This window comes from Heteronotia binoei, chromosome 21, assembly GCF_032191835.1.
Source record: "Heteronotia binoei isolate CCM8104 ecotype False Entrance Well chromosome 21, APGP_CSIRO_Hbin_v1, whole genome shotgun sequence".
NCBI classification, from domain to species: domain Eukaryota; kingdom Metazoa; phylum Chordata; class Lepidosauria; order Squamata; family Gekkonidae; genus Heteronotia; species Heteronotia binoei.
Window position 1 is genome coordinate 8,648,116 of NC_083243.1, and position 122,055 is coordinate 8,770,170.

The 122,055-nt window shown below is 49.7% G+C and overlaps 1 protein-coding gene and 3 non-coding genes across 4 annotated transcripts; all 4 read right to left on the reverse strand.

Annotated features, from left to right (window-relative positions):
- Positions 1–13,076: 13,076 nt before the first annotated feature.
- Positions 13,077–104,386, reverse strand: LOC132588730 (thioredoxin domain-containing protein 16-like). Its single transcript, XM_060261118.1, is given in 20 exon segments — positions 13,077–13,129; positions 13,132–13,365; positions 23,206–23,399; positions 25,738–25,898; positions 28,632–28,770; positions 28,912–28,996; positions 32,852–32,979; positions 42,491–42,659; positions 56,077–56,136; positions 58,196–58,342; positions 60,431–60,566; positions 65,905–65,965; positions 73,773–73,939; positions 78,752–78,908; positions 84,595–84,685; positions 87,923–88,044; positions 89,122–89,196; positions 91,894–91,967; positions 98,237–98,319; positions 104,219–104,386. Coding segments are annotated over 20 exon segments (2,502 nt in total). The 5' UTR covers positions 104,385–104,386.
- On the reverse strand, positions 90,671–90,742 carry TRNAA-GGC (transfer RNA alanine (anticodon GGC)). The gene has a single exon. It is a non-coding gene; the product is annotated as a tRNA-Ala (tRNA).
- On the reverse strand, positions 90,808–90,879 carry TRNAA-GGC (transfer RNA alanine (anticodon GGC)). Its single transcript has one exon. It is a non-coding gene; the product is annotated as a tRNA-Ala (tRNA).
- On the reverse strand, positions 90,941–91,007 carry TRNAT-AGU (transfer RNA threonine (anticodon AGU)). The gene has a single exon. It is a non-coding gene; the product is annotated as a tRNA-Thr (tRNA).
- Positions 104,387–122,055: the final 17,669 nt, after the last annotated feature.

The window sequence follows — 122,055 nt, forward strand, 5'->3', positions numbered from 1 at the left end:
TCATCTATCCCCACAATTAATCATAGCCACCAGTTGTGTTTGGGTGAGCGGCCAATGCCCACGCTGGGGTGTGTTTCCAATGTCACACGCCGGTGGGTGCTTAGCAGGTAGGATTGCCAATCCCCAGGCGGGGGCAGTTCCTATCCTCCATTATTTCCTATGGAAGGAAGGCACGGTCCCTTTAAATGTGACGGCCAGAACCACTACTGGAGAGCCAGTTTGGTGTAGTGGTTAAGTGTGTGGACTCTTATCTGGAAGAACCGGGTTTGATTCCCCACTCCTCCACTTGCACCTGCTGGATTGGCCTTGGGTTCACCATTAGCTCTGGCAGAGGTTGTCCTTGAAAGGGCAGCTGCTGTGAGAGCCCTCACAGCCCCACCCACCTCACAGGGTGTCTGTTGTGGGGGAGGAAGGGAAAGGAGATTGTGAGCCGCTCTGAGACTCTTCGGAGTGGAGGGCAGGATATAAATCCAATATCTTCATCTACCTCACAGGGTGTCTGTTGTGGGGGAGGACGGGAAAGGAGATTGTGAGCCGCTCTGAGACTCTTCGGAGTGGAGGGCAGGATACAAATCCAATATCTTCATCTACCTCACAGGGTGTCTGTTGTGGGGGAGGAAGGGAAAGGAGATTGTGAGCTGCTCTGAGACTCTTCGGAGTGGAGGGCGGGATATAAATCCAATATCTTCATCTACCTCACAGGGTGTCTGTTGTGGGGGAGGAAGGGAAAGGAGATTGTGAGCCGCTCTGAGACTCTTCGGAGTGGAGGGCGGGATATAAATCCAATATCTTCATCTACCTCACAGGGTGTCTGTTGTGGGGGAGGAAGGGAAAGGAGATTGTGAGCCGCTCTGAGACTCTTCGGAGTGGAGGGCGGGATATAAATCCAATATCTTCATCTACCTCACAGGGTGTCTGTTGTGGGGAGGAAGGGAAAGGAGATTGTGAGCCGCTCTGAGACTCTTCGGAGTGGAGGGCGGGATATAAATCCAATATCTTCATCTACCTCACAGGGTGACTGTTGAAGGGGGGAAGATAAAGGAGATTGTGAGCCACTCTGAGATTGAGTGGAGGGAGGGGTATAAATCCAATATCTTCATCTACCTCACAGGGTGACCGTTGTGGGGGAGGAAGGTAAAGGAGATTGTGAGCCGCTCTGAGTCTCTGATTCAGAGAGAAGGGCGGGGTATAAATCTGCAATTCTTCTTCTTCTTCAATCATGTCGGTAACACACCCTTGTTCCCGGCTCCACCCCCAAAGTCCCCTGGCTCCACCCCCACAGTTCCCAGATATTTCTTGAGTCGGACTTGGCAAGCCTACCTAGAATTGCAACTCATCTCGACTACAGAGATCAACCCCCCTGGAGAAAATGGCTGCGTTGGAGGGTGGACTCTGGCATTCTACCTCACTGAGGTCCCTGTTCTCCCCAGGGTCCACCCCTAAATCTCCAAGAGTTTCCCAACCCGGATCTGTCAACCCTACCCTCACCCACCCACGTGGCCAGGAGAGACCTAGTAATCCTAGACTTTGTAATGCAGATAAACGTGTTAAGAACATAAGAGAAGCCATGTTGGATGAGGCCAGTGACACATCCAGTCCAACACTCTGGTGTCACAGAAGAACATAAGAGAAGCCATGTTGGATCAGGCCAACAGCCCATCCAGTCCAACACTCTGTGTCACATAAGAACATAAGAGAAGCCATGTTGGATCAGGCCAGTGGCCCCTCCAGTCCAACACTCTGTGTCACAGAAGAACATAAGAGAAGCCATGTTGGATCAGGCCAGTGGTCCATCCAGTCCAACACTCTGTGTCACATAAGAACATAAGAGAAGCCATGTTGGATCAGGCCAGTGGCCCCTCCAGTCCAACACTCTGTGTCACAGAAGAACATAAGAGAAGCCATGTTGGATCAGGCCAATGGCCCATCCAGTTCAACACTCTGTGTCACAGAAGAACATAAGAGAAGCCATGTTGGATCAGGCCAATGGCCCATCCAGTCCAACACTCTGTGTCACATAAGAACATAAGAGAAGCCATGTTGGATCAGGCCAGTGACCCATCCAGTCCAACACTCTGTGTCACAGAAGAACATAAGAGAAGCCATGTTGGATCAGGCAATGGCCCATCCATTCCAACACTCTGTGTCACATAAGAACATATGAGAAGCCATGTTGGATCAGGCCAACGGCCCATCCATTCCAACACTCTGTGTCACATAAGAACATAAGAGAAGCCATGTTGGATCAGGCCAACGGCCCATCCATTCCAACACTCTGTGTCACATAAGAACATAAGAGAAGCCATGTTGGATCAGGCCAACGGCCCATCCATTCCAACACTCTGTGTCACATAAGAGAAGCCATGTTGGATCAGGCCAACGGCCCATCCAGTCCAACACTCTGTGTCACACAGTGGCCAAAAAAACCCCAAGTGCCATCAAGAGGTCCACCAGTGGGGCTAGAAGCCCTCCCACTGTCCCCTCCCCACAAGCACCAAGACTACAGAGCAGCACTGCCCCAGACAGAGAGTTCCAACAATACGCTGTGGCTAAGAGCCGCTGATGGACCTCTGCTCCATATGCTTATCCAATCCTCTCTTGAAGCTGTCTATGCTGGCAGCTGTCGCCATCTTCTGTGGCAGTGAATTCCACATGTTAATCACTCTTTAGCCGAAGAAGTACTTTCTTTTATCAGTTCTAACCTGATTGCTCAGCAATTTAATTGAATGTCCACGCATTCTCTTATTGTGAGAAAGGGAGAAAAGTTCTTCTCTACCTTCTCTATCCGCAAATGGAACTCGGTCCCTGTGAATCCGTAGGCGGAAAGGCTCCCTGCAGCCAGTTTAGAAAGAACATCATTAATCACTCCCAGTTGAGTAGACAGGACATAAATCCAGCCTTCATTATTCTACTTCTGGAAGCTGTTAACTGTCATGGCATCCCACAAACAGCAAAACAGGCGAGCGTTGATTAGTTGTAAATTCTGAAACTCTGGTGCTGGTTAGGAGTCATTGTGAGCAAGGATGGCAGGGAAAAGAACATCGGTCGAATTCAGCAGGATTGCACTGAAGTCGATGTTTTCCCCAACATCTTCTTTGCAATAACATCCATTCCCCAGATACTCTGGGAGGCCCGCAAGGGTAATGAAGGAAAACAGACATTCCCAATAGGATTATGGGGTGCGGGCAAAGTCCTGAGAGAAAAGAAGCAAAATAATGCCTTGTCTACTTACAGGAGGCTCTGTCCATAGAGATGGGTCCCACGAACCTGTTGGTTTCCAGGGTTCTGCATCCCTTTGTACCACCCCCTTCCCCAGAAATGGCAAATGAGATATGTTATTTCAGAATCCCAACTGTGGAATCTACACGTGGGCAAAGTGGCCAGTAGTTCCACAGCAATGGAAGGACCACAAGGCTGGAATAAAACCAGGGGGTGTATATTGAACCATGATGATCAAGATATAGTAGAGGAAGGCATGTTAAGAACATAAGAGAAACCATGTTGGATCAGTCAAATGGCCCATCCAGTCCAACACTCTGTGTCACATAAGAGAAGCCACGTCGGATCAGGCCAATGGCCCCTCCAGTCCAACACTCTGTGTCACATAAGAGAAGCCATGTTGGATCAGGCCAATGGCCCCTCCAGTCCAACACTCTGTGTCACAGAAGAACATAAGAGAAGCCATGTTGGATCAGGCCAATGGCCCCTCCAGTCCAACACTGTGTTGTCACATAAGAACATAAGAGAAGCCATGTTGGATCACACCAATGGCCCCTCCAGTCCAACACTCTGTGTCACAGAAGAACATAAGAGAAGCCATGTTGGATCAGGCCAATGGCCCTCCAGTCCAACACTCTGTGTCACATAAGAACATAAGAGAAGCCCTGTTGGATCAGGCCAATGGCCCCTCCAGTCCAACACTCTGTGTCACATAAGAACATAAGAGAAGCCATGTTGGATCAGGCCAATGGCCCATCCAGTCCAACACTCTGTGTCATATAAGAACATAAGAGAAGCCCTGTTGGATCAGGCCAATGGCCCCTCCAGTCCAACACTCTGTGTCACATAAGAACATAAGAGAAGCCATGTTGGATCAGGCCAATGGCCCATCCAGTCCAACACTCTGTGTCACATAAGAGCATAAGAGAAGCCATGTTGGATCAGGCCAATGGCCCATCCAGTCCAACACTCTGTGTCACACAGTGGCCAATATGTGTGTGTGTGTGTGTATATTTGTGTCAACCTGCAAGCATTACTTTTCTTATAGTATTGAATAAACAGAGCAGAGGTCCATCAGTGGCTGTTAGCCACAAGGTTTAGAGGGAACACTCTGGGGCAGTGATGCTCAGTTTTCTGGGTACTTGGGGGGCGGGCAACAGCAGGAGGGCTTCTGGCCTTTCTGGTGGACTTCTGGATGGCCCCTGGATTTTGGCCACTGTGTGACACGGAACATTGGACTGGATGGGCCATTGGCCTGATTCAACATGGTTTCTGTTATGTTCTTATGTCTGGGTCAACAATGCTCTGTATTCTTGGTGCTTGGAGGGGCCACAGTGGGAGGGCTTCTGGAGTTCTGGCCCTGCGGGTGGACCTCCTGAGGGCCGCTGGGTTTTGGCCACCGTGTGACACGAGAGTGTTGGACTGAACTTACTTTTAATCAATAAGTAAAATAAAAAGCTCTTCTTCCAGAAGCAGCTAGTTCAGGAGTCTCATAGCACGTCGAAGAATTCCAGATGCTCACGTTTTATCTCTTCTCTGGCAGTTCTGGAGACCGAATTCAGCCATCGGCGCTTGCTGGCAACTGGTTATCTTTCGTCCTCTCACCTCCACAACGGCGAATGGGAACCAGAGCTTCCAAGTGTGCCGAGGGAGCATGGATAAAAATAGTCCATCCGCCCCCCCGCCCCAGTAGCTGATTATGAATCTCTTGTAGTGAGAATGTCGAAATAGGAAAACCACCAGGCCTCATTTTATGGCTTTTCCTATCATCGGCCTTCACTCATTCCCCTCAGCAATGCAAACCAGCTGCCGTCAACAACCTCTTCCCCCCCCCCCCCCCTCCAGCTTCCTTTTCCTCAGAAGTCACAGTTGCCCTCACACAGTAATATTTTTGGCTTTTGTATTTCTGTGGCGTTTTAGGAGCAACTTGGGACCACAGTGATGGAATGTGTACAGCTGCTTCCTTTCACACCAAAGACCCCTTTTCCCTTGTTGGCATTGTTAGGGAGGTATATATATATATATATATATCTTTATCTTTAAATGTCCCAATTAATCCTCCTGATGGGGCAATATCCCTTCACTCACGAGGCACAGAATATTCCACTTCTTCCGTAGCAGAGTTTATAGATGAATCCAGTGTAAAATCATTTCATTCGGCAGATGTATTTGCATTAGCAACAACGAACATTGTTTATTAACTATTTACAGTGAAGGAAATATTATTAGGGTTTGTAGAATCTTTCGGGATCAAGTGCCGTGTTCTACTGGAGAAAGTTTTCCTTCCAGACGTTTCGTTCTCAGCTGCGGAGAACATCCTCAGTGGCAGCCACTGAGGATGTTCTCCGCAGATGAGAACGAAACGTCTGGAAGGAAAACTTTCTCCAGTAGAACACGGCACTTGATCCCGAAAGATTCTACAAACCCTAATGATGTTACCAGCCGTGAAAACCTGAAATCTTTGATAAGGAAATATTAATCCGAGAGAGAAAACATATTCTGTGTGGTAAACGGCAGCAGTTACTTCCAACTGACAGAAAATAATGTTCCCTCACGGCAGGGGAAAGGAAAGGTCCCCTGTGCAAGCACCAGTTGTTCCCGACTCTCGGTGACATTGCTTTCACGTTTTCACGGCAGACTTTTTATGGGGTGGTTTGCCATTGCCTTCCCCAGTCATCAGCGCTTTCCCCCCAGCAAATGGGGACTAATTTGACTCACCTCAGAAGGATGGAAGGCTGAGTCACCCTTGGGCTGGCTACCTGAATCCAGCTTCCGCCGGAATCGAACTCAGGTTGTGAACGGAGAGTTCAGTCCACAGTACTGCTGCTTTACCACTCTGCGCCACGGGGCAGCATGGATGGGCTAGCAATAACAGGAGTCAAGAGATAAATATCATGCTGCTATTCTGAAGGGCCTGTAAAACGGAGCTGTTCCACCAGGCCTCTGCTGAGGCAGACGGGTATCCTCACGCCATCTAATTGGCCTCCCTGCGCTGACCGCATCCTGTGTTTCAATCTGTGAACACTGTACATATCACTGATGCTGCCTTTTTTAAATTTCATTTTAATGGCTTTAATTTTAAATGTTTTATTGTGTGATTTAACTCTTTTACTATGTTGTAATCCGCCCTGAGCCCGACTTGGAAAAGGGCAGACTAGAAATCCACAAAATAATTTTAAAAATACAACGTAGTAGCCCCTTTCCCAGCTGCAATTATTCCTTTCTCGTTCCATTCAAATCAGTGAACTATTTGAACATAAGAGAAGCCATGTTGGATCAGGCCAATGGCCCCTCCAGTCCAGCACTCTGTGTCACAGAAGAACATAAGAGAAGCCATGTTGGATCAGGCCAATGGCCCCTCCAGTCCAGCACTCTGTGTCACAGAAGAACATAAGAGAAGCCATGTTGGATCAGGCCAATGGCCCCTCCAGTCCAACACTCTGTGTCACATAAGAACATAAGAGAAGCCATGTTGGATCAGGCCAGTGGCCCATCCAGTCCAACACTCTGTGTCACATAAGAAAATCAGAAGCCATGTTGGATCAGGACAATGGCCCCTCCTGTCCAACACTCTGAGTCACAGAAGAACATAAGAGAAGCCATGTTGGATCAGGCCAATGGCCCCTCCAGCCCAACATTCTGTGTCACATAAGAACATAAGAGAAGCCATGTTGGGTCAGGCCAATGGCCCCTCCAGTCCAACACTCTGTGTCACATAAGAACATAAGAGAAACCCTGTTGGATCAGGCCAATGGCCCCTCCAGTCCAACACTCTGTGTCACATAAGAACATAAGAGAAGCCCAATTGGATAAGGCCAATGGCCCATCCAGTCCAACACTCTGTATCACATAAGAACATAAGAGAAGCCCTGTTGGATCAGGGCAATGGCCCCTCCTGTCCAACACTCTGAGTCACATAAGAACATAAGAGAAGCCATGTTGGATCAGGGCAATGGCCCCTCCAGTCCAACACTCTGTCACATAAGAACATAAGAGAAGCCATGTTGGATCAGGGCAATGGCCCCTCCTGTCCAACACTATGAGTCACATAAGAACATAAGAGAAGCCATGTTGGATCAGGGCAATGGCCCCTCCAGTCCAACACTCTGTCACATAAGAACATAAGAGAAGCCCTGTTGGATCAGGCCAGTGGCCCCTCCAGTCCAACACTCTGTGTTACATAAGAACATCAGAGAAGCCCTGTTGGATCAGGCCAGTGGCCCCTCCAGTCCAACACTCTGTGTTACATAAGAACATCAGAGAAGCCCTGTTGGATCAGGCCAGTGGCCCCTCCAGTCCAACACTCTGTGTCACATAAGAACATAAGAGAAGCCCTGTTGGATCAGGGCAATGGCCCCTCCTGTCCAACACTCTGTGTCACATAAGAACATAAGAGAAGCCATGTTGGATCAGGGCAATGGCCCCTCCTGTCCAACACTCTGAGTCACATAAGAACATAAGAGAAGCCATGTTGGATCAGGGCAATGGCCCCTCCAGTCCAACACTCTGTCACATAAGAACATAAGAGAAGCCCTGTTGGATCAGGCCAGTGGCCCCTCCAGTCCAACACTCTGTGTTACATAAGAACATCAGAGAAGCCCTGTTGGATCAGGCCAGTGGCCCCTCCAGTCCAACACTCTGTGTCACATAAGAGAAGCCACGTTGGATCAGGCCAATGGCCCCTACAGTCCAACACTCTGTGTCACATAAGAACATAAGAGAAGCCATGTTGGATCAGGCCAGTGGCCCCTCCAGTCCAACACTCTGTGTCACATAAGAGAAGCCATGTTGGATCAGGCCAATGGCTCATCCAGTCCAACACTCTGTGTCACATAAGAACATAAGAGAAGCCATGTTGGATCAGGCCAATGGCCCATCCAGTCCAACATTCTGTGTCACATAAGAACAAGATAATTCATGCATGGGATGGAGAAAGTAGAGAAAGAAGTACTTTTCTCCCTTTCTCACAATACAAGAACTCGTGGGCATTCGATGAAATTGCTGAGCAGACAGGTTAAAACGGATAAAAGGAAGTACTTCTTCACCCAAAGGGTGATTAACATGTGGAATTCACTGCCACAGAAGGTGGTGGCGGCCACAAGTATAGCCACCTTCAAGAGGGGTTTAGATAAAAATATGGAGCACAGGTCCATCACTGGGTATTAGCCACAGTGTATGTGTGTATATAAAATTTTTTGCCACTGTGTGACACAGAGTGTTGGACTTGATGGGCCATTGGCCTGATCCAACATGGCTTCTCTTATGTTCTTATGTTCTTAACATCAGAGAAGCCATGTTGGATCAGGCCAATGGCCCCTCCAGTCCAACACTCTGTGTCACACAGTGGCCAATATATGTGTGTGTGTACATACACACACACACACACACACACATATATACACACTGTGTCTAATAGCCACTGATGGACCTCTGCTCCATATTTTTATCCAATCTCCTCTTAAAGCTGGCTATGCTTGTAGCCGCCACCACCTCCTGTGGCAGTGAATTCCACATGTTAATCACCCTTTGGGTGAAGGACTTCCTTTTATCCGTTTTAACCTGACTGCTCAGCAATTTAATTGAATGCCCACGAGTTCTTGTATTGTGAAAAGGACTTCTTTCTCTACTTTCTCCATCCCATGCATAATCTTGTAAACCTCTATGTCACCCTGCAGTCGACTTTCTCCAAGCTAAAGAGCCCCAAGCGTTTTAACCTTTCTTCATAGGGAACGTGTTCCAACCCTTTAATCATTCTAGTTGCCCTTTTCTGCACTTTTCCCAATGCTATAATATCCTTTTTGAGGTGCGGCGACCAGAACTGCACACAGTACTCCAAATGAGACCGCACCATCAATTTATACAGGGGCATTATGATACTGGCTGATATGTTTTCAGTTCCCTTCCTAATAATTCCCAGCATGGCGTTGGCCTTTTTTATTGCAAACGCACACTGCCTTGACATTTTCAGTGAGTTATCTACCACGACCCCAAGATCTCTCTCTTGGTCAGTCTCTGCCAGTTCACAACCCATCAACTTGTATTTGTAGCTGGATTCTTGGCCCCAATGTGCATTACTTTGCACTTGGCCACACTGAAGCTCATCTGCCACATTGATGCCCACTCACCAAGCCTCAACAGATCCCTTCGGAGTGCCTCACAATCCTCTCTGGTTCTCACCACCCTGAACAATTTATTCCAACATTTCATACCCTGGCTCTGTGTAGCTTCACTATCTTAAACTGTTACTTCCCCTGAGATGGGAATGTGACGGTACTGGGAAGAACTGGGAAGAGGGTAAAATGCTGGCCACATCTCTGATTTCACAGCCAAATCTCAATGCTGACCACCCACCCCACCCACCCCACCCACCCCGACTGCAAACTGGGGAGCCGTGGCAATCGACTCCGGATCAAAATTTGGGCCAGTGATGTCACAAGCTGCAGGATACATTGAGACACACGACCGTTATCTTTTCCAGTCTTTTATTAATAAAGAATTTCAAATTAAAAAAAAGAAAAGAAATCACAGTTGGAATGCTAAGGTTTTGATCCGAGAGCTGGTGTTGTAGTGGATACAGTGGCGGACTAAGACCCCGGGCGACCTGGATTCAAATCCCCCCTTCTACCAAGGAAACTTGGGCCCATCCCAAACTCTCACCTTGTGTATCTCACAGGGGGGTTGTTATCACAGAATGGAGGAGGAAAGAACAATGTTCTAAGCTGCTTTAAGTCCATTGCTACCTAGTTAAGAATGTCAGAAGAGCCCTGCTGGATCAGACCAGTGGTCCATCTAGTCCAACATGCTGTCTCACAGTGGCCACTCAGTTCCTCTGGAGGGCCAACAACAGGGCAGAGAGGCCAAGACCTTCATAAGAACATCAGAAGAGCCCTGCTGGATCAGACCAGTGAGGGTCCACCTAGTCCAGCCTCCTGTCTCACACAGTGGCCACCCAGTTCCTCTGGAGGGCCAACAACAGGGCAGAGAGGCCGAGGTCTTCATAAGAACATCAGAAGAGCCCTGCTGGATCAGACCAGTGAGGGTCCACCTAGTCCAGCCTCCTGTCTCACACAGTGGCCACCCAGTTCCTCTGGAGGGTCAACAACAGGGCATAGTGGCCGAGGCCTTCATAAGAACATCAGAAGAGCCCTGCTGGATCAGACCAGTGGTCCATCTAGTCCAACCTCCTGTCTCACACAGTGGCCAGCCAGTTCCTCTGCAGGGCCAACAACAGCGCAGAGAGGCCAAGGCCTTCATAAGAACATCAGAAGAGCCCTGCTGGATCAGACCAGTGAGGGTCTATCTGGTCTAGCATCCTGCCTCACACAAGGGCCAGCCAGCCAGCAAGATGTAATAATTAAAGGAGCCAGTCTGGTGTAGTTATAGGAGCCAGTTTGGTTTAGTGGTCAAGTGTGTGGACTCTTATCTGGGAGAACCTGGTTTGATTCCCCAGTCCTCCACTTGCAGTTGCTGGCATGGCCTTGGGTCAGCCATAGCTCTCGCAGAGTTATCCTTGCAAGGGCAGCTTCTGGGAGAGCCCTCTCAGCCCCACCCTTCACAGGGTGTCTGTTGTGGGGAGAGAGGATATAGGAGATAGTAAGCCACTCTGAGTCTCTGATTCAGAGAGAAGGGCGGGGTATAAATCTGCAATTCTTCTTCTTCTAAAAGTGGTGGCCTCTAATTTGGACAGCCAGGTTCAAGTCTTCACTCCTCCTCCACATGAAGCCTGCTGGGTGACCTTGGGCCAGTCACTGCTCCCTCCAAACTCTCTCAGTCCCACTTGTCTCACAAGGTAACTAATTTGGGGAGAGAAAGGGAAGGAGACTGTACGCTGCTTTGAGCCACTTTCGGATACAGAAAAGGGTGGTATAAAACCCAACTCTTCTTCCAGAGCCAGTGTAGTGGTGAAGTGCGCGGACTCTTCTCTGGGAGAACCGGGTTTGATTCCCCACTCCTCCACTTGCAGCTGCTGGAATGGCCTTGGGTCAGCCACAGCTCTTGTAGGAGTTGTCCTTGAAAGGGCAGCTTCTGACAGAGCTCTCTCAGCCCCACCCACATCACAGGGTGTCTGTTGTGGGGTGGGGGGGAGGTAAAGGAGATTGTGACCACTCTGAGATTCAGAGTATAGGGTGGGATATATATAAGAAAGCCAGTTTGGTGTAGTGGTTAAGTGCACAGACTCTTATCTGGGAGAATCAGGTTTGATTCACCACTCCTCCACTTGCAGCTGCTGGAATGGCCTTGGGTCAGTCATAGCCTTTGCAGTTGTCCTTGAAAGGGCAGCTTCTGTCAGAGCTCTCTCAGCCCCATCTACCTCACAGGGTATCCACTGCGGGGGGAGGGGGAGGTAAAGGAGATTGTTACTGCTCTGAGATTCAGGGTATTGGGCAGGATATAAATCCAATATCTTTTTCTTCTTTACCAGTTACCAACTAACAGAGCACAGAGGCTAAGGCCTTCCCCCACTTCTGCCATTAGTTTTCAGACGTTTGTTGCACTTCCTTACGTTTGTCCTAAACAGAAAGTGTGAGAATTTGTGCAAAGACTGTCCTCCTTGCCAACCGGGCATCCGTGTATTTTGCTGCATTCACAAGAGGCCCACGCGCATGACAAATCTATCCCTCTGGTTTGTCCTTTTTCACTACACAGAAGTGCATCTCCACATAGGAAAGTTTAAGCAGCTTGTAAATTCTCTGTGGTTGTCCTGGAAAATTATGAGCAACAGAAGCAGTGAGAAGAATTATAAGCATCTGAAGAAGTGAGCAGAGACTCATGAAAGCATCCCCTGCCAAATTCTGTTAGTCTTTAAGGTGCTACTCGATTCTGGCTCTTTTCTAAAGCAACAGACTTTAGAACCTCCACATTCAGAGGCAGTCAGACTCTGAATCCCACTGCCGGGGGCAACATGAAGGCCTCAGCCTCCATGCCCTGTTGTTGGCCCTTCACTGGTTGGCCCCTGTGTGAGGCAGGATGCTGGACGAGATGGACCTTCACTGGTCTGATCCAGGAGGGGTCTTCTGATGTTCTTATGAAGGCCTCGGCCTCTCTGCCCTGTTGTTGTCCCTCCAGAGGAACTGGCTGGCCACTGTGTGAGACAGGAGGCTGGACTAGATGGACCCTCCCTGGTCTGACCCAGCAGGAAGCTTTTTTTATATCCTTAACAGCACTAGCTGTGATTCCAGGAAATTTTCAGGCCCCACCTGGCGACTGGCAACCATACAGAGCTAGGGTTGCCAATCCCCAGGTGGGGGCAGGGGATCCCCCGGTTTGGAGGCCTTCAAGGTCATCAGAAAGCGGGGAGTGGGGGTGGGGGGGAGAATATCTGCTGGGCACTTCATTATTCCCTATGGAGACCGATTCCCGTAGCGTATAATGGAGAATTGATCCACGGGTGTCTGGGGCTCGGGGGTCTGTTTTTTGAGATAGAGGCACCACATTTGCAGCATAGCATCCGGTGCCTCTCCCCAAAATACCCTCCAAGTTTTAAAAGGATTGGACCAGGGGGTCCAATTCTATGAGCCCCCAAAGAAGGTGCCCCTATCCTTCATTATTTCCAATGGAGGGAAGGCATTTAAAAGGTGTGCGGTCCCTTTCAATGTGATGGCCAGACCTCCCTTGGGAGTTCAATGATGCTTGTCCCAGCCTTGCTCCTGGCTCCACCCCCAAAGTCCCGAGATATTCCTTTAATTGGACTTGGCCACCCTATATGGAGCTTCCGCTTCTTGCCCCACATCAGAGCAGGCTCACGGCCAGTTCTAGAGGAGTAGCCAAGAAGGGAAAAGATCCCAGCTTCCTTCTGGTTGCCACACGGCCACCCCCAGCTTCCGGAACCGCCCTCTAACCTGGGGTGATAGGTCACATCACAACTCCGTGTGGCGCTTTGCCTGCTTTTCCCTTGCGGCCAGGCGCGGGCTGTCCCCCGCAAGTCCCTGCCTGTCGGCGGCGCCTTCTCCAGCTCGGCCGCAGTGGCGTCTTCAGCAGTGTCCTCCCGCACCTCTGTCGTCTTGCTTTCTCCAGCGGCTGCCACCCCCTCGTCCTGCTGGCTGTGCTGCCAACTATAAATGGTAAATTCGGGCAGGGAGGGGGCCATCCGGCTCAGGAAGTCGTAGGCAGGAAGGCGGGGCTTCCAGTCTTCATCGGATAAAGTTGCTGGGGGCGAAAAGGGCACATGGACATGTCAGGAGGCTGTTGGCAGCTGAGACAAGACTGGAGTCAGCAGTTGGGTGCTCTAATCCAGGGGTCCCCAACCTTTTTTGCGTTTAAACAATTTATTGGTAGCATATGGTTACAAAACTTAACTATTTCTTAGTTGTTGTTTTTCCCGCATTAACCCATATGACATTTCCATCCCCCCTTCCTCCAATGTTGACTTCCCCGAGGTTATAAATTCAAAATCAATACTAAAGGCACTTCTAACCGCTCAAAGTTCAATGTATATATTCTTACTAATAAAAAATTGTCCAATATTTCTTTACTTTCCAAGTTTTCTCCATATATCCTTTAAATTTTCTCCACTCCCTTTTGAATATCTCTAAATCATAGTCTCTTAGTGTTCTAGTTAGTTTGTCCATTTCACTCCACGATAAAACTTTCATGGTCCAGTCCCATTTCTCCGGTATTTTTTCTTGCTTCCAAAGCTGCGCGTATAATGTCCTAGCAGCTGATAGCAGGTACCAAATTAGAGTCCTGTCTTCTTTTGGAAATTTTTCTAATTGTAATCCAATTAAAAACGTCTCTGCCGTTTTCTTAAAGTCGTAGCCCAAAACTTTTTTGAGCCTGTGGGCACTATTGGAATTCTGACGCAGAGTGGGGGAGTACAATCACAAAATGGCTACCTCAGGAGGCGGAGCCAGGCACAAAATGGCTGTTGCAGGTCCTTGTGCCGCGGTGGTAGCTGCTGCCGAAGCAGTATTTTTAAAAAGAGCACAGCCAATAAAAACCTTGCTGGGCAAAAGCCCCCACCCACTTTGTATAAACAGTGGGCACCGGGAAAGATCCCAGCGGCTGCCATGGCAACCACAGGCCCCACGTTGAGAACTCCTGCTCTAGAGCGTTTCCCTGGAGTGAAGGATTTCTCCCCATGCAGTGTGACTTCCACACCTCTTTGCGTGAGGAGGGAGGCAAGAAAGCTGGGCTCCTCAGGAGGAAACCCTTCCATCTGTGGAAACACTTTGGTGGATTCAAGCCTATTCTGTCAAAACGAAATCTGCAATGTATTTACTTTATTTTATGTGTGCTCCAGCCTAGGCAGAAGGGCCCCTTCACCCTCATGATCAACCAAGAATAAACTCTTGTGTATTGTCTATACCAGAGGTCCCTGAACGTTTTGAGCCTGTGGACACCTCTGGAACTCTGACACGTGGAGATGGGCATAATCACAAAATGGCTGCCAGAGGAGGCAGAACCAGTCACAAAATGGCTGCCAGAGGAGGCAGAACCAACCACAAAATGGCTGCCAGAGGAGGCAGAACCAGTCACAAAATGGCTGCCAGAGGAGGCAGAACCAGTCACAAAATGGCTGCCAGAGGAGGCAGAACCAGTCACAAAATGGCTGCCAGAGGAGGCAGAACCAACCACAAAATGGCTGCCAGAGGAGGCAGAACCAACCACAAAATGGCTGCCAGAGGAGGCAGAACCAGCCACAAAATGGCTGCCACAGGAGGCGGAGCCGACACAAAATGTCAGGGAGTAAAGTTTTATATATAAAACTCAAATAAGCACCTCTTCAACATTCCAGGTCGAAGCTCAGTTAAGCCAGCATGCTTTCTAATCTGTGTAACCAATTAGAAGCCTGACAAGGCAAAAGCCCCACCTAGCCCTACCCATGTTTCAAAAAAAATTTGGCAGGTGCCAGGAAAGGTGTTCAGGACCCCTGTTCTACAGATTGCCAAAACTTCGGTGGTGTATGGAGAGGTATTCTCTTCCTCTGGAAATTCAGCAAAGCCAGAGCATATTCCAGAATGTTACAACAGCAAGTTTGGGGAGGTGGTTAAGAGCGCGGACTCTAATCAGGGAAAACTGGGTTTGATTCCCCACTCCTCCACGTGCAGCCTGCTTGTGTGGTCTTGAGTCAGCCACAAGTTCTCTGAGAGCTATTCTCTCAAGAGCAGTGCTTGAAAGAGCTCTCTCAGCCCCACCTTCCTCACAGGGTGTCTGTTGTGGGGAGAGGAAGGGAAGGAGATTGTAAGTCGCTTCGAGACTCCTTCGGGTAGTGAAGGTTAGGGTATAAATCCAGCCTCTTCTTCAAGTCCTTTTTGAGACAAACTGGCCATTAACAGCCAGAGATACTGAGAAACAGTAAGGATAGTGAAAAGTTTACTTACATGGCTTTTAGCAGAATGAATCTATGGGATCCAATCTATTGTGTTACTGCCATTCGATCTAGTACATTTTTTACCTCATGTATCCGATAAGAGGTCCCCAATCCCTGGTCCGTGGACCAGTACCAGTCTGTGGCCTGTTAGCAACTGGGCCGTGAGTTGTAGAATTATTTCATTATATATTGCAATGTAAGAAGAAGACATCATTGAATTTATATCCCACCCTCCACTCCGAATCTCAGAGCGGCTCACAATCTCCTTTCCCTTCCTCCCCCACAACAGACACCCTGTGAGGTGGGTGGGACTGAGAGAGCTTTCCCAGAAGCTGCCCTTTTGAGGACAACTCCTACGAGAGCTCTGGCTGACCCAAGTCCATTCCAGCAGCTGAAAGTGGAGGAGTGGGGAATCAAACCCCGTTCTCCCAGATAAGAGACCCCGCACTTAACCACTACACCAAACTAATAGAAATAAAGTGCACAATTGTGTCATCCTGCACCCCACCCCCGGTCTGTGGAAAAACTGTCTCCCACAAAACCGATCCTTGATGCCAAAAGGTTAGGGACTGCTGCTGTAAAGAACTCAGGAGTGGCATATATCATTCTCCTTTCCTCATTTAATCTTCACAACAACCTTGTGGGGCGGGTTTTGCTGAGAGAGCGACTGACGCAAGGTTGCCCCGCGAGCTTCATGGCTGAGGGGGAGGAGACGGGATATAAATGAAGGATAGAGAAAATTTACCTATTTTAGATGGTGTGGCGACACTGGGGGAAAAAACAATCACATCTGCAGTATTGGAGGGGGGGGGGAAATCTAAATTTATCTACTTAATTTAAATGTTTCTATTTCATCCTTCCATCCAATAGAGAATACGTCTGACAGTTCCTCAGTTTCCTTTCTCTAGTGGGGTTTGGTGGTTAGAGTTCTGGAGTAGGATCATCCCGGAAACCTGAGTTCGAGTTCCGACTCTATCCCGAAACCCAATGAGTGACTTTGGGTCAGTCACATCCTCTCAGCCTAACCTACCTCGCAGGGTTGTCGTGAGAATAAAACTGGGAAGAGAGAACCGTGGACGTCACCCCCAGATGACTGGAGGAAGGGAGGGATAAAAATGTAGGGGAAGGGAGATCTTAATGAATTTCCCTAGCCCTTGCAGAATCTGCTTCCTCACCACACCATCGATGTGCCTACTGCTGAGTGCCTTTCAGCAACTCCATTACTGTCATCGGTATGATGGGAACATATCCCAGGATGCAACAGGACCCGCGTTATCACACTGCCAGGAAGGAAAGGTCAACAGGACGCACTTTGTGGCACGACAGAGGGGTGTGAGAGGGAAACTGGAAACGAACGCTCCTTTCTGAGAGGATTCTGTGGTTAGAACATTTCTCTAAAGATGTCCCTCCTGACTCCAGTTTCAGAAGAAAATGGAATTTGGTACTCCATTTGTGACACAGGCCCATCTTACAGCATCAGTACATTATGGGATGCTTTAAGGAAAACCTTTCACGTTCTTGGGAGGAGAAAGTGGATGGCAGTCTGCCTCTTCCGGAATTTAAGGCAGTTTCGGTGCTCTTCTCTTCAGTCTCTCATACAAATCATTTTTAACGGAGCCACAGATAACACCTTCTTATGCTTGGATCGACACAGTCTCTCGAAGCTTCTACACCCAGATGAAAAGTGCCAAAACGGCCTTAAATTCTGGAAGAGGCAAGTTCTCTTTCTCACTTTGTGTGGACTTTTGCTGAAACCCCTCCAGGTGCCCGGCTCCGGGTCAACATTGATTAAGACGTCACTTTGGACATTGAAATTTACAAAGGAGTGTTAGAGCGTAAGAACATAAGAGAAGCCATGTTGGATCAGGCCAATGGCCCATCCAGTCCAACACTCTGTGTCACATAAGAGCAGCCATGTTGGATCAGGCCAATGGCCCATCCAATCCAACACTGTGTCACACAGTGGCCAATATATGTGTGAGTGTATACACACACACACACATATATACTGTGACTAATAGCCACGGATGGACCTCTGCTCCATATTTTTATTCAATCCCCTCTTAAAGCTGGCTATGCTTGTAGCCACCACCACCTCCCGTGGCAGTGAATTCCACATATTAATCACCCTTTGGGTGAAGAAGGACTTCCTTTTATCCATTTTAACCTGACTGCTGAGCAATTTCATCTAATGCCCACGAGTTCTTGTATTGTGAGAAAGGGAGAAAACCACTTCTTTCTCTACTTTCTCCATCCCAGGCATCATCTTGTCAACCTCTATCACGTCACCCCGCAGGCGGCATTTCTCCAAGCTAAAGAGCACCAGGTCTTAAGTAGATGTTGCCTGTGTGAACCTTGGAGTGTGGCTATTGCAGTCACTATACAGCGATATGCGTTGATACTTTGTAAAAGGACTTGACGAACGTACGTTTTCAGTGCTTCAAGAGAGCAAATATGCACACTACTGTATTTTTTCAGTGCATAGTCTGTTTCTGTATTACTTACACCCGGGGCCGGTGCATGGGAGTAGGTCAAGTAGGAAGAAGATATTGGATTTATATCCTGCCCTCCACTCCGAAGAGTCTCAGAGCGGCTCACAATCTCCTTTACCTTCCTCCCCCACAACAGACACCCTGTGAGGTGGGTGGGGCTGGAGAGGGCTCTCCCAGCAGCTGCCCTTTCAAGGACAAAGTCTCAGAGCAGCCTACAATCTCCTTTCCCTTCCTCCCCCACAACAGACACCCTGTGAGGTGGGTGGGGCTGGAGAGGGTTCTCCCAGCAGCTGCCCTTCCAAGGACAGAGTCTCAGAGCGGCCTACAATCTCCTTTCCCTTCCTCCCCCACAACAGGCACCCTGTGAGGTGGGTGGGGCTGGAGAGGGCTCTCCCAGCAGCTGCCCTTCCAAGGACAGAGTCTCAGAGCGGCCTACAATCTTCTTTCCCTTCCTCCCCCACAACAGACACCTTGTGAGGTGGGTGGGGCTGAGATGGCTCTCACAACAGCTGCCCTTTCAAGGACATCTCTGCCAGAGCTATGGCTGACCCAAGGCCATTCCAGCAGCTGCAAGTGGAGGAGTGGGGAATCAAACCCGGTTCTCCCAGATAAGAGTCCGCCCACTTAACCACTACACCAAACTGGCTCTCCGTCTAGGGGCGCCACCTGGCCTAGAGACGCCATGAGGTGCCCCCTCTCCTCACCCGCTAACTTCCTGACCTGGCTGAGGTTTGCAAAGCCTCAGCAGGGGGGGGCACAGCAGCGAGGGCACTCAGAGTCCGGCTCGGAGCGCGCCTGCTGCCGTCTGGGCCTTGCTGGGGAATGGGAAGCCTCGGTGAAGTTGAGGGGGGGGGGAGCAAGGACAGACCAAGCTGCACGTTCTTGAGAGAATGCGCGGCTCAGGCTGCCCCATCCCCGGCCCTCTCCCGCTTCAGAGAGAGATGGGGAGAGGTCCTTCCAGCTCCCTTTGAAGTGGGACAGGGCCGATGTGGGCCGAGCGCTTGCGCTTCATGCCCCCGATGACGTCATTGGGCCGCGAGTGCAAAGCGGGCACGAATCCACACCTTGGGGGAGGGGGGGACAGGGGAGCGGGTTTCAGCCTGGGGCCAGGCCTGCTCACACCGAAGTCTGTTTGTATTAGAACAAAGCCGGAGTCAAGTGGCACCTTTAAGACCAACTAAGCTTTTATTCGGAATGTCAGCTTTCGTACGCTCTTAAGCAGACTTCATCAGGCAAATGGGAACGGAAGCAGCAGTTCTTAATCTAAGCGGGCGGTGTAGGACCTCGGGGATGTTTTTAGCAGATTAAAAGAATCACAAATAGGGATCTGTGTTTGTTAGCGTGGGACGAAGCAGGCCTGAAATAACACCGGAGGGTGATAAAAAGCAGACTGTTGTTGCAGGTGCGAAGTGCCATAAATCTAGGTAACGTTCTGTTTGTATTGTTCGCTGTATCCCCTGGAAGTCGGCAACCCAACATTCATAGGAGAAGGACTGCCTTTCCTTTTCCTTTGGGGAGACTCGTCCCCAGGGAGGGACGATGGCTCAGTGGTAGAGCATCTGCTTGGGAAGCAGAAGGTCCCAGGTTCAATCCCTGGCATCTCCAAAAAAGGGTCCAGGCAAATAGGTGTGAAAAACCTCCGCTTGAGACCCTGGAGAGCCGCTGCCAGTCTGAGAAGACAATACTGACTTTGATGGACCGAGGGTCTGATTCAGTATAAGGCAGCTTCATATGTTCATATGTCCCCTGCTCCCACTTTGCCAAACATTAAAACGAAGCTGGGACTTTTACATAATTGCCGTTCGTAATAACGACATGATACATCGTCCCTTTTATGCTTTTCTCCAACCACAGCCTCACTGGCTTTCAAGTCACACTTCCCTCTCTTGAGGACTAGAAACCTGCTTTAAACGATAAATAAATAAGAAAGGAGAGACTGCTGAGATTTTGGGGATGCTGCATTCAGTAGCCAATACCAATTCCCCCTTTTGCCCAGCACGGACAGAATAGATGCGCACGAGCTTTCTCAAGAGCAGCTTGTACAACACTCTGCATCACTTTTTTTTCCGTTTCGGGGGACTGTCTCATTTCTGTGAGCAACAAGATGCGTGAACTGGTAATACTTTGATTTCTTTTCTCTTGAGTGACTTTTTGGGGTTGTTATAGGGTCTTCCAGCTGCAGATATGGGCCTGGATCCAAACAACTGAGACATGACTTATAGGCGCGGAGGGAGAGATTACAGATGTTTTCCTAGGAACTGCAGGAACATTCAAGAGTGGTTTCGGACATGGAATTTGGAGAGAGGGAGGGGGCATAGAAAACGCTACAGGGCGAACACACAAAGCCCGTCATTTGAGTCAAGAGGAAAAGTAGGGTGTGAACAGAGCAGTGTGGCGTAGTGGTTAAGAATGTCGAGCTAGTTTGGTGTAGTGGTGAAGTGTGCGGACTCTTATCTGGGAGAACCGGATTTGATTCCCCACTCCTCCACTTGCAGCTTCTGGAATGGCCTTGGGTCAGCCATAGCTCTCTCAGAGGTTGTCCTTGAACGGGCAGCTGGTGTGAGAGCCCTCTCAGCCCCACCCACCCCACAAGGTGTCTGTTGTGGAGGAGGAAGATAAAGGAGATTGTGAGCCACTCTGAGACTCTGAGATTCAGAGTGGAGGGCAGGATATAAATCCAATATCGTCTTCTTCTTCTAATTTCTGGGATCCACCCCATCTTGTGCTGTGGAAGTTCACCTTGGCTGGCTGCACTCTCTCAGCCTAGCCTATCTTGCAGGGTTGTCATGAGGATACAACAGCGGAGAGAAGAATGATGTCGGCTACTTTGGATCCCCACTAGGGAGAAAGGTTAGGTATCAATGAAATAAATTTAAATAAATAAAATAAATGAGTTCTTCTGGCCGGGGAGTGAAAATCCCCCAATTTGAATAGGATTTCTTGCAAAAGGAATCACATTCTCAGTAAATTGCCCATGTACAGGCTTGGATGAAGGAAGGTCGAGTCGGGGAAGGGCTGTAGCTCAGTGGCTGAGTATCTGCCTGGCATGCAGGAGGTCCCAGGTTCAATCCCCGGCATCTCCAGTTAGAAAGGGCCAGGCAGGAGGTGATGGGAAAGACCTCCGTGTGAGACCCTGGAGAGCCATGAAGTCGGGCTGTAGCTCAGTGGCTGAGCATCTGCCTGGCATGCAGGAGGTCCCAGGTTCAATCCCCGGCATCTCCAGTTAGAAAGGGCCAGGCAGGAGGTGATGGGAAAGACCTCCGTGTGAGACCCTGGAGAGCCATGAAGTCGGGCTGTAGCTCAGTGGCTGAGCATCTGCCTGGCATGCAGGAGGTCCCAGGTTCAATCCCCGGCATCTCCAGTTAGAAAGGGCCAGGCAGGAGGTGATGGGAAAGACCTCCGTGTGAGACCCTGGAGAGCCATGAAGTCGGGCTGTAGCTCAGTGGCTGAGCATCTGCCTGGCATGCAGGAGGTCCCAGGTTCAATCCCCGGCATCTCCAGTTAGAAAGGGCCAGGCAGGAGGTGATGGGAAAGACCTCCGTGTGAGACCCTGGAGAGCCATGAAGTCGGGCTGTAGCTCAGTGGCTGAGCATCTGCCTGGCATGCAGGAGGTCCCAGGTTCAATCCCCGGCATCTCCAGTTAGAAAGGGCAAGGCAGGAGGTGATGGGAAAGACCTCCGTGTGAGACCCTGGAGAGCCATGAAGTCGGGCTGTAGCTCAGTGGCTGAGCATCTGCCTGGCATGCAGGAGGTCCCAGGTTCAATCCCCGGCATCTCCAGTTAGAAAGGGCCAGGCAGGAGGTGATGGGAAAGACCTCCGTGTGAGACCCTGGAGAGCCATGAAGTCGGGCTGTAGCTCAGTGGCTGAGCATCTGCCTGGCATGCAGGAGGTCCCAGGTTCAATCCCCGGCATCTCCAGTTAGAAAGGGCCAGGCAGGAGGTGATGGGAAAGACCTCCGTGTGAGACCCTGGAGAGCCATGAAGTCGGGCTGTAGCTCAGTGGCTGAGCATCTGCCTGGCATGCAGGAGGTCCCAGGTTCAATCCCCGGCATCTCCAGTTAGAAAGGGCAAGGCAGGAGGTGATGGGAAAGACCTCCGTGTGAGACCCTGGAGAGAGGCTGCCAGTCTGAGTGGACAATACTGGATGATTGCTCACGAACTGACCGGAAGTCTTCTTACAGCTGCTACAACGGCTATAGCAGCTCTGTGGAAAACAAACACCCGACCATCACTTGAACTCTGGTTTACAAAAACCTGGGACATTTTAATCATGGAGAAAATCACGGCACAACTTTCCTTGTCCGGCATTTTTGAAGAAAAATGGCTTCCGTTTCTGGAATACACTGAATCTAAAAACATCTTACCTATTAACACAACTTACCTTCCATTCCTCTCGCTGTAATTCTTTCTAACATGCTGTCTCCTCTTTCTCTTTTTATTTAAATATTCCCTTTCGTTCGGCTTGGGATGGAACAAGGCATTATTCGTAGCCCAATTACCAGTTCATTTATCCTTAATACGATGTTTATTTATCGACTGACTGATCGACTGGCGAACCGGACGTAATCTTAAAATGCTAAAGAAGATGTCCTACAATGTTATACATACCACCAAATTTTGCAGCACAGTAGAATTTTGTTATATATGGAATTGAAAGTTCTGTCTGACTTGGAATTTTTAAAATAAACTTATATGTTTAAAAAAAAATACTGGGTGGATTTTGCTCCTGAGGGGGCTAATCTCAGCTTTGAACCTTTGGGAGAGCCAGTTTGGTGTAGTGGTTAAGTGTGCGGACTCATATGTGGGAGAACCGGGTTTGAGGAAGGGAAAGGAGATTGTAGGCCACTCTGAGACTCTTCGAAGTGGAGGGCAGGATATAAATCCAATATCTTCATCTACCTCACAGGGTGTCTGTTGTGGGGGAGGAAGGTAAAGGAGATTGTGAGCCGCTCTGAGACTCTTCGGAGTGGAGGGTGGGATATAAATCCAATATCTTCATCTACCTCACAGGGTGTCTGTTGTGGGGGAGGAAGGGAAAGGAGATTGTGAGCCGCTCTGAGACTCTTCGGAGTGGAGGGCGGGATATAAATCCAATATCATCTTCTTCTTCTTTGGACGCCCCAAATTGGAGCACGTGCGAAATAAGAGCGTTTTGGCTCGCTGGCCACACCCTGGCAATACTCACTGCTGGGAACTTCCAGGCCGGACTTGAGCTTCTCGATCCAAGAGAGGACGTTGGCTTCGGTGATGGACTGACCAGAAGGAAACGCAAACACCTGACCCCCGGAATGGGGGTTGACCCAAACGAGGAGAGGCAAGGGAGGGAAAGGACTTCCAACATAGGCCTTCAGGATCCCTCTGCCCACGGGGGTGTTCTCGCTGCAGGAAAGAAGAGCGGAAGAGCAAGGAGCAAGTTAGGACTGGGATGGGAGACCACCAAGGAAGTCCAGGGTTGCTACACAGAGGCAGCCAATGGTAAACTGAAAAAAAAAGGGAAAGGAAAGGTCCCCTGTGCAAGCACCAGTCATTTCCGACTCTGGGGTGACGTTGCTTTCACAATATTTTCACAGCAGACTTTTTACGGGGTGGTTTGCCATAAGAACAGAAGAGAAGCCATGTTGGATCAGACCAATGGCCCATCCAGTCCAACACTCTGTGTCACAGAAGAACATAAGAGAAGCCATGTTGGATCAGGCCAATGGCCCATCCAATCCAACACTCTTTGTCACATAAGACATAAGAGAAGCCATGTTGGATCAGGCCATTGGCCCATCCAGTCCAACACTCTGTGTCACATAAGAACATCAGAGAAGCCCTGTTGGATCAGGCCAGTGGCCCATCCAGTCCCACACTCTGTATCACACTATACCTGATCTCCTCGTCTGAAGAAGTGTGTTTTTAGCACATGAAAGTTTAACTTCTGAATAAAAGTTGGTTTTAAAGGTGCCACTTGACTCCTGCTTTGTAAAATGCTCTCTCAAGTGAGACAAAGAAAAGGTAGAGGTAGTCCCCTCTACAAGCACCAGTCGTTTCTGACTCTGGGGTGACGCATCACGACGTTTTCACTGCATACTTTTTATGGGGTGGTTTGCCCTTGCCTTCCCCAGTCATCTACGTTTTCCCCCCAGCAACCTGGGGACTCATTTGACCGACCTTTGCTCATCTCTTGCCTTAAAACCCTGTGGGGTCACTGTAAGTTGGCTACAACGTCCGCTGTTAGAAAGGTTCCCTGCCAGATCAAATAAACTCAAATTAGATTGTCAGACAGGAACCACCAAACAACAAGACAGGTGGGCTAGGGTCTGTTCCCAGGCTGATAAAGAACGCAAAAAGCGGGACAGATAGGCCAAACTGTAAATCTTTTAACAAATTTTAAAAGTGACTTTTAAAAAACGGTTTAAAGGGCTAAATGATAATCTTTTAAATTCTTTTTTTACTGTTTTAACCCTCAAGTCATCAAATTTTAATACGCAGGTTCTAAAGCAGAACGGCCCTGAAGAAATCCCGCCTGTTCCATTTCCAACAGATATCCCTGTTCTAACCATTTACACAACCTCACACTTAGGCTGCAACCCCACACGCTAAATAATGCCCTTTCCACGCGCTTTCAATGCGCTTTCCGACCGGATTTTACTGTGTGAAGTGGCAAAATCCAGTTCGAAAGTCCTTTGAAAGTGGATTCAAAGTGCATTATTTAGTGTGTGCGGTTGCAGCCATAGATACTTGGTGTATAATTTACAAATGGTACTTTTAAGGTTGTTCTAGATGGCTAAAGCCCTATATTACCTTTAAAGCCCTATATGGCCTGGGACCTGCCTACCTGAAGGACCGTCTCTCCCCACATGTTCCCCAGAGAGTACTGAGGTCTGGGACTCAAAACCTTCTCACCATCCCCGGGCCGAAGGAAGTCCGTCTTAAGACAACTAGAGACAGGGCCTTTTCCACAATGGCCCCTACATGGTGGAACCAGCTGCCGGAAGAGGTGAGGGCCCTGCGGGACCTTGCTCGGTGTAGTGTATCGTCAGCTACACGCGCCCATGCGCAGAGGCGACTGGGCTGTCCCAGGCGCTCCAGCGTAGGGCGCGGAACCCCCCGCCAATCACCAGCTGTGGCGGGAAGTTTAACGGGTCAGGATTGGCCTGTCCTGTCCAGAAGGCTGTACCAGGGATTGTACATAATGGGACCCGGCCCGCATGTTCGCTCTCTTGCAACGTGCTCCCAATAAAGAATGTTGCCCTATTCGCGTCTCCCGTCTGAGTACGTTACACTCAGTTCCGCAGGGCCTGTAAGACAACCCTCTTCCGGCTAGCCTACGCCTGACTGGGAAATAAATGTAGCTTATTAGACTTCTGCGACTCATACTGTTTAGATGTGATGTTAAGATTTTAAGGCTTAGGTTTTTAAATGCTGCTCTGATTTTTTAAATGTTTATATATGTAATAATATTTTAAACTCTGTTTTTATTGTTTGCTGTGAGCCGCCCTGAGCCATTTTATGGGAAGGGCGGGATAGAAGTCATAGAATGAATGAATGAATGAATGAATGAATGAATGAATAAATAAAATGTTCTGGTCAATGACTGTAATAATAAACTGAACTGTTGTGAACTGCTGTTGTGAGCGACGACAGCACACTCCAGGGCTGCCGCCTGGACAAACTAGGAAAGTGGAGGATCGCACCTCAAAAGTGAAGTCCCCTGAGCCCACCGCGTGCTTACAGGTTCAGCCAGCAGGCGAGGAAGGATTGGCGGTTCTCCTCTTTGGCCAAAAGCCTAATCACGCCTTCATCTGCCTGGCTTAGAACGCCGCTGCTGAAGAAGATGACCATGGGCTTCTGCGACTGGAAGTACTCTGGCAGGTTTCCCACGGTGATTTCCGGCTGCAACGGGAGAACAGAAGGCACCGATGTGGCGATGTTGACGCCCGATCCAGAGAAAAGGCCTGCATTTTTTTTACCCATCGCCAGGGCTTTTTTTTTGTAGCAGGAACTCCTTTTCATATTAGGCCACACCCACTCCTGATGAAGCCACTCCTCCTAGAGATTACGGGGCTCTTCTTACAGGGCCTACCGTAAGCTCCAGGAGGATTGGCTACATCAGGAGTGCGTGGCCTAATATGCAGGCCTTTTTTTGTAGCAGGAACTCCTTTGCATATTAGGCCATACAGTCCTAATGTAGCCAATCCTCCAAGAGCTTACAGTAGGCCCTGTACTAAGAGCCCTGTAAGGAATTCTAGCAGGACCTCCTTTGCATATTAGGCCATACCCCCTGATGAAGCCAATCCTCCTGGAGCTTCCAGTAGGCCCTGTACTGAGAGCCCTGTAAGGAATTCTAGCAGGACCGCCTTTGCATATTAGGCCACACACCCCTGATGTAGCCAATCCTCCTGGAGCTTCCAGTAGGCCCTGTACTGAGAGCCCTGTAAGGAATTCTAGCAGGACCTCCTTTGCATATTAGGCCACACCCCCTGATGAAGCCAATCCTCCTGGAACTTCCAGTAGGCCCTGTACTGAGAGCCCTGTAAGGAATTCTAGCAGGACCTCCTTTGCATATTAGGCCACACCCCCTGATGAAGCCAATCCTCCTGGAGCTTCCAGTAGGCCCTGTACTGAGAGCCCTGTAAGGAATTCTAGCAGGACCTCCTTTGCATATTAGGCCACACCCCCTGATGAAGCCAATCCTCCTGGAGCTTCCAGTAGGCCCTGTACTGAGAGCCCTGTAAGGAATTCTAGCAGGACCACCTTTGCATATTAGGCCACACACCCCTGATGTAGCCAATCCTCCTGGAGTTTACAGTAGGCCCTGTACTGAGAGCCCTGTAAGGAATTCTAGCAGGACCTCCTTTGCATATTAGGCCACACGCCACTGATGTAGCCAATCCTCCTGGAGCTTGCAGTAGGCCCTGTAAGAAGAGCCCTGTAAGGAATTCTAGCAGGACCACCTTTGCATATTAGGCCACACACCCCTGATGTAGCCAATCCTCCTGGAGCTTCCAGTAGGCCCTGTACTGAGAGCCCTGTAAGGAATTCTAGCAGGACCTTTCCTTTGCATATTAGGCCACACACCCCTGATGTAGCCAATCCTCCTGGAGTTTACAGTAGGCCCTGTACTGAGAGCCCTGTAAGGAATTCTAGCAGGACCACCTTTGCATATTAGGCCACACCCCCTGATGTAGCCAATCCTCCTGGAGTTTACAGTAGGCCCTGTACTAAGAGCCCTGTAAGTTCTTGGAGGGTTGGCTGCATCAGAGGTGTGTGGCCTAATAGGCAAAGGAGTTCCTGCTAGAATTCCACCCCTGTCTTTGCATATTAGGCCACACAGTCCTAATGTAGCCAATCCTCCAAGAGCTTACAGGACTCTTAGCCCAAGGCCAAAGTAATATCAAACATGCTTAAAACATTAGCACTCGTTGGTCTTAAAGGTGTTTTCTTTGTATCTCTCCCACGGGATCCAGGGAACTGGGCAAAGGGAGCTCTGGCCAGTTTGGTGTGGTGGTTAAGTGTGCGGACTCTTATCTGGGAGAACCGGGTTTGATTCCCCACTCCTCCACTTGCACCTGCTAGCACGGCCTTGGGTCAGCCATAGCTCTGGCAGAGGTTGTCCTTGAAAGGGCAGCTGCTGGGAGAGCCCTCTCAGACCCACCTACCTCACAGGGTGTCTGTTGTGGGGGGAGAAGAAGAAGAAGATGATATTGGATTTATATCCCGCCCTCCACTCCGAAGAGTCTCAGAGAGGCTCACAATCTCCTTTACCTTCCTCCCCCACAACAGACACCCTGTGAGGTGGGTGGGGCTGGAGAGGGCTCTCACAGCAGCTGCCCTTCCAAGGACAGAGTTTCAGAGCGGCCTATAATCTCCTTTCCCTTCCTCCCCCACAACAGACACCCTGTGAGGTGCCTGGGGCTGAGAGGGCTCTCGCAGCAGCTGCCCTTTCAAGGACAGAGTCTCAGAGCAGCCTACAATCTCCTTTCCCTTCCTCCCCCACAACAGACACCCTGTGAGCTGGGTGGGGCTGAGAGGGCTCTCACAGCAGCTGCCCTTTCAAGGACAACCTCTGCCAGAGCTATGGCTGACCCAAGGCCATGCTAGCAAGTGCAAGTGGAGGAGTGGGGAATCAAACCCGGTTCTCCCAGATAAGAGTCCGCACACTTAACCACTACAGCAAACTGGCGTAGGAGATTGTAAGCTGCTCTCTGATTCAGAGAGAAGGGCAGGGCATAAATCTGCAATTCTTCTTCTTCTTCCTCCTTCTTTCCCCAGGGGACCAGGAGGGGGAGGAGCCTCAGCCAACAGAAGGAAGAGAGGCTTGGCTCAGTAGCTCTGCTGTGCGATTTGAGAGAGCTTGGCAAAGCAAGCTCTCCCTCCCCAAGAGAGGAGCCTCAGCCAACGGAGAAAACAGAGGCTTTGCTCTGTAGTTCCTGTGTGGTTCAGCATGCCTTGCAAAGCAAGCTGTGATGCAGAAGGAAGCAAGAGAGAGGGAGAAGGAAGCAGATGACAGCCAGTTGCTCGAGGGTCTGATAGGAGCCCTTCGGGGGCCTGATTCGGCTCCCGGGCCGAACATTCGACACCCCTGCTCTAGAACAGAGAGAGAGCCGAAGCCAAAGTTGCACTCACGAGTGGATCCAGTAATGCACGTCGGACGAGTTCCACCACATCCTGGGCGCTGTGTTTTGAGAGGCGGATGGTGTCCCTCTTGGAACTTCCCGGCCTGGCTATCAGCACTGCTGGAAGTGGCGCCTTGTATTTATTGGCACTGGAAAGAAAAACAGTTTCAGAACCTACGACCTTCTGCATACCAAGCAGATGCTCTGCCGCTGAGCCACGGACAGTCCCGCAAACCAGACCCAGCAAGGCTCCCACCGCCAAACCCAATGCAAGCACGCGGCCAACCTACAGAACTGCGGCGTCCTCTTCGCTGTAGATCCCGGTCCTTACGTGTCCGTTCAGGGCGACCGCAGCTTCGACGAAAGCTTCTTTGGCTGTCAAAACACAAGACCCAGCTCGGAAAGGCACCCAAGAAGAGCAAGGTGCTCCGCTGGAAAGGGGAAGTTTGCACCAGCTACAAAATGTAGCGAAGCAGGCAGGGCCTTGCCCAGCCGCTAGGCAAACTAGGAGTCTGCCTAGAGCGCCGGCCTTCTGGGCGCACTGAACGGGGTGCCCCCCCATGTGACTCAGTGACGTCATCGGTGCAGAGGGGGGCTCCGAAAATTAGCCTTGTCTAGGTTGCTGGGCAGTCTGAAAGCAAGCTGAACGCCAATTGATCTTCAAGGCTTGGGACTGAGGCATGGTGCGGGGGATGGAGCAGTGAACCAGGACTAGGGAGAGCTGGGTCCAAATTCCCCAAGCAGTGATGAAGCTCGCTGGGTGATCCCAGGCCAGTCTCCTTCTCTCAGCCCACTCTGCCTTGCAGGGTTGTCGTGAAGCTAATGTGAGAAGGAGACGACGGCAGATTTATACCCTACCCTTCTCTCTGAATCAGAGACTCAGAGTGGCTTATAATCTCCTCTATCTTCTCCCCCTACAACAGACACCCTGTGAGGCGATATAGGAGATTGTAAGCTGCTCAGATAGATGGATAGATAGATAGATAGATAGATAGATAGATAGATAGATAGATAGATAGATAGATAGATAGATGATAGATAGATAGATGATAGATTGATAGATGATAGATAGATAGATAGATAGATAGATAGATAGATAGATAGATAGATAGATAGATAGCTAGCTAGATAGATAGATAGATAGAGAGAGAGAGAGAGAGAGAGAGAGATAGATAGATAGATAGATAGATAGATAGATAGATAGATAGATAAATTTATTGTAATTGTTCTCAACAAAAGAGAGCAACGAAATGAGGTGCTCTTCCACAAACATACCAACACATCAAACACACATAACCGCGTCCCCCTTTCCTCTCCACCCCAGCCTCTGCCAGCCCGTCTCCCCTCCTCTCTCGACAGAGGCAAACGCCCTCCAGCGACGGGCCTTCCAATTCGGCCCATAACGGAGTCCTGCGGTTTGGTATCGTACATGATAAGCTCGGCTTCTTGCTGGCGGAAGCCGACGGGATATTTCTTGGCTCTGTCTCGCGAAGGCGAAGATGGGCTACTCCTCACAGGCGTGCCAGGCCCAAATGGCAAGAAAGCAGCGCAGCTCCTGCCAGTTTGACGCAGCGCGGGAGTGGCCAAGCCGTGGCTCTTTCACATATATTGTATGGCTCTCCAAGCACCCACGGTCCATCAGCCAGCTTGGAGAAGGCGTTGCTCTCTTTAAATCACTTCTCCAAGCCAAGCCAGCCAGAGTCTTGGAGAATGCATTTAAAGTTGCTTTCTTTCCACCTCTCCCTCCCTCCCACCTTCAATTCCCCTTCCTTCCTTCATGTCTTGCAGCTCTGAAACACTGGACATGCATGTCTGGCGGCTCTCAGACACTGGACGTTCATTTCATGTGGCTCTTACTTGCGCAACTTTGGCCACTCCTGGTGTAGTGGTTAAGCGTGCGGACTCTTATCTGGGAGAACCGGGTTTGATTCCCCACTTGCACCTGCTGGAATGGCCCTGGGTCAGCCATAGCTCTCGTAGGAGTTGTCCCTGAAAGGGCAGCTGCTGTGAGAGCCCACTCAGCCCCACCCACCTCACAGGGTGTCGGTTGTGGGAGGGAGAAGTCATAGGAGATTGTAAGCCGCTGAGTCTCTGATTCAGAGAGAAGGGCGGGGTATAAATCTGCAATTCTTCTTCTCCCTCTGCTGGGCCAGACCTGGGATTGCAGTTCTCCTCGCTCTGGCTGACCCTTGTCTTCCTTTCTGGGTCAGGAGTCTCCAAGAGCAGCCTGCAAATCACCTCTGGAAAGTTTACAAGCTGAGCAAGGGAGAGAGCGCCTGTCCCTTCTGTTTCTCTCTAGCATCTGCTATTCCGAGGTGCACTGCCCCTGGATATGGAGGCTCCATTGAGCTATCAAAAGCCATAAGGACTCCTGCTTTCCAGGAACTTGCCTAATTATCTTTTAAGTCCATTTCTAAAACAGAAATAACCTGAGAGGGTTGTTGTGAAGGGGAATAATCATAAGAATTGTACAGTTGGAAGGGACCTCCTGGGTCAACTAGTCCAACCCCCTGCACAATACAGGAAGAGCTTATACATATGGATTTTTATTTGCAGTTGTGAGGCTTTTTTTTGCAGTTGTGAAGTCTTTGTGAAGCCCATCAAAGTCAAATCGAACATAAACACATAAGAGAAGCCATGTTGGATCAGGCCAGTGGCCCATCCAGTCCAACACTCTGTCACACAGTGGCAAAAAAACAGGTAAGGACATAAGAGAAGCCATGTTGGATCAGGCCAATGGCCCACCAAAACTCTGTCACACAGCAGCCAAAAAACCAGTTATGAACATAAGAGAAGCCATGTTGGATCAGGCCAATGGCCCATCCAGTCCAACACTCTGTATCACATAAGAACATAAGAGAAGCCCTGTTGGATCAGGCCAATGGCCCATCCAGTCCAACACTCTGTGTCACATAAGAACATAAGAGAAGCCATGTTGGATCAGTCCAATGGCCCATCCAGTCCAACACTCTGTGTCACATAAGAACATAAGAGAAGCCATGTTGGATCAGGCCAATGGCCCATCCAGTCCAACACTCTGTATCACATAAGAACATAAGAGAAGCCCTGTTGGATCAGGCCAATGGCCCATCCAGTCCAACACTCTGTGTCACATAAGAACATAAGAGAAGCCATGTTGGATCAGGCCAGTGGCCCATCCAGTTCAATACTCTGTCACACAGTGGCCAAAAAAACAGGTAAGGACATAAGAGAAGCCATGTTGGATCAGGCCAGTGGCCCATCCAGTTCAATACTCTGTCACACAGTGGCCAAAAAAACAGGTAAGGACATAAGAGAAGCCATGTTGGATCAGGCCAATGGCCCACCAAAACTCTGTCACACAGCAGCCAAAAAACCAGTTATGAACATAAGAGAAGCCATGTTGGATCAGGCCAATGGCCCATCCAGTCCAACACTCTGTATCACATAATAACATAAGAGAAGCCCTGTTGGATCAGGCCAATGGCCCATCCAGTCCAACACTCTGTGTCACATAAGAACATAAGAGAAGCCATGTTGGATCAGTCCAATGGCCGATCCAGTCCAACACTCTGTGTCACATAAGAACATAAGAGAAGCCATGTTGGATCAGGCCAGTGGCCCATCCAGTTCAATACTCTGTCACACAGTGGCCAAAAAAACAGGTAAGGACATAAGAGAAACCATGTTGGATCAGGCCAGTGGCCCATCCAGTTCAATACTCTGTCACACAGTGGCCAAAAAAACAGGTAAGGACATAAGAGAAGCCATGTTGGATCAGGCCAATGGCCCATCCAGTCGAACACTCTGTGTCACATAAGAACATAAGAGAAGCCATGTTGGATCAGGCCAATGGCCCATCCAGTCGAACACACTGTGTCACACATAAGAACATAAGAGAAGCCATGTTGGACCAGGCCAATGGCCCATCCAGTCCAACACTCTGCGTCACACATAAGGACATAAGAGAAGCCATGTTGGATCAGGCCAATGGCCCATTCTGTCGAACACTCTGTGTCACATAAGAACATAAGAGAAGCCATGTTGGATCAGGCCAGTGGCCCATCCAGTCCAACACTCTGTGTCACATAAGAACATAAGAGAAGCCATGTTGGATCAGGCCAGTGGCCCATCCAGTCCAACACTCTGTGTCACACAGAAACCAAAAAAACCCAAGAGCCATCAGGAGGTCCACTCGTGGAGCCAGGACACTAGAAGCCCTCCCACAGTAAAATCAAAGACAGGCCTTACCGTCACACATGCTGGGGTCAAATAATCCTAGAACGGAGACACCAGGAGACAGATGTGGGGATTTGCCACTTAAAAATTCTTCCACTTCTCCAGGGGTCGTCAGCCTCACTGGACTGGGAGTCCTGCTTCTAAAAAATACAAAACAGACACCAGGCTGAAGACTGGAGAGGCAGGGAGGTGTATTCGTTAAGAGTGTCAGATCAGGATCTGGGAAGCCCAGGTTCGAATCCCCTCTCTGCCACGAAAGTTCGCTGGGTGACCTTGGGCCACTCACACACGCTCAAGCATAGCTTTGCTTAGGACGGCAGTGTGGGAGACCCAGTTTCATATCCCCTAAGGTTGCCAAGTCTGACTCAAGAAATATCTGGGGACTTTGGGGGTGGAGCCAGGAGAAGGATGAAGGATGGTGGCTCAGTGGTAGAGCATCTGCTTGGGAAGCAGAAGGTCCCAGGTTCAATCCCCGGCATCTCCAAAAAAGGGTCCAGGCAAATAGATGTGAAAAACCTCCGCTTGAGACCCTGGAGAGCCGCTGCCGGTCTGAGAAGACAATACTGACTTTGATGGACCAAGGGTCTGATTCAGTAGAAGGCAGCTTCATATGTTCACATGAGTAAGGGGGTGGCTGTCATGGGTGCTGGGGACCCTGCAGAGGAAGACGAGTCTGCAGAGGAAACTGTACCCCTGCCACCTGCACCAGTACCCCTGCCTCCTGCTGAAGAAGATCCCAGCCCCCCTGCCTCGCCCTCTCGGGTGGCTCGTGTGCGTGACCGCCTCCGTCAGGACCTCAGGGATCGGAGGAGGGCAGCACGCTCACGAGCAAGACGCTCCCTGAGCCCTGAGTTTTGAGAAGATTCTGGCCCTCCTAAGAGCAAGGATGCTTGAGTTGTAACAGGATCCTGGCTGCCTCCCAGAGCCAGCAATTAGCCCAAATGGGCAACAGCCAGCTGAGGGCTATATAGCTGTGGGCTTTGGGAGGAGGCTTTGTGGAAGCAACTAGTCATCTCCCTGATGTTCTACCATCCACTCCGGCTTGACTTTGGTTCCTGACTCCCTGACTTTGGCTTTTGACTTCTGGACTCCCTGACCTCGGCTTCTGGACCTCGGACCTGCGATACTTGCACAGCAATTTGGATTTGGCACCTCGGACACTCCTGCTTGCTGGCTACAGACCTCGGACTGCCTCTGGACTTTGCCTGACCCGGCCCCAGCCGTGACAGAGGCAAGCCCAACTGAACTCCAAAGGGAGTTCCGGCCATCACATTTCAAGGGACCCACGATCCTTTCAAATGCCTTCCCTCCATTTGGAATAATGAAGGATAGGGGCACCTTCTTTGGGGGCTCATAGAATTGGACCCCCCCCCCCCAGTGCAGACTTTTTGAAACTGGAAGATTATTTTGAAGAGAGTCACCAGAAGCTATGCTGGAAATTTGGTGCCTCTACCTCAAAAAGCAACCTCACCTAGAGCCCCAGATAGCCGCGGATCAATTCTCCATTATACCCTATGGCAGGGGTGCCCAAGGGTAGCTCTCCAGATGTTCATCGTTTTTGCCAAGCGCCGAATGCAAGCAGTCCTGGCTTCTCTTCAGAACCATGAGAATTAGAAACTTGGACCGGCTTGTCCTTTTAAACGGAAGCCAAGGCTCCGAAGGGAGACCAGTTCCAACTGAGACCACTCCGCGCACATCCCTTTGTATGTCCAGGAGTGCCAGTGGTCCGGATGGGTCCACTACTGTGGGCACCACTACTGTGCCCACAGTAGTGACCCTGGAGCAGGGGCGGCCAAACTTGCTTCATGTAAGAGCCACATAAAATAAATATCAGATGTTCAAGAGCCGGCAGGCAGGCAGGCAGGAAGGCAAATAGATGAGGGAAGGGAGGGAGAGGTGGAAAGACAGCAACTTTAAATGCATTCTCCAAGCTGCCAGATGGCTCATATGAACATATGAAGCTGCCTTCTACTGAATCGGACCCTCTTTGGTCCATCAAAGTCAGTCTTGTCTACTCAGACTGGCAGCGGCTCTCCAGGGTCTCAAGATGAGGTTTTTCACACGTATTTGCCTGGACCCTTTTTAGTTGGAGATGCCGGGGATAGAACCTGGGACCTTCTGCTTACCAAGCAGATGCTCCACCACTGAGCCACAGCCCTTCATGGCTCTCCAGGGTCTCAAGCGGAGGTTTTTCACGCCTACTTGCCTGGACCCTTTTTAGTTAGAGATGCCGGGGATTGAACCTGGGACCTTCTGCTTACCAAGCAGATGCTCCACCACTGAGCCACAGCCCTTCATAGCTCTCCAGGGTCTCAAGCTGAGGTTTTTCATGCCTACTTGCCTGGACCCTTTTTAGTTAGAGATGCCGGGGATTGAACCGGGGACCTCCTGCTTACCAAGCAGATGCTCTGCCACTGAGCCACCGTCCCTCCCCAACCTTTATCATGTTCCCCTGTAGTTTGGCTGCTCTATGAAGCTGCCTTCTACTGAATCAGACCCTGGGTCCATCAAAGTCAGTATTGTCTACTCAGACTGGCAGCGGCTCTCCGGGGTCTCAAGCTGAGGTTTTTCACACCTATTTGCCTGGACCCTTTTTAGTTGGAGATGCTGGGGATAGAACCTGGGACCTTCTGCTTCCCAAGCAGATGCTCTTCTACTGAGCCACCATCCCTCGGCTCGGAGAATTGATTTAAAGAGACAAATGCCTTCTCCAAGCCAGCTGATGGGTGGTGGTGGGGGCTTCAAGAGCCACTCAATATGTGTGAAAGAGCCACGGTTTGACTGGTTTTTATAGTTCAAACTCTATGTAAATTTGCTATGGTGTACTTTTTAGTTCCATGCCAATAAAGGTATTTAGACTGGATTGGATTGAGAAAAACAGGTTGCTTACCTGTAACTGATGATCTTCGAGTGGTCATCTGTGCAGTCACACACATGGGTCTTGCCGCAGGCAACGGATCCATACCTCGGAGCTCCAATAGCTCGCCTATAACGTCTTTTGGCGCGCTTTCCTCCCGCTCTGGGGAGCAGGCAGCGACCGCGCATGCCTGGAGCGGGGGGAGAGCGCCCATTCCACTCAGTTTCTTCCAGCCGCCGCCGGCACTGACACTATACAAGGTTAAGGAACAATTACAAGAGGCCAGCAGCGGGGAAGGCTGGGTGGGCGTGTGTGACTGCACAGATGACCACTCGAAGATCATCAGTTACAGGTAAGCAACCTGTTTATCTTCTTCGTGGTCTCTGTGCAGTCCCACACATGGGTGACTAGCCAGCTAGATGACCTGGAGGAGGGTGCTGGTAAAGAAGAAAGTTAGTCACAGGAAGCAATCAGATCATATGTAATCACGCAATCAACCATCATGTGACATGGTATGCAGCGAAAAGATGGAAGCGAATGCACTCACCCCTGGCTTCAGTGGAAGATGGATCTGAGGACCGCTTGACCGAAGGAGGCGTCACGTCTCGCACGAACGTCCAGCGCATAATGGGAGACGAACGTGGATGGAGAGGACCAGGATGCAGCCGCACAAATGTCCTCTAGAGAAACGCCTTGTAGAAAGGCCGAAGACGTCGAGACCGCTCTAGTAGAGTGGGCCTTAAGGCCTTCGGGCAAAGGCTGTTTAGCCAGTTCGTAACACAACCTGATGGCACTGACTACCCACTTCGACAGACGTTGGGTAGAAATTTTAAGACCCTTGTGAGGGTTTCCATAGGCCACAAACAGGTTAGGGTCCTTACGGAAAGGTTGTGTACGGTCAAGGTAGAAGGATAAAGCCCTTCTAACGTCCAAGGAATGCAGGGCTCGTTGACCCTGGTCGGATGGGTTGGAGAAAAAGGTTGGTAGAGAAGTTGAGGTAGATAGGTGGAACTGGGAGACAACCTTCGGCAGGAACGCAGGGTCCGGTCGCAAAACAACTTTGTCCTTGTGGAAAATGGTGTAGGGAGGATCGTGGCGGAAGGCGCATAAGTCACTTGCCCGTTTGCCCGAGGTAAGGGCTACGAGCAATGCTGTCTTCCAGGAAAGAAGGTTGAGGTCTATGGTAGCCATAGGCTCAAAAGGGGGTTTCATCAGGCAGGAAAGGACTAACGATAAACTCCAAGTCGGAACAAAGGGCTTAACAGGTGGGTTGAGGTGCAACATGCCTTTAAGAAAGGACTTTGATAAAGGATGGGAGAACACAGTCTTGCCATCAATCGGATTGTGGAAAGCAGAAACTGCAGAAAGGTGAACCTTCAAGGAGGAATAACAGAGCCCCGATTTCTGTAGAGAAAGCAGGTAGTCCAGGATTAGGTTAAGTGGTGCCGATTCCGGCTGCAGATGGGAAGATGTCGCAAAGGAACAGAAGCGCTTCCATTTACGCTGATAAGAAAGTCTCGTGGAGGGCTTTCTTGCGTTGAGGATGACATTTGCTACCTCTGTTGAGAGGTAGGTGGATGTATTCTCCATGCAGCCAGGGCCAGGACTCGAGGGTTGTGATGGAGAATCTGACCGTTGGCTTGAGAAAGGAGGTCGCCCGCAGGAGGAAGTCGGTAGTAAGTGTGGCGTGACAGTTGGAGCAGCCGCGTGAACCACGGTTGCCGAGGCCACCATGGTGCAATGAGGATGCAATCTGTGCCATCCCGAGCTATCTTCACCAACACACGTGTCAGAAGAGGGGTCGGTGGAAAGAAGTAGTGAAGGGGACCTGTCCAATTGTGCAGAAATGCGTCGTTGCCCCTCCTGCAATAAAACTGAGGACACTTGGCATTGTTCCTGGATGCAAAGGCGTCCACCTTGGGTGTTCCGAAGCAACGGAAGATGCGCCGAAGGTAGATCGGATTGATGGACCATTCGTGGTCGTCTATGCGAATCCTGCTGAGGGAGTCGGCCAGAATATTCTCCACCCCGGGAAGATGAATGGCAGTCATGAATATGTTGTGCTTGACACACCATTCCCAGAGCAGCACGGCTATACGGCAGAGACGGAGGGATCTGGTTCCCCCTTGTTTGTTTATGTAATAAACAGTTGCCATATTGTCCGTTGAGATCTGGACATGTTGGCCCCTTATTAGTGGAAGAAATGATTGAAGAGCTCTGTGCACCGCGATCAGTTCTAAGCAGTTTATATGCATACGGCTCTCGGCGGTCGTCCAAAGTCCTCTGACAGTTTTGTCCTCTAGGTGGGCTCCCCATCCCCCCTTGGAGGCATCTGTTGTTATCGAGGCCGTCGGGGAAGGCGGTAGAAACGGCTTGCCCTCGAGGAGATTGTTGGGTGCAGTCCACCACGTGAGAGATAGAAGCACTCTGTGCGGAATAGTGAGCAGAACAGCTTGAGATTGAGTTTGAGGGTGGTAAGCTCGGACAAACCATGTCTGTAGGTGTCGCATTCGCAGTCTTGCAAAAGGAAGGACAGATGTAGTAGCGGCCATAAGGCCCAGCAGGCGTTGGATGGTGAACGCAGACTGGAGAGGCTGTTGTTGAACTGACTTGGCTAGGGCAATAATAGTGTGTGCCCGGTCCTCGGGAAGGAAAGCTCGATGCAGGGAGGTGCAGAGAAGGGCGCCTATGAACTTGAGGTTCTGGGTAGGTGTTAGGTGCGATTTTGATGCATTTACGCGAAGGCCCAGGGAGCGCAGAAGAGTGAGAGCTGTGTCGAGATTGTGCTCCAATTGCTGTAGTGTCGGGGCCACCAGGAGCCAGTCGTCGATGTATGGGAAGACTGGGATGTTCCGAGTGCGAAGTGCAGCTGCCACAACCGCCATGCATTTGGTGAAAACGCGCGGCGCAGTGGAAAGGCCGAAAGGTAGGGACACATATTGGTAGTGGTCCGGGCCCATGGCAAATCGCAGATACTTCCGATGTTGAGGTCGAATGGTCACATGGAAGTAAGCGTCCTGAAGGTCTAGGGAAGCCATCCAGTAATTCCTGGGAATAAGGGGCAAGATGGACTGCAGGGAGATCATTCTGAACTTCCTGTATGTGATGTACTTGTTGAGCTTCCTTAGATCTAGAATGGGACGCTTTCCTCCATCCCTCTTGGGAACTAGGAAGTATCTTGAGTAGAAGCCTGTCCCCCGATGTAGGGGGGGAACGGGTTCGATGGCTTCCTTGTTGAGCAAGTCCAGAATCTCCTGACGGAGGAGAGGAGACGGAGGGGTAGCTGTGAAATAGTGGTAGCGAGGTGGAGAAATGAACTCGATTGCGTAACCTAGGCGCACGATGGTCAGCACCCAGGAATCGGTTGTTATCGAGTTCCAAATGGGAAGGAAAGGTGACAGGCGTGTTTGTAAGAATGGTTCGGGAAAGTCAAAGAGACTGTTTAGAAGGAAGGGAGGACTTTTTAGGCTGTTGTGACCGCGGCCTCTGTTGAAACTGAGATTTCTGCTGGCCAGTCTTCCTCTTCCAGAAATCAGGACGCTTAGGTGACCTTTGGCGCCTTTGAAAAGATGGTCTCCAGGGCTTTGCACGGTTGGACTGCTGGGAGAACGGTTGGGAAACTCCCAAGCGCTTAGCGCGCTTACGGCCGTCATCCACCGAGGCGAGGACCTCGTCAGTGGAAGCATGAAAAAGGCCGAGGCCATCAAAGGGAAGGTCCTCGATCTTTTGTTTAATGTCTGGTTGTAAATTTGTGGACCTCAGCCAGGCGTGGCGACGTAAGGCAACAGATGACGCAAAGACTCTAGAAGAGCAGGAGACAGCATGGCGTATGGTGTTAATCTGCTGCTTGGACACTCTAGAGAGTTCTGATACCAAGGCAGAGGCCGTTCTTTGGGAGGGTTCAGGAAGTGCGGGAATAAGAGGTGTAAATTGGTTGGCCAAGTTGAAGACGTAAGCCGAGAAATAGGCTAAGTAATTGTTTAGTTTAGAATTTGTAGAGGCAAGGTTGAACATCTTTCTTGCCAGGGTGTCCAATTTTCTGCCTTCGCGGTCAGGAGGTGTCGGATGTCTGGACGGCTTGGCCTTAGTTGCCGAATGTACGATAATCGAGTTGGGTGCCGGATGAGAGGCAAGAAACTTGGCTTCAGGAGCGTGAACTCTATAAAGAGAGTCAAAGCGTTTTGCGGTTGGTGGGACCGAGGCAGGCTTGTCCCAGGTTTCACGGAGGCCCTCGAGGTGCACCGGAAGCATAGGGAGCAAAGAGCCAGGTGGGAAGTCCGTTTGCACGAGGTCGTGTACAACATCCGAGACTTTAGGTGAGTCCGACGGAAGAGTAATGTTGAGGGCTTCGGCCATGGTGGTTATTAGATGGAGATAGGCCTTGGACGCATCTGACGGAGAAAGTCGAGGTTGTGGCACCGAGTCCGAGGCTACCGAGTCAGGGCGGTCCTCGGAGTCAGACGATGCTGACGATTCATGATCGGAGTGGGAATCGTCACCGGAAGGAGGATGTGAAGGCCGGATCGGGTCCGAAGGAACGGTCTTCGGTTCAACCGTCTGAGCGGGTTGGTCTGTGGGGGTGGAGACCGGCGGGGCAGTCGAGGCCGAGGCTGATGGAGTGCGCGGTCTAGCGTCCTCTGGCTGGTGGTGGTCCCGGGATCGCTGAAGCTCGGAGAGACGAGCGCATTCGCGAAGCCTATCACGGAGTCGAGGAGAATAGCGAGAGTAGTCAAGCTCTCGGATCCGATCCCGAGGATGGTCATGTTCTCGGGTCCGATCTTGATCGCGGGATCGAGAAGAGAGGTCACGGTCGAAGCCACGGCGTGACTCTCGGATCCGATCTCGAGAGTCATCACGGGGTCGAGGAGAAGAAAAGTCGCGGTCGAAACCTCGAGACCGTGGAGAATCGCGGAGGCGTCTGGAGAAGTCACGGAGTCGATCACGGGGTGCAGGAGAGTCCTCGTAACGGTAAGGGGAATAACCTGAACCTTCCAGAGATGGAGACCGAGAAGGGCGATGAGTACGAGAGTAGTAACGGTCATATCTTGGAGTGGCATAGTAGTCGCGGTAGTAATCCGAGGAATCGGAGTCTCGGCGCCGACGTGGTGATCTGGAGCGGCCCTTGATGAGCGGGGACCGGGATCGGGCTCGACGAGAGGGTGAGCGAGAGTGATCCTTGTTTGAGGCCTGAGCGGCTGAGTCCTTGTACAGGGGAGAAATCCCGATGTCTCGGAAGTCCTTATACAGGGGAGAAATCCCGATGTCTCGGAAGGATCCGATTCGAAGCGGAGGTTTAAGGTAGGTCTGCGTAGACTCGGCTGTGAGATCGGGTTCGAGAAAGTCGGTCGGGACCACGCTGTGCACTGAAGGCGAACGAGAGTGGACTGGAATGACCTCCACTGCTGTGGAAGTGTGAGGCGTCAGTTGGGGCATGTCTGTGATGACGTCCGACGGAACCGACAACTCAGGCGGAAGGGCAGGTCGTGCTGGAGCCGCAGGATCCATAGACGTCGAAGTCGAGGTTGGAGCCTGAGGCTTCTTAGGAGCCGAGTGCGAGTGGAGTTTCCTCGGAGCCGACTCGGCCGATCCGGAAGGACGAGATTTCTTGTGCGCCGGATCCGTAGATTCGAGATGGCGCGATTTTTTCGAAGCCTTATGGCCGGTCTCGGCGTGCTTCGAAGACTTTTTATCGGACTTGTGCCTCTGTTTGGAGAGAGACACGTCCACGTCCGTAGACGCCGAATCTCCCGCTTGCTGTTGGGGAGGCGGCGAGTCCGATGCGGGCATAGCCCTTAAGGACAATTCAATCAGGAAACTCCGGAGCCTTGCCGCACGGTTTTTCCGGGCCTGCTTTCCGAAGTTCGCACAATGAGGGCAGGAATCAACTCGGTGAGATTCGCCCAAGCAGAAAAGGCAGTGGCTGTGGCCGTCTGTAGTAGGGATTTTGGTCCCACAGCGCGTGCACTTTTTGAAAGTAACCTTCCCTTCCATGCGCTCCGGACAAGGGAGGGGGGGGAAGGGAGAAAAGGGGAAAGATAGCGCAGAAACGGGGTTTTTTTTTTTTTTTTTTTTTTTTTTAAATTTTCCGGGACGAAGCGAAGATATAAAAGAGAAAAATACGATACCAGTTGAGGAAAAGGTGAAGAGATGTAGGTAAAGGACGAGCTAAGGAGGAACGCAGCGAGGAAGGTGTTGTCCGGGCGGCGGTAGGAAAGAAACTGAGTGGAATGGGCGCTCTCCCCCCGCTCCAGGCATGCGCGGTCGCTGCCTGCTCCCCAGAGCGGGAGGAAAGCGCGCCAAAAGACGTTATAGGCGAGCTATTGGAGCTCCGAGGTATGGATCCGTTGCCTGCGGCAAGACCCATGTGTGGGACTGCACAGAGACCACGAAGAAGATCCACACGATATGCGTGAAAGAGCCACAGTTTGACTGGGTTTTCTAGCTGAAACTCTGTGTAAATTTGCTATGCTGTACTTTTTAGTTCTATGCCAGGGGTGGGGGGCAGTGGCTCTCCAGATGTTTTTTTTTTGCCTACAACTCCGATCAGCCCCAACCAGCATGGCCAATGGCTGGGGCTGATGGGAGTTGTAGGCAGAAAAACATCTGGAGAGCCACTGTCCCCCACCCCTGCTCTATGCCAATAAAGGTATTTGGATTGGATTGGAGAACAACACAATATGTGTGAAAGAACCACATGAGGCTCCCGCACTGCAGTTTGGCCACCACTGCCCTGGACTCCGGAGCCTCCATCCCTGCCCTTTGCCTGGCCACATGACATCATCTCAGCCACTCACAGCTCGACGAAGCTCAGCATTGCAGCTGTGCCCCACGTCCCCGAGTACATCAGCGTTCGGCCGCCTTTTTCGTACAGCTTGATGGTGGGAAACTGAGTGACGTTCTGCTGGCTGCAGAGGCGGGGCCATTCCCAGCAGTTGACTCTGGCCAGCGAAATCCCAGGAGTCCCTGGCGGGAAAACGACAACTCTGTGTTACGAAGCCCAGGAGAAGGGGCACCTGCCCTCCTGGAAAAGCTGGGGATTTTTAAGCAACATCTTTTTTATTTTAACTTTGGGGTCAGGAAGGAATTTTCCTCCAGGCCAGAATAACCAGAAATCCTGGAGGGTTTGTTTTTTTTACTTCCTCTGGGCACGGGGCAGAGGTCAGCGGCAAGAGCTGAGATAGCTGTGAATCTCCTGCATTGCGCAGGGGGTTGGACTAGATGACCCTTGGTGTCCCTTCCGCTTCTATGTTTCTGTGTTTAGCTCTTTCCCTTCGCTTCGTTAATAGTCGACTGCCTGTCTTTGCTTTGTTCTGAAACCTCCCTTTAAAAGCTACTTTTAGCCCTGTAACATTTTTGTATGACGTTTGTTTGATGTTTTATCTGTGAATTTTGGACACAAGATGGCCTGAAATATTTAAGATAAATAAACAGCGGTCCAAGCTGGGATTAAAGTCATGATTCTAGGCTCCGCTCTGATTCATGTTAACCTCGCCTTTGAAATTTCCCGTCTGCTGAAATACTGACGTGGTGCCTGTATTCTACTGTTTACCGCTTGGTGCCTGTATGCTACTGTCTGAGAAAAGTGCCAAATTCCAGCTAGGATTACTGCGGTGGTGGGTAGTAACGGGACTCCCAGAAGACATTCTGCAACAAAGGAAAATCTAAAGAAACACAGATTGATAGTACAAGCAGTGATTTAGAAGAAGAAGAAGAACTGCAGATTTATAGCCCACCCTTCTCTCTGAATCAGAGACTCAGAGTGGCTCACAATCTTCTATATCTTCTCCCCCCACAACAGACACCCTGTGAGGTGGGCGGGGCTGAGAGGGCTCTCCCAGCAGCTTCCCTTTCAAGGACAACTCCTGCAAGAACTATGGGTGACCCAAGGTTATTCCAGCAGCTGGAAGTGGAGGAGTGGGGAATCAAACCCGATTCTCCCAGATAAGAGTCCACGCACTTAACCACTACACCAAACTGGCTCTCTAGCTTGGGTTCTCTATTTTTGTTAGCTTAATTCAGGGGTGGCCAAATGTGCTTAACCTAAGAGCCACAAAGAGCAAATGTCAGATATTTGAGAGCCGTAAGACATGCATGTCAGATGTTTGAGGGAAGGAAGGAAGGGAGGGAGGGAGGGAGGGAGGGAAATAGATGAGGGGAGGGGGAAAGAAAGCAACTTTAACTTTAAATGCATTCTTCCAAGCTGCCAGCTGGCTTGGATTGGAGAAGTGATTTAAAGAGACAAATGTCTTCTCCAAGCTGGGGGCCTCAAGAGCCACACAAGATGTGTGAAAGAGCCACATGTGGCTCCAGAGCCACAGTTTGGCCACCCCTGGCTTAACTGAATTGTATAAATGATAAAACATTGATTGGCGATCTTATTTTACTGATGTGTGTACTGTTCAACTTCATGTAGGAAGGTAGCATAGTACATACTGAAGCGTGCTTTTATGTATTTTATATGTATTTTATTGCATAATTATAATTATTCATGTATTATTAATGTATTTTAAATTGACTTTGTTAGCTTTTTGTGTTGTAAGCCGCCCTGAGCCCACCTCGGTGGGGTAGGGCGGGATATAAATCGAATAAAATAAATAAAATAAAATAAATAATAAATAAATGTTAAGTTTTACGAAGTATTTCTTTCCTTACTTTTGTATCATGTATTTAGCGTTGGTAAAAACTGAATTACAACTAAAACATTCAGAATTTTTTTTAAAAAAATTAAAGGAACATAGACTGAATAATTTATAAAAGATTGTTTAAGAGAGCGCCAACCATCCAACGCCCTTCCCACACTAGACAGAATGCCAAAATGGGGGAACCGGTTCACTTGTTTTACTGGCAACCCCGTATAGATTAAAACCTAGGCAAGGGTCCCCAATCTTTCTATTGGACCTCCTGAGGGCACCTGGGATTCTGACACAGTGTGGTGGACACAGGCCTCCAAAAATGGCTGCCACGGGAGGCAGGGCCAGGCTCAAAACGGCTGCTGTGGCTTCCCTTCAGTCACTCAGAGAAGATTCTTGGGCTGTGTTGGCAGCGGCTGCCAAAGCACTGTTTTAAAAAATCTCCACCGCCAATCAAATCTCCAGTGGCCAATCAGAAGCCCTGCTGGGCAAAAGCCTTACCAAGCCCCACCTATTTGCTAAATATACGTGTGGGTAGCAGGAAAGGTACCAGCCGGCACCGTGTTGGGGAAACTCACCTCAGTTAATATTTTTAAAGCAGAGCTAAAAATCCAAGGCTACCCCAGAGGGGCTTAGCTCCCCCCACAAGCCCCTCCACCCGACCCAGTGGCTAACTCCAGATCCATTTTGTCACAAGCGAATCCCGTACAACCTACTATGGGCCCCTAAGGACCACGGCTTCTGTTCATTGCTTTCTCTACTAACAAGCGAGCAGCCGGCCAACTGTTCTTCTGCCTTCTGTCAAGCCAGAGGGACGTCTGCAGAAGATGCCCACTCGATTTCCACGCAGTGATGTCAGCTTGCGCCAGGAAGGCAGAAGCTGAAGAGAGAGCTCCCAGAATCGCCAGGGTAAACACACCAGTGGGGATTGTTGTTGTTGTTCAGTCGCACAGTTGAGTCCGACTCTTTGCGACCCACGGGCCAAGTCACGCCAGGCCCTCCTGTCTTCCACCATCCTCCGAAGTCTACTCAAATTCATGTTTGTTACATCAGTGACACTGTCCAGCCATCTCCTCTTTTGCCGTCCCCTTCTTCTTTTGCCTTCTGTCTTTCCCAGCATCAGGGTCTTCTCCAGGGAGTGCTCCCTTCTCATTGGGTGGCCAAAGGATTTGAGCTTCAGCTTCAGCATCTGACCTTCCAGGGAACAGTCTGGGTTGGGATCCAAGATCACTGCAGACGGTGACTGGAGCCACGAAATTAAAAGACGTTTGCTCCTTGGGAGGACAGCTATGGCGAACCTGGGCAGTATAACAACAAGTAGAGACACCACCCTGCCAACAAAAGTCCGTCTAGTCAAAGCAATGGTATTCCCAGTAGTAATGTGTGGCTGTGAGAGCTGGACCATAAGGAAGGCCGAGCGCAGAAGAATAGACGCCTTTGAGCTGTAGTGCTGGAGAAGAATCTTGAGAGTCCCTCGGACTGCAAGAAGATCCAATCAGTCTTAGGCTATTATTTCACACGCCCACAGAGAAGCCGTCGTGTCGTCCAAATATGTATATGTCAGGATTCTGTGGTGGTCCGACCAGGAGGCTTTCGGTGCTGCTCCAAAACAACGGCATTTGCATTCAGAGACACGGCTGGCTAACATCAAGGTTCAACCAATACACCAGCGGTTTTTGGAAAGTGCCGTGGTAGTGCTGCTCAGGAGAAATGGCCCCAAAGCAAACGAATTTATGCAGTCCGAGTAAAGGCTCCCAGCTTTAACGCCGGTAGCTGCAAAGCAGAATTTTCGCTCACAAGACTCCACAGTTTGGAGGGAGGATGGGCTGGGATCAGGGTTTCTTTTGGAGAAAAAGCCCAGCAGGGACGCACTGGCGTATTAGGCCACACCCCTGACGCCAAGCCAGCCGGAACGGCATTCCTGTGCGTTCCTGCTTTAAAAAGCCCTTGCTGGGATCCTTCAGAATGCAGCAGGGAGGCTAAAATCCTGTTTTGGTGTAGGAGAGCCAGTTTGGTGTGGTGGTTAAGTGCGCAGACTCTTATCTGGGAGAACCAGGTTTGATTCCCCACTCCTCCACTTGCACTTGCTAGCATGGCCTTGGGTCAGCCATAGCTCTGGCAGAGGTTGTCCTTGAAAGGGCAGCTGCTGGGAGAGCCCTCTCCAGCCCCACCCACCTCACAGGGTGTCTGTTGTGGGGGAGGAAGGGAAAGGAGATTGTAGGCCGCTCTAAGACTCTGTCCTTGAAAGGGCAGCTGCTGTGAGAGCCCTCTCTTGCCCCACCCACCGCACAGGGTGTCTGTTGTGGGGGAGGAAGGGAAAGGAGATTGTAGGCCGCTCTGAGACTCTGTCCTTGAAAGGGCAGCTGCTGTGAGAGCCCTCTCTTGCCCCACCCACCTCACAGGGTGTCTGTTGTGGGGGAGGAAGGTAAAGGAGATTGTAGGCCGCTCTAAGACTCTGTCCTTGAAAGGGCAGCTGCTGTGAGAGCCCTCTCTTGCCCCACCCACCGCACAGGGTGTCTGTTGTGGGGGAGGGAGATAAAGGAGATTGTAGGCCGCTCTAAGACTCTGTCCTTGAAAGGGCAGCTGCTGTGAGAGCCCTCTCTTGCCCCACCCACCTCACAGGGTGTCTGTTGTGGGGGAGGAAGGTAAAGGAGATTGTGAGCCGCTCTGAGACTCTTCGGAGTGGAGGGCGGGATATAAATCCAATATCTTCATCTACCTCACAGGGTGTCTGTTGTGGGGGAGGAAGGGAAAGGAGATTGTGAGCCGCTCTGGGACTCTTCGGAGTGGAGGGCGGGATATAAATCCAATATCTTCATCTACCTCACAGGGTGTCTGTTGTGGGGGAGGAAGGGAAAGGAGATTGTGAGCCGCTCTGAGACTCTTCGGAGTGGAGGGCGGGATATAAATCCAATATCTTCATCTACCTCACAGGGTGTCTGTTGTGGGGGAGGAAGGGAAAGGAGATTGTGAGCCGCTCTGAGACTCTTCGAAGTGGAGGGCGGGATATAAATCCAATATCTTCATGTACCTCACAGGGTGTCTGTTGTGGGGGAGGAAGGGAAAGGAGATTGTGAGCCGCTCTGAGACTCTTCGGAGTGGAGGGCGGGATATAAATCCAATATCTTCTTGTTTCTGGCAGCCCCAATCCAAATGTAGGGGGTGGGGCAGATGGCTGAAGCTGTTTACAATTTGATGAGAGAACCCAAATCCACACATGACATTCCCTTACTGTGAATCAGACTCAGACTGACAGGGGCTCTTCACAGCCCCGTAGCCAGAAATTTTGGGGTGCGGGGGGGCCCAGGACATAAAAATTTTGGGTGGGGAGGGCCGTGGAGGCCTGGTTGCTTCTTCCAACAGCCAGCAACCACCCCCAGTTCTCTTTCTCTCACGCTCTTGGGGGTGGGAAGAGCCCGGGGAGAGCAGCGGAGGCGAAAATGGGGCTGCGGGGAGAGAGGGAGGCAGGGGAGAGACCGGGGAGAGCGATGGTGGCGAAAACGGGCCTGCAGGGAGAGCTTGGGAGGCAGGGGAGAGACCGGGAAGAGTGGCGGTGGTGAAAACGGGGCTGCGGGGAGAGAGGGAGGCAGGGGAGAGACCGGGGAAAGCGGTGGCGGTGAAAACGGGGCTGCAGGGAGAGCTTGGGAGGCAGGGGAGAGACCGGGGAGAGTGGCGGTGGCGAAAATGGGGCTGCAGGGAGAGAGGGAGGCAGGGGAGAGACCGGGGAGAGCGGGTGGCGGCGAAGACGGGGCTGCGGGGAGAGCTTGGGAGGCAGGGGAGAGACCGGGGAGAGCGGTGGCGGTGAAAACGGGGCTGCGGGGAGAGCTTGGGAGGCAGGGGAGAGACCGGGGAGAGTGGTGGTGGCGAAAACGGGGCTGCAGGGACAGCTTGGGAGGCAGGGGAGAGACCGGGGAGAGTAGCGGTGGCGAAAACAGGGCTGCGGGGAGAGAGGTGGGAAAGGAGGGGCCACACAGGTGGAGGGGGGTGGGTGGGTGGAGAACCTGTGCCCCCCGTGGCTACGGGCCTGGCTCTTCAGGGTCTCAGGCAGAGGTCTTTCCTATCACCTGCTGCTTTTGACTGGAGATGCCGGGGAATTGAACCTGGGACCTTCCGCATGCCAAGTAGATGCTGTACCGCTGATCCACAGCCACTCCCCGCTCTGGGCCTTCCTGTGTGCCAGCTATGCTCTCTCCCACTGAGCCACAGCTTCTCTGGTCTCCCAAGTGTAATGTGTTCACACTGTCCAGCTCTGTCTTCCAGCTTGTGAATCGTTTTCTGCCAGGGAGACAGAGAAAGACGAAAGAGCTCTTGGGATCCGCAAGTGTTGGCATGCTGCCCTCTGGTGGCCAAAAACCTTTCCAAGAGCCGAGAGAGCGGGCCTCCAACCCCGCCAGTGAGTATTAGTGCCCCCTTGAACCCCTGGCCGGCCGGCCCATTACCCTCTTCAACAGCTAATGCCTAAAACACAAGACATTTTCACACATGCTAAATAATGCAGTGTCAATCCACCTCAATGATTGTTTGCAAGTCAATTAAAAGTGTGTTGTTTAGTGTGCGTGCAAGTGCCTACAACAGGGTCTCCAACGGATTCATGCTCTCGTCCTGGATTCTGGCGCTAAACACACTTGCAGAGGAAATGAAGGTTTCCCCACCTGAATCATCTCCCTCCTACCCCATCCTTTCTTAACCTCCCTTTCCCCGTACAACCTGAGCACCCTCTTTGGCCCTCCTGACTGCACCCTGTTAAAGCCCCAGGCCTCTCCACCATCACCTGACATGCCTCACACACTACAGAGTACTAGCCCCTCTGGGTAGAGAAAGCATAAAAACATCAGAAGAGCCCTGCTGGATCAGACCAGCAAGGGTCCATCTAGTCCAGCCTCCTGTCTCACACAGAGGCCAGCCAGTTCCTCTGGAGGGCCAACAACAGGGCAGAGAGGCTGAGGCCTTCCCCCTGAGAAGAACATCAGAAGAGCCGTGCTGGATCAGACCAGTGAGGGTCCATCTAGTCCAGCCTCCTGTCTCACCCAGTGACCAGCCAGTTCCTCTGGAGGGCCAACAACAGGGCAGAGAGGCTGAGGCCTTCCCCCTGAGAAGAACATCAGAAGAGCCGTGCTGGATCAGACCAGCGAGGGTCCATCTAGTCCAGCCTCCTGTCTCACCCAGTGACCAGCCAGTTCCTCTGGAGGGCCAACAACAGGGCAGAGAGGCTGAGGCCTTCCCCCTGAGAAGAACATCAGAAGAGCCGTGCTGGATCAGACCAGTGAGGGTCGATCTAGTCCAGCCTCCTGTCTCACCCAATGACCAGCAAGTTCCTCTGGAGGGCCAACAACAGGGCAGAGAGGCTGAGGCCTTCCTCTGGTAAGAACATCAGAAGAGCCCTGCTGAATCAGACAAGTGAGGGTCCATCTAGTCCAGCCTCCTGTCTTATCCAGTGGCCAACCAGTTCCTCTGGAGGGCCAATGACAGGGCAGAGAGGCCGAGGTCTTCATAAGAACACCAGAAGAGCCCTGCTGGATCAGTCCAGCGGTCCAACATTCTGTCTCACAAAATGGCCAACCAGTTCCTCTGAAGGACCAACAACAGGGCAAAGAGGCTGAGGCATTCCCCTGGTAAGAACATCAGAAGAGCCCTGCTGGATCCGACCAGTGAGGGTCCATCTAGTCCAGCATCCTGTCTCACCCAGTGGCCGACCAGTTCCTTTGGAGGGCCAACAACAAGGCAGAGAAGCTGAGGCCTTCCCCTGAGAAGAACATCAGTAGAGCCGTGCTGGATCAGACCAGTGAGGGTCCATCTAGTCCAGTCTCCTGTCTCACCCAGTGACCAGCCAGTTCCTCTGGACGGCCAACAACAGGGCAGAGAGCCTGAGGCCTTCATAAGAACATCAGAAGAACCCTGGTGGGCCAGACCAGTAGTCCATCTAGTCTAGACTCCTGTCTCACACAGCGGCCAACCAATTCCTTTGGAGGGTCACCTACAGGGCAAAGAAGCCAAGACCTTTCCCTGACTGGCCCAAGGTCACCCAGCTGACTGCATGTGAAGGAGAAGTGGGGAAATCAAACCCAGTTCTCCCAGATTAGATGAGGGGCACTGGTCTTGGAGGGACCATGTTGTGTACACGGATCTGGGATCTTTGCTTGTGAAGCCCCCTTGCTCTTCACTGGCCCAGGCGCTTTTGCTTAAACTTATCAGCCCTAGCATTAATAATGGTGAATGTATTTTTACCCCCTTGTCTAAACAGAGGAGACCTTTCAGCACAATGGAACAGTTTTAGCATGTATATTGAGAACCTACAGCAGGGGTACCCCTCTGCTGAACATATAATTATGGGTGATTTTAACGCTAGAATAGGTAACGATAATTACGTGTTATGTAAACCCTTGGGTCTTGACCAGCACAACTCCCTCCCCGAATTCCTGATTTTTTTCAAGGAACTCTAAAGACCCCCCATGTTAATGCTGCGGGAGTATTCCGGGCAAATGTTTGCATCCCCTCTAATGGATCTATATTAAATACTTCTATGCAACATGACTTGCCGGGGGAGTACACATTTAGTTCCAGATTAGGCAGCAGTGTGGTCGATTATGTTATTATCAAAGATTTCAGGTTTTCACGGCTGGCATCATCATTAGGGTTTGTAGAATCTTTCGAGCTCAAGTGCCGTGTTCTACTGGAGAAAGTTTTTCTTCCAGACGTTTCGTTCTCAGCTGCGGAGAACATCCTCAGTGGCGTTGCAGCCGGAGCAGGCGTTCTGACCTTCTTGGCTGCTGTGCATTGAGTGAGGCCAGGGCTGCTGGAGAGCTGCTATTTCTAGGCTGGAGGGGGTGTGGTGAGAGGGCAAACCACAAACCAATTGAAATTGCTGAGCAGTCGTGTTAAAACAGATAGAAGGAAGTCCTTCTTCACCCAAAGGGTGATTAACACGTGGACTTCACTGCCACAGAGGGTGGCGGCGGATACAAGCATAGATAGCTTCAAGAGTGGATTGGATAAAAATATGGAGCAGAGGTCCATCAGTGGCTATTAGCCACAGTATATATATATGTGTGCATATATACACATATATTGGCCACTGTGTGACACAGAGTGTTGGACTGGATGGGCCATTGGCCTGATCCAACATGGCTTCTCTTATGTTCTTATGCTTACATGGTTGGAGCAGTTTCCCTATGAAGAAAGGTTAAAGTGCTTGAGGCTCTTTAGCTTGGAGAAATGATGACTGAGAGGTGACATGATAGAGGTTGACAAGATTCTGCATGGGATAGAGATGGTAGAGAAAGAAGTACTTTTCTCCCTTTCTCACAATACGAGAACTCGTGCGCACTCCATGAAATTGCTGAACAGTCGGGTTAGAACAGATAAAAGGAAGTACTTCTTCACCCAAAGGGTGATTAACCCATGGAATTCACTGCCACAGGAGGTGGTGGCAGCTACACGCATAGATGGTTTCAAGAGGGGATTGGATCAACATCTGGAGCAGAGGTCCATCAGTGGCTATTAGCTGCAAGGTATAGATCAAGTGTGGCCAAACTTGCTTAATGTAAGAGCCACGTAGAATAAACATCAGATGTTTGAGAGCTGCAAGACAAGGAAAGGAAGGAAAGCAAATAGATGGGGATGGAGGGAGAGGTAGAAAAAAAGCAACTTTAGCTTTAAATGCATTCTCCAAGCTGCTAGTTGGCTTGGCTTAGAGAAGTGATTTAAAGAGACAAATGCCTTCTCTAAGACAGCCAATGGGGTGGTGGGGGCTTCAAGAGCCACACAATATGTGTGAAAGAGCCACATGTGGCTCCTGAGTCACAGTTTGACCACCCCTGGTATAGATGGAACTCTCTGTCTGGGGCAGTGATGCTCTGTATTCTTGGTGCTTGGGAGAGGCAACAGTGGGAAGGCTTCTAGTGTCCTGGCCCCACTGATGAACCTCCTGATGGCACCTGGTTTTTTTGGCCACTGTGTGACACAGAGTGTTGGACTGGAGGGGCCACTGGCCTGATCCAACATGGCTTCTCTTATGTTCTTATGTGACCCAGAGTGTTGGACTGGAGGGGTCACTGGCCTGATCCAACATGGCTTCTCTTATGTTCTTATGTGACACAGAGTGTTGGACTGAACGGGCCATTGGCCTGATCCAACATGGCTTCTCTTATGTTCTTAAGGGGAGAGATGCCACGACACTATGCACATCGGTGCTTCAGTTCTGGCAGCAGACAGAGATGTCTCCCCCTTTCTTCACTGTACAAATGGAAGCTCAGTCCCTGTCAGCATGAAAGCGAGGGCCACTCTAGGAGTAGAAGGAGTAATTGAAGGGGAAGGATGCAATTCCCAGCCAGGCCTTTGCCGCTGTTCCATTTCCCTGCCTCTAAAAGCCCGCTTGCCTCTTGATCTAATCACCCCACTCTTCCTCTGTGTTGTTTATGTCATGCTCCAGGCAGCTAAGTGCCAGTCAAGCTGCTCTTTCCAAAGGGTAGATCTTTTAAGCTCCATTAGGGTCTGATAAGCGCTGAGCTCTTACAGATACTCAGCCCCCCACCCCACGCCAGCCGCAAAAGCCACAGAAGGTCAAAAGGCGGAGAGCGCAAGGGCCCCTTCTGAGGTCACTTCGATTCATGAAAACAGCATTCACAGGACTGGAAAGGGGTTAGAACAGGGCTGGCAAAACTTGCTTACTCTAAGAGCCACATTGAATAGATGACAGATGTTTGAGCGCCATAAGACATAGAAGTCAGATGAAGGGGGGGAGGGAGGGAGGGAGGGAGGGAGGAAGGAAGGAAGGGAAGGAGGGAGGGAGGGAAGGAAGGGAATAAGGCAGAGAGAGAGGGAGGGAGGAAGGAAGGGAATAAGGCAGAGAGAGAGGGAGGGAGGGAGGAAGGGAATAAGGAAGGGAGAGAGGGAGGGATGGAGGAAGGAAGGAAAAGGAAGGAAGGGAGGGAGTAAGAAAGAGAGGGAGGTAGAAAAGACAGAAGGAAGGAAGGAAGGAAGGAAGGAAGGAAGGAAGGAAGGAAGGAAGGAAGGAAGGAAGGAAGGAAGGAAGGAAGGAAGGAAGGAAGGAAGGGAGGGAGGGAGGGAGGGAGGAGGGAAGGAGGGAAGGAGAGAGGAAGAGGGAGTAAGAAAGGGAGGGAGGGAGAAAAGAAAGAAGGAAGGAAAAGGAAGGGAGGGAGGGAGAAAAGATGGAAGGAAGAAAGGAAAGAAGGAAGGAAGGAAAAGGAAGGGAGGGAGGGAGGAAGAGAGGGAATAATAAAGGGAGGGAGGGAGAAAAGAAGGAAGGAACAAAAAGGAATCGAAGGAGGGAGGGAGGAAGGAAGGGAGGGAGGGAGTTAGGAAGGGAGGGAGGGAGAAAAGGAAGGAAGGAAGGAAGGAAGGAAGGAAGGAAGGAAGGAAGGAAGGAAGGAAGGAAGGAAGGAAGGAAGGAAGGAAGGAAGGAAGGAAGGAAGGAAGGAAGGTAAAGGAAGGAAGGGAGGGAGGGAGATGGGGAACGAGAGGTGTAAAGAAAACAACTTTAACTTTAAATACATTCTTCAAGCCACATATATATGAACATATGAAGCTGCCTTATACTGAAGCAGACCTTTGGTCCATCAAAGTCAGTCTTATCTACTCAGACTGGCAGCGGCTCTTCAGGGTCTCAAGCTGAGGTTTTTCATGCCTACTTGCCTGGACCCTTTTTACTTGGAGATGCCGGGGATTGAACCTGGGACCTTCTGCTTCCCAAGCAGATGCTCTACCACTGAGCCACCGTCCCTCCCCTGGCTGGCTTGGCTTGAAGAAGTTATTTAAAGAATCAAATGCCTTCTCCAAGCCAGCCAATGAGATGATGGGGGCTTTGAGTGCCGCACAATGTGTGTGAAAGAGCCGCATGTGGCTCCGAAGCCGCAGTTTGGCCACCCCTGGGTTAGAAAGATGCCCCCCCAACTGCAGCAGGAAGTCCGGCCCATGTACACAGCAGCAACCCACTGTGGGGAGAATAACTGGAATTGGGGTTTGGGTCCAACATGAAACCATCAGAACCATATTCATTTACTTTTGGACAGTAAAAGGCTTAAGCGGCAGTTTGGTCCTTTTCGTTGACCAAACTACTAGAAATCTCCTTGCTAAGCCCCCCACCCCCCTTCTCACTCTCAAACACGCACAGCCTGACGCCAACAGCAAAGGGAGGAGACATTCGCAGAGTACCCAGCCCCGCCCCAAAATGCTTGACCAGGGGAAAAGAGTGCTCCTCTCTGTATGTTTGGAAAGATTAAAGACGTTACCGCAGCCACGTCACAAGCCAACTGTAGTCATCATGATGTAAATTCTGACTCCGTCAAAATGTGCGATTGCAATTTTAAAAAAGACCAACGCCGTGCTGGGAATTGTTAGGAAGGGAATTGAAAACAAATCAGCCAGTATCATAATAAAGCCCCTGTATAAACCCGTGGCGCAGAGTGGTAAAGCTGCAGTACTGCAGTCTGAACTCTCTGCTCACGACCTGAGTTCGATCCCGGCGGAAGCTGGTTTCGGGTAGCCGGCTCAGGCTGACTCAGCCTTCCATCCTTCCGACGTGGGTCAAATGAGTCCCCAGCTTGCTGGAGGGAAAGTGTAAATGACTGGGGAAGGCAAGGGCAAACCACCCCGTAAAAAGTCTGCCGTGAAAATCTTGTGAAAGCGACGTCACCCCAGAGTCGGAAACAACTGCTGCTTGCACAGGGGACTACCTTTACCGTTATAAATCCAGGAGCACTCACTGGAGAAGATCCCGATGCTAGGAAAGACAGAAGGCAAAAGAAGAAAGGGACGGCAAAAGAGGAGATGGCTGGACAGCGTTACTGATGTAACAAACACGAATTTGAGCAGACTTTGGAGGATGGTGGAAGACAGGAGGGCCTGGTGTGACTTGGTCCGTGGGGTCGCAAAAAGTCGGACTCGACTGTGCGACTGAACAACAACAACATAAATGGATGGTGCGGCCTCATTTGGAGTAGTGTGTACAATTCTGGTCACAGCACCTCAAAAAAGATACGATAGCACTGGGAAAAGGGCAACTAGAACGATTTCAAGGGTTGGAACACTTTCCCTATGAAGAAAGGTTGAAACGCTTGGGGCTCTTTAGCTTGGAGAAACGTCGACTGCGGGGTGACGTGATAGAGGTTGACAAGATGATGCACGGGATAGAGCAGGTAGAGAAAAGTATTTTTCTCCCTTTCTCACAAGACGAGAACTCTGAGACTGAACCTGGGACCTTCTGCATGCCAAGCAGAGGCTCTTCCTCTCCACAGAATCCCCCACAATCTTAGACGATGCCCTTGTAGCCAAGGAGTCATCGAAACGGTCCCTCATGTTCTTCTGGAATGCCCTTTCTATAGCAGCCCACGAGCAAGATACCTAGATGCACTGCTGTCCGACCATCAAGGCCTTTCTGACAATACCAAGGTCCGCTTTTTACTCCACGGGAAACACAACTTTGTCGCTACTCACGTTGCTTGCTTTTTGCAGGTCGCGATCCAAATTAGAGAGGCTTTTACTTATGCGTAGCCCACAGCTCTTTTATGTCATTTAACTTTCGTTGGACTTCAAGGTTTTATTGTATTTTATACTGTTACTGTTGGTTTTAAACTACACTGCATTCTTATATAAATGCCAATAAAGGTCTAACGAATGAATGACTCTTCCTCTCAGCTACGGCCACCCCCTCGTGACCAGCCCAGGGTTACCCAGCCCAATACGAAGCTATAACCGCGACACCACACGAGCTCTCTCTTCATTCGCATCTGTACCTTCCAAACGAGCGGCCACTTCTACGAAAGACTGCATCACGACCAGGGAGACGGCTTCCCCTACACCGGAAAAAACCCAGAATCGGCCATTATTCTGGAGCCACAAGACAAATTTCCCCGCGAGTCAAATTTCTGGGCCAACAAAAACTGAATTTTGCCACTTGTATAAACTATTCACCGTGACCTAGACGGCCCTGGCTAGCCCCATCTTATCAGACCTCGGAAGCTAACCAGGGTCAGCCCTGGCTAGTACTTGGAAGCAGGGCTTCGCATATTAGGCCGCGCCCATCCCCAATGTAGCCAATCCTCCTGGAGCTCACAGTAGGCCCTGTACGAGGAGCCCTGGAAGCTCTTGGAGGATCAGTGGTGTCAAACTCATTTGTTATAAGGGCCAGATCTGACATAAATGAGGCTTTGTTGGGCCTTGTCAGGCCAGGCTGCTCTTTCCAAAGGGTAGGTCTTTTAAGCTCCATTAGGGTCTGATAAGCATTGAGCTCTTACAGATACTCAGCCCCCCACCCCACGCCAGCTGCAAAAGCCACAGAAGGTCAAAAGGCGGAGTGTGCAAGGGCCCCGTCTGAGGTCACTTTGATTAATGAAAACAACATTCACAGGTTTCAGGTTTTCACGGCTGGTAACAACATTAGGGTTTGTAGAATCTTTCGGACTCAAGTGCCGTGTTCTACTGGAGAAAGATTTTCTTCCAGACGTTTCGTTCTCGGCTGCGGAGAACATCCTCAGTGGCGTTGCAGCCGGAGCAGGCGCTCTGACCTTCTTGGCTGCTGTGCATTGAGTGAGGCCAGGTCTGCTGGAGAGCTGTTCTACCAAATCGATCAGATTATAATATACGGTTGTTTACATGAATGCGTTTATTTCTATTCCTTTTCAGTATTATGTACATGTGGGGTTTTTTTCTATCCCTTATCAGTATTTTAAACACTGATATTAGACTAAGGATCATTAGCTTTTCATTAACTATTCAGGAAACCTAAAATGTAAATTTGATAAAGATGGCATCATCGATATACTAATATGTAACTTCCTTTGTAACTTTGTTTGAATGTTGGTTTATGGATACATATGTTGATCTCATACACTAACTGTTTGTAATGCTTGGAATGAAATCCCCTATGTTTGTTATGTCTGCTATGTCAGTTAAGTTTAAAATCCAAGAAAATTTAAATTGGGGGGGGGGATTCTGCTAGCCAAAGAAGAGAAGAAAAGCTACCCCTGCGGCTACCGGAAACATAAGATTTCACCCTGCATGGCTGATGTATCTTCACTTCCTGGACTAGAAACTTGGGGGGGCTTCTTAAAAAAACCCACGAAAACCAAGATTCTTAGGAACTCGAATTCCACAATTAATGGCTGATTTCATGCCTGAACAGCCATTAGAAAAACACCGGTTATACCCTGCCCTGAATTCTGAAGAGCAGCCCCGTGAACGGAAAGCTGAGAGGTGATAGGATCACCATCTTCAAGTACTTGAAGGGCTGTCATATAGACAGTGGTGCGGAATTGTTTTCTGTGGCCCCGGAAGGTCGGACCAGAACCAACGGGTTGAAATTAAATCAAAGGAATTTCCAGCTCAACATTAGGAAGAACTTCCTGACCATTGGAGAGGTTCCTCAGTGGAACAGACTTCCTTGGGAGGTGGTGGGCTCTCCTTCCTTGGGAGGTTTTTAGAAGACTGCAGATTTATACCTCACCCTTCTCTCTGAATCACTGACTCAGAGCGGCTTACAATCTCCTATATCTTCTCCCCCCACCCACAACAGACACCCTGTGAGGTGGGTGGGGCTGAGAGAGCTTTCACAGAAACTGCCCTTTCAAGGACAACTCCTGCGATAGCTCTGGCTAACCCAAGGGCATCCCAGCAGCTGTAAGTAGAGGAATGGGGAATCAAACCTGGTTCTCCCAGATAAGAGTCCGCACACGACACCAAACTGGCTTTAAACAGAGGCTAGATGGCCATCTGACAGCAATGAGGATCCTGTGAATTTAGGGGGCAGTATTTGTACATTTCCTGCATTGTGCAGGGGGTTGGACTAGATGTCCCTGGAAGTCCCTTCCAACTCTATGATTCTAACAGACAGCTGTTTGTTATAAATTCACTCACAGCTGGCATAGAATAGAAGCACCAGGTAGTCGGAAGCGGCCAGGGTGGGGCTGAAGGAGGATTCGGTCAGAGTCTGGATGTGTCCCAGGGGGAGTTCGTGCTTCCTGTCTCTGACAACAGATTCCACCACCTGATCGTCTTGGATCTCTGCAGGGGAAATAAAAACACTTCAGTACGCTTTTGTGGGAGAGGAGTCAGGAGTTACTGCCAACAGCAGACACGGCTTTCACCCCCAAAATCTTCTTGGTCTGACCATTAGAGCAGTTCCTCAGTGGAACAGGCTTCCTCGGCAGGTGGTGGGCTCTCCTTCCTTGGAGGTTTTGAAGCAGAGGCTAGAGGGCTATCGGACAGCAATGAAGACCCTGTGAATTTAGGGGGAGGTGTCTGTGAGTTTAGGGCGCTTCCTCAATGGAACAGGCTTCCTCGGGAGGTGGTGGGCTCTCCTTTGGAGGTTTTGAAACACAGGCTAGAGGGCCAATTGACAGCAATTAGGATCCTGTGAATTTAGGGGGAGGTGTTTGTGAGTTTAGAGCGGTTCCTCAGTGGAACAGGCTTCCTCGGGAGGTGGTGGGCTCTCCTTCCTTGGAGGTTTTGAAACAGAGGCTAGAGGGCCATCTGACAGCAATGAGGATCCTGTGAATTTAGGGGGAGGTGTTTGTGAGTTTAGAGTGGTTCCTCAGTGGAACAGGCTTCCTCGGGAGGTGGTGGGCTCTCCTTCCTTGGAGGTTTTGAAGCAGAGGCTAGAGGGCCATCTGACAGTAAGGCAGATCCTGTAAACTTAGGCAGTTCATGAGAAGGAGGGCAGGAAGGGTTGGATCTGTGCATAGTTCTCGTGGCCCTTTCTTACATGCCCAGGGAAATGCCGTTTGCCGCTTTGGGGTCAGTTAGCAATATTTCTCCAGGCTAGTTTGGCCAGGCTGCTGAAGGTTTTTTGCCTTCTTCTGGGCATAAAGCAGGGGTCACTGTGTGTGGTGGGGAGGAGGCATCTCTGCATTTCCTGCATTGTTCAGGGGGCTCGACTAGATGACCCTGGAGGTCCCTTCCAATTCTGTGATTCTAAAAGGCTACTGGTCTAGGGTTACAAAGTCCCCCCCAGCCTCCAGTGGGGGACTTGTTTCGCACGCGCAGTATGATGATGTCACCCATGAGTTATGTCATCGCGTCGGCAACTTCACATGCCGGTCGCTCTAGGCATTTCCGGTGAAATTCTATGGTTTCCCCGGACACTCTAGCATTTTGGGAGGGAAAAACTCTATGGTACCGGGGGCTTGGCAGTCCTATTCTGGGCTAGCTTCTCCTCTGAAAGTACCAACAGGCAATGGCACTAGAAGCCCTCGCCTATTCCTGAAAGGAACCACATTCTTTAGGCCAGGAGTCCTCTCGGCCCCCACCAAGTGTTTCTAGGAAGTGGGCAGATCACTGAAGATTTGATTGGCTGTGCAGATTTTGTTTCTGATGTTGCTACAGCATCAGCTGCCACTAGGGTTGCCAAGTCCAATTTAAGAAATATCTGGGGACTTTGGGGGTGGAGCCAGGAGACTTTGGGGGAGGAGCCAAGAGACATTGGGGTGGAGCCAAGATCAAGGCTGTGACAAGCAGAATTGAACTCCAAAGGGAGTTCTGGCCATCACATTTAAAGGGGCGGCACACCTTTTCAATGCCTTCCTTCCATAGGAAATAATGAAGGATAGGGGCACCTTCTTTTGGGGCTCATGGAATTGGACCCCCTGGTCCAATCGTTTTGAAACTTGGGGGATATTTTGGGGAGAGGCACTAGACGCTGTACTGAAAATTTGGTGCCTCTACCTCAAAAAACAGCCCCCCCAAGAGCCCCAGATACCCGCGGATCAATTTTCCATGATTTTCTATGGGAATAAATCTCCATAGGGAATAACAGAGTTCCCAGCAGACATTCCCCTCCCCTCCCCCCGCTTTCTGACGACCCTGAAGCGGGGGGGAGGGCCTCCAAACCGGGGGATCCCCTGCCCCCACCTGGGGATTGGCAACCCCAGCTGCCACCACAGCACAAGCATCTCTACACTGTGGGACTGAAGTTAAGCTGTGGCAGCCATTTTGTGGCTGGCTCTGCCTCCTGCGGCAGCCATTTTGTTGTTGCGCCCACCACGCCGTGTCAGAATTCCAAATGAGCCCGCAGGTTCGAAAAAAGATGGAAACTCCTGCCATAAACGTGACGATAATTCGAGGGCTGCAGAGGGAAGCGGTTGCTATGGTTACCTTGCTCATAACTTTCACCAGCTTCCTCTTCTTCTTCCTCCTCCTCCTCATACTCTGGGATCGGGTGGCTCTGTTTATCGCTTTCCACCAGCGCTAGGATTTCATCTGTGTCCTTCAAGACCAAGTACTTCACACCCTGCAGAAACAAAGGAGGACAGGCTGAATTTCTACCCGGGCGGATTTCCAGATCGGTGGGGTGGGATTAGGGGTTCTCATTGGCACCTCAGTGTTGAACGGAACCAGGGGAGGGACGGTGGCTCAGTGGTAGAGCATCTGCTTGGGAAGCAGAAGGTCCCAGGTTCAATCCCTGGCATCTCCAAAAAAGGGTCCAGGCAAATAGGTGTGAAAAAACCTCAGCTTGAGACCCTGGAGAGCCGCTGCCAGTCTGAGAAGACAATACTGACTTTGATGGACCCAGGGTCTGATTCAGTAGAAGGCAGCTTCATATGTTCATGGGGAGGGATGGGGGCTCAGTGGTAGAGCATCTGCTTGGGAAGCAGAAGGTCCCAGGTTCAATCCCTGGCATCTCCAAAAAAGGGTCCAGGCCAATAGGTGTGAAAAAACCTCAGCTTGAGACCCTGGAGAGCCATGGATGGGGCTGTGACTCAGTGGCAGAGCATCTGCTTGGGAAGCAGAAAGTCCCAGGTTCAATCCCCGGCATCTCCAAAAAAGGGTCCAGGCAAATAGGTGTGAAAAAACCTCAGCTTGAGACCCTGGAGAGCCGCTGCCAGTCTGAGAAGACAATACTGACTTTGATGGACCCAGGAGGGTCTGATTCAGTATAAGGCAGCTTCATATGTTCATATGCTTCATATGTTCACAGAATGGAAAGGTTGTTCTAGCATCCAGGCATATTAGTAGTGGCACTGACCTTTAAAGCCCTTTATGGTCGGGGCCTGCCTATCTACGGGACCGCCTTTCTCCACCTGTTCCCCAGAGAGCACTGCGTTCAGGGACACAAAACCTGCTGTCCATCCCTGGGCCAAAAGAGGCCAAACTGTGTTCCACACGGGCTAGGGCCTTCTCGGTGGCAGCACCAGAGATGTGGAACGCCCTCCCGGAGGCCGTAAGGGCCCTGTGGGATCTTTCTCAATTCCGCACGGCCTGCAAAAAGGAATTATTTCAGCAGGCTTTCAGCACCTAACCGGGAGAGGACTGCCACCCTACACCGCTGAGGAGTTACGACCGTTATAGGATCACTATCAGAAAGGAAAGATCCCGTCTATATCGCCGTTGTACAGCGCCGTAAAATGTTTCGAAACGTTTGAAACGTAACTGTATTTCATTGGTTTAAAATTGTAATGATATATTTGAACTGACTGTTAGCCGCCCTGAGTCTGCTTGCAGAGAGGGCGGGATAGAAATCGAAAGTAATAAATAAATGAAATTCACCACACCCCTCTCCTCAGAATGGTGTTAATCGGCAATCCCAAGAGCGCATGACCCCAACAGGACAGCAATCGCACTGGTTACTGGTCTGCTCTCACAGGCAATTCAAGGTGTTCCTTTTCACCAGGGCTTTTTTGCCTATGGGGCCACGCCCCCCTGATGTAGCCTATCCTCCAAGAGCTTACCGGGCTCCTCGTACAGGGTCTACTGGAAGCTCCAGGAGGATGGGCTGCATCAGGGGGTGTGGCCTAATATGCAAAGGAGGTCCTGCTAGAATTCCTTACAGGGCTCTTCGTACAGGGCCTACTGGAAGCTCCAGGAGGATTGGCTACATCAGGGGTGTGTGGCCTAATATGCAAAGGAGGTCCTGCTAGAATTCCTTACAGGGCTCTAAGTACAGGGCCTACTGGAAGCTCCAGGAGGATTGGCTACATCAGGGGTGTGTGGCCTAATATGCAAAGGAGGTCCTGCTAGAATTCCTTACAGGGCTCTCAGTACAGGGCCTACTGGAAGCTCCAGGAGGATTGGCTACATCAGGGGTGTGTGGCCTAATATGCAAAGGAGGTCCTGCTAGAATTCCTTACAGGGCTCTAAGTACAGGGCCTACTGGAAGCTCCAGGAGGATTGGCTACATCAGGGGTGGGTGTGGCCTAATATACAAAGGAGGTCCTGCTAGAATTCCTTACAGGGCTCTCAGTACAGGGCCTACTGGAAGCTCCAGGAGGATTGGCTACATCAGGGGTGTGTGGCCTAATATGCAAAGGAGGTCCTGCTAGAATTCCTTACAGGGCTCTCAGTACAGGGCCTACTGGAAGCTCCAGGAGGATTGGCTACATCAGGGGGTGGGGCCTAATATGCAAAGGAGGTCCTGCTAGAATTCCTTACAGGGCTCTCCGTACAGGGCCTACTGGAAGCTCCAGGAGGATTGGCTGCATCAGGGGGTGGGGCCTAATATGCAAAGGAGGTCCTGCTAGAATTCCTTACAGGGCTCCTCGTACAGGGTCTACTGTCAGCTCCAGGAGGATGGGCTACATCAGGGGGGTGCGGCCTAATATACAAAGGAGTCCCTGCTCCCAAAAAAAAAAGCCCCGGATTTGACCTTTAAAGCCCTAAATGGCATAAGACTGGAACCATCTACCCCCATTTGTTCTTGCTTGCGAATTAAGGTCACAGCAAGAGACCCTCCTGACCGTTTTCCCCCAAATGAACGCAGTTCCGGCTGGCTGGGCATCACGGAATGAGGCCGAATATGCAAATGCATTCCTGCTGGCCTTTTTCTACAAAAAAAGCCCTGTGTGAAACAACGGTGAGGCCTAATATGAAAAAAAAACCCTGGTTCCCCCAATCAAAGAAGCTTGTCTAGTGGGCGCATGAGAGGGGGCCTTTTTGGTGGTAGCCCCGCATTTACAGAACAACCTCCCTAAGGAGGTGTGCCTGGCCTCTCTCTCTTTTTAATCTTTAGGAGGCAGCTGAAGATGGTTTTATTTAGGATTGCATTTGACCGATGTGAGTTTTTATTCATTAACGGTCCTAACTGGAGTTCTTAAGTTGTGACTTTTTACGTTGTTTCTTTTAACTGTTGTTTTATTTATCTGGTTCTTACTGTTTTTTATAACCCTTTGGCATGCGCCGTAAGCTGCCTTCAAGTTCCGCCAGTTAAAACAGAGGTGTTGAACTCATTCGTTGTGAGGGCCGGATCTGACATAAATGGGATTTTGTGGGACCAGGCTGTGCATCTCATAAAATGTAATGCCAGGTAGTGGAAAATATATTATTTACTTATTTATTACTTTAATCTCTTTTTGTGCACTGCACAAGAGTGTGGAGCAACAAGCATCTGAAAAAAGGCACAAAGATCAATGTTTACAAAGCAGTTGTGATGACAACCCCCATCTACGGCTCCGAATCATGGGTTTTATACCGTCATCACCTGCGACTCCTTGAGCGCTTTCATCAGCGCTGCCTTCGCACCATCCTCAACATCCACTGGAGTGACTTTGTGACCAACACTGAAGTCCTCAAGCGGGCGGAGCTTACAAGCATCGAGGCACTGCTGTTGAAGACACAGCTGCGCTGGGCAGGGCATATTTCTAGGATGGAAAACCACCGCCTTCCCAAGATTGCTCTGTATGGCGAACTTTCCACCGGCCATCGAAATAGAGGGGCACCAAAGAAGAGATACAAGGACTCCTTGAAGAAATCCCTTGGCACCTGTCGCATCAACCATCACCAGTGGTCTGACCTAGCCTCAGATCGCAAAGCATGGAGGCACACCATCCACCAGGCTGTCTCTTCCTTTGAGAACGCACGCAGAGCTGGTCTTGAGGACAAAAGGAGATTGAGGAAGAATCGCACTGCTACAGCACCAACCCCAGATCAGACTTTTCCCTGCAGCCACTGTGGCCGGATCTGCCTGTCCCGCATTGGTCTTGTCAGCCACCAGCGAGCCTGCAGCAGACGTGGACTACTGCACCCTTCTTAAATCTTCGTTCGCGAAGTCAAGCCGAGAGAGAGAGACTTTAATCTTATATCCCCCCCTCTCCGCGAGCGGACTCAGGGCGGCTGACAGTCAATTAAAAAAACATTTACCATTGTAGTTTAAAACAACAATTTAAAATACATTTTAAGTGGCTGTTCAGTCTCCGTATAGGCTCTCTTCTGGCAGTGATCCTATAGCGATCGTAGTTTCTCAGCAGTGTCGGGTGGCAGTCCTCTGCCAGTTTAGGTGTTGAAGGCCTGCCGAAATAGTTCAGTTTTGCAGGCCCTGTGGAATTGAGAAAGATCCCGCAGGGCCTTTATGGCCTCCAGGGGAGGCATTCCACATTTCTGGTGCTGCCACTGAGAAGGCCCTGTCCCGTGTGGAACACAATCTGGCCTCCCTAGGTCTGGGGACAGATCGTAAGTTTTGCGTCCCTGAACACAGTGTTCTCTGGGGAACATATGGGGAAAGGCGGTCCCATAGATAGGCAGGCCCTCGACCATATAAACTTTATAAAGGATACAGAGAAGCGCAATAAAGGTATTATTTTTACTTAAAGTACAAACATGCTTCGAACTCTTTGCAATGTTTTGTTTAAAAATGGAAAGGTGGGAGAATTAGTGGGATTTAGCAATGCAATTTTTAAAACAAAGCATCAAGAAAAAGCACACAATGTAAACCAAAAACATAAAATGCTCCGGGCTCAGGAAAACATGAAACGGCTGGGCAATGCAAACTTCTTCCCCTGTCCCCAGGTCTACTCAGATTGGCAACGGCTCTCCAGTGTAATATTCTCCCTTCGGCTGTGGGCTCCCAGGTTAGTGTACTCCCTAGGCACCGGTTCTCAGGTCCTTTCATCAGAGACATGCTGGCTCAAAGTACCAACGCTTTATTCACAAGGTCACACAACACCAGCAAAGAAAAAGAATCTCACTGGTCATATAAAGACTGAAAAGTGAAACTGAGCTCCACTCCCATTGAAATATGCCGCAGCACAGACAAAGCTGCAAGGAAAACATGGAATGGATTTCCCATTAAGGTCTGTCCCAGAGTAGCCTGTCTAGGCACAGATAACTTAATAGAAAGTCCATTCCACATTTTCTTTGCAGCGCTACAAGCTCAGCATTGCCTCCTTCTTCAGACTGCAAAGACAATGAAGGAGGAGCTGCGAACTTCGGCAGCCTAGGAGCTTCAAAGGGTAAGGACAAGAGGGGGAAGGGAGGAGATAAGAGCCCGGTGGGTCTGACGAAGAAGCCTGCAGATTTATACCCTGCACGTCTCTCTGAATCAGAGACTCAGAGCAGCTTACAATCTCCTATATCTTCTCTCCCCACAACAGACATCCTGTGAGGTGGGTGGGACTGAGAGGGCTCTCACAGCAGCTGCCCTTCAAGGACAACCTCTGCCAGAGCTATGGCTGACCCAAGGCCATGCCAGCAGCTGCAAGCGGAGGAGTAGGGAATCAAACCCGGTTCTCCCAGATAAGAGTCCACGCACTTCACCACTACACTGGCTCTCTGAAAGTCCTGGGCCCACAGGCCGGACATTCAACACCCCTGAGTTAAAACAAAAGATGTAACAGTCTTAGAGCACAACAATGACTAACCTCAGCTGCTGTCTTGATGGCCACGTTATACCGGAGAAGGAAGTCCAAGCCTGCAGCACCCCTTTCGAGACAGAAATCAGATGTTATGATTCACACAACTGTCCCTTACCTCAGACTTCTAGGTAAACCCGTGACTCCACTGTACGGCTTAAGAACATAAGGGAAGCCATGTTGGATCAGGCCAATGGCCGATCCAGTCCAACACTCTGCGTCACATAAGAACATAACAGAAGCCATGTTGGGTCAGGCCAGTGGCTCATCCAGTCCAACACTCTGTGTCACATAAGAACATCAGAGAAGCCATGCTGGATCAGGCCAATGGCCCATCCAGTCCAACACTTTGTGTCACATAAGAACATAAGAGAAGCCATGTTGGATCAGGCCAATGGCCCATCCATTCTGTGTCACATAAGAACATAAGAGAAGCCATGCTGGATCAGGCCAATGGCCCCTCCAGTCTAACACTCTGTGACACATAAGAACATAAGAGAAGCCCTGTTGGATCAGGCCAGTGGCCCATCCAGTCCAACACTCTGTGTCACATAAGAACATAAGAGAAGCCATGTTGGATCAGGCCAATGGCCTATCCAGTCCAACACTCTGTGTCACATAAGAGAAGCCATGGTGGGTCAGGCCAATGGCCCATTCAGTCCAGCACTCTGTGTCACATAAGAACATAAGAGAAGCCATGTTGGATCAGGCCAATGGCCCATCCAGTCCAACACTCTGTGTCACATAAGAACATAAGAGAAGCCATGTTGGATCAGGCCAATGGCCCTTCCAGTCCAACAGTCTGTGTCACATAAGAGAAGCCATGTTGGATCAGGCCAATGGCCGATCCAGTCCAACACTCTGGGCGTTTTCGCACTCACCTTCAGCCGGCGCGACCCCCCTCTTCACCGCGCAGGATCTGCGCGGATTTCGCACTAAACGCCGCGGAGCAGCCGGAAGAGCCGGAAACTCCTGGCGCAAAAGCGGCGCAAACGGAAACTGCTTTTTGACGGTTTCCGTTTGCGCCGCAAAAGCGCCGGGAGTTTCGGCTCTTCCGGCTGCTCCGCGGCGTTTAGTGCGAAATCTGCACAGATCCTGTGCGGTGAAGAGGGGGGTCGCGCCGGCTGAAGGTGAGTGCGAAAACACCCTAAGTGTCACATAAGAACATAAGAGAAGCCATGTTGGATCAGGCCAGTGGCCCATCCAGTCCAACACTCTGTGTCACACAGTGGCCAACCCCCCCCCCCCCCAAGTGCCATCAGGAGGTTCACAAGTGGGGCTAGAAGCTCTTCCACTTTGCCCCCCCCAAGCACCAAGAATACAGAGCATCACTGTCCCAAACAGTTCCAATAATACGTTGTGGCCAATAGCCACTGATGGACCTCTGCTCCATACTTTTAAGGCAGCTTTCATACAAACCAATGCTCCTGTTTTCAAAAAAATTAAATTGTTGTACAGAAAAAAAAAAAGGCAGGGCTGAAGTTGTACCAATGGCTGAACTATACTATTGGAGTTCTGGTCTTATCTTAATCTGTATGTATTACGTTTATGAGATATCCTAAATCCGTTGTGTTTAATTTGATATGTTTTATTTATCGTTATGGCTATGTTCTAATGTTGTGAGCCGCCCTGAGCCGGCTTTGCAGGAGAGGGTGGGGTATAAATTGCAAATTAAATGAAATTAAAAGCTGCTGACTACTTTACACAGAGGAGGATTAAACGTGTGGCGTTCGTTGCCAGAGAATGCTGGGACGGGCGCAGGCACGGACAGCTTTGAAAGGGGATTAGATAGATTCATGGAGGAGGAGTCTTTCAGTGGCTACTAACCATGGTGACTGAGGGAAACCTCCACGTTGAGGGACTCAACCTCTGAATCCCAGAACCAGGAGGCAACATCAGGGGAAAGCCTCAGTCTCTCTGACCAGTTGTTGGCCCTCCAGAGGAACTGGTCGACTGGACTAGATGGACCCTCACTGGTCTGATTAGTGGGGCTTTCTTACAAAGGCCTGGGCCTCTATGCCATGCTGCTGGCCCTCCAGAGGAAACTGGTTGACCAGAGTGTGAGATGGGATGCTGGACTGGGTAGACCACTGGTCTGATCCTGCAGGATTCTGGTGATGTTCTTATCAGGGGATGGGCCTCATACTCTCTGCCCCGTTGTTGGCCCTCCAAAGGAACTGATTGGCCATTGTGTGAGGCAGGATGCTGGACTAGATGGACCCTCACTGGTCTGATCCAGCAGGGCTCTCCTGATGTTCTTATGAAGGCCTCAGCCTCTCTGCCCTGTTGTGGGCCCCTCAGAGGAATTGGATGACCTCTGTGTGAGACAGGAGGCTGGACTAGATGGACCCTCACTGGTCTTATCCAGCAGGGCTCTTCTTATAAAGGCCAGGGGGTGGCCCAAATTGTGGCTCAGGAGCCACATGTGGCTCTTTCACACATATTGTGTGGCTTTTGAAGCTCCTGCCACCCCATCAGCTGGCATGCAGAAGGCATGTGTCTCTTTAAATCACTTCAGAGAATGCATTTAAAGTCACTTTCTTTTCACCTCTCCCTCCCTCCCTCCCTTTCTCCCACCCATTTGCCTGCCTTCCTTGTGGCTCTCAAACATCTGATGTTTATTTTATGTGGCTCTTATAATTAAGCAAGTTTGGCCACCTCTGCTCTATGCCCTGTTGTTGGCCCTCCAGAGGAACTGGCTGGCCCCTGTGTGAGAGAAGATGCTGGATTAGATGGACCCTCACTGGTCTGATCTAGCAGGGCTCTTCTGATGTTCTTATGAAGGCCTCAGCCTCTCTGCCCTGTTGTTGGCCTTCCAGAGGAACTGGGTGGTCACTGTGTGAGGCAGGAGGCTGGACTAGATGGACCCTCACTGGTCAGATTCAGCTGGGCTCTTCTTATGAAGGCCTCGGCCTCTCTCCCGTTGTTGGCTCTCCTGAGGAACTGGTTGGCCATTGTGCGAAACAGGATGCTGGACTAGATGCACCCTCACTGGTCTGATCCAGCAGGGCTCTTCTGATGTTTTTTATGAAGGCCTTGGCCTCCATGCCCTGTTGTTGGCCCTCCAGAGGAACTGGTTGGCCACTGTGTGAGACAGGAGGCTGGACTAGATGGACCCTCACTGGTCTGATCCAGCAGGGCTCTTCTGATGTACTTCTCAAGGGGAAGGCCTCAGCCCTCTGCCCTGTTGTTGGCCCTCCAGAGGAACTGGTTGGCCACTGTGTGAGACAGGAGGCTGGACTAGATGGACCCTCACTGGTCTGATCCAGCAGGGCTCTTCTGATGTTCTTATGAAGGCCTCAGCCTCCATGCCCTGTTGTTTGGCCCTCCAGAGGTACTGGCTGGCCACTGTGTGAGACAGGAGGCTGGACTAGATGGGCCCTCGCTGGCCTGATCCAGCCAGGCTCTTCTTATGTTCTTCTCACACTGAGGAGATTTATAGGCCGCTTCTACAGAGATGTGCTCGAGGCAACTAACCAAGTATAAACAAACCATAAAAGTATAAGACATAAAACCATAAGGTAATATAAAAGATATAAAACCATAAGGGTCACAAACAATATGGCTAGAATCTAACAGCAGTAGTCATAAAACAGCAGGCATGTAAATTTTTTAAAAAAGAGCTGCGCAGGGTTTTTAAATGAGGAAGGTTGGCTGTAGAAGGCAATAGCCAGCCACTGTGAGGCCTTTCCTCTTTCACAGCTAGGATTTCATTTAATTCCCCCAGTGGGGAACCCACAGTGGCTTCTGTCATTTTTCTCTCATCCTCAGAACAATCCCATGAGTCAGTTGGTCACCTTTACTTGCATGTACAAACACCATAAATAGCGGTTTAACAGAGAGGAGTACAAACCCAACATAACCAAGACAAAAATCATCCTACAAAAGTTCATGTGCTATTTAAACACCCCCCGAACTTTAGAGTGCAGAAACTTCTGGAAATTAAAGGGGCTCTTACTGCTCGTGTGTTTAACAACTCAACTTTGAAGTCACTCACAGCTAGGGCTGAGGAGGAGGAGGAGGAGAAGAGAAGGAGAAGAAGATGATGATATTGGATTTATATCCCCAGCCCTCCACTCCTCAGAGTCTCAGAGCGGATCAAAATCTCCTCTATCTTCTTCCTCCACAACAGACACCCAGTGAGGTGGTTGGGGCACTCCTCCACTTGCAGCTGCTGGAATGGCCTTGGGTCAGCTGTAGCTCTCACAGAGCTGTCTGTGAAAGGGCAGCTTCTAAGAGAGCTCTCTCAGCCCCACCCACCTCACAGGGTGTCTGGGGGAGGAAGGGAAAGGAGACTGTAAGCCACTTTGAGACTCTGAGATTCAGAGGCGAGGGGCAGGAAATAAATCCAACATCATCCTCATCATCTTCTTCCTTCTCCTCCTCCTTATCCAAGGAGGTGTTGACAGGCATCTCTTGCCTTGAAAACCCCAGAGCATCGCTTTTAAGTCAGCTGTGACTAACAGCCCTGTCCAAGACCACCTGGGAAATGGTCACACAGCGCCATCTGGTGGCACCTGCTTCAAGTCAGCTGTGACTAACAGCGCTTTCCAAGACCACCTGGAAATGGCCACACAGCGCCATCTGGTGGCACCTGCTTCAAGTCAGCTGTGACTAACAGCGCTTTCCAAGACCCCCTGGGAAATGGTAGCACAGCGCCATCTGGTGGCACCTGCCATAAGACAACCATCCTTCAACTGAGTCCCAATTTTACAAGGGCCCACACTGTCCTTTCCCCTATCTTAAGTGGGCAACACCCTTGGACTGGTTATGTTGACAGCCTTTGGCTGCCCAAGGTCTTCGAGTGAGCTTCACAACTAAGTGGGAATCGAACCCAGGCCTCCCCCATTCCCAGGGTTCACTTTGTAGCAGGAGCTCCTTCGCATATTAGGCCTGATGCAGCCAATCCTCCAAGAGCTTACAGGGCTCTTCTTACAGGGCCTAGTGTAAGCTCTTGGAGGACTGGCTACGTCAGGGAGGTGTGGCCTAATATGCAAAGGAGCTCCTGCTACAAAGTCAGCCCTGCCCAGTTCCTAATCTGACACTACGGCCGAAGCACTTTATCATCCCCCCACCTGTATAAATCGATGGTGCGGTCTCAATTGGAATACTGTGTGCAGTTCTGGTCACCGCACCTCAAAAAGGATATTATAGCATCGGAAAAAAGTCCAGAAAAGGGCAACTAGAATGATTAAAGCTTTGGAACACTTTCCCTATGAAGAAAGGTTAAAACGCTTGGGGCTCTTTAGCTTGGAGAAACGTCGGCTGCGGGGTGACATGATAGAGGTTTACAAGATTATGCATGGGATAGAGAAAGGAGAGAAAGAGGTACTTTTCTCCCTTTCTCACAAGAAAGAACTCGTGGGCATTCAATGAAATTGATGAGCAGTTGAGTTAGAACGGATAAAAGGAGGTACTTCTTCACCCAAAGGGTGATTAACATGTGGAATTCAGTGCCACAGGGGGTGGTGGCGGCTACAAGCATAGCCAGCTGCAGGAGGGGGTTAGATAAAAAATGGAGCAGAGGTCCATCAGTGGCTATTAGCCACAGTGTGTGTGTGTATGTATATAAATTTTTGGCCACTGTGTGATACAGAGTGTTGGACTGGATGGGCCATTGGCCTGATCCAACATGGCTTCTCTTATGTTCTTATGTGACACAGAGTGTGGGACTGGATGGGCCTGATCCAACATGGCTTCTCTTATGTTCTTATGTGACACAGAGTGTGGGTCTGGATGGGCCATTGGCCTGATCCAACATGGCTTCTCTTATGTTCTTATGTGACACAGAGTGTGGGACTGGATGGGCCATTGGCCTGATCCAACATGGCTTCTCTTATGTTCTTATGTGACACAGAGTGCTGGACTGGATGGGCCACTGGCCTGATCCAACATGGCTTCTCTTATGTTCTTATATGACACAGAGTGTTGGACTGGAGGGGGCCCTGGCCTGATCCAACATGGTTTCTCTTATGTTCTTATGTGACACAGAGTGTTGGACTGGAGGGGCCATTGGCCTGATCCAACATGGCTTCTCTTATGTTCTTATATGACACAGAGTGTTGGACTGGATGGGCCATTGGCCTGAGCCAACATGGCTCCTCTTATGTTCTTATGTGACACAGAGTGTGGGACTGGATGGGCCTGATCCAACATGGCTTCTCTTATGTTCTTATGTGACACAGAGTGCTGGACTGGATGGGCCACTGGCCTGATCCAACATGGCTTCTCTTATGTTCTTATATGACACAGAGTGTTGGACTGGAGGGGCCACTGGCCTGATCCAACATGGTTTCTCTTATGTTCTTATGTGACACAGAGTGTTGGACTGGAGGGGCCATTGGCCTGATCCAACATGGCTTCTCTTATGTTCTTATATGACACAGAGTGTTGGACTGGATGGGCCATTGGCCTGAGCCAACATGGCTCCTCTTATGTTCTTATGTGACACAGAGTGTGGGACTGGATGGGCCTGATCCAACATGGCTTCTCTTATGTTCTTATGTGACACAGAGTGCTGGACTGGATGGGCCACTGGCCTGATCCAACATGGCTTCTCTTATGTTCTTATATGACACAGAGTGTTGGACTGGATGGGCCATTGGCCTGATCCAACATGGCTCCTCTTATGTTCTTATGTGACACAGAGTGTTGGACTGGATGGGCCACTGGCCTGATCCAACATGGCTTCTCTTATGTTCTTATGTGACACAGAGTGTTGGACTGGAGGGGCCATTGGCCTGATCCAACATGGCTTCTCTTATGTTCTTATATGACACAGAGTGTTGGACTGGATGGGCCATTGGCCTGATCCAACATGGCTCCTCTTATGTTCTTATGTGACACAGAGTGTTGGACTGGATGGGCCACTGGCCTGATCCAACATGGCTCCTCTTATGTTCTTATGTGACACAGAGTGTTGGACTGGATGGGCCACTGGCCTGATCCAACATGGCTCCTCTTATGTTCTTATGTGACACAGAGTGTTGGACTGGAGGGGCCATTGGCCTGACCCAACAGGGTTTCTCTTATGTTCTTATGTGACACAGAGTGTTGGACTGGAGGGGCCACTGGCCTGATCCAACATGGCTCCTCTTATGTTCTTATGTGACACAGAGTGTTGGACTGGATGGGCCATTGGCCTGATCCAACATGGCTCCTCTTATGTTCTTATGTGACACAGAGTGTTGGACTGGATCGGCCACTGGCCTGATCCAACATGGCTCCTCTTATGTTCTTATGTGACACAGAGTGTTGGACTGGATGGGCCACTGGCCTGATCCAACATGGCTTCTCTTATGTTCTTATGTGACACAGAGTGTTGGACTGGAGGGGCCATTGGCCTGATCCAACATGGCTTCTTTTATGTTCTTATGTGACACAGAGTGTTGGACTGGAGGGGCCACTGGCCTGATCCAACATGGCTTCTCTTATGTTCTTATGTGACACAGAGTGTTGGACTGGAGGGGCCATTGGCCTGATCCAACATGGCTTCTTTTATGTTCTTATGTGACACAGAGTGTTGGACTGGAGGGGCCATTGGCCTGATCCAACATGGCTTCTCTTATGTTCTTATGTGACACAGAGTGTTGGACTGGAGGGGCCAGTGGCCTGATCCAACAGGGCTTCTCTTATGTTCTTATGTGACACAGAGTGTTGGACTGGAGGGGCCACTGGCCTGATCCAACAAGGCTTCTCTTATGTGACACAGAGTGTTGGACTGGAGGGGCCAGTGGCCTGATCCAACAGGGCTTCTCTTATGTTCTTATGTGACACAGAGTGTTGGACTGGAGGGGCCAGTGGCCTGATCCAACATGGCTTCTCTATGTTCTTATGCTCTTATCCTCTCCCTGCCCACCTTGAATAGCTCCTCTCACCTTGACAAAAGGACCACCCCGGCTTTCCCCAGCAACCTCCAGGCCACGAATTCAGCTGTCCGTCTGTCTTCCTCCAGAGTTTCTTTCTGGGTGAGGATGAAGAGCAGCGGAAGGCCAAGCTGGAGGTGGACGGTTGAAACCTTCTCTGGATCCGCCATGAACTCCATCTGGAGAAGAGAAAAGGAAATTCCAATGCAAGCTCCCTTAGTTTAACCGGTTAAAACCAGGGGTGGCCAAACTGTGGCTCGGGAGCCACGTGGGGCTCTTTCACACATATTGTGCGGCTCTTGAAGCCCCCACCACCCCATCAGCTGGCATGGAGAAGGCGTTTGTCTCTTACAAATCGCTTCTCCAAGCCAAGCCAGCCATGATTCAAAGAATAAATTTAAAGTCACTTTCTTTTCACCTCTCCCTCCCTCTCCCCACCCATTTGCCTGCCTTCCTTGTGGCTCTCAAACATCTGAGGTTTATTTTATGTGGCTCTTACGTTAAGCAACTTTGGCCGCCCCTGCTTTATGCCCTGTTGTTGGCCCTCCAGAGGAACTGGTTGGCCCGTGTGTGAGAGAAGATGCTGGACTAGATGGACCCTCACTGGTCTGATCCAGCAGGGCTCTTCTGATGTTTTAATGAAGGCCTCGGCCTCTCTACCCTGTTGTTGGCTCTCCAGAGGAACTGGCTGGCTCGTGTGAGAGAAGATGCTGGACTAGATGGACCTTCACTGGTCTGATCCAGCAGGGGTCTTCTGATGTTCTTATGAAGGCCTCGGTCTCTCTGCCCTGTTTCAGGCCCTCCAGAGGAACTGGGTGGCCCCTGTGTGAGAGAAGATGCTGGACTAGATGGACCTTCACTGGTCTGATGCAGCAGGGCTCTTCTGATGTTCTTTTGAAGGCCTCAGCCTCCATGCCCTGTTGTTGGCCCTCCAGAGGAACTGGGTGGCCCCTGTGTGAGGCAGGATGCTGGACTAGATGGACCCTTACTGGTCTGATACAGTAGGGCTCTTCTGGCAGCTTGGATAGTGCATTTTAAATTAAAGTTGCTCTTTCCACCTCTCCTCCACCATCTATTTGCCTCCCCCACTCCCTCCTCCCTCCCTCCGTCCTTCTTTCTTTGCGCCTCTCAAACATCTGACATTCATGTCTTGCAGTTCTCAAACATTTTATGTTTATTTTATGTGGCTCTTACATTAAGCAAGTTTGGCCGTCTCTGGTTAAAACCCAAGGATGGCTGCCAGCACATGCGATCTAGCTGGTCTTAAGTGGACCAAAACGAGCAATCCTGGATGCTTTTACACACACTAAACAATGTGCTTTGAATCCACTTTCCAACTGAATTTTGCTGTGTTGAAATGGCAAAACCCACTTGCAAATAAAACAAAGTTGGCGTTTAATAGAGCAATTAACAGAGTGCATTTTATCAAAGATTTCAGGTTTTCACGGCTGGCATCATCATTAGGGTTTGTGGAATCTTTCGGGCTCAAGTGCCGTGTTCTACTGGAGAAAGTTTTTCTTCCAGACGTTTCGTTCTCAGAGTGCATTTTACCACCTTTCGCACCATCATTCTCCAATTCCTACAGGTTTATTATCTTTGCTGTTTTCCCACACAACCTATACTAGCCAGACCAAACTGTTATTCTTTCACTTGGTTAATTTCACTACCTTCCCACTGGATTCTAACTTGATACTATTTTGCATGCTTAGCCCTACCCGCAAGCTGTATGTAGCACTGCTCACAGTAGATACCCCATTTCGTTGTCTGAGGAAGTGTGCTTTGAGCACACTTACATTCTCAATAAAACTTTGTCGGTCGTAAAAATGCAAATGGACAACTTTCTTCTATTGCTTCCAGGGCCTGGCACCCTAGCAGGAATAGCAAAAGCACAAAGCTCACGGCTCAATACTGCAAACATTGAATATATTTATACACACATAAAAAAGTGACTTATCAAAAATACAACTATATGTGGTTGCACAATAATCACGCTGACCCGAAACAAAACAGTCAGTTCATAATGCCGCTCCGCTTGCAAAATGCGCAGCTTTCCGTAATGTAAAGAGCAGGTGCTCTATTTTTACTCCTACGTTCATGTGGAGTCCAGTGCGGCGAGATGAAGTCTTGTGTTTTAACAATTTATTAATAACATATGGTTACAATATTTAATTGTCTCTTTTCTATACTAACCCATATGATATTTCAACCCCCCCTCCCTCCAATATTTGACTTCCCTGAAGTTATTAATTTAAATTCAATTATAAGGTACCACTAACCAATCAAAGTTCAATACTTTTCTTTTCTCATTAATACTAAAAAATTGTCCAATATCTTTTTGCATTCTACTCTTTCTCCATATATCCTTTAAATTTCTTCCACTCCTTTTTGAATATATCTAAATCATAGTCTCTTAAAAGTTTTAGTTAATTTGTCCATCTCACTCCATGATAAAACTTTCACAATCCAATCCCATTTCTCTGGTATTTTTCCCTGTTTCCACAGCTGCGCATACAATGTCCTAGCAGCTGAGAGCAAATACCAAATTAACGTCCTGTCTTCCTTTGGAAATTTTTCTAATTGTAATCCAAGCAAAAAAGTCTCTGCAGTTTTCTTAAAATCATAAACCAACATTTTTGGAGATTTCTTGTTGTATCATCTTCCAAAACTCTTTTGCTTTTTCACAAGTCCACCACATATGAAAGAAAGAAAGAACCTTCGTGTTTTCTACATTTCCAACATCTATCCGACCTCTTTTTACTCGCGGCGAGATGAAGTCTTGTAGATGATCAATATATTCCAAATGTCCCAAACTTGGAAACCCCAAGTGCAACGGTGGACTGGTAAATGAACCATTTCCCAGTGATACAACTAACAAGTGATACCATCACAACAGCTTTTCGAATCAATGTAGCAGTTGCTACACTGTTATGATTGAGAGCCAGTTTGGTGTAGTGGTTAAGTGTGCAGACTCTTATCTGAGAGAACTAGGTTTGATTCCCCACTCCTCCACTCGCAGCTGCTGGAATGGCCTTGGGTCAGCCAGAGCTCTCTTATCCGGGAGAACCGGATTTGATTCCCCACTCCTCACTCGCAGTTGCTGGAATGGCCTTGGGTCAGCCAGAGCTCTCTTATCCGCAAGAACCAGGTTTGATTCCCCACTCCTCCACTTGCAGCTGCTGGAATGGCCTTGGGTCAGCCAGAGCTCTCTTATCCAGGAGAACCGGGTTTGATTCCCCACTCCTGCACTTGCAACTGCTGGGATGGCCTTGGGTCAGCTATAGCTCTTACAGAGCTGTCCTTGAAAGGGCAGCTGCTGTGAGAGCCCTCTCCAGCCCCACCCACCTCACAGGGTGTCTGTTGTGGGGGAGGAAGGGAAAGGAGATTGCAGGCTGCTCTGAGACTCTATCCTTGAAAGGGCAGCTGCTGGGAGAGCCCTTTCCAGCCCCACCCACCTCACGGGGTGTCTGTTGTGGGGGAGGAAGGGAAAGGAGATTGTGAGCCTCTCTGAGACTCTTCAGAGTGGAGGGCGGGATATAAATCAAGTATCTTCTTCATCATCATCATTTGTTAGTCCCAACTTATCTTATCAGCACCTGACGAAGCATTCTGGGAGATGTTTCGTTCACCGGTCCACCTGGGGTTTCCAAGTTTGGGACATTCGGAATATATTGATCTACTTCATCTCACCACACTGGACTCCACATGAGCGTAGGAGTAAAAACAGAGCCTCTGCTCTTTACATTACGAAAAGCTGCGCATTTTGCAAGCGGAGCGGCATTATGAACTAACTGTTTTGGTTCGGGTCAGCGTTGTTATTGTGCAACCGTGCGTGCATATATAGTTGCATTTTTGATAAGTCACTTTTTATGTGTGTATACATATATTCAATATTTGCAGTATTGAGCCGTGAGCTTTGTGCTTTTGCTATTATGGCCTACACAGCAGGAAAAGTGTGCAATGTCGTGGACAAAATACTAGACTAGGGCTGGAAACCTGGGTTCAAATCTTGAAAGTTTACCGGGGAACCTCGGGCAGCAGAACTCCACACACCAGCCCTGGATGAGGAAAGGTAGGATAAAAAGGGAAGCAGACAGAGAGAAGAGGCAAGCCACCTGAGGGGCCTATCTGAACAAATACAGGGTTTGTTTCCTGTTCAAAATGGCGAACCAAGCCAGACTTCGGTTGCTGTCAGGTGATCCAGTCTGTTTGAGGCAGGCCTCTCCTCACCATCTGTCCTAGCCAGTTTGGTGTAGTGGTTAAGTGTGTGGACTCTTATCTGGGAGAACTGGGTTTGATTCCCCACTCCTCCACTTGCACCTGCTAGCATGGCCTTGGGTCAGCCATAGTTCTGGCAGAGGTTGGCCCCGAAAAGGCAGCTGCTGTGAGAGCCCTCTCAGCCCCACCCACCTCACAGGATGTCTGTTGTGGGGGAGGGAGGGAAAGGAGATTGTGAGCCACTCTGAGACTTCGTCCTTGAAAGGGCAGCTGCTGTGAGAGCCCTCTCAGTACCACCCACCTCACAGGGTGTCTGTTGTGGGGGAGGAAGGGAAAGGAGATTGTAGGCTGCTCTGAGACGCTGTCCTTGGAAGGGCAGCTGCTGGGAGAGCTCTCTCAGCCCCACCCACCTCACAGGGTGTCTGTTGTTGGGGAGGAAGGTAAAGGAGATTGTAGGCCGCTCTGAGACTCTTTCCTTGGAAGGGAAGCTGCTGTGAGAGCCCTCTCAGCCCCACCCACCTCACAGGGTGTCTGTTGTGGGGAAGGAAGAGAAAGGAGATTGTGAGCCACTCTGAGACTCTTCGGAGTGGAGGGCGGGATATAAATCCAATATCTTCCTTCTTCTAAACCCAAACCATTTCCACACCCCTGCCCAGCACACCCCAGGCGCCCAGCCTGACAAACGCCTGCTCTGAGGTGCCACAAAGAAAAGGCGACTGGGTGAGCGAGGGACCCTGGGGTGGTGGTGGGGGGGCAGTCACTGCCGCCAGACATACCACAAGAGGCTCCCCCATCAACTTCAGGAACTTGTGGACGTTCAGCGTGGTCAGTGGCTGCTCCATCGGAGTCCTGCGGCACGGCTGTCCTGGATCGGCGGCCATCTTGCAGTGGCAGAAAAAGAGTTTCGAGGCCGCTATGTTTGAGTCTTCGTTGCTGCAGGAAGAAAACCCGCAAGCTTGGATCCAGAATTCAAGATGGCCGACCCCCATATTCATGAATGTTGGCCCCGATCTGGTGGAATCAGTTCCCTATTGAGATCCAGACCCTACCTGGCTTATTCGCCTTCCGTAGGGCCTGTAAAACGGAGCTGTTCCACCAGGTTTTCAAGACTCTGTCCTTGAAAGGGCAGCTGCTGTGGGAGCCCTCTCCAGCCCCACCCACCTCACAGGGTGTCTGTTGTGGGGGAGGAAGGGAAAGGAGATTGTGAGCCGCTCTGAGACTCTTCGGAGTGGAGGGCGGGATATAAATCCACTATCTTCATCTACCTCACAGGGTGTCTGTTGTGGGGGAGGAAGAGAAAGAAGATTGTGAGCCGCTCTGAGACTCTTCAGAGTGGAGGTCGGGATATAAATCCAATATCTTCATCTACCTCACAGGGTGTCTGTTGGGGGGAAGGAAGGGAAAGGCGATTGTGAGCCGCTCTGAGACTCTTTGGAGTGGAGGGCAGGATATAAATCCAATATCTTCATCTACCTCACAGGGTGTCTGTTGTGGGGGAGGAAGGGAAAGAAGATTGTGAGCCGCTCTGAGACTCTTTGGAGTGGAGGGCGGGATATAAATCCAATATCTTCATCTACCTCACAGGGTGTCTGTTGTGGGGGAGGAAGGGAAAGAAGATTGTGAGCCGCTCTGAGACTCTTTGGAGTGGAGGGCGGGATATAAATCCAATATCTTCATCTACCTCACAGGGTGTCTGTTGTGGGGAGGAAGGTAAAGGAGATTGTGAGCCGCTTTGAGACTCTTCGGAGTGGAGGACGGGATATAAATCCAATATCTTCATCTACCTCACAGGGTGTCTGTTGGGGGGAAGGAAGGGAAAGGCGATTGTGAGCCGCTCTGAGACTCTTTGGAGTGGAGAGCGGGATATAAATCCAATATCTTCATCTACCTCACAGGGTGTCTGTTGTGGGGGAGGAAGGGAAAGGCGATTGTGAGCCGCTCTGAGACTCTTCGGAGTGGAGGGCAGGATATAAATCCAATGTCGTCTTATTATTATGATGATGATGATTTATTGCAACGAGGATTCTGTAACTTTATTTTTTGCTTTATTTTGGGGGCCACGTGACTTATTGTAGGATTGTAATTACCATATAGCCTACTGATTTTATATTGTTAAAAGTTTCTTTTATTTTAATAAGATGGTGACAAAAAGAAAAAAAAGGACCAGGCAGGAGGTGATGCGGCAGCTCGCCTGCTGACTGCACCTCCTTTACGGGTGGGGATTCAATCGGCATTCCGCAGTCTGCACCGGCTGCCCATCGAGTACCGGACTTCAAGGTTCTAGTGCTAACATTTAACGCCTTATGCGGCCTGGGACCAATATACCTGCGGGACCGTCTCTTTCCATACATGCCCAGGAGGTCGTTACGTTCGGCCTCCCAATGTCTGCTGGCTGCCCCCGGCCGAAGAGATGCCCACCTTGCCTCAACCAGGATCAGGGCTTTTTCAGTTCTGGCCCCGACCTGGTGGAATCAGTTCCCTATTAAGATCCAGGCCCTACCTGGCTTATTCGTCTTCCATAGGGCCTGTAAAACGGAGTTGTTCCGCCAGGTTTTTAAGAGCATAAGAGAACCCATGGTGGATCAGGCCACTTACCCATCCAGTCCAACACTCTGTGTCTCATAAGAACATAAGAGAAGCCATGTTGGATCAGGCCAATGGCCCATCCAGTCCAACACTCTGTGTCACATAAGAACATAAGAGAAGCCATGTTGGATCAGGCCAATGGCCCATCCAGTCCAACACTGTGTGTCTCATAAGAACATAAGAGAAGCCATGTTGGATCAGGCCAATGACCCATCCAGTCCAACACTCTGTGTCACATAAGAATATAAGAGAAGCCATGTTGGATCAGGCCAGTGGCCCATCCAGTCCAACACTCTGTGTCACATAAGATACGCCATGTTGGATCAGGCCAATGGCCCATCCAGTCCAACACTCTGTGTCTCATAAGAACATAAGAGAAGCCATGTTGGATCAGGCCAATGGCCCATCCAGTCCAACACTCTGTGTCACACAGTGGTCAAAAAACCCAGGGGCCATCAGGAGGTCCATCCAGTGGGGTCAGGACAATAGAAACCCTCCCACTGTTGACCCCCCCAGCACCAAGAAGACAGAGCATCACTGTCCCAGACATACGAACGTAAGAAAGTCATATTGGATCAGGCCAAGGGCCCATCCAGTCCAACACTTGTGGTGGCGGCCACAAGTATAGCCACCTTCAAGAAGGGTTTAGATAAAAATATGGAGCACAGGTCCATCAGTGGCTATTAGCCACAGTGTATGTGTATATATAAAATTTTTTGCCACTGTGTGACACAGAGTGTTGGACTTGATGGGCTGTTGGCCTGATCCAACATGGCTTCTCTTATGTTCTTATGTTAACACTCTGTGTCACACAGTGACCCAAAAACCCAGGCACCATCAGGAGGTCCACCAACAGGGCCAGAATTCCAGAAGCCCTCCCACTGTGCCCCCCCAATTTTAGCTGAGGCTGCGGGCGTTTCTTCTTGATCTGGTTGGTCTCCCCTGCCGGCACTGTCACCTGCGCTAGGAAATGGAATAAAAACTGCCATCCCTATGAGATATCATGATGTGAGATGGCTAGGCTGGGCAATATGCATTGTCATGGTAATCTGAGTGCCATTGAGTCGTCTGTTTATAAAATGTCTTGATTGTATTTTGTTGTTTTATCATATGTTGTACTCCGCCTTGAGCCCTACGGGGAACGGGCGGAATAGAAATTTACTAAAATAAAATAAGTAAATAAAATAAAGCCCTCCGCCTGAGAGACCCACTGCCAGTCAGAGCAGGCAATGCTGACCTTAACGATCCAAGCGTCTGATTCAGTAAGAGGCAACGTCATACGTGATCCTACTTTGTTTGGGGAGGGGCCGGGGCTCAGTGGAAGAGCCTCTGCTTGGCACGCAGAAGGTCCCAGGTTCAAACCCCGACAACTCCAGTTAGAAAAGACCAGGGGAGAGGTGATGGGAAAGACCTTGACCTGAGACCCCAGGGAGTCATGAAGTGGGGCTATAGCTCAGTGGCAGAGCATCTGCCTGGCATGCAGAAGGTCCCAGGTTCAATCCCCGGCATCTGCAGTTAGAAAGGACCAGGCAGGAGATGATAGGAAAGACTTCAGCCTGAGACCCCGGGGAGTCATGAAGTGGGGCTATAGCTCAGTGGCTGAGCATCTGCCTGGCATGCAGGAGGTCCCAGGTTCAATCCCCGGCATCTCCAGTTAGAAAAGACCAGAGGGGAGGTGATGGGAAAGACTTTGACCTTAGACCCTGGAGAGTCATGAAGTGGAGCTATAGCTCCGTGGCTGAGCATCTGCTTGGCATGCAGAAGGTCTCAGGTTCAATTCCCAGCATCTCCAGTTATAGGACCAGGCAGTCAGTGATGGGAAAGACCTCAGCCTGAGATCCTGGAGAGCAGCTGCCGGCCTGAGCAGACAAGACTGACTTCATAGCCCAAGGGTTTGATTCAGTAGATGGCAGCTTCATGTGCTAAACATGGGCCAGGCTCTGTATACAGCATTTGACTCAGGTTTTTGTGCGCGGCAACGCTCGCCCCAGGGAAGTCTCCTTCTAACAAAGCTTTGTTTCCCGACTTTGGTAGTTGAAGGGGCCTCATCAGAAGGGAAGCTTGGTCAGCCCAATGGCATCTCCTTCCCATCCTGGCCAAAGATACCAGCAGCAACGAGAGCCAGTTTGGTGCAGTGGTTAAGTGCACGGACTCTTATCTGGGAGATGCAGGTTTGATTCCCCACTCCTCCACTTGCAGCTGCTGGAGTGGCCTTGGGTCAGCCATAGCTCTCGCAGAGCTGTCCTTGAAAGGGCAACTGCTGTAAGAGCTCTCTCAGCCCCACCCACCTCACAGGGTGTCTGTTGTGGGGGGAGAAGATAGAGGAGATTGTAAGCCACTCTGAGTCTCTGAAAGCTAGTTTGGTGTAGTGATTAAGTGTGCGGACTCTTATCTGGGAGAACCAGGTTTGATTCCCCACTCCTCCACTTGCACCTGCTAGCATGGCCTTGGGTCAGCCATAGCTCTGGCAGAGGTTGTCCTTGAAAGGGCAGCTGCTGTGAGAGCCCTCTCCAGCCCCACCCACCTCACAGGGTGTCTGTTGTGGGGGGGGGAAGGTAAAGGAGATTGTGAGCCGCTCTGAGACTCTTCTGAGTGGAGGGCGGGATATAAATCCAATATCTTCTTCTTATCTTCTTCTTCTTCTTCTTATCTGGGAGAACCGGGTTTGATTCCCCACTCCTCCACTTGCACCTGCTGGAATGGCCTTGGGTCAGCCATAGCTCTCACAGGAGTTGTCCTTGAAAGGGCAGCTTCTGGGAAAGTTCTCTCAGTTCCACCCACCTCACAGGGTGTCTGTTGTGGGGGAGGAAGGGAAAGGAGATTGTGAGCCGCTCTGAGACTCTGATTCAGAGAGAAGAACGGGGTATAAATATATTGTCTTATTTCTCCCACCTGCATCCCAAAATATTTCCCTCCCACATCACAGGCCAGAAAATCAGTGTTGTCTCTTCCTTGGCTCCATTGTCAGCCAAAAGGGAGACTGTGGTCAAGGAATCAGAAGGAGACGGAGACTGGGCAGGGTGGCCATGAAGGAGCTGGAAAAGATCCTGAAGGGTAAGGATGAGCTGCTGGCAACCAAGATAAAGTGAATTAATGAAATTAATGAGTGGTAGGCTTAGAACAAATAAAAAGAAATACTTCTTCACCCAAAAAGTAATTGACGCATGGAATTCACTGCTGCAGGGAGTAGTGTCGGGTTACAAGCACAGACAAATTCAAGAGGGGACTGGTAAACATCTGGAGCAGAGGTCCATCAGTGGCTGAGTTACAAGGTGTAGATGGAACCCTCTGTCTGGGCCAGCGATGCTCTGTCTGCTTGAAGGGTCACAGTGGGAGGGTTCTGGAATTCTGGCCCCACTGGTGGACCTCCTGATGGCCCCTGGGTTTTGGCCACTGCGTGACACAGAGTGTTGGACTGGATGGGCCGTTGGCCTGATCCAACATGGCTACTTTTATGTCTACGGCAGTGATACTCTGACTTCTTGGTGCTTAGGGGGCCATGGTGAGAGGGCTTCTGGAGTTCTGGCCCTGCTGTTGGACCTCCTGATGGTTTTGGCTACCTCATCTACCTCACGGGGTGTCTGTTGTGGAGGAGGAAGGGAAAGGAAATTGTGAGCCGCTTTGAGACTCTTTGGAGTGGAGGGTGGGCTATAAATCCAATATCTTCATCTACCTCACAGGGTGTCTTGTGGGGGAGGAAGGGAAAGGAGACTGTGAGCTGCTGTGAGACTCTTCAGAGTGGAGGGCGGGATATAAATCCAATATCTTCAACTACCTCACAGGGTGTCTGTTGTGGGGGGAGGAAGGGAAAGGAGATTGTGAGCCGCTCTGAGACTCTTCTGTTGGACCTCCTGATGGTTTTGGCTAGTTTCAGTCAGCCCTCACCATGGGTGAGTAGGTGAACGATCAGCATTAAGCCTTGACTGGAGACCTTGGGGGGGCAGGGGGGTTGTAAAGGGCTGGGTGCATTAGGGCTCCAGAGAAGCTCTGATTCGTAGCAAGGGCTGAATCTCCTAGGCTGGGGAATACCTACGAGATGCTCTTCAGAAGCGTCACTTCAGTGGTTAAGGCGAACCGGTGCAGAGAGCCATAGACAAAGGCTGCTTCCATCAACACTCTGTGCTCTGGGAAGACAGAGAGAGAGAGAGAGAGTTAAGACCAGGGGTGGCCAAACTGTGGCTGGGGAGCCACATGTGGCTCTTTCACACATCTTGCGTGGCTCTTGAAACTCCCACCATGCCATCAGCTGGCTTGGAGAATGCATTTAAAGTTAAACTTGCCTTCTTTCCACCTTCCCCCCCCCCCAATCTATTTTCCTTCCTTCCCTCCCTGTCTTGCAGCTCTCAAACATCAGACATTTATTCTATGTGGCTCTTTCGTTAAGCAAGTTTGGCCACCCCTGGTTAAGACAGAGAGGAGAAAGGGAGGAAGAGTGAGACAGAGAAAGCACAGAAAGACAGAGACACAGAGGGGAAGTGACAGACAAACAGAGAAAAAGAGTCCGAGAGAGAGCGTGAGACACAGAGAGAGAGAGATGGAGAGACAGAGAGTCATTCCGGATCTGGCTCTGAAAGCTTCGACTTCCTCTTCTCTCCACCCACAACCCAATCCTTACTTTAAAAATCCGGTCAAGAGCCCTGATACAAATTTGGTGTATCTGGGAGAAGCGGGTTTGATTCCCCGCTCCTCCACTTGCAACTGCTGATGTGACCTTGAATCAGTCACAAGTTCTCGCAGAGCTGTTCCTCTCAAGAGCAGTTTCTGTCAGAGCTCTCTCAGCCCCTCCTGCCTCCCAGGGTGTCTGTTGCGGGGAAGGGAAGGGAGATTGTAAGCCACTCTGAGACTCCTTCGGGTAGTGAAGGGCGGGGTATAAATCCAATTGCCTCCTCCTCCTTGTTCAAAAATGACTCAATGGTAGTTTGGTGTAGTGGTTAAAAGCGGCAGACTCTAACCTGGGAGAACCGAGTTTGAGTCCCCACTCCTTCCACATGCAGCTGCTGGATGACCTTGGGCCAGTCACTGTTCTCTGAGAGCAGTTCTCTCAGAGCCCTCTCAGCCCCACCTACCTCTCAGGGTGTCCATTGTGGGGAGGGGAAGGGAAAGGAGATTGTAAGCTGCTCCGAGACTCTGACTGAAGGGCAGGGCATAAATCCCATCTCCTCTTAATATATTAAATCAAAAGAGTTTCCGGCTCAACATTAGGAAGAACTTCCTGACCGTTAGAGTGGTTCCTCAGTGGAACAGGCTTCCTCGGGAGGTGGTGGGCTCTCCTTCCTTGGAGGGGTCTGGAGACCAAGTCCTATGAGGAAAGGTTGAAGGAGCTGGGCATGTTTAGCCTGGAGAGGAGGCGGCTGACAGGGGATATGATCACCATCTTCAAGTACTTGAAGGGCTGTCCTATAGAGGATGGGGTGGAATTGCTTTCTGTGGCCCCGGAAGGTAGGACCAGAACCAATTGAAATTAAATCAAAAGAGTTTCCGGCTCAACATTAGGAAGAACTTCCTGACCGTTAGAGCAGTTCGTCAGTGGAACAGGCTTCCTCCTCGGGAGGTGGTGGGCTCTCCTTCCTTGGAGGTTTTTAAACAGAGGCTAGAGGGCCATCTGACAGCAATGAAGATCCTGTGAATTTAGGGGGAGGTGTCTGTGAGTTTAGAGCGGTTCCTCAGTGGAACAGGCTTCCTCAGGAGGTGGTGGGCTCTCCTTCCTTGGAGGTTTTTAAAAAGAGGCTAGATGGCCCTCTGACAGCAATGAAGATCCTGTGAATTTAGGGGGAGGTATCTGTGTGTTTAGAGTGGTTCCTCAGTGGAACAGGCTTCCTCGGGAGGTGGTGGGCTCTCCTTCCTTGGAGGGGTCTGGAGACCAAGTCCTATGAGGAAAGGTTGAAGGAGCTGGGCATGTTTAGCCTGGAGAGGAGGCGGCTGACAGGGGATATGATCACCATCTTCAAGTACTTAAAGGACTGCCCTATAGATGATGGGGTGGAATTGTTTTCTGTGGCCCCGGAAGGTAGGACCAGAACCAATGGGTTGAAATTAAATCAAAAGAGTTTCCGGCTCAACATTAGGAAGAACTTCCTGACCGTTAGAGCAGTTCCTCAGTGGAACAAGCTTCCTCCTCGGGAGGTGGTGGGCTCTCCTTCCTTGGAGGTTTTTAAACAGAGGCTAGAGGGCCATCTGACAGCAATGAAGATCCTGTGAATTTAGGGGGAGGTGTCTGTGAGTTTAGAGCGGTTCCTCAGAAGAACAGGCTTCCTCCTGGTGGGCTCTCCTTCCTTGGAGGTTTTTAAACAGAGGCTAGATGGCCCTCTGACAGCAATGAAGATCCTGTGAATTTAGGGGGAGGTGTCTGTGAGTTTAGAGCGGTTCCTCAGTGGAACAGGCTTCCTCAGGAGGTGGTGGGCTCTCCTTCCTTGGAAGTTTTTAAACAGAGGCTAGATGGCCCTCTGACAGCAATGAAGATCCTGTGAATTTAGGGGGAGGTGTCTGTGAGTTTAGAGCGGTTCCTCAGCAGAACAGGCTTCCTCCTCGGGAACTGGTGGGCTCTCCTTCCTTGGAGGTTTTTAAACAGAGGCTAGATGGCCCTCTGACAGCAATGAAGATCCTGTGAATTTAGGGGGAAGTGTTTGTGAGTTTCCTGCATTGTGCAGGGGGTTGGACTAGATGACCCTGGTGGTCCCTTCCAGCTCGAGGATTCTAAGACAGAAGGAGGTTTTTAAACAGAGGTTTTTCAACAGAGGCTGGATGGCCATCTGACATCCTGTGAATTTAGGGGGAGGTGTCTGTGAGTTTCCTGCATTGTGCAGGGGGTTGGACTAGATGACCCTGGAGGTCCTTTCCAACTCTAGGATTCTATTCTAGCATTACTTACGTCATCACTGATGACAATATTATCGCTTTTCCTGTCTGGGTGCCCTCTTACGACTTAAGAACATAAGAGAAGCCATGTTAGATCAGGCCAATGGTCCATCCAGTCCAACATTCTGTGTCACACAGCGGCCAAATATATATATATATATATACACACACACACACACACTGTGGCTAATAGCCACTGAAGGACCTCTGCTCCATATTTTTATCTAACCCCTTCTTGAAGGTGGCTATGCTTGTGGACGCCACCACCTCCTGTGGCAGACTTTACCCTTACAACTGCATATCTTTTTTTCCAAAAACCACAATATGGTACACAACCTCAGGGAAATCCCAAAGCTAAAAGCTGAGTCCTGTGAGTCACACTGCAAGCGAAACGGGACCTTTTTAGGCTGGGGGAACCTCCAAGGAAGCCAGTGCTGAGATTTTCAGAGAGAAAAGACCGGCTGAGGCACTCTCAGGTGTCTAGTGAAGCAGCTGGATGTCTTTACCTGTGGTCCCAACAGCTTGGATGTAAGCAAACACAAGGTCCGACTGACCCCGAAGAGCGTTTTCCAGATTCTGGAGGTCTTCTAGCGTGGCGACGTATTTCACTTCGTTAAAGAGGAGACAACTGTGAAGGAGACCAGGAGAGAAAGGCGGATGAAGCTCCCGCCAATACGCGGTGGTGTCTCCTTAGAGGGAGAAGGCCCGTTTGGGCTTCAGAGGGTGGGACACGCATCCACCCACTCACAGTTTTGGGACAATAAGTCAAAGTAGAGGCTGCCTCGTCAGGCTGGGAGTACGGAGACCCGAGTTCAAATCCCTCCTCGGACATTGAGTTCACTGCTCTCTGTCAGCTAAACCCACCTCACAGGGTTGTTGTGACGACGGAGGTAGGAGGAAGAAGAAGAAGGAGGGAAGGAAGAGGAGGAGGACGATATTGGATTTGTATCCTGCCTTCACTGTGAATTCCAGAGCGGCTCACAATCTCCTTTACCCTCCTTTGAGGGTGAAGCCAGGATACATTAGCAGTGGAGCCAGGAGACTTTGGGGGTGGAGCCAGGATACATTGGCAGTGGAACCAGGAGACTTTGGGGGTGGAGCCAGGAGACTTTGGGGGTGGAGCCAGGAGACATTGGCAGTGGAGCCAGGAGACTTTGGGGGTGGAGCCAGGAGCAAGGGTGTAACAAGCATAATTGAACTCCAAAGGGAGTTCTGGCCATCACATTTCAAGGGACTACACACCTTTTAAATGCCTTCTCTCCATTGGAAATAATGGATAGGGGTACCTTCTTTGGGGGCTCATAGAATTGGACCCCCTGGTCCAATCCTTTTGAAACTTGGAGGGTATTTTGGGGAGAGGCACTGGATGCTATGCTGCAAATTTTGGTGCCTCTGCCTCAAAAAACAGACCCCCAGATACCTGTGGATCAATTCTCCATTATACTCTATGGGAATCGGTCTCCACAGGGAATAATGGAGTGCCCAGCAGACACCACCACCACCCCGCCTTCTGATGGCCCTGAAGTGGGGGGAGGGCCTCCAAACCAGGGATCCCCTGCTCCCACCTGGGGATTGGCAACCTTAGGTAGAGACCAGAACAGCTGGGAACTGCTGTAAGGGGCTCCGAGACTCAATTCTAGCTGATCTACCACAGGCCAACTTGGATCTGCAACCATGGAAACCAGGAGATGGCAGGTCAACTCACAAGAGGACGTTGGCTACGATGGCGTCCACGCTGAACAAAGCGTCTGTCGGGAGCTCTCGAACCAGCACCTGGCCCCTGGAGAAGGAGACAAAAGCGCAGGAAAAGCTTGTGAAAACTAGGCTGAGGTTTGTTTTATTTCTGTCTTGTTTTTATATATTGCCCCCACCTTCTTCCTCAAAAACAAGCAAAGCACCTTCAACTAGTCCAAGGTCACCCCTGAACTTTTGCGGCAGAGAGGGGATTCAAGCCGGAGTCTCCCAGGTCCTACGGCAACATTCTGACCTCTACACCACACTGCCCTCAGGGTGGGGAGGGAATCCAGGGCGGAACTGAGCCCCCCCCCCCACTCCACTTACTGAAATCCCTTCCAACAGTGAAAACTTCTGGTGGAATCAAGTCAGCTGGGTGGCCACTGTGTGAGACAGGAGGCTGGACTAAATGGACCTTCACTGGTCTGAACCAGCAGGGCTCTTCTGATGTTCTTATGAAGGCCTCAGCCTCTCTGCCCTGTTGTTGGCCCTCCAGAGGAACTGGTTGGCCACCGTGTGAGGCAGGATGCCGGACTAGATGGACCCTCATTGGTCTGATCCAGCAGGGCTCTTCTGATGTTCTTATGAAGGCCTCAGCCTCTCTGCCCTGTTGTTGGCCCTCCAGAGGAACTGGTTGGCCACCGTGTGAGGCAGGATGCTGGACTAGATGGACCCTCATTGGTCTGATCCAGCAGGGCTCTTCTGGTGTTCTTATGAAGGCCTCAGCCTCTCTGCCCTGTTGTTGGCCCTCCAGAGGAACTGGTTGGCCACCGTGTGAGACGGGATGCTGGACTAGATGGACCCTCATTGGTCTGATCCAGCAGGGCTCTTCAGTTGTCCTTATGCACTGGGTTCAATTCAATGTTCTGGTTTTCACTTCCAAAGCCCTTCACAGCCTTGGATGCAAACGTCTGTGGGACCATCTCTCCTAATACGTTCCACCGCAACAACATTTCTCATCTAAGGAAAGGCTCCTGAAGGTAAGAACGCTGCAGACGCATAAGATCACCAATTCCCCATTCACACCAGTTCTTTGTCAAGAGATGCACATGTGAATAACCTAAGAGCATAATAGCAAACGAACAACAAGGTAGAGGCATCGCTCTCCAGCTAAAAAGACAACATCACTGCAACATTATGATATGGGCTGGGCAGCATACATCTACCTCTAGCCATTGCAACGTTGTATTTTCAGTTGGATAGCGATGCTTCTACTAGCCTGTCGTTTCTTTACTTTTATACTTTTTTGGTTATTCGCATGTGCATCTCTTGACAAAGATGCTAATCGAAACGGGAAATGTAACGATCGAAATTCCGTTGAGAACGTACTTTATGCACCGTTGGGGAATATATTTATGTCACCTTTGAGTGTCGTACAAATCTTTACATACGAAGCTGCCTTATACTGAATCAGACCCTGGGTCCATCGAAGTCAGTATTGTCTTCTCAGACTGGCAGCGGTTCTCCAGGGTCTCAAGCGGAGGTTTTTCACACCTATTTTTGCCTGGACCCTTTTTAGTTGGAGATGCCGGGGATTGAACCTGGGACCTTCTGCTTGCCAAGCAGATGCTCTACCACTGAGCCACAGCCCCATTCATGGCTCTCCAGGGTCTCAAGCTGAGGTTTTTCATGCCTACTTGCCTGGACCCTTTTTAGTTGGAGATGCCGGGGATTGAACCTGGGACCTTCTGCTTGCCAAGCAGATGCTCTACCACTGAGCCACAGCCCCATTCATGGCTCTCCAGGGTCTCAAGCTGAGGTTTTCACACCTATTTGCCTGGACCCTTTTTTGGAGATGCCAGGGGTTGAACCTGGGACCTTCTGCTTACTAAGCAGATGCTCTACCACTGAGCCACCGTCCCTCCACTAGACATATGAAGCTGCCTTCTACTGAATCAGACCTTGGGTCCATCAAAGTCAGTGTCTTTTCAGACTGGCAGCAGCTCTCCAGGGTCTCAAGCGGAGGTTTTTCACACCTATTTGCCTGGACCCTTTTTTGGAGATGCCGGGGATTGAACCTGGGACCTTCTGCTTACCAGGCAGATGCTCTACCACAGAATCACCTTCCCTCCCCTTTTTTCATCCTTGAAGCTGCCTTCTACTGAATCAGACCCGGGGTCCATCAAAGTCAGTATTGTCTTCTCAGACTGGCAGTGGCTCTCCAGTTTCTCAAGCTGAGGTTTTTCACACCTATTTTTGCCTGGACCCTTTTTAGTTGGAGATGCCGGGGACTGAACATGGGACCTTCTGCTTACCAAGCAGATGCTCTACCACTGAGCCACCGTCCCTCCCCATTACATATTCCTTGGAAGCCTGGAAATGTAATTGAACTTGGGTGGTTTGGTTTATGTTATTCTGGATATTGTATTTATTGGGGACAGTGTGTGTGTTACAGCATTCTGAATTTTTCTCATAAATAATACTGGTGTTTTGTGTATTCTTTATGTGCTGGAGACATTAAATGCATGGTTTTCATTATACAAGGGAGATAGCTGGTGTTTTCTGGTTGTTTAGTCTTTCTCCCCGTCCCTGTTTTTTCATTGTACAGCATTGTTTTTCATATTTTGTAGTCTGCTGAACCTCGGTGAGACAGGTGAGCTCTAAATGAAGTAAAATCAATCGATCGAGCCATCAATCAAGCCCCTGTTCTCCTGTGCTTGGGGACGGCCCGCTCCTCAAAACATTTCCTTTGTAACTCCAATCGGTTTTAACATTTGCATCTGCAACAAAATGATGTACTCACCTGAAAAGGTACGCTTTCCCCACAGAACTGTCCTCTCTACAGTATCCTAATGTTTCTTCTCGGTGGCAGTTCACCTGCAAAGAAAAAAAGATACCCTGGCACTGAGACGATGTACGCAAAACTCTCTGCACTTCATAAAGCGCCACGGAAACGGTGGATAGTGCTATCATCAGAGAATCACCAGCGTGGTGTGGGTGGTGACTCCTTCTTCGACTGGCTAAGCCACTGGCCTGATCCAGCATGGCTTCTCTTATGTTCTTATGCGACTCAGAGTGCTGGACTGGAGGGACCATTGGCCTGATCCAATATGGCTTCTCTTATGTTCTTATGTGACACAGAGTGTTGGACTGGAGGGGCCATTGGCCTGATCCAACAGGGCTTCTCTTATGTTCTTATGTGACACAGAGTGTTGGACTGGATGGGCCATTGGCCTGATCCAACAGGGCTTCTCTTATGTTCTCATGTGACACAGAGTGTTGGACTGGAGGGACCATTGGCCTGATCCAACAGGGCTTCTCTTATGTTCTTATGTGACACAGAGTGTTGGACTGGATGGACCATTGGCCTGATCCAACATGGCTTCTCTTATGTTCTTATGTGACACAGAGTGTTGGACTGGAGGGGCCATTGGCCTGATCCAACATGGCTTCTCTTATGTTCTTATGTGACACAGAGTGTTGGACTGGAGGGACCATTGGCCTGATCCAACAGGGCTTCTCTTATGTTCTTATGTGACACAGAGTGTTGGACTGGAGGGGCCATTGGCCTGATCCAACATGGCTTCTCTTATGTTCTTATGTGACACAGAGTGTTGGACTGGAGGGACCATTGGCCTGATCCAACATGGCTTCTCCTATGTTCTTATGTGACACAGAGTGTTGGACTGGAGGGGCCATTGGCCTGATCCAACATGGCTTCTCTTATGTTCTTATGTGACACAGAGTGTTGGACTGGATGGGCCATTGGCCTGATCCAACATGGCTTCTCTTATGTTCTTATGTGACACAGAGTGTTGGACTGGAGTGGCCATTGGCCTGATCCAACATGGCTTCTCTTATGTTCTTATGTGACACAGAGTGTTGGACTGGATGGGCCACTGGCCTGATCCAACATGGCTTCTCTTATGTTCTTATGTGACACAGAGTGTTGGACTGGAGGGACCATTGGCCTGATCCAACAGGGCTTCTCTTATGTTCTTATGTGACACAGAGTGTTGGACTGGAGGGGCCATTGGCCTGATCCAACATGGCTTCCCCTATGTTCTTATGTGACACAGAGTGTTGGACTGGAGGGACCATTGGCCTGATCCAACAGGGCTTCTCTTATGTTCTTATGTGACACAGAGTGTTGGACTGGAGGGACCATTGGCCTGATCCAACATGGCTTCTCTTATGTTCTTATGTGACACAGAGTGTTGGACTGGATGGGCCACTGGCCTGATCCAACATGGCTTCTCTTATGTTCTTATGTGACACAGAGTGTTGGACTGGAGGGACCATTGGCCTGATCCAACATGGCTTCTCTTATGTTCTTATGTGACACAGAGTGTTGGACTGGAGGGGCCATTGGCCTGATCCAACATGGCTTCCCTTATGTTCTTATGTGACACAGAGTGTTGGAGTGGAGGGACCATTGGCCTGATCCAACATGGCTTCTCTTATGTTCTTATGTGACACAGAGTGTTGGACTGGAGGGACCATTGGCCTGATCCAACATGGCTTCTCTTATGTTCTTATGTGACACAGAGTGTTGGACTGGAGGGACCATTGGCCTGATCCAACAGGGCTTCTCTTATGTTCTTATGTGACACAGAGTGTTGGACTGGAGGGACCATTGGCCTGATCCAACATGGCTTCTCTTATGTTCTTATGTGACACAGAGTGTTGGACTGGAGGGACCATTGGCCTGATCCAACATGGCTTCTCTTATGTTCTTCTGTGACACAGAGTGTTGGACTGGAGGGGCCATTGGCCTGATCCAACATGGCTTCTCTTATGTTCTTATGTGACACAGAGTGTTGGACTGGATGGGCCACTGGCCTGATCCAACATGGCTTCTCTTATGTTCTTATGAGACACAGAGTGGTGGACTGGATGGGCCATTGGCCTGATCCAACATGGCTTCTCTTATGTTCTTATGTGACACAGAGTGTTGGACTGGATGGGCCACTGGCCTGATCCAACATGGCTTATCTTATGTTCTTATGAGACACAGAGTGGTGGACGGGAGGGGCCATTGGCCTGATCCAACATGGCCTCTCTTATGTTCTTATGTGACACAGAGTGTTGGACTGGAGGGGCCATTGGCCTGATCCAACAGGGCTTCTCTTATGTTCTTATGTGACACAGAGTGTTGGACTGGAGGGGCCATTGGCCTGATCCAACAGGGCTTCTCTTATGTTCTTATGAGACACAGAGTGTTGGACTGGAGGGGCCATTGGCCTGATCCAACATGGCTTCTCTTATGTTCTTATGTGACACAGATTGTTAGACTGGATGGGCCACTGGCCTGATCCAACATGGTTTCTCATATGTTCTTAATATTCTTAACATATTGGTCAGCAAGAAAAATTCTGCCCAGTATTACAAAAAGGTCCTAGCGTAGCTCTTTTGAACATTAGGCCCAGGGAGCTTTCAACACGACGACACAAACAGCAACTTATTTTTTAAAAACATGTTAGTTCCTAAATAAAGAGCCCCGTGGCACAGAGTGGTAAAGCTGCAGTACTGCAAGTCCTAAGCTCTGCTCACAACCTGAGTTCAATCCCAGGGGAAGCTGGGTTCAGGTAGCCGGATGGAGGTTGACTCAGCCTTCCATCCTTCCGAAGTCGGTAAAATGAGTCCCCAGCAAGGACTCATACTTCCCATACCGGGAAAGCGTAGATGACTGGGTAAGGCAACGGCAAACCACCTCATAAAAAGTCAGCCGTGAAAATGTTGTGAAAACAAATTCACCCCAGATTCGGAAACGACTGGTGCTTGCACAGGGGACTACCTTTTTCTTAGTTCCTAAAGAAACCTTTATCTGCTCTTGAAAACCCGCCCCCCCCCAACAACAGACCATTAAAGCAATTAAAACCAAAGCTAAGAAGAAACACATAAACATAAAAACAACAATTAAACCCTTTAAACTCTTTTAGAAGGCTCTGGGTCTTGACGCTCTATGCTGCCTGGTCACCTTCTTAAAAAGACCACGATCTCCGATTCAATTTGACGCTGATTTAATTGCATGTTTTCAGTCTGCTTTGCCTGCTATCTATATCTGTTTGTGACACTGTACAGCCTTGGAGAAGGACGGAGGTGGGGTGGAACATCTTTAATGAATCACTTGAAAGGACTCTGACGTTAAAAATCACCTCCCTGACATCACTATCTTATCACAGCAGAACGAGTCTGGTCCAGCTCGCTCTCTGTGCCGTGTGACTGACATTTCTCAACATCTGGATCTTCTTCCTTCCATAACAAATCCCCACCCCTCCCCCACCGCCTGACCTCCCACTAAACAGTGTGCATCTGAGATTATGGAGAGACCTTTCGCCCTGCTTGCAGCAGTCCATGGTAAACCTCTGGCTAAACTGAAGAGTGTCACAGCATGTGGCTACTGAGCACTTTTCTTTTCTTTTTAATTTTTCCAATAACTTTATTAAGAAGAAGAAGAAGATATTGGATTTATATCCCGCCCTCCACTCCGAAGAGGCTCAGAGTGGCTCACAATCTCCTTTCTCTTCCTCCCCCACAACGGACACCATGTGAGGTGGGTGGGGCTGCAGAGGGCTCTCACAGCAGCTGCCCTTTCAAGGACAGAGACTCAGAGCGGCCTACAATTTCCTTTCCCTTCCTCCCCCACAACAGACACCCTGTGAGGTGGGTGGGGCTGAGAGGGCTCTCATAGGAGCTGCCCTTCCAAGGACAGAGTCTCAGAGTGGCCTGCAATCTCCTTTCCCTTCCTCCCTCAAAACAGACACCCTGTGAGGTGGGTGGGGCTGAGAGGACTCTCCCAGAAGCTGCCCTTCCAAGGACAGAGCCTCAGAGTGGCCTGCAATCTCCTTTCCCTTCCTCCCTCACAACAGACACCCTGTGAGGTGGGTGGGGCTGGAGAGGGCTCTCACAGCAGCTGCCCTTTCAAGGACAGAGACTCAGAGTGGCCTACAATCTCCTTTCCCTTCCTCCCCCACAACAGACACCCTGTGAGGTGGGTGGGGCTGAGAGGGCTCTCCCAGAAGCTGCCCTTTCAAGGACAGAGTCTCAGAGTGGCCTGCAATCTCCTTTCCCTTCCTCCCTCACAACAGACACCCTGTGAGGTGGGTGGGGCTGAGAGGGCTCTCACAGCAGCTGTCCTTTCAAGGACAGAGTCTCAGAGCGGCCTACAATCTCCTTTCCCTTCCTCCCCCACAACAGACACCCTGTGAGGTGGGTGGGGCTGGAGAGGGCTCTCACAGCAGCTGCCCTTCCAAGGACAGAGTCTCAGAGTGGCCTACAATCTCCTTTCCCTTCCTCCCCCACAACAGACACCCTGTGCGGTGGGTGGGGCTGGAGAGGGCTCTCACAGCAGCTGCCCTTTCAAGGACAGAGACTCAGAGCGGCCTACAATCTCCTTTCCCTTCCTCCCCCACAACAGACACCCTGTGAGGTGGGTGGGGCTGGAGAGGGCTCTCACAGCACCTGCCCTTCCAAGGACAGTCAGAGCGGCCTACAATCTCCTTTCCCTTCCTCCCCCACAACAGACACCCTGCGAGGTGGGTGGGGCTGGAGAGGGCTCTCAGAGGTGTAACCCAGAAAACTGGAGTTCTCTCTGGGTCAAAGTGAGAAGAAGATGGTAGGTAGGTAATTTATATCTACTTTAAGGATGCCAGTCACAGCTGCTGGCGAAACGTCAGGTCTCACAATGCCAGGATCACAGCTACACAGCCCAGAAAATCTGTAACAACCAAAAATCCCCAATTTTTACCTTCCAATTATAAATTCATGGCATCTTTTTTGTCATTCCATTTATTAGGTAACAGGGAGTTTTTTTGCTATGGACAGTAATATAGATGTCATTGCTCTCTTATGTCTATCCGTATCAGGGAGTATCCAACTGCCTAATAAAACTGCTTTCAGGGCCGAGCGGTATTTTTATCTGCAGCACAGAGTTTATAATTGTCTCTATTTAAGACCAATGCTGTTGGACTATGGGACTACCAAGAGCTTTCCGATGCCACCTTGCTGGTACAGATCAGTTTGGGAGCTGGAAGCAAATTTATTTATTTCATTTCTCTACTTTCTTTCACTGCAATGGGGACCCAAAATGGCTTCCCTCAGTCTCCTCTCCTCCATTTTATCCTCACAACAACCCTGTAAGGTAGAATCATAGAATCGGAAGGGACCTCCAGGATCATCTAGTCCAAACCCCTGCACAATGCAGGAAACTCACAAAGACCTCCCCCTAAATTCACAGGATCCTCATTGCTGTCAGATGGCCATCTAGCCTCTGTTTCAAAACCTCCAAGGAAGGAGAGCCCACCACCTCCCGAGGAAGCCTGTTCCACTGAGGAATCGCAAAAATGGTCAGGAAGTTCTTCCTAATGTTGAGCCAGAAATTCTTCTGATATAATTTCAACCTGTTGGTTCTGGTCCTACCTTCTGGGGCCACAGAAAACAATTCCGCACCATCCTCTATATGACAGCCCTTCAAGTACTCGAAGATGGTGATCATATTACCTCTCAGTTGCCTCCTCTCTAGGCTAAACATGCCCAGCTCCTTCAATCTTTCCACATAGCGTCTTCAGACCCCTCACCATCTTCGTCGCCCTCCTCTGGACCCGTTCCAGCTTGTCTATATCCTTCTTAAAATGTGGTGCCCAAAACTGAACACGACTCCAGGTGAGGTCTTACCAGAGCAGAGGAAAGCGATACCATCACATCACGTGATCGGGACACTATACTTCTGTTGATACAGCCCAAAATTGCATTTGCCTTTTTAGCTGCCGCATCACGCTGTTGACTCATGTTCAGCGTACGATCCACTAAGACCCTGAGATCCTTTTCGCACAGACTACTGCCAAGACAAATCTCCCCCCATCCTATAACCGTGCATTGGATTTTTCCTACTTAAATGCAGAACTTTACATTTATCCCTGTTAAAATTCATTTTATTGGTTTCAGCTCAGTTTTCCAGCCTAGGTAGGCTAAGCTGAGAGGCCTTGACTGGCCCAAGGTCACCAGGCAAGCGTCCATAACAGAGTGGGGATTCGAACTTGGGTCTTCCAGATACTAGTCTGACAGCTTTAACTGCTACACCACAATGGCTCTCGAAAAGACTTCCCAAGCCATTTCTAAGGCAAGGGAAAATTGCTTTGAATTACCTTCAAGACTGAAATTCCATAATCTCGAAGAGCTTCTACGGAGTTCTCCAGCTGTTCCAGGAACACATCTGCAGACTGAGAGGCTACAACAGCAACAAGAACAATGTTCTGATTTATTGTCACAATCCATTATTCCTGTAACTGTTGACACGTCGCTGAAAGCACACAGATCCTATCGTTTGCCTCGCCGGCAAACGGAGAGCTTCTGCCATGACTGTGCGCAGTACAACATATACCAGCTTGACTACCACATTTTCTACTGCCAAAAGAAGGCACAAGGGCTCTTTTGACTGCCGCAGAAGCAAAGAATCCTACACTTGGAAGGGACCTACAGGGTCATCTAGTCCAACCCCCCTGCTCAGTGCAGGAAAACCACACACGCACACACCCAGTGATCCCTGCTCAGAAGATGGCCAAAAAACCCTCCAGGATCCCTGGCCAAAATGGCCTAGAGAAAAATTGCTGCCTGGCCCCAACAGTGTCAATCATCATCTCCCTGGACAAATAAAAAAGGGAACCATGAGAACTAAGCCACCATGTTTTGGAACTAGGCCACCATGTTTTGGAATTAAACCACCATGTTTTGGAACTAAGCCACCATGTTTTGGAATTAAGCCACCACGTTTTGGAACTAAGCCACCATGTTTTGGAACTAAGCCACCATGTTTTGGAACTAAGCCACCACGTTTTGGAACTAAGCCACCATGTTTTGGCTCTTGGGGCCTGCATGGAGGAAAACCAGTCAGAACAGGGGCTGCAGACAGAAGGGGACAGAGGAGAGAGAGAGAGCAGAAAATCTGGATGGATTAGGGTTGCCAACTCTAGGTTGGGAATTTCCAGGACTTTTGGGGGGTGGAGCCTGGGGACTGTGGGGTTTGGAGGGGGAAGGACCTCAGCAAGGTAGAGTCCCCCCTCCAAAGCATCCATTTTCTCCAGAGGAACTGATCTTGTTTTGCTTTCATGGCCATTTCTTATATGCCCAAGTATAGCCAATCACCATTTTGGGGTCAGAAGGGGATCCTCCTCTTTGGTTGGTCCAGGGATCCTGGAATTTTTTTTTTTTTGCCTTCCCCTGGGTATAGAGCAAGGGTTACTGGGAAAGTGGGGGAAGGCAAATGAGAATTTCCAGCATCGTGCAGGGGGCTGGACTAGATGACCTCTAGGGTCCCTTCCAAGCTCTCTGTTTCTGTTTCCTGCCAATACACAGCTGGAGCACATTTGGCTTCTGTGCAGAAGGCACGTGGCCCTTCAAAAGGTGCCAAGGGCTTCAGTGCCATTTCCCCTGTCATGATTCTCACAGCCACAGTTTCCTCTTCCTTTAAAAAAAACCCAGCAATAGCAAGACTGCCATAGGATTAAAATGCTGTAAAGATCTGTTGCTTAGGTCCTATGAATTCCCAGCTTTCCCTAGACTAGGGGCGGCCAAAGTTCCTCAGCCTAAGAGCCTCAGAGAATAAATGTCAGGTGTTTGAGAGCCTCAAGACAAAAACGTCAAAGTGTTTGAGAACCGCAAGGAAGGAGGGAAGGAAGGCAAATAGATGGAAGAGGAGGGAGGGAAGGAGAGGTGGAAAGAAGAAGACGACTGCAAATTTATATCCCGCCCTTCTCTCTGAATCAGAGGCTCAGAGCGGCTTACAATCTCCTATATCTTCTCCTCCCACAACAGACTCCCTGTGAGGTGGGCGGGGATGGGAGAGCTCTCCCAGAATCAGCCCTTTCGAGGACAGCTCTGCCAGAGCTATGGCTGACCCAAGGCCATTCCAGCAGCTGCGAGTGGGAGTGGGGTATCAAACCCAGTTCTCTCATATAAGAGTCCGCACACTTAACCACTACACCAAACTGGCTCTCCACACCAAACTGTCTCTCCTGATTTAAAGAGACAAGTGATTTAGAGACAAATGCCTTCTCCCAGCTGGCTGATGGGGCGGTGGGGGCTTCCAGAGCCACACAATATGCACGAAAGAGGCACATGTGGTTTGGCCACCCCTGACCTTTTTGTTGCTGAGATACACCTTTCCCCTTCTAGCTCCACAATGAAAAGGGATAAAGACTTACTTTTTTTAAAAAAAAATTGAAAACTAGGTGTTATGTATTGAACATAAGTGATCAGGCCGCATGGCGAGAGATACTGAAGGCGACCCCCGGGTCCCCGGATGGAGCTCGCCAGTCGCCCCGCCCATCAAGATCTGTGGCGGGAAGTCTGACTGACCAGGATTGGCCTGGTCGGATGAGGGGGCTGTTCCGGGTAATGTATATAAGCGGGGCCCGGCCCGCGTGTTCTCTCTCTTGTAATGTGCTACTGAATAAACTATGTTGCCTTCAACCCGTCTCGGTTCTCAGTACATTACACTAGGAATTCAGAGAACCCAACTGCTAGATCGTTATAATATTACAACGCTACAGCAATCTAGCGAGTGAGGATATTTTAAAAAACAACTCCCTCTAGAAGCACATGAGGGAATGGCTGTGGAGGAACAGGGCAGGGAAAATGCGAGGAAACCCACGCGGGAAGCCCCACAGCCATTGCTCTGAATTGGCAGTTGCTGAAGCAAAAGGAACATTACAAGGGACCCCTGCTCTCTGGAAGGCCCCCTAAGTTTGAACAAAATGGATCAATTCAGAATTGAAGTGCAACGCATTTCCAAGACAGTCAAATTGAGCTCCTATAACGGGCAAATCCAAAGCGCAATCCATGAAAGGGCTTTTATGAGGACCAACCCAAATAACGAGAGCTCCGTGGCACAGAGCGGTAAAGCTGCAGTATTGCAGTCGGAGCCCTCCGCTCATGACCTGAGTTCGATCCCAGCAGAAGCTGGTTCAAGTCACCGGCTCCAGATCGGATTTCAATAGTTTTATTTTTTATGAAATCAGACAAATCAGACAAACAAAAAGAATATCAGACAAACGAAAAGAATATCCAGATCGACTCAGCCTTCCATCCTTCTGAGGTCGGTCAAAGGAGTCCCCAGCTTGCTGAGGGGAAAGCATAGATGACTGGGGAAGGCAATGGCAAACCACCCCGTAAAAAGTCTGCCGTGAAAACGTTGCGAAAGCAGCGTCACCCCAGAGTCGAAAACGACTGGTGCTTGCACAGGGGACTACCGTTACCTTTTAACCCAAATAAACATGTAACTCTGTGCAGGTGCAAACAACTTTTGAAATCCTTAAGAATACTTTCCTAAAAACGGGTGGAATTCTAGCAGGAGCTCCTTTGCATATTAGGCCGCACCCCCTGATGTAGCCAATCCTCCAAGAGATTACAAAAAAGAGCCCTGTAAGCTCTCCGAGGATTGGCTACATCAGGGGGATGCGGCCTTATGCAAATGAGCTCCCTCTAGAATTCCACCCCTGCCTAAAAATATGCCCCAGTGATTAAGACAGGAGGTACTCCTGAGCAGACCTGCTAGGACTGTTTTCCCCACCACCACTCTGAATTTGGCATCACTGCGTAAAGTAAGAGGAAACAGATTTCCTGCCTGTCTCAGCCTTCCAGCGAGTTTTACGACTGAGCTGGGATCTGAACCCAGATCTTCTGGATCGGGGGTGGCCAAACTGTGGCTTAGGAGCCACGGGTGGCTCTTTCACACGTATTATGTGGCTCTCGCTGCCCCACATCGGCCAACTTGGAGAAGGCATTTCTCTCTTTAAATCACATTCCAAGCCAATATGGCCGGCAGCTTGGAGAATGTGTTTAAAGTTGCTTCCTCTCCTTTCCACCTCTCCCCTCCTTCCCATCTTTTTCCTTCCTTCCTTCCCTTGTGGCTCTCAAACATCTGACGTTCATGTCTTGCGGCTCTCAGACAACTGAAGTTTATTCTATGTGGCTTGCAAGTTTATACACTATAGCCCAGAACCACTATGAAGCATAGCCTGAGGATACACAATCCCAGTGCACAACGCCTGGGGCTCTTTAGCTTGGAGAAACATCGATTGCGGGGTGACAGAGAGGTTGACAAGATTATGCATGGGATGGAGAAAGAGAGAAAGAAGTCCTTTTCTCCCTTTCTCACAATACAAGAACTCATGGGCACTCAATGAAATTGCTGAGCAGTCGGGTTAGAACGGATAAAAGAAAGTACTTCTTCACCCAAAGGGTGATTAACATGTGGAATTCACTGCGACAGAAGGTGGCGGCCACAAGCATAGACAGCTTCAAGAGGGGATTGAATAAACATATGGAGCAGAGGTCCATCAGTGCCTATTAGCCACAGTGTATTATTGGAACTGTCTGCGACAGTGATGCTTTGTATTCTTGGTGCTGGGGGTGGGGCAAAGTGGAAGGGCTTCTAGCCCCACTTGTGAACCTCCTGATGGCACTTGGGGAGTTTTTTTGGCCACTGTAACACAGAGTGTTGGACTGGATGGGCCACTGGCCTGATCCAACATGGCTTCCCTTATGTTCTTATGTGACACAGAGTGTTGGACTGGATGGGCCATTGGCCTGATCCAACATGACTTCTCTTATGTTCTTATGTGACACAGAGTGTTGGACTGGATGGGCCATTGACCTGATCCAACATGGCTTCTCTTATGTTCTTATGTGACCCAGAGTGTTGGACTGAATGGGCTATTGGCCTGATCCAACATGGCTTCTCTTCTGTTCTTATGTGACCCAGAGTGTTGGACTGAATGGGCTATTGGCCTGATCCAACATGGCTTCTCTTATGTTCTTATGTGACCCAGAGTGTTGGACTGAATGGGCCACTGGCCTGATCCAACATGGCTTCTCTTATGTCCTTATGTGACCCAGAGTGTTGGACTGAATGGGCTATTGGCCTGATCCAACATGGCTTCTCTTCTGTTCTTATGTGACACAGAGTCTTGGACTGGATGGGCCATTGGCCTGATCCAACATGGCTTCTCTTATGTGACACAGAGTCTTGGACTGGACTGGCCACTGGCCTGATCCAACATGGCTTCTCTTATGTTCTTATGTGACACAGAGTGTTGGACTGGATGGGCCATTGGCCTGATCCAACATGGCTTCTCTTATGTGACACAGAGTGTTGGACTGGATGGGCCACTGGCCTGATCCAACATGGCTTCTCTTATGTTCTTATGTGACACAGAGTGTTGGACTGGATGGGCCACTGGCCTGATCCAACATGGCTTCTCTTACGTTCTTGCATTAAGCAAGTTTGGCCACCCCTGTTCTGGATCCTAGACTGAGGCTCCAACTGCTACACCACACTTCCTGTTCCAGCTGACCCTGTATCTTGCTGCTAACTCGTCCAGCTTGAATTGCGAAGTCTCCCGGCCCTGTTATAGTGAATGGAATATTGTTCTGGTGAGGGAACTCCAAACCTAGGGGACTCTCCAACCAGTGTTCCCTCTAAGCTGAGTTAGCGTGAGCTAGCTCACAGATTTTTAGCCTCCAGCTCACACATTTTTGTCTTTGCTCAGGAAGGAGGACTGCACAACACACTAACTGATGTAGTAGCTCACAACTGTAAGGCCAGTAGCTCACAAAGTAGAATTTTTTGCTCACAAGACTCTGCAGCTTAGAGGGAACACTGTAACCTACTTGAGCTTGCAGGCCCATTTGGAATTTCTGATACGGCATGGTGGGTGCAACGGCAACATGGCTGCTTCAGGAGGCGGAGCCAGCGACAACACGATTGCCACAGCTTAACTTCAGTCAGTGCAGATCCTGATGCTGTGGCGGCAGCTGTTGCCACATTTTTTTAAAAAATCTACAAAGTCAATCAATTCTCCAACAGCCAATCAGAAGACTTTCTGCGCAAAAGCCCTACTTGGCCCCACCCACTTTTTAAAAACACTTGGCACATGCCAGAAAAGATGTCAACCTTGTTGGGGAATTCAGTAGTCTTTTGGCCCCTTCCCAGTTTCTGACAAATGAGTTTTTCCATACTCCAACTAAACCAATCTTCAATCCTTTCTCCCTTCCTTTCCTCCCTCCTTTCCCTTTCCTTCCCCCATGAGCCAAAGGTGATAAAATCTGTATGAAGTGATAATACTCACCTTCTCTCCTAAAATAAACCAAGGATGCTTTTGATGCTGGTAAGCCGCTGAAATACTCCTGGAGTTTCAGCTCTGAAAAAGTGTCTTCTCCATTACTTGATGGAAATGCGCCCAGGAGCAGAAGACAGCAAAGGAGAGCCCATCCTTCAGATGGTGGGGACGACATGACTTCAGGCACTCTGAGGGACGGCTCTTAAAAAGAATTTGACACAAGTGTTTTTGAAACCTCAGGTTCCAGATCTAGTGCTAGCCACCTTTACCATTCAAATATTGCTCAATTATTCTTAAAACCAACTCAGAATAATAAAGATTATTTTCATCATCAATATGCTTGATACGTACACGTTTACTCAAATGCAAGAAGGTAAGAACATCAGAAGAGCCCTGCTGGACCAGGCTAGTGATACATCTAGTCCAGCATCCCGTCTCCCAGAGTGGCCAGCCAGTTCCTCTGGAGGGCCTAAAACAGGGCAGAGAGGCCGAGGCCTTCATAAGAACATCAGAAGCGCCCTGATGCATCAGACCAGTGAGGGTCCCTCTAGTCCAGCATCCTGCCTCACACAAAGACCAACTAGTTTCTTTGGAGGGCCTGAAACAGGGCATAGAGGCCGAGGCCTTCATAAGAACATCAGAAGAGGCCTGCTGGATCAGACCAGTGTGGGTCCATCCAGTCCAGCCTCCTGTCCCACACAGTGGCCAACCAGTTCCTCTGGAGGGCCAAGAACAGGGCATAGAGTCCAAGGCCTTCATAAGAACATCAGAAGAGCCCTGCTGGATCAGACCAGTGGTCCATCTAGTCCAACCTCCTGTCTACACAGTGGCCAACCAGTTCCTCTGGAGGTCCAACAACAGAGCAGAGAGGCCAAGGCCTTCATATGAACATCAGAAGAGCCCTGCTGGATCAGACCAGTGTGGGTCCATCCAGTCCAACCTCCTGTCTACACAGTGGCCAACCAGTTCCTCTGGAGGGCCAACAACAGGGCAGAGAGGCCGAGGTCTTCCTAAGAACGTCAGAAGAGCCCTGCTGGATCAGACCAGTGAGGGTCCATCTAGTCCAGCCTCCTGTCTCACACAGTGGCCAGCCAGTTCCTCTCGAGATCCAACAACAGGGCATAGGAGCTGAGACATTCCTCTTTCCCCTCATGTTGTCTCCTTGCTCTGAGATTCAGAGGATTAGTGCCTCTGAATATGGAGCGTCCCCTTTAGTCCCCATGGCTCGTAACTACTCATAGACTTCTCCTCCATGAATCTATCTAATCCCCTTTTAAAGTTGTTTATTCCTGTGGCCATTCCTACACCCCTGTGGCAGCGAATTCCACATTTTAATCACTCTCTGGGTAAAGGAGAACCCACTGCCCATCCGCTTCCTTGGATGCTCTTGAGTTTTAATATTTTGGGAGGAGAAAAAGTTCTCTTTGTCTCTCTCTCTCTCCGTCCCAGGCATAATTTTATAAACCTCTCTCACATCCCCTCAGTTATCTTAGTTTTCTGTGGCCCCAGAAGATCAGACTAAAACCAATAGGTTGAAATTAAATCAAAAGACTTTTAAACGAAATATTAGGGAGAACTTCCTGACAGAGCAGTTCCGCAGTGGAACAGGCCTCCTCGGGAGGTGGTGGGCTCTCCTTCCTTGAAGGTTTTTAAAGAGAGGTTAGATGGCCATCTGACACCAATGCTGATTCTGCAAACTGAGGCAGATCATTAAACAGACCAACTGGAAGGGATGACTCACTTTGGTGTCGTGGTGAAGTGCGCGGACTCTTATCTGGGAAAACCGCGTTTGATTTCCCGCTCCTCCACTTGCAGCTGCTGGAATGGCCTTGGGTTAGCCATAGTTATCGCAGGAGTTGTCCTTGAAAGGACAGTTTCTATGAAAGCTCTCTCAGCCCCACCCACCTCACAGGGTGTCTGTTGTGGGGGGAGAAGATATAGGAGATCGTAAGGCGGTCTGAGTCTTTGAGGTTTTTTGCCATCTTCTGGTCATGAACCAGGGGTCACGGGAGGGGGGGGGGGAAGCCTCTGAATTTGCTGCAGACGGTTGAACTAGATGATCCTGAAGGTCCCTTCCAACTCTATGATTATATGTCTCTTTACTAAGTGGAAAAGTCCCAGTTTGGTGTAGTGGTTAAGTGTGCAAACTCTTATCTGGGAGAACCGGGTTTGATTCCCCATTCCTCCACTTGCACCTGCTAGCATGGCCTTGGGTCAGCCATAGCTCTCGCAGGAGTTGTCCTTGAAAGGGCAGCTGCTGTGAGAGCCCTCTCAGCCCCACCCACCTCAAAGGGTGTCTGTTGTGGGGGGAGAAGATATAGGAAATTGTAGGCCACTCTGAGAATCTGTCCTTGAAAGGGCAGCTGCTGGGAGAGCCCTCTCAGCCCCACCCACCTCACAGGGTGTCTGTTGTGGGGGAGGAAGGGAAAGGAGATTGTAGGCCGCTCTGAGACTCTGTCCTTGAAAGGGCAGCTGCTGGGAGACCCCTCTCCAGCCCCACCCACCTCACAGGGTGTCTGTTGTGGGGGAAGAAGGGAAAGGAGATTGTGAGCCGCTCCGAGACTCTGTCCTTGAAAGGGCAGCTGCTGTGAGAGCCCTCTCAACCCCACCCACCACAAAGGGTGTCTGTTGTGGGGGAGGAAGGGAAAGGAGATTGTGAGCCGCTCCGAGACTCTGTCCTTGAAAGGGCAGCTGCTGTGAGAGCCCTCTCAGCCCCACCCACCGCACAGGGTGTCTGTTGTGGGGGAGGAAGGGAAAGGAGATTGTGAGCCGCTCCGAGACTCTGTCCTTGAAAGGGCAGCTGCTGTGAGAGCCCTCTCAGCCCCACCCACCTCAAAAGGTGTCTGTTGTGGGGGAGGAAGGGAAAGGAGATTGCAGGCTGCTCTGAGACTCTGTCCTTGAAAGGGCAGCTGCTGTGAGAGCCCTCTCCAGCCCCACCCACCTCACAGGGTGTCTGTTGTGGGGGAGGAAGGGAAAGGAGATTATAGGCCGCTCTGAGACTCTGTCCTTGAAAGGGCAGCTGCTGGGAGAGCCCTCTCAGCCCCACCCACCTCACAGGGTGTCTGTTGTGGGGCAGGAAGGGAGAGGAGATTGTGAGCCGCTCTGAGACTCTGTCCTTGAAAGGGCAGCTGCTGTGAGAGCCCTCTCCAGCCCCACCCACCTCACAGGGTGTCTGTTGTGGGGGAGGAAGGGAAAGGAGATTATAGGCCGCTCTGAGACTCTGTCCTTGAAAGGGCAGCTGCTGTGAGAGCCCTCTCCAGCCCCACCCACCTCACAGGGTGTCTGTTGTGGGGGAGGAAGGGAAAGGAGATTATAGGCCGCTCTGAGACTCTGTCCTTGAAAGGGCAGCTGCTGGGAGAGCCCTCTCAGCCCCATCCACCTCACAGGGTGTCTGTTGTGGGGGAGGAAGGGAGAGGAGATTGTGAGCCGCTCTGAGACTCTGTCCTTGGAAGGGCAGCTGCTGTGAGAGCCCTCTCAGCCCCACCCACCTCACAGGGTGTCTGTTGTGGGGGAGGAAGGGAAAGGAGATTGTAGGCCGCTCTGAGACTCTATCCTTAAAAGGGCAGCTTCTGGGAGAGCCCTCTCAGCCCCACCCACCTCACAGGGTGTCTGTTGTGGGGGAGGAAGGGAAAGGAGATTGTAGGTTGCTCTGAGACTCTGTCCTTGGAAGGGCAGCTGCTGGGATAGGCCTCTCAACCCCATCCACCTCACAGGGTGTCTGTTGTGGGGGAGGAAGGGAAAGGAGATTGTAGACTGCTCCACCGCTCTTGGCTGCCTGGCCCGCAGACCTGGGAAACTGAGAGTGGCGAGACTGTGCACCTGTGTGTGCTCTCCTCGAGGCCCAGCTTCCTGCCTCTTTCATCTGCCCGGGGACCCAGGCAGAAGAAAGAAGCGGCGTGGCCTCGCTCCCGTCTGCCTTCCCCACAAGGGGAGACATCCTCAGAGTGAAGCGCAGCAATTCCATAATTCCTTCTGTGAACTATAGAGGCAGCGCAACCTTGCTCCGACCCCCTATGGGGAGCATAGGCGTGGAGGCGGCCTGGGGTGTCAAAAACCCCTGCGCTAGGGTTGCCGAGTCCAATGCGAGAAATATCGGGGGGGGGGGGGCTTTGGGGGTGGGGCCAGGAGACTTGGGGGGTGGGGCCAGGGACAAGGTTGCGGCAAGCATAATCGATCTCCAAAGGGAGTTCTGGCCATCACATTTAAAGGGACCGCACGTCTTTTAAATGCCTTCCCTCCGTGGGAAATAATGAAGGATGGGGACACCTTCTTTTGGGGCTCACAGAATTGGACCCCCTTCGTCCAATCGTTTTGAAACTTCGGAGTTGTTTTGAGGAGAGGCACTGGATGCTATGCTGTAAATTTGGTGCCTCTACCTCAAAAAAAAGCCCCCCCCCAAGAGCCCCACGGATCATTTCTCCATTATTCTCTATGAGAATCGGTCTCCATAGAGAATAATGGAGTGCCCAGTGGATATTTCGCTTCCCCCCGCTTTCTGATGACCCTGAAGTGGGGGGAGAGTCTCCAAACCAGGGGGTCCCCTGCGCCAACCTTGGAACTGGCAACTCTACCCAGTGCTGCCCCTGTTGGTTGCTCTCTTCTGGATTTCTTCCAGCCGGTTCCTTCCCCCACCCCCTGGCATGCCATCAAAAATGTGGAGGTTTCCTCCTAGTCCACATGGCTGGTAATCGCAGATAGGCTTACCCTCCATGAATCTATCTGTAATCAAAAGTGTTTTGCGCATCCCATTTTTAAGAGGGTTTCAGCGTCGTTTCCCTTTCAATGAAATACAGGGGATTTCAAAAATAAAGTACCACACCGGTGATGCTAAGAGATTAAAAAAAATAAATAACACTGAGTGCTATGAGGTAGAGCTGCTTGCATCAAAGCAAAATAAGGTTTCTATACATGCAGAGAAATGAAGTGCGGCTCGGTCAGCAGTTTTTAAATGGAAGGCAAACATCAATAAAGCAACAGTGAAATAGCAGCAATTAAAGAGCACAGTCCATTTGGAAACGTCTGCTGTTTGGCCAGCAAAGAACATAACATAAGAACAGAAGAGAAGCCATGTTGGATCAGGCTAATGGCCCATCCAGTCCAACACTCTGTGTCACATAAGAACATAAGAGAAGCCATGTTGGATCAGGCCAATGGCCCCTCCAGTCCAACACTCTGTGTCACATAAGAACATAAGAGAAGCCATGTTGGATCAGGCCAATGGCCCATCCAGTCCAACACTCTGTGTCACATAAGAACATAAGAGAAGCCATGTTGGATCAGGCCAATGGCCCATCCAGTCCAACACTCTGTGTCACATAAGAACATAAGAGAAGCCATGTTGGATCAGGCTAATGGCCCATCCAGTCCAACACTCTGTGTCACATAAGAACATAAGAGAAGCCATGTTGGATCAGGCCAATGGCTCCTCCAGTCCAACACTCTGTGTCACATAAGAGAAGCCATGTTGGATCAGGCCAATGGCCCATCCAGTCCAACACTCTGTGTCACATAAGAACATAAGAGAAGCCATGTTGGATCAGGCTAATGGCCCATCCAGTCCAACACTCTGTGTCACATAAGAACGTAAGAGAAGCCATGTTGGATCAGGCCAATGGCCCATCCAGTCCAACACTCTGTGTCACATAAGAACATAAGAGAAGCCATGTTGGATCAGGCCAGTGGCCCATCCAGTCCAACATTCTGTGTCACATAAGAACATAAGAGAAGCCATGTTGGATCAGGCCAATGGCCCATCCAGTCCAACACTCTGTGTCACATAAGAACATAAGAGAAGCCATGTTGGATCATGCCAGTGGCCCCTCCAGTCCAACACTCTGTGTCACATAAGAGAAGCCATGTTGGATCAGGCCAATGGCCCATCCAGTCCAACACTCTGTATCACACAGTGGCCAAAATACACACACACACTGTGACTAATAGCCACTGATGGACCTCTGCTCCATATTTTTATCCAATCCCCTCTTGAAGCTGGCTATGCTTGTAGCCGCCACCACCTCCTGTGGCAGTGAATTCCACATTTTAATCAAAGGGTGCTCTGCTATACTGCAAGGTCTTTCCCTTCAAAGGGTACAGCTGGGGGTGGGGTGGGGTGGCACAAGCCCACCCCTCTAGTCAATAAATGACACTGTCATAAAAATGAAAAAGAGACGTTATCAACTACATAACATTTTTGGCTTCCTAGACTATTAGGCAACATTTGATTGTGGTCATATAACAGGCAGTCAACACCTGACCAGTGCGCAGTCAGAGAGAGTTCAAGAGGGGATTGGATAAGCATATGAAGCAGAGGTCCATCAGTGGCTATTAAAAAGGTAAAGGTAGTCCACTGTGCAAGCACCAGTCGTTTTACGACTCTGGGGTGAAGTTGCTTTCACAACATTTTCATGGCAGGCTTTTTACGGGGTGGTTTGCCATTGCCTTCCCCAGTCCTCTACACTTTCCCCCCCAGCAAGCTGGAGACTCCTTTGACCGACCTTGGAAGGATGGAAGGCTGAGTCAACCTGGAGCCAACTACCTGAACCGGCTTCCGCTGGGATCGAACTCAGGTCGTACATATCTTCTAAACTTTTTCCACTCCGTCTTAAAAACTTCTAAATCATAGTCTCTTAATATTCTTGTTAATTTGTCCATTTCACTCCATGTCATAACTTTTATAATCCAATCCCATTTCTCTGGTATTTTTCTTGCTTCCACAACTGCGTATATAATGTCCTAGCAGCTGAAAGCAAGTACCAAATTACAGTTCTATCTTCTTTTGGAAATTTTTCCATTTATAATCCCAACAGAAACGTCTCTGCAACTTTGTTAAATTCATATCCCAAGATCTTAGAAATTTCTTGCTGAATCATCTGCCAATACTTTTTTGCTCTTTCACAAGTCCACCACATATGGTAGAAAGAACCTTCATGTTTTTTACATTTCCAACATCTGTCTGGCATCTTATTGTTCATCTCTGCCAATTTTTTAGGAGTCATATACCATCTATACATCATTTTAAAACAGTTCTCTTTAATACTATGACACGTCTAAAGCTTCATAGAATTCTTCCACAAGTATTCCCAGGTTTCCATCTGTATTTCTTTATTTACATTAATTGCCCACTTAATCATTTGAGATTTCACTACTTCATCCTCGGTAGACCATTTTAAAAGTAATTTATATATTTTTGAAATTAATTTTTCATTGTCTCCAAGCAGAACTTTTTCCATTTCTGTTTGCTCTTTTTCTTATTTCTTCAGTTTTAAAAGTTTAGAAGATATGTAGAAAAAGAGAGGAAAATAAAAGGACATTGGACAATTTTTGATAATGATTAAGTTTTAGAAAGAAGAATATAAATTTTTGTTTTAATAGTTAAGGGTACCTTTAAATATTAGCATTTTAAGCAAATAACATCGGCGGGGGTCAAGTAACGGGGGGAGGGGTGGGTAGAAAGTAATATATGGGGTAGATAAAAGAAGTTATTAAAGATGTAAGAAATAGATTTATTACCATATGTTACCAATAAAAATTGTTTTAACCAAGGGATCGAACTCAGGTCGTGAGCAGTTCTTTACGTGCACAATCGGGCTATAGATATTGAAGATATTTATAGATCCTCGGGCACAGGGGACGTCTTTGTGGCTGGGTTTGCAAAGAAGGAACTAGGAATAAGGAACTGAGTATCAAATGTGTAGGGTTGCGAAGTCCAATTCAAGAAATATCTGGGGACTTTGGGGGTGGAGCCAGAAGCAAGGCTCTGACAAGCACAACTGAACTCCAAAGGGAGTTCTGGCCATCACATTTAAAGGGACAGCACACCTTTTAAATGCCTTCCCACCATTAGAAATAATGAAGGATAGGGGGACCTTCTTTGGGGGTTCATATAATTGGACCTCCCCTGGTCCAATTCTTTTAAAACTTGAAGGGTGTTTTGAGGAGAGGCAATGGATGCTATGCTGCAAATTTGGTACCTCTATCTCAAAAAACAGCCCCCACCCCCCCGAGCCCCAGATACCCGTGGATCAATTCTCCATTATACCCTATGGCAGGGGAGGCCAACGGTAGCTCTCCAGATGTTTTTTTGCCTACAACTCCCATCAGCCCCAGCCAGCATGGCTAATGGCTGGAGCTGATGGGAGTTGTAGGCAAAAAAAATCTGGAGAGCTACCGTTGGCCACTCCATAGGGAATAATGAAGTGCCTAGCAGACATTTCCCTCCCCTCGTTTTTTGATGACCCTGAAGCGGGGGGAGGGCCTCCAAACCTGCCCCCACCTGGGGATTACACAACAAAAAAATAAAACTAGTGACCAATTTACTAAGAAATATATAGAAACCAGTCCAAATGTCCAAAACATGTACATTCAAGTCCCAAAGTAGTGTGGTGACAAGTCAACCCATTAAGTACTTGTTTCTTTCCAGTCTTCATCAGACCTGGGACCAATATTGACTCAATTATATGGATTCTTTACATAATTTTTAAAAAAGGGAACGCAGAGAGTCTCCAACAGCAATTTCACATCGGCTACAGCTCAGCATGAGGCTTCTTGGCGCAAGACTGCAGGGTGATATGATAGAGAAACGTCGACTGCGGGGTGACATGATAGAGGTTGACAAGATTATGCATGGGATGGAGAAGGTTGAGAAAGAAGTCCTTTTCTCCCTTTCTCACAATACAAGAACTCGTGGGCATTCGATGAAATTGCTGAGCAGTCGGGTTAGAACGGATAAAAGGAAGTCCTTCTTCGCCCAAAGGGTGATTAACACGTGGAATTCACTGCCACAGGAGGTGGTGGCGGCCACAAGTATAGCCAGCTTTAAAAGGAGATTGGATAAAAATATGGAGCAGAGGTCCATCAGTGACTATTGGCCACAGTGTATTGTTGGAACTCTCTGTCTGGGGCAGTGATGCTCTGTATTCTGGGTGCTTGGGAGGGGCAACACTGGGAGGGCTTCTAGTGTCCTGGCCCCACTGGTGGACCTCCAGATGGGTTTTTTTGGCCACTGTGTGACAGAGTGTTGGACTGAATGGGCCATTGGCCTGATCCAACATGGCTTCTCTTATGTTCTTATGTGACACAGAGTGTTGAACTGAATGGGCCATTGGCCTGATCCAACATGGCTTCTCTTATGTTCTTAAGTGACACAGAATGTTGGACTGGATGGGCCACTGTCCTGATCCAACATGGCTTCTCTTGTTTTCTTAAGTGACACAGAGTGTTGGACTGGAGGGGCCATTGGCCTGATCCAACGTGGATTCTCTTATGTTCTTAAGGTAAACTGTGGCAGCCATTTTGTGGCTGTGCTCACCATGTTACTTCAGAATTCCAAAGCGGCTCCCAGGTTCAAACAGGTTGGGAATCCGCAGGGGGGTGGGGAACAGTGTCATGGGTTTTATTCCATCCTGCTCCAGCCAAGAAGGGATGTGGACAAAGGGAGGTCTGCCAGGGGGTGTGGAGGGAATGGAGAAAGGAGATAAGGGGATTATATCCTGATACACTGAGTAAATTTGCATGACAAACAACAGGACAATAAGCATTGACCTTTTCAATGAAGTCAACAGTCAAGTAAGTGGTGCATCCAAAATACTGGGATGACTCCTGATCTTGGAAGGACTCTTTCACTCACCTTCCTTACTTAGAAGGAAAAGAATCCGGTCCACTGCAACACTAAAACATACTACTCTCTGTGAAGCTGATTACAAGACTATGCATGGGATGGAGAAAGGAGAGAAAGAAGTCCTTTTCTCCCTTTCTCACAATACAAGCACTTCTGGGTATTCAATTAAATTGCGGAGCAGTCAGGTTAGAACGGATAAAAGGAAGTCCTTCTTCACCCAAAGGGTGATTAACACGTGGAAGGTGGTGGCGGCTACAAGCACAGCCAGCTTCAAGAGGGGATTGGATAGACATATGGAGCAGAGGTCCATCAGTGGCTATTAGCCACAGGATATTGTTGGAACTGTCTGGCGCAGTGGTGCTCTGTATTCTTGGTGCTTGGGGGCGGGGCAAAGTGGAAGGGTTTCTAGCCCCACTTGTGAACCTCCTGATAGCATGGGGGGGGGGGCGTTTGGGCCACTGTGTGACACAGTGTTAATAATAATAATACTTTTTATTTATATCCTGCCCTCCCCGTCGAAGCAGGCTCAGGGCGGCTCACAACATATTAATTCAATATAATACAATAAAATCATATGATTCAATAAATACTACATCATAAAACCATTGTTTAAATCAACATTCCACTTAAAATTAACATTTATGGTCCTTGTGTTGGACTGGATGGGCCATTGGCCTGACCCAACATGGCTTCTCTTATGTTCTTATGTGACACAGAGTGTTGGACTGGATGGGCCATTGGCCTGATCCAACATGGCTTTTCTTATGTTCTTATGTGACACAGAGTGTTGGACTGGAGGGGCCACTGGCCTGATCCAACATGGCTTCTCTTATGTTCTTATGTGACACAGAGTGTTGGACTGGATGGGCCATTGGCCTGATCCAACATGGCTTTTCTTATGTTCTTATTTGACACAGAGTGTTGGACTGGATGGGCCACTGGCCTGACCCAACATGGCTTCTTTTATGTTCTTATGTGACACAGAGTGTTGGACTGGATGGGCCACTGGCCTGATCCAACATGGCTTCTCTTATGTGACACAGAGTGTTGGACTGGAGGGGCCACTGGCCTGATCCAACATGGCTTCTCTTATGTGACACAGAGTGTTGAACTGGATGGGCCATTGGCCTGATCCAACATGGCTTCTCTTATGTTCTTATGACCCAGCCACTGGCATAAATTTCTTGGTAACATCAAGATTAGACATCTGTAATGTAACTTCCGTGGAGCTGCCCTTGGAGATTGTTCTCTAGGGTCACTAGCTTTTGGGTGGGAAGTACCGCAGCACAAGGATCTTCAATGTATGATTGACGGCAATCTGCGGCGGCCGTTTTGGGGCTGGCTCCACCTCCTGCCGCAGCCATTAAATAAATGAATATTGCAAGTATATCCAGTAAGCTGCATAGAGACTCCTATCCTAGAAGCTAAGCAGAATCAGCTCTGCTCCATACTTGGGGGGGGAGACCACCATGGAAGTCCAGGGTCGCTACACAAAGGCAGGCAGTGGCAATCCAACTGTGCAGCTTTTGCCTTGAAAACCCTCTGGGATTGCCCCTAGTTGTCTGTTTTTCAGCCTCCGGCTCACACATTTTTACCTTCGCTCAGGAAAAACAGCCCCAGAGCAAACCGATTTTATGCAGTCGCTCACGACTTTAATGCCAGGAGCTCACAAAGTAGAATTTTTGCTCACAAGACGCACACAGCTTAGAGCAGGGGTGTCGAACTCATTTGTTATGAGGGCCGGACCTGACATAAATGAGACTTTGTTGGACTGGACCATATGTGTACCTAGTTAAGATCAGGTAGCAGAGATATAAATTTTATGAAGAAAACACACAAACTCAAATATATATATCTTAAAAACGTAAAACATGCTTAAAACATTAGCACTCGTTGGTCTTAAAGGTGCTTTCTTTGTATCTCTCCCATGGGATACAAGGAACTGGGCAAAGGAAGCTCTGGCTCTTTCCTTCCTTCCCCAGGGGACCAGGAGGGGGAGGAGCCTCAGACAATAGAAGGAAGAGAGGCTTGGTTCAGTAGCTCTGCTGTGCGATTGAGAGAGCCTGGCAAAGCAAGCTTCTTTCCCAAGGGAGGAGCCTCAGCCAATGGAGAAAATAGAGGCTTTGTTCTATAGCTCCTGTGCAATTGAGCATGCCTTGCAAAGCAAGCTGTGATGCAGAAGGAAGCAAGATATAGGGAGCAGACAACAGCCAGTGGCTCCGGGGCCTACTCAGTTCCGCAGGGCCTTTAAGACAACCCTCTTCCGGCTGGCTTACACCTAACTGACATAGGAAATTAAATGTAGCTCTATCAGATTCTTGCTATGCATACTGCCGCAATGCTTAATGTTTTAAATGTTTTGAATGTTTTAATATCTTAAATACCTAACTTAAAATTTTATGTTTGATCTACCTGTTGTAAGCCGCCCTGAATGTTTTAATATCTTAAATACCTAACTTAAAATTTTATGTTTGATCTACCTGTTGTAAGCCGCCCTGAGCCACCACTATTTAATCATAAATAAATAGGAGCCCTCCGGGGGCCCCGATTCGGCCCCCAAACGACATGTTTGACGCCCCTGGCTTAGAGGGAGTATTGCTCACAGGGTGTCTGTTGTGGGGAGGGAAAGGAGATTGTAAGCCGCTCTGAGACGCCTTCAGGAAGTGAAGGGTGGGGTACAAATCTAATCTCCTCGTCCTCCATTGTGGGGGGTCCTATAAATACCTTATGTGGTTGTTCCAGGCACCAGCTGGGTTGAGACTGCCAAGTTCTATCGATCGGCTGCTGCGCCCGGTTCTCCTTTGCTCTATTTTATTGTCTTCTATTCTTACCGTTGCGATGTGATTTGACCGCCAGCCACCTTGGCATGGTCTTTTTGACAGAACAGAGCAATAAAAAATGTCTTAGATCAATAAACATTGCTCTCAGGTTTGTTTTTTTTAATTACAACTAATGATGTTGCAGAGTAAATATAGCCTTCTTTTTTTTTTTTTAAGTTGAGCAGATATGCTTCTGTTTCCCATCAGGGAATTCCAAGGCGTCTGACCTCACCTGCAGCTTCCTTGCCAGAAGGAAAAAAGAACGGGTCATAGAAAGCTTATCTGTAGATAATACAGCCAATTCCTTAGCAAACAGTCACTGTATTCACGAGCGTGGCTTTTGCCTATGGGTTTGGTGGACTGTTACCTTAGAAAAGTAAGGTACTTTTCAAAAACTAGAATGATTAAAAGGGCTAGAACACTTTCCCCATGAAGAAAGGTTAAAACCCTTCGGACTTGAGGAGATCTGGGAAATTACAGGCCAGTCAGTCTGACTTCAATACCGGGAAAGTTGGTAGAAACCATTATCAAGGACAGAATGAGTAGGCACATTGATGAACACGAGTTATTGAGGAAGACTCAGCATGGGTTCTGTGAGGGAAGATCTTGCCACACTAACCTGTTACAGTTCTTTGAGGGGGTGAACAAACATGTGGACAAAGGGGACCCGATAGATGTTGCTTACCTTGACTTCCAGAAAGCTTTTGATAAAGTTCCTCATCAAAGGATCCTTAGTAAGCTCAAGAGAGAGCCAGTTTGGTGTAGCGGTTAAGTGTGCGGACTCTTATCTGGGAGAACCGGGTTTGATTCCCCACTCCTCCACTTGCACTTGCTGGAATGGCCTTGGGTCAGCCATAGCTCTGGCACAGGTTGTTCTTGAAAGGGCAGCTGCTGTGAGAGCCCTCTCCAGCCCCACCCACCTCATAGGGTGTCTGTTGTGGGGGAGGAAGATAAAGGAGATTGTGAGCCGCTCTGAGACTCTTTGGAGTGGAGGGCGGGATATAAATCCAATATCTTCTTCTTCTTCAAGAGTCATGGAGTAAAAGCACAGGTCCTCTTGTGGATGAAACACTGGCTAATTAATAGGACGCAGAGAGTGAGTATAAATGGGCAGTCTTCGCAGTGGAGGACGGTAAGCAGTAAGGTGCCACAGAGCTCAGTACTGGGTCCCATGCTCTTTAACTTGTTCATTAATGATTTGGAGTTGGTAGTAAGAAGTGAAGTGGCCAAGTTTGCAGATGACACTAAATTGTTCAGGGTGGTGAGAACCAGAGAGGATTGTGAGGCATTCCAAAGGGATCTATTGAGGCTGGGTAAGTGGGTGTCAACGTGGCAGATGAGGTTCAATGTGGCCAAGTGCAAAGTAATGCACATTGGGGCCAAGAATCCCAGCTACAAATACAAGTTGATGGGGTGTGAACTGGTAGAGACTGACCAAGAGAGAGATCTTGGGGTCGTGGTAGATAACTCACTGAAAATGTCAAGACAATGTGCAATTGCAATAAAAAAGGCCAACGCCATGCTGGGAATTATTAGGAAGGAACTGAAAACAAATTAGTATCATAATTGTTGTTCAGTCGCAGAGTTGAGTCCAACTCTTTGCGAATCCATGGACAAAGTCATGCCAGGCCCTCCTGTCTTCCACCATCCTCCGAAGTCTACTCAAATTCGTGTTTGTTACATCAGTAACACTGTCCAGCCATCTCCTCTTTTGCCGTCCCCTTCTTCTTTTGCCTTCTGTCTTTCCCAGCATCAGGATCTTCTCCAGTGAGTGCTCCCTTCTCATTGGGTGGCCAAAGTATTGGAGCTTCAGCATCTGACCTTCCAGGGAACAGTCTGGGTTGATTTCCCTTAGGTCTGATTGATTTGATCTTCTTGCAGTCCAAGAGACTCTCAAGAGTCTTCTCCAGCACCACATCTCAAAAGCATCTATTCTTTTGTGCTCAGCCTTCCTTATGGTCCAGCTCTCACAGCCATACATTACTACTGGGAATACCATCGCTTTGACTATACAGACTTTTGTTGGCAGGGTGATGTCTCTACTTGTTATTATACTGCCCAGGTTCGCCGTAGCTGTCCTCCCAAGGAGCAAACGTCTTTTAATTTAATGGCTACAGTCACCATCTGCAGTGATCTTGGATCCCAGAAATATGAAATCTGTCACTACTTCCATGTCTTCCCCATCTATTTGCCAAGTATCATAATGCCCCTGTATAAATCAATGGTGCGGTCTCATTTGGAATACTGTGTACAATTCTGGTCACCGCACCTCAAAAAGGATATTATAGCATTGGAAAAAGGGCAACTAGAATGATTAATGGTTTGGAACACCTTCCCTATGAAGAAAGGTTAAAACACTTGGGGCTCTTTAGCTTGGAGAAACGTCAACTGCAACGTGACATGATAGAGGTTTACAAGATTATGCATGGGATGGAGAAAATAAAGAAAGAAGTACTTTTCTCCCTTTCTCGCAATACAAGAACTCGTGGGCATTCAATGAAGTTGCTGAGCAGTCAGGTTAGAACGGATAAAAGGAAGTACCGTACTTCTTCACCCAAAGGGTGATAAACACATGGAATTTACTGCCTTAGGGGTTGGTGGCGGCTACAAGCATAGACAGGTTCAAGAGGGGATTGGATAAAAATATGGAGCAGAGGTCCATCAGTGGCTATTAGCCACAGTATATTATTGGAACTGTCTGGGGGAGTGATGATCTGTATTCTTGGTGTTTGGGGGGCAAAGTGGAAGGGCTTCTAGACCCACTTGTGAACCTCCTGAGTTTCCTTGGGGAGTTTTTTTGGCCACTGTGTGACACAGAGTGTTGGACTGAATGGGCCATGGCCTGATCCAACATGACTTCTCTTATGTTCTTATGACTCTTTAGCTTAGAGAAACGTCGACTGAGGGGTGACATGATAAAGGTTTACAAGATTATGCATGGGATAGAGAAGGTAGAGAAAGAACTACTTTTCTCCCTTTATCACAAGATGAAAACTTGTGTACATTCAATGAAATTGCTAAGCAGCTGGGTTAGAACAGATAAAAGGAAATACTTCTTCACCCAAAGGGTGATTAACACATGGAATTCACCGTCACAGGAGGCGGTAGTGGCTACAAGCATAGACGGCTTCAAGAGGGGACTGCATAAGCAAATGGAGCAGAGGTCCATCAGTAGCTATTAGCCATAACATATTGATGGAACTCTCTGTCTGGGGCAGTGATTCTCTGTATTCTGCGTGCTTGGGTGGGGGCATAGTGGGAGGGCTTCTAGCTCCACTAGTGGACCTGCTGATGGCACTTGGGGTTTTTTGGCCACTGTGTGACATGGAGTGTTGGACTGGATGGGCCATTGGCCTGATCCAACATGGCTTCTCTTATGTTCTTATGTGACACCTAGTGTTGGACTGGATGGGCCATTGGCCTGATCCAACATGGCTTCTCTTCTGTTCTTATGTGACACAGAGTGTTGGACTGGATGGGCCAGTGGCCTGATCCAACATGGCTTCTCTTATGTTCTTCTGTGACACAGAGTGTTGGACTGGATGGGCCAGTGGCCTGATCCAACATGGCTTCTCTTATGTTCTTCTGTGACACAGAGTGTTGGACTGGATGGGCCATTGGCCTGATCCAACAGGGCTTCTCTTATGTTCTTATGTGACACAGAGTGTTGGACTGGAGGGGCCATTGGCCTGATCCAACAGGACTTCTCTTATGTTCTTCTGTGACACAGAGCGTTGGACTGGATGGGCCATTGGCCTGATCCAACAGGGCTTCTCTTATGTTCTTATGTGACACAGAGCGTTGGACTGGATGGGCCATTGGCCTGATCCAACAGGGCTTCTCTTATGTTCTTATGTGACACAGAGCGTTGGACTGGATGGGCCATTGGCCTGATCCAACAGGGCTTCTCTTATGTTCTTATGTGACACAGAGCGTTGGACTGGATGGGCCATTGGCCTGATCCAACATGGCTTCTCTTATGTTCTTATGTGACACGGAGTGTTGGACTGGATGGGCCATTGGCCTGATCCAACATGGCTTCTCTGATGTTCTTATGTACTCAATGAAGACACATGCTTAGGACCGGATCCTCAAGTTCCCAGCCCAATGGCAGATAGAGGGTAGACTGCTACTGCCACCAAGCAGAATACCTCAAGAGCAATGTTCCCTTCTAAGCTGCGGAGTCTTGTGAGCAGAAATTCAACTTTGTGGGCTACTAGCATTAAAGTTGTGAGCGACTGCCTAAATTAGTTTGCTCTGAGGCCATTCTTTGTGAGCTGAGACAAAGATGTGTGAGCTGAAAAAACCCTGTGAGCTAGCTCACACTAACTCAGCTTCAAGACAAGCTGCAAAGAAAGAACCAAGCGGGCAGCCGTGTTGGTCTGAAGCAGTTAAACAAAGCAGGAGTCAAGTGGCACCTTTAAGACCAACCGAGTTTTATTTAGAGCGTCAGCTTTCGTGTGCTCTAGTACACTTCCTCAGACGAGGAATCCGGCACAGTGAGCAAAGCCATGCATAGCTGAGCAGAGCCACACAGAGCTGGTAGGCAGTGGCCCAGAATGCAACATGGTACAGATTTAAGAACCAAAGACAGTGAAGTCAAATTATCTGGTACGCAGTGGTTTAGAATGTGAAATGGTACAACGGCAGAATAGTAAAACTAACAAATCGAGCAACCCTTTGATCTGAGTAGCAGGAGCATGCGATAGCAAGAAAACAGCAGTATGTCAAAATGTGGGATTGTCTGTCAACGACCATGGGAGATGGGTTCAATATCTGTAATGGGCTAAGCAACCAAAGTCCCTTTTTGAGTGTGTCAGTACAGCTAGAGGAGAAAGACACCGGATAGTGACGTTCTTGTCCACCCAATTTGCTTTTTCGCATCTAAACCTAATTCTAGTTTGCCACAGGAAGAAGGAATACAATGAAAGTTGCGAGCGACTGCACAAATGAGTTTGCTCTGGGGCCATTGTTTTTTTTTGGTGAGCAAAGACAAAAACGTGTGAGCCAGGGGCTAAAAAACCCGTGAGCTAGCTCACACTAACTCAGCTTCGAGGGATCACCGCTCAAGACGAGTTGCAAAGCATAGGGTTGCCAAGTCCAATTTAAGAAATATCTGGGGACTTTGGGGGTGGAGCCAGGAGACTTTGGGGAAGGAGCCAGGAGACATTGGGGTGGAGCCAAGATCAAGGCTGTGACAAGCATAACTGAACTCCAAAGGGAGTTCTGGCCATCACATTTAAAGGGACGGCACACCTTTTCAATGCCTTCCTTCCATAGGAAATAATGAAGGATAGGGGCACCTTCTTTTGGGGCTCATAGAATTGGACCCCCTGGTCCAATCGTTTTGAAACTTGGGGGATATTTTGGAGAGAGGCACTAGATGCTGTACTGAAAATTTTGGTGCCTCT